Here is a 137,081-nt window from a genome sequence, read left to right as displayed (position 1 = left end):
GTTCAAATGCTAAGGGGTAACTTTTTAGGAGAAGTGTTAATGCATGTACTGTCTTTATAATGTTGCGTAGAAGGAAATAATTAATATGTTCCCAGTATACCTTCTTATGAAATTGGTGACTTGCTTCTGACGCTTCTAGCTTGTTATGCACCAGCCTCATCTGTCCCTGAAGTTTAACCCTCTAAGTTGGTGGCTGCTTTCCTTCATTCTGAGTGCCTTAATACAGCCTGGTTAAAAATAAATTGCGGGCCATGTTATGAAAGCACTCTGCACTTCTACAGCATGACCAGTGTGACTGAATAAGGCAAGAAGAAAGAATGGTGCCCTCTTTTCCTGCTCTTTTATAGTTTAAACTCATATCCCCTAGTCCTCCTCAATCAATTCAACTGGAGCAACCTATTAATGGGCACACTATCCAGTCCTTTAGTTAAGTTATAGATCTCTTTCAGGTTGCCTTCGAATTTATGCTGGTCTAAAATAAATAGACTCAGGTCCTTAAGCCTACACGAGTAGCATGGGTTTGTTAAGCTAGGAAATCATTCTTCTAAATCTCCAGACCTCATCCAAGGCCATTATATCACTCACCATGTAGTGGTGTGACCAGAACAAGGTGCAATACTCCAGATGTAGTCTAACTAGTGACCTGTATCATGACAAAATAGTGCCCTTTAATTTATGCTGAATCCTTCTACTAATACAAGCCAGCATCCTTTTAACTTTAGCTACAGCTTCACATTAATTATGAACCTTCAGTGATCCCTGCACAATCACGCTTAAATCTTTTTCTCTCTCAACTTTGTTCAGTTTTATTCCCTCAGCGTGGCGTATCCTGTGTCAGCTGTACCAATAACATGATACTTATCTCAGTTAGTTGTCATTTGCCATTGTGCTGCCAACTCCCCTTGTGCATCTAAATCCTTAGCATTTTCTCGCACTCCTTTAACGTATTAACCCTTGTCCAGATTTAGGTGTCATATGCAAACTTACTGACCATACACTATCACTACTACTAATAATAATAACAACAATCTGCACTTAATATAGTAAAATTTCCCAAGTAGCTTCACAGGGTTATTATTAAACAAAATTTAACATGAAGCTACAAAAGTAGATAACGGCCCAGATTTTGCTGTATTAATAATGGCGAGGTTATCAGTGCTTGAAGCTATCGCAGGATAAAACTGACAGAAACTTTTGGCATCCGTACATGCACATTTAAACATGAAAAACTGAAGTTGCTGTCAGTGATGCCCTGCTTCTCCACAAGTTGTGCTGTTGCAGTCTTTGATGATGGAATTTGAACAGAAATCACTGCATCATTGTGAACTTCGGGTGACTATCCATTAGTCTTGCACTAAAGATGGATGAAAAAGTTTGGGTTAGTCAGGAGTAAGTGGGCGGGGTTTCCCCTCAGTGCAATAAGTGAGGTGGTGGGCATTAAAATGACCTTTTACCCCCCAGCCGCAATGGCAGGTTTTCATGTCTTACCATTCATTTCCCGCCGCACGCATGGGAAACATATGGGTTCACGGTTGGGCGGCCTCTGATTCACCCGCCCTGCCATGAGCTCTTCGCTTTCTCACTCTGGGCGCCATATTTAAGCGGTACCCATGCACAGCTTTTTTAATGTCTGCAGCCCAGGACTGCTCCATGGAAGACATGGCTCCCAAAGGGAAGAAGCATGTTGCTCCAAAATTCAGTGGCGCCTCATTGGAACACCTGCAGGATGCGGTCGAGGCCTGCCATGATGTCCTCTAGCCTGTGATGGCTAGAGGAGGTCCACCAACCTCACCACTCCTGCTTGGCAGGTGATGACAGGAGTGGTCAGTGCCAATGCAGCAAAAAACATGTCAGCCACCCAGTGCAGAAAGAGGATGAATGATGTCATCCGTGCCACCAGGGTAAGTCAACCACCTCATCACTCTCAACTCACACACTCATCAGCCACACATTCACTGACATCTCACATGCTGCCAGCTCAAAGGACATCACCACCCACTCTCTTACACAAACCTCTACATCTCCATCTGGCGCCATCTCCTCTGGAGCTTGTGCCCTCATCCTATCCATGGCTGCACTCGCCTCCCACAAATGCCAGGCATCCTTATCATCTGCCCTGGCATGCATCCTGCTTAGACTCTCCATCTGTCTTTATGCAGGACAAGCTCGCACACAATTGCAGGAGAGGTCCCAAACCAGGGTTGGAATGCTAGAACTCAAGGTCCTCACTGGCTTAGAGAACAGAGCCATTGATCTGGCTGGAGAGGACATGGACCGTGCCTATGGCAACAATGAGGTCAGTGATGCACACCCACACAAGGATCTTGCACCAGCTCATCCCTCAGACAACCATACTGTGAGTGCATTGTCCTCTTTTAGAGTTACCTGCCATGCACTAATTATCTCTACTTTCTTTCATAGGCACCTCTGCCAAGTGCCTGAGGCCCACAAACAGCCTGGGTCTTAGCTTGAGCCCTGGCGTTGCCTCAGATGAGGAACCTGATGGCAGCACCATTGAACACCCATCACAGTGCTCACCCACACCCTCCAGCAGCACAAAGACACACACCTCAGTGGGACCTAGTTATAGAGCAGGTTCGGTTCACAATCTGGTGAGCACAGCACACAACCTGGTTCACAACAGGCACAGGCAGGGACACTTGGAGCATTGTTGGAGGCCAGGGCTCTCCTGAGTCCAAGTCAAATGAGGAGCCTCCGGACTCAATCCTAAATCAGTGACTGGAACTGCAGCGACAATCATGGGAACATCAGGAAGGGATGTCAGCTACATTCCTCAGATTGCAACAAATGATGGAGAAGTCCATCTACGTTCAGTCTGAGGTGATAGTGCCTGCATGCCAATGCACAGAGGTCAACACTGGTAGGATAGTAGCTGCCATAGAGACCTTGGTCTAGGACATTGGTCCTGCACTGCTGCAGGAGTGGCAGTCCATCATTGTAGCCATTGGTGGCATCCATCAGTGGCTAAGTGAGAGGGGGGGGACGCGGCACCTAGATCTCACTCCAATTGTCCCTTCTCCTGAAGGAATCAGCCAGGGGCCCCGAGATGTCCATAAGGAGGAAGCCCAGCAGCTGGACATCTCAGGGCCATCCACCCATCTGAATCCAGAACTGTCCAGCTGATCCCAATCCCCTCTTCTTGTGACCCCATCACCTCCAGCTCCATAGGATGAGGAGGGTGCACCAAAGCAGGACACCCAAAGTAGGCCGGAGCCCTCCAGGTCTTGGCCCTCCAGAAGATGCCTGTCAAAGTCCTCACAGACAACAGGGCATAGCAGTCAGCAGGCTGCCTTGACTTCTACTGTGGATGACAGGGAAGCACCAAGACTTAGCAGTAGGGTTAGGAAAGTTAAAAAAAATTAGGAGCACAACGGTGGCACAGGTATTCACAACATGTATATAATGTCACAACTGTAAATAGAAGCGCACCCATTTCACATTCCCCCTTGTGTATGCCTCCTCTTTATGGTGAGCTGTGTTACTGTCAATCAGGTGTGAAACCTTGGTACCTCTCCCCACTTATCGTAGTTGTTGCTATCATGGTCCTCTCATCTATGTAGTGTTCTTCCATATCACCACAGTGTGTGGCCCTTTTCCAGATCATTCACAACATCAGTGATGCCTCAGCTTTAATGTTAAGTGTGCTTGTGGAAGGAACCTTGTACACATGCTTTGCAGAGTCACGTCATGTTTATTCTTGGCTGTGTAAGATTGAGGTAGAGGTGTTCTCCTATCTCGTCTGCATTCTTGAAAGGTGAAGGTGTAGTGTACAAGGAGAGATGTGTTTATATAAGGAGAAGTGTCATATATCGTGTAACTCCATGTGCTCTCTGTCACTTGGCAGGCTTTTCATGCCATGAGCCCATACTCAGAGGTCGTGCACACTCCTGTCTGCCAACTGCATTTCTGACTTTCCGAGTGTATATCTGCTAAGCTCACCAATAAGCGAGAGCCCCTTGCCCCCTCAAAGTGCCAAAGCTCTGCCCTTCTCAGCCATATTATTTCCCCAGTGCTCGAAGCTACAACCTTGAGTTTTTCTCAACCTGTAATAGTCTGGATTGTGGCCACAAGGCTGTCGTCACAATGTTGGGATGCAGCGCTGTGTGTCCCATCACCGACACACTCGCTGAGATCTGTGATGCTATTTGCAAATAGTGATATTTGGCGGTCAATAGAGCCTTTGAGCATGCTCTGAAAGCGTACATCATAGTTTTAGACAATGTTGAGGGGAACAATGGAATAGGAGCGAGGATGTATTGAAGCTGAGGTCTGTTCTTTATCAGCAATGACTTGTGACCTTGAGGGCTTCATGGTATATTTTGGAATTCGCGAGGGCCAGAGCTGGATATGAGGCCACAATGTGTGTCGTAAAGAGGAGGCATTTTAATGTCTGGCACTCAAGTGGTTGAACATCATCATCCTCAGTTGGTCCACATGTATAGTAAGGTGAGGATAAAAGCAGGCCAGCATCCCTAACTGCGGCGGCCGAATGTTAATGTGATAGAAAAGAAGGTGACACAGAGGATTGAGTCATCTCTTAATTGATTCACATCTGCAGACTGTATTGGGCTGCCTTGGCCCAAGTGTCACCTGTCAACTTCACCATCGGTTGCTATCAGATTGAAGGCATACAGCTACGGGCTCACTGAGGTTGGTGGTACAGCTCCTGGCTCTTGTAGGCTGCCATTGCGACTGGGTTGCTGGAGATATGCTTGAAGAGGCAGCACATTCTAATATCTGATGCCAGGACTCCCTCCTCCAGTTAGCACTTCATCCCAGCAAGGATGTAGGCTCCCGAGGCTTCATTATCCTTCAAAGGTTCAGGACAATGTGAGCCTGATGTGTGACTATTCACTCTCATATTGAAGTGCATGGTTGAAATGAGAGGAATAGCAATGCTAGTGCTAATGTTGGCCCATGATAGAGGGCACTTGTCCAAGAGTCACTGCAACTTGTCATCCTCCTGATGGAACCTGCTGGCTGTGTGGGCCTCATGTGCTCGCCTGCCTCACCTGGCTTATGCTATGGTCTCTTCCCTTGCAGCCTCGGCTTCCTTGACCTCATCGCCCTCATTAATTTCAATGTGCATCTCCTCCATGTCAGCATCTGGCAAGCCCTCCCCACTTTACAGCTTCAGGCTGTGCAGTGTGCAGCAAGCCACGGTGATCTGTGAGGTCCTCTTGTGAGTGTGCTGGAGTGCTCTGCCAGATCTGTCCAGGCATCAGAATCACATCTTTCAGATGCCTATGGTCTACTCCACCAATGCTCGGGTAGCGGCATGAGCACCGTTATACCTTCTCTCTGCAGGGTTCTGTGGCTGCACAGGAGTCATCAGCCATGTCCTTTGTGGGTAGCTTTTGTCACCTAGGAGCCAGCCCTGGATCCTATTTGGTCCCTCGAAGATATCCAGGATCTGCTATCTGCTCAAGAAGAATGAGTTGTGGACGCTTCCTGGGTATATGGTGCAAACCTACAAGATAAGTTTCTTATGGTCGCAGACCAGCTGTACATTGAGTGAGTGGTAGCCTTTCCTGTTGATGTATTGTATTGCCTCTTACCAGGGAGATTTTATAGCCACATGAATGCAGTTGATGGCTCTCTGCACCTGCGGGAATCTGGAAATCTCAGCAAAGCCCAGTGCTCTGGCATGCTTGATCTCTGTCAAAGTTGACATAATTGTGGGCCTTGGCAAAAAGGGCGTGTGTTACCTTATATATGCACTTGTTCATGGAAGCTTGAGAGAACCCACAGATGTCCCCAGTGGAGCTCTGGAAAAAGCCACTCACATAGAAGTTAAGAGTGGCAGTGACTTTCAGAGCCATTAGCAATGGATGTCCTCCCAGTACCCGTGGCGTCAAATCCTGGAGAATGTGGCAAATGTGAGTTACCAGATCCGTGGATATGCAAAGGCGTCGGCGCCACTGTCTCTCACTTATCTGCAGATAAGACACCTGAGTTCTGTACACTCTAGGTCTGGCAGGCCACCTGTGCACGACGTTTCTGCGAACCTCATCCTCAACCTCACCAGAGGGGGCCCTGGTGCCCCTTGGTCTTGAGGGTTTTGCTCCTCCCTTTGGCGAGTCAGGTGTCTCTGTCGCAATCTTCTTTCTCTTCTCTCCTGTCTGTATGCGATTTTGCAGACACCGATAAATCCAGCCTCCACCTTCCTGATGGTCTCCTCTCTGCAGCATTAATGAAAAACAGACAAGAGTCAATATTAGTCTCCAAAGGTCCTCCTGCTGTCAATGACACGTCAGTGAATGTGAATTCAAGAGCTTTTTTCCAGTGTCGGCAACTATTCGCCCCTGAAATGCTGGCCAGCATGAGGTGCATTTCAAGGTGCTCCTCCCTCCTCCTCCACCCTTTATATGACTGACTGCTATGAGATTGCTTTGGCCAGGTGCTTGAATGTGCTGCTTTCAGCCCAGGCACTGGGATCCTCATTCGCTGCACTCTGGTACAACACCCTTTGGAATAAACATGGGGGAAAATGTTTAGTTGGGAAATGAGATTATTTGAGGGGAGCCTGAGGCTTCTCTTCTGTGAACTGTCCAGTGCCACAATTTTAACATGCTTCTGAAGCTTGCCCAGTCACCCAGTTGCTCTGGAGTTCGTTGTCATTCTGGAGAACTTACACGCTACAAACAAGAGGTAAAAGCAAAGAGATTGATTAGTGCCACTTTGCGGGATTAGTCTCACATGAATACACATCATTGTTTCACTTTCCTGATTTCTTGCATTGTCATTGAAAGGCTCTTAACAGCTCTCAGCTGTGCCTCTCTCCTCATTTGGGAATACACAGTTCAGTTTGGTGCCCTTTTAATCACCTCCCCCCACCCAGTGCATGCACCTGCCCTCCATTGCCCCCTCAGAGTCCTCACCAGCAGCTTTTCCTCTCATTTTAATTTTGTACTGCGCCATCGCTGCAGGATGGAAGATGGTGGTGCTGAGCTCTCACTGCCAGACCAGCTTGGACCCTCCCATCGTCCCGAAGTAGCTTCATGTTCAGATTTCCCTCCCACACAGACCTTTCCATCCTCCCCCTGTATTCCTTGATCTCATCGTGATTGTGATGGATATCTGTTTGTTCGTCCCTGAACATTTTGAGGCGGATGTGCCTGTGCCCAGTGTGGACCTCACCCTTTCCCACCGTGAGGCCGCTTGCACAGTTACACATATACCTCCCCACACATCCTCAGATACCCCCCCCACAATGCCTTTTCCCCGTCTGTAGGCTGCAGATGTCTCCCCTGACGGAGTGTGCCATCTGCAGCCCAATATGATGCCAGGAACCCCCCATACCTAGGTGCGTGATGCTACGACAATGCACTGTGCACAACATGCTGGGTATGACTGACACGCCCTCCGCCTCCCTGGACTGGAGCAAGGACAGTGTTTGTAAGCTGAACAATGTAAACTGAGACGCTTCTTCACTCAACGCTCTGCCCATCCTGGCCCTAAGCGGTGTATGTCATTCTGTAACTTACTCTCTTCCCATCCTGGCACAGAGGATGATAACATCACCCCCAACTCCCCACACCCTCCTCCCAGTTATATGTATGAGTGCAACCATTCCCACTCTTACCCAGTGGAGCTCTTGTCCTGCAGCTCCTTGCCATACCTCAGGTCAGTACCCTCTCCTCCCCAGAGGAGCCCTAACCCAGCAGCCCATTAAAAGCTATTCCTGCCTTATCACTGATCTGGTAGGTAGAGACTTGTCTGTGACATTGCTCAGAGAAAAATCTGGGTCATAAGGGCAGATGACCAAAAGCTTGGTCAAGAGGTAGGTTTTAAGGAGCATCTTAAAGGAAGCAAGAGAGGTAGACAGGCAGAGAGGTTAGGGACGGAATTAAGATTTAGGGCCCAGGCAGTTTAAAGTACAGTCACTAATGGGGGAGGCGGGGATAGAGAAGGGAACAAGGCAGGAATGTACCATCAATGTTCTGATGCAATGGGCTCTGTTGTTGCCGACCCCATGATGCGGATAACCATCTCCTCCTCAGGACCTAGGAGATGCAGGTGTGCCTTGCCCCCACCACATCTGCTCTGCTCTCTGCGATTGTCCTGCAAGACAAAGAGGAAGAATATCAATGATCACGGTGTACTATGTCTGGGCGATGTGCCTGCCATAGCTGAATGGATGGAGATATGCGGCTGCAGCAGGAGGTGGCTCAGAGGCTAGTGTCATTGGGACGTGTGTGAGGTGCAGTGTCTGAATGTGAGGCCTGAGACCTGACTGCGAAAGATCATTGAGTGATGGAGCTGGGGTGCATTGAGCAGCAGGAGAGGTTGGTGGGTAGGAGGTGTCCTTTGAAGATGCACTGATTCACTGATCTTGACCACCTGTATGAAATCATTGAACTTCTTGTGACCCTGCTGCTCTGATCTTGGGGCCAGACCCTGGGAGATGTCCTTCCTGGCCATCTGCTCTTTTTCACTGCTGAGGGCATTTTTTCAAACATGGGGAAACAGGGCCTCTCTTCTGTCAACCTCCATCATTAAGGCCTCCAACGCCTCATCCATGAACCTTGATGCCCTCTCTCTTCTCTGGGACTCCATTTATTCAGCAGTTCCTTGCAACCAGCTGCACCATGAGCAGTTAGCAGCAGCTTCCTTCTATTGAGTTCACCTTCCCTTCAAGAGGGGCAGGTTGCTTTCAAGAGTGGAAAATGCTGAAAATACTCAGCAGGCCTGACAGCATCTGTGAATTACAGGGGAAACAGAGTTATAGAAAGGTAAGCTTTGTTCCTCTCTCCACAGATGTTGCTAGACTTGCTGAGTGTATCTGGCATTTTCCGCTATTATTTCAAATTTCCAGCATCTGCGGTATTTTGCCTTTGCCTTTAGTGGAAACATGTGCTAGCTACGCATGCTGCTGGGCCCTCTGTTGAGCGAGTCATGCTGGGCTGAACAATTAGGCAAATAAGGAGGCAGCACAAAGTTTATGTGCAGCCTCCCTCAATGCGATCCAGTGTAGGTGAATAGTGACTGAAGATGGGAGGATAGGAATATGACTGAATATGACTGAAGGTGGGAGGAGAGGAATTTTTATCTCTATACGTCTCTGCTTTACAAGGTGACCTTTAACAGAAGGAAGGCCACAGCTAATGTAAGGGGACCTAATGTCCTTTAGGGAAGGAAATCTTCCTCCTTACCTGGTCTGGCCTACATGTGACTCCAGGCCCATAGCAATGTGGTTGACTCTTAAATGCCCTGTGAACGAGGGCAATTAGAGGTGGGCAATAAATGCCGGCTTGGCTGGTGATGCTCGCATCCCATGAACGAATAAGAAAAAAGCCTGCTACGGTTTAAACATCATCACCTAAAAGCAATGGACAGCAGAGCTCCAGCATCATAACCATTGAGAGATGAATTGGCCAGGCAGAACCCCTTGAAGGTTTGTGGTCACCTTTCCTTCTTTCCCTTCCAGTTCTAGTTTATGGGCAGGATTTTCCAGTACCGCCTGCCGCAGTACTGGTAACTCCCACCCAAAGTCAATGGATCTTTTGCTGGTTCGTTAAGTTTTCCATCCTGTCTGCGATGAATCTCGCAGGCCATATATGTGCCTGAAAGTGTTAACTTTCAGGGCCTTCACATATAGATGAGATAATGAAGCCCATAAACACATGTGCATCTATCAATAACTTACCTTATGTTTCTCTGTCTTTATGTTTTCACAGGAACAGTAGAGCAACCAGAGGCTGGACTACCCTTGGAACAAAGTCCCAAACACCACCTCCCAGCCCCATTCAATTGTCATAATCAACCCATGTCCCAATGTTCCAATTACCCCCAAACCCAATGTCACAATCACCCTGCCTCCCTATCATCCCCTGTCCCAACATCCCAAGCCCCCGTCCTACTGTGCTGATCACCACCCCCCATTTCACCCCAGTCACCCCTCTTCCTGATCAACCTGTACCTCTGTCTCAGTCATCAATTGCCTGTGAAAGAATTTCTAGTCCAGGATATTGTGGTCTCAGACCATAATCTTCTTCCATAGGCGCTAGGGAGAGGAAAATCAATGATTATATTTCGCACATAGAAAGATTTTTAAATATGTGATTATGCTTGAATATACATGTTAATCACTTTTCAAAACAGACTTTCTTCAAAAACTTTTTATGAATATGAGCCTGGAAATACTTTGCAATTAGAGGTAACACATGGCTGAATAATACTAGATCCAATTTACTCACAAGCCTGTACTTGACAAGTGTTACAACCCTTATTGCAATTTATTGTGTAATTGGATCAAGTACTCATAAAAAATGTACCCTTCCTGCAGCATGTCAAGGTTGTTAGTATCTTTGTCCTGGCATATCCATTGGACTGTGATAAGATTGAAGTGTCAAATAATAAATGAATGGTAGGGTCCTGATGCACATCTTCAGTTGTATGGCAAAAGATTTGGGCCATGATAGTTTTTATGTTCATCATCTTGTCTAATTAAACTGACATTGTTATGAATGAGATTAATACCCTATCATTCCACTTCCTTATAGATGATTCACCACAGCAAAAAATTCCCAATCTTTTGATCAGCACTGACCAACATCAGAGTACTAAAACAGGATGTTACTACTTCTGCTTAACTCTTTATCACTACTTTCATCCTTTTATGCTAGATGCGACAAGATGGTGAGGTAGATAGGCCCTCTCACCCAAGCTAGTACATTCATCCTGAATGACTCTTCTTAAATGATTCCAGGGATTTTGCATCTATTATCCCAGGGGTGACAGTAACTTAAATTTCTTACTGGTATGGTCGTCTCGCAACCCCCTTCCCATCTCCACTATATTTAAATCAAGTGATAAATCTGATTTTCTGTTATTAGTACAATTAAACCTAGTCTATTTTAACCATTTGTACTGAATGCTTCGGTCACTTTCTTATTGGTACGCTGTACCGGACCGTACCGGCTTATCCTAATGTAAGACCCCCCTGTTATGGTTTCCTAATTTACTTTGGAGCAATGTTCAGTTTCACTTTTTCTGTAAACTTAATGATCTTATACACCATGTTGAGGTTATCTCTAATCAGTTTTTTCAAGGCTGAGAAGCCTGTGCTTCTTCTGCCTTTTATGACTCAGTCCTCTGAAGTTTGTCTCTTATCTCAATTGCACTCAGGCTCGAATGCCTTTGAAGACCCTCAGTAATGGTAACTGGGCACAGTATTCACTGGGGCTCATTTTCGTCTTCCGACTACCCTTTTTTGGCATGAGCAGTCTATAGTGGGATGAAAATAGCAACAACAAAAAAAAGTGATGGCCCCTGGGTGCAGACCTCTTGCAGTTTGAGGTGAGCTCCTAGAAATCCTTACTCTAATGCAGGGTGTTACAATGTCCTCTTTGTTTTCTCTAACTCCATCCTCTCTTTCATCTCCAAACTCCCTTTCCTCCCAAATCTATTCCTAGCTTTTCCATAATGCCTCTCTAATCTGGCTTCTGACCTTGCCACAGCACTGAAACAATCCTTGTCACAAATGAGACCCTCTGTGACATTTACTGTGAACTATCCCTCTTCATTCTTGAACTGTCTGCAGCCTTTGACATGGTTGACTGCACCAGGCATCTCCAATGACTCTCCTCCATTGTCCAGCAGAGTGTGACTGCCCTTACCTGCATCCGTTCTTATCTATCCAGTCATGGTCAGAAAATGTCCTGCAATAGCTTCTCTTTCTACCCACACACTGTTATACAGATGTACATGTGGACGTACAAATTAGGGCTATTTTGCCCCTTGGGCCTGCTCCGCCATTTGATAAGATCATGGCTGATCTGATTGTGGCCTCAACTGTACTTTTCTGTCTGTCCCCTATAACCTTGGTGCTGTTGTCACTAAAGAATCTATCTGACTCAGCCTCCACAGCTCTCTGGGCAAGACAATTCCACAGACTAACAGCCCACGGAAAGAAAAAAAATTCTCATCTCAATCTCAAAAAGGAGATCCCCTTATTTTTAAATTGTGTCCCCCTAGTTCTAGTCTCTCTCATAAGGGAAAACATCCTCTCAGGATCCAGGAATCCGACAACACTCCTCTCATTTTATCTTCATGCTGCCTCTCAATAATATCATCCAAAATATCAACAGATAGTATATAATTCCATGTTCTTTCATGTATTCTTTCCTTTCTTCCATGGAGGAAATCACTTAAAAGTTGCAATTCAAGGGTTAGAAGTCACACATGATATATCAGAAATAAGAGAAAATAATGAAGAAAAAAACGCTTACAACATTGACACATGGCACAAAGTAGGTGAGTAAATTGATAGCACTGTATTTGAATTTTGTCTAGAATTTCTTTCTGATTATATACAATAAGGAATCAACGGCCATTAAAATTTGTCGAGGAAGCAAAGTGGTGCTTCAAATAACTTTCCTGTTGTTGTGTGAGCAATAGGATCCTTTGAAGAGGCAACTTAGCTACACGTATCTAGGATGAAAGCTTAGTGTACCTGCCTTCCTGGATGTCCTGGTGCTTCGGCAGCAGCATCTTCCCGGTAAGTGCCTGCATCCTGCATTGAGCTTTCTTTTCTGGCTCCTTCATTGTTATGCCTCTTGTGTAATATGCAACAGACAATGATAATGTTGGTGATCATGGGGGAGTGGCCTCTTTATGAGGTGCCCTTAATCTGTTGAGTTGCCTGAAATGCTGCTTCAAGATATCATTAATATGCTCAGTAATGCTTCTGGTAGCTGCCTGGGTCTTGTATTTGCACTCTGCTTCTGTCCATGGCTGTTAGCCAGGTTTGAAAAAGGTAGTTCTCGTCTCTGAGGAGCCATCGTTTCAGTTTTTTTTAATCTTTGGTGGGCTTAAAATGTAAGTATGATAGCTGCTGCCTGGAAATAAGCCTTAACGTCTATGGTGCTGGTAGTCAAAGCCCAACAGTGCACTGATAGAGTAGAAACCCTTTTTGTTCACTAGGTCATAGCATTGTGTCTCAGGGCCTGAAGGAGCATTTGAATACCATTAATGATCCACTAGAGTTTGAACAATTTGATAGTGTGATGAAATTGTGTAGCCCTATCATATTTATGATGTTGGTTGGTTGGTGGAAAAGGAGGCAGTGTTTTTCCTGTTTGAATAAAGCCTCCTTTCTTGTTTGATAGCAGCTTGGCTGCATTTTTACAAGTGTTTATTTCCTTACTCCAGTTATTCTTGCATTCCTCTTTCAAACTTCAGTGTTCTGACCCTCCACTGAATTGTCCCAAACGTTTATGATGTTTTGAGCAGAGAAGTTCTTCTGAACGTATCGGTCCTAAATGTATTTTATGTATTTTCAATGAATGAAAGTGATGGAATAGATGGGAAGTAAGTGGAACTTTTTCAGGTTGTAAATTGGCCTCAAGCTGACACAGTCTGTGCTTATTCTGTGTTTCTGTTGAGATTAGCTTTATGGCTATAAGTTCAGCCGGTTGCTTTGTTGAATCGCACGGCAAACTCGTGCATCTAAGATAAATAAGGATTTGAAATCCTCCATATTTTATTACATTCCTTGCATTTGAGTGAAGCTGTCATGACTCAGTTTAGCATATGAATGGGTGGCAAGTTGCTATGATGTAAATATTTGCAGCTAGAAGTGGTAGCTAAAGGCACGGCTGTTGTATAAGGAATGCGGTATCTTAGAATGAATGGAGTCCCGATTGCTTTATCAATATTCTGTTTTAAATATATATTGATAATAATCTGCCTTTACACTGTTGGTATGTGACCTTCCCTTCTATCAGGAACCAAAAGAGCAGACCTTCTGAATTTAACTTTAAAGGGTGAGAACGCATTAGGATGACCAACTGTCCCAGGTTTTACAGGCACATTCTACAGATCTGTGAATCTCAGGCATGCGCCGTATGCAACTGCACTCTGCTACTGGTGGCTCACTCCCATAGTTAGCACAGACCCCCCCTTTCCCATTCCCACAGTCTGGACAGACCCCACTCCCCCACTCCCACTGTCTGGACAGACCCGCCTTCCCCTCTCCATCAGTTTGGACAGGACCCCCTCCCCACTCCCACAGTTTGGACAGACCACACGTCCCCCACTCCCACAGTCTGGATAACACCCTGCCCCCCTACTCCCATAGTCTGTACAACCCCCCACCACCTGCTCCCATAGTCTGGACTGTCCCTTCCCTTGCTCCCCTTGTCTGGACAGCTCCCCTCACCCCACACCGCCCCTCCCACAGTTTTTTTCCCTGAGAGTTGGTCACCCTGGAACAGTTTGCAGGGATTCATTTAAATGTATTTAGGTAGAGCTCAAAGCTGTGCTTGTCTGCTCTAACCCAACTCATTTTCTGGAACCAGATGTTCTGCATAATTAAGATAGCTTCCCGACGGCTTCCAGGAAGTCTACTGATGGGGGAGTGGACACTAGCTGCAACAGCATCCAAAGGCCTCCCACTGCACAAGGCGAACAGCTTCTGTGACAGTGAAATAGGACATTTATTTTAAAAATTCAAATCAGACCAGAACTTTGGTAGAATGGCAATCACGGTCAGATTGCCACTCCGCTCCCTTTTTTACTTAAACCGAAACGTAGCTGCATTTTCTCGCCCCACCTTCCATCTCAGGCTGGGTGTGAATAGCCATTGTAGTGGGTTCCTGAGGCCTTCAGTGCAGCAGAGTTGGACGAATGGAATCCACGTCCCCTTTTATACAGCACTCGCTGCCGTAAAGCAGATAAGTTTAAAGGTCCAGCCACTTTCAGAAGCCAGGGAAAAGGTAAGTGTGTAAGTTAAGTGGGTAGGATTTGGGGGGATTGGGTAGTCAGTGGGGGTGGTCAGATAGTCGGGTGGGTGGTTGGGTGGACAATAGAGGGGGATCAGGTGGTGGGGGTTGGAGGGTTAGGAGGTCGGGTGGTGGAGCTAAGAGGGTTGGGAGGTCGGGTGGACAGTAGGGAGGGGTCGGGTGGTCAGTGGTAGGGATAGGATAGATCTCTGAAGGCGGAGGGGCATGTTAGTGGGGTGGTAAAAAAGGCATATGGGACACTTGCCTTTGTCAATCGAGGCATAGATTACAAAAGTAGGGAGGTCATGTTGGAGTTGTATAGAACCTTGGTGAGGGCACAGCTGGAGTACTGTGTGCAGCTCTGGTCACCACATTATAGGAAGGATGTGATTGCACTGGAGGGGGTGCAGAGGAGATTGACCAGGATGTTGCCTGGGATGAAACATTTAAGTTATGAAGAGAGTTTGGATAGACTTGATGGGCCGAAGGCCTCTTCTGCACTGTGTGATTCTGTAATTCTGTGATTCTGTGATAGGAAGGTCAGGGATCTTCAGGGTAGTCGGATGTGTGGGAGGGTAGTTGGGGGTTCCCATGGTGGTGGGGGGTGGTGGTGCTTGGATAGGGTCAATACGATATTTACCCAGGAGTTAAATGTGGTTTTAATTCTTATAAACTATCCTGGGAAACTATTCTGGTAAGACAGTCGGAACTATCCGAAGACTCTGACTTAAATCAGAGTTTTAGATGGCTCACAGTGCAGGGTAATTACCCATGGGAAGTTTAAACTTTCTGGGCAATTCCTGCTCAATCCTTGCTTGGGGACTTCATGGGGGATGATCTTCTGGAGTACCTCCTGGGTACAACCCTCTGGAGATTGGAAGTTATGTGCCAATATGGTTGGCGAGTTGGGAGCATCAGTGAGTGATAAACTCAGCACTTTTCCAGAGATTCAGAGGTATCGGTTTTCGATGAGGAAAATTGTAACACAGAGGTCTAATGTAAGAGGCTAACCTCCTGTGCCTGAACAAAATTGGAAACATTTCTGATGATATATTGCTTCAACGGCATCCCTGACAACAGCCTCAAACAGGCACTATCGGCCCCTTGAATATGCTAATAATGGACCTAGCACCTTCTTTAGGGCACATTCCAGAAATTTGTTTGCCCAGATTGGATCAGATGTTGGTTGGACCTATTTGCTTGCTGAATGATCTGAAAGACAGCCCTGAGAGGTTATGACCATAAAGATATTTTTTTAAGACATACTCAGCTTAATGTGGAGCCAAGAACACTTTTGCCAGGTTCTTAACACTGTGGGCTTCTGCCTCCCCCACCTCACCCCCCAGCCTCTCAATTGTCCCCCTCTTTCCCAGAGTCTATGTGAGGTCCATTGTTGGCCCAGCCTACATTCTTGGGCCAATTGCACCTCTACAATAGTGAACTACCTTGGGATGAACAGTAGGCATTTGCAGTTGCTGGTCTTATTAATTGTGAAGCCCAAGGACTAATATTAATTGGACCTCAAGCCTGCTTGTGCCTGCATAGGGATCAGTTGTGCCGCCTCCTGACGTGAAACTCCCTGGCAATTACCTTCCCTTAAAGTTTAGGGGCCAAAAATGTGTTTGCTCCTGTTTTTGGGCATGGGAAGTCACAGTGTGTGATCAGCCTGCATCAACGCCTGTTGAAGCAGGCAACAATCAAACTTCATGTTGCCTCCCCATTTCCCTGACTGGAGCGTTCAGTTGAGCATCACCCTTGCTACTGGTTGCCTAAATGCTCAGCAGGGGAACCAGCAGCATCCACGTCTAGCACATGTTCCAGATAGCCTGTATCTCTTAAAGGGGAGCCGCATTCATTGCACGGAGTTTGTTGCTGACTGTCTCTGTAAAAATTAGCTGGAAAGAGAATCACCCCAAATGGAGCAATTGAGAATTTAGAGGGCTCCCAGGTTCTCAGATGCAGTGCTGGAGGCATCATTCCAGGAGGTCGACAGGAGGAAAGATGCCATGTTTCTGCCAGGGCCAGGAAGTTCTCAAAGAATGTGCTCAGAATGGAAAGGGAGTAGGTGGCCAAGGAGGTCAGTATCTCTCGCCACCTTAGACCATATGAGTTAGGAGCTGGAGTAGGCCATTCGGCCCCTGACTGCTGCCGCCAGACCTGGTAGCAGTGCTGCAAGAAGGTCATTGACCGCACATGAGTGCATCTCCTACCCACTGCACCACCAACCTCTCATGCTGTTCAGTGCACCATGTCCCCATCATTCACTCATTAGCAGTCCGTAGCAGTCAGATGTCAGGCCTAACATTCAGCTAGCTTATGTCATGCAGCCTCCACATACCTCCAGCTATTCAACCATACTGGGCATATCATCTAAATACATTGCAACAGACACACTGACATTCTTCCCTCTCTCTTGCAGGGCAAGGTGGCTCATAACTGCAGGGAGTACAAGCAGAGCTGGAGGGGGATAGTCATGCCCTGCATCAGCTAAGCCTGTTAGAGGAGACAGTGCCCAGCATCATGGGGCCAGGTGTTACTGAGACCATTGCATCTGGCACCGCTAAGACCATTCAGGATAAAGATATGTCCCTGCCTTATGCCCCTTCTCAACTCCCACCTCATCCTCATCCTGTTATCTGGCATGAAGCAGAAACTTCAGGAAGTGTGCAGGTATTAAGGACCTCCTGCTTTCCACCCCACCACCCTCTTTTCATCACCTCAACCTTCTCCTTCTGATTTTGCACTTTCAAGTACTCAGGATCTGCCACCTGGCTAGTCAGTGCAGCCTCAGGAGGAAGGGCAAGAGCTGCTACAAACCTTAGAGGAAGACGCAGCATCATTTGATCAGACACTCGCAGCCACCAGCTCATATACAGGCACAACATGTACCTTACAGGGTAGTATGGAGGTAGGATCATCTCGTGGTGAGTCACGGGACACATGGGGTGCAGCCAGGCTAGGGGAAAAGGACAGGTCACATGCTTGCTCACCAGTGGGCTAATTTGTAGACGAGTTCTGCTATGGAGAATTCAGATGAGGATTTTGGTGGGGCAGCATACAGGAGAAGGTTGATGAGCAATGCACACACAATGCTGGATTTTGTCTGGGCGGCAGTGACCTTTAAGGGATGGCAGCCAGCTTCCAAGAGCTGCCTGCCAATCGGAGGCATTGCTCCTGACTGAGTTGAAAGGAAGAGAAATGCTCCCTTCGTGGGTAGGACTTTCTATGGAGAGATCTTGTCCCCCTCCCTCTGTGCAGGGACTCCCCTCTCGGCAGCCTGAACTCCATCACCCCATCATGTGTCAGACCCAGAGGCATGCATGAGGTTCTGTCGGTACTATAACTGTTGCAGCCTCTTTGTGGATAGGTCAAAAAACTGCTCTGCCCTCCCTGTGAGGATGCAGTAACATTCCCTTCCAGCTCCAACAAGTCATCAGATCTCCTCCAAAACACACCACAGTACTCTCACAAACATTATCAGAGCAACAGTAAGTCAAAGGCACCTCACCAGCAAGTTGAAAGACTGGCCCTTTAAATAGTAGCGGGGCCTTCCTGCCATGTTCAGCGGTGAGTGATTATGGGAGGTTCATTGGGCCTGTGTGGTCCAAGTTTGCAAAACACGTCTCCAATCAGCCTGTGAGGCTATTTGACATGATGATCTACCCAGTCTCAAAACTTCCAGACCACACATCGCACACCCGCATTGGCGCCCTTACCAGCTTGGGGCACTGCGTGGGCTATGCCAGAAGTTGCCGGAAACGCTGCACATGCCATTTTGAGGGCATCTAGCTTCCATTGCACCAGCTCCCGAGGCTAAGGATTGAGCAAATTTTTGTAGTTTTAGAATCTTGCTAAGGTGTGAATGATGGAAAATACATTGTATGATGTATTGCGCCATTTGTATCTAACTATGATATGCACACCCACATTTGGGAGATTGCATTAGAGGCTCAAAGCAACATTTAGCAGAAAATGCTGCAAGTGGCAGGGGTGAGCCAGAAATGTATGGAGTGGCTGCTGAAAAATTTCCCGAAACATTCCAATCAAGTTATGCCAGAAGGCAACATAATTTGAGAGCAAATACCTGATGTTGGTTATTTTTTGATATATTAATTAAAGTCAGCACTGCCAGTGCAGGATACTGAACTCCTATACAGTATCAACATGTTGCTTGCGAGTTGGATGCAGCTCAGTATTTTCTATTCTATCCAACCATTTCCATAGTTCCAAGATATGGGGATCTCCTACTGCAGAATTGTGACTTTTCCATTACTCACAATGCTAATTCTTTTGCCTTCCACTACCAGATTGGCACCAAGTTGTGAACAGTTACGTTCTGGAGACTCTGTTGGAAAGCAGAAGAACTTTGCTGTCACAGACATATCTTCGGCATCTCTTGGCAGGGCAAGGTCACCAAATCAGAGGTCCTGGAGCAAGCTAATTCCATCAGCATAGACTCATTGATAAGCCAACAACATCTGCGCTGGCTCGGCCACATTCATCAGATGGATGATAGCCATATACCCAAAGACCTACTGTACAGTGATGGCGGATGTCGACACTGACAACTGGGAGACAGTCACTGATGACCATGACCTCTGGAGGCTGACTGTTTGGAAGGTCATTGGAAGAGGCAAGCAGAAACAAAAAGCTTGCCTGGGTGAGAAGAGGGCCCAGAGAAAATGGATGCCAGCGAATTGTGCATCTTCTCAGTCCATGGTCTTCCTCTGCAGCAAAAGTGGCAGAAACTGCCATGTCAGAGTGCGGCTCCTGGGGCACACCAGGGGATGTTTAACACAGAGTTGATTACCACGGTGCAAACTATCGTCTTACAAGATGGAAGACTGCCACCATATACACTGCTTATGATCTTAGAGCACTCAATGTTTCATAGAAAGATATTCCATCAGTTCAAAGAACACTTTGGATTCTTGCAGAGGCTGATGGGAAAAACTTCAATCAGTTCTCAGAATTGAAAAGACTGTGTTCTAAACTGGACCCTTTATAACATAAAATTATAATTTTATATTGTAAAATTAACTATTTGAATAAAATATACATTATTATTTTCACAACTCTAGAATATGCATGATACCATCCCAGAAGCCAGGACCCTGAATGTTAACAACTTGTATTTAATGGAATAAAACATTCCAAGGTGCTTTGTTTTAAAGCAAAGTTTGACACTGGCCACATAGGGCAATATTAAGCCAGATGATCAAATGCTTGATAAAGAGGTAGATTTTAAGGAGTATTTTAAAGAAGGAGAGAGAGATAAAGAGTTCAAGAAGTTTATGGAGGAAATTCCAGATCAGACATTGGCAGCTGAAGGCAGGGCCTCCAAAGGTGGAATGATTAAAATCCGGGATGCTCAAGGAATCAAAGTTAAATAAGTACAATTATCTTGGAGGCCTGTGAGACTGAAGGAGATGTGAGATAGGAAGGGGCAAGACCATAGAGAAATTGGAAAACAAAATTGAGAATTTTAAAGTTGAGGCATTGCCAGGGGTGATGGTGGAACAGGATTTGGTGCAAGTTAGAACACGGGCAGCAGAGTTTTGGATGAAGCTTACAAGGAAGGTAGGCTGTGGGAGGACAGCCCAGGGATATGTTGAAATAGTCAAGTCTGGAGGTAACAAAAGCGTGGATGAGAGTTCCAGCAGCAAATGAGTTGAGGCAAGGACAGAGTTAGGTGATGTTGCAGAGCTGAAATAACTAGTCTTAGTTATGACTTTGGTATGTGGTTGGAAACTTATCTCAGGGGCAAATATGATGCAAAGGTTGTGATTGATCTGGTTCAACCTCAGACAGTTGCCAGGGTGAGGGATTGAGTCAGAGGCTAGGCAATGGAATTTGTCATGAAAACACTGGCTTCAATCTTCCTAATATTTAATCAGGGGAAATTTCTGTTCATCCAGTACAGGATTTCAGAAAAGCAGTCTGATAATTTAGAGACAGTGGAGGGGTCGAGAGAGGTGATGATGGGGTAGGGCTGGGTGCTGTCAGCATACATGTGAAAACTGATGCTGTGCTCATGGATGATGTTGTGGAGGGGCAGCATGTAGATGGGAAATAGGGGCAGAGAGGGGGCTGAGAAAATATTCTTGGGGAACACCAGAAATATTGGTGTGGGAGTGGGAAGAGAAGCGAATTCTCTGGCTGAGTTTACCATGCCACGAGCAAAGCTTTTACGTAATAATGCATCTAAGGTTGTGATGAATTCAATATCATAATGTAAATTCGTGTAGTTATTCAGTTTTCAATTCTCTAAATAATTGTTATGGAGTTTTGACCAATTCATGGGTAAAATTCGTATTGAGATTTTTTTTCTCAAATTAGACAATTTCACTTTCAGATGGAATAAATTTGTCTATTTTACCAAACTAAGATAACTTAGAACATTTTTCAAATCAAAGGTTTTACTCTATTTTGCTTTTAAGCTATTTATTTTTTAGGTTCTTATTTTTGTTAAATACTAATTGTTTACTATATAAAACTATGTACTAACATGATTTTAATACACAAAAATTCCTGAATTGGAGCCAAAACTCTAATGATTGTATCGTATTTCTGTTAGGTGAAATACATTATGTGAAAGTCTCTCCTAAAGCAGGCAAGTCTGCACCAGTTTTAGTAGAATGGGTTTTCATGTGATGTGAATAATACTTAAAATTACAGGACATAGGTTGTGATAGGTGGAATAAAATCACCCTTCTCCCAAGTACCAATTGCAAAAAGGCTTGACTCGATCTCCTGATGTGTGTTAACACCCAGCTGCATTTTTGTGCAAATGACAGTTCCTTGCAATTCAAGGTTTCTCAGGCAGGAACGCTCATAGTAGCAAAATTTAATTTGCGGTTTAATCTAAATTATGAAATCACTTTATAAGAAGAAACACAAAAGCCTGCAGTTAGGGTTGGGTGACTGACTAAACAGATTGATTGCTTGAGGAATTAAGCATTTCTTTAATAAGTTTGTTTTTATTATTTTTCTGAAAGAGCTAGGCAGATCTGGCTATTTTATGAATTTAACATCAGCGAATAATGTACATTTGTCTGATCAAAGGGTTGCTTTGGAGACAATAAAGTTCCAAACTTTTGCTGTACTGCAAAATAATTAATTATGCATTAAGTGTTTTGAGTTGCTTCTAAGAGATGCGATGAGGTGATACATAAATGCAAGTCTTTTCTTACTATGAATTGATAACATTTCTATTTAGCTGTAACAGTTTTCCCAGGGCTGGGCTACATTCATTGGGAGTTGGCGTGTGGAAGTCAAAGTGCTCAGCATGATGTTCTGGATGGAAAATAATGCTGATGCTGACCTCAATCCTGAATTCCTGCTAAGCATTGTTTGGTGAATTTTTGCACCATCAGTGTTACTTTGTAAATTCTAGCCCTTGCAGTTTTACTACTTAATAAGATAAAGCCCTGTGGAATTAGCTGGTAGATTTTAGATCAGTGTATTGCTCCATTTTCTTAGCCAAAAGGTTGTTATAAATGGCAGTGGTTCTGTGTGGAGACCATTATTATTGGAGTTCCACGGGGATTGGTGTTAGGACCATTGCTCTTCATCTTTAACAAGTATCTGAATGAAGGCACGCGCTCATAATTTCATGATTAATGCAAAGATGTGTCATTAGATTGGTATCTAATTGAAAGGACCTTGGTTACCACAGTAAGGTTAGAGAATTGGGCCTTTTCACTCTAGAGAAATATATGCTTTAAGGATATTTCTTTGAGGTCGACTGAAATGACTAGAAGTCTGTGTGGATAACTATTTTAGTTAGATTGATTAGGGAGGACCAGAAGGCATGGGAACAAGATTAAATGACCAGGAGGTGTTTATCTTCATAGAGAGTCGTGACCGATGGAACAAGTTTCCAGCTTGTGTCATGAGTGCTGATCTGCCACAATCATTCAAAAGAGAGTTGGACAAGTTCTACCTGAGGCTGACAGCAGAGTCTATGAAAGGTTCTGAAGTCCATGGAGCCGAACTTGGGCGGATGTAAAACCAGTTACGAAACTGTGATTGCCTATGTTGCCAAGAAACAATTTCACTTCCACCGCAGATGTTGGAAATCTGAAATAAAAACAGAAAATGCTGGAAACAATCATGGCAGTATCCGTGGAGTGAAACAGAGTCAACGTTTCAGGTCGATGACCTTTCATCAGAATTGGGAGAAGCTGGTCAGTGATTGGGATGACCTGTAGTTACCCAGGAGTTAAACTAGCATTTTTCTATCTAACATTATATACAAACGTATGAACTAAGAGCAGGAGTAGGCCACTTGGTCCTTCAAGTCTGCTCTGCCATTCAATAAGATCATGGCTGATCTGATTGTAACCTCCTGCCTACCCCCGATAACCTTTTACCCCCTTGTTAATCAAGAATCTATCCAGCTCTGCCTTAAAAATATTCAAAGACCCTGCTTCCACTGCCTTTTGAGGAAGAGAGTTCCAAAGACTCACGGCCCTCTGAGAGAAACAAATTTCGCCTCATCTCTGTCTTGAATGAGTGACTCCTTATTTTTAAACTGTTACCCTTAGTTCTAGATTCTCCCACAAGAGGAAACATCCTCTCCACAGCCACTCTGTCAAGACCCCTCAGGAATTTAAATGTTTCAATCAAGTTACTTCTTACTCTTCTAAACTCCAGTGGATACAAGCCTAACCTGTCCAACCTTTCCTCAGAAGACAATCCTTCCTGGTATCAGCCTACTAAACCTTCTCTTAACTGCTTCTAACGCATTTACATCTTTCCTTAAATAAGGAGACCAATACTGTACACAATACTCCAGGTATGGTCTCACCAGTGCCCTCTACAACTGAAGCATAACCTCCCTACTTTTGTATTCAATTCCCCTCACAATAAACGATAACATTCTATTAGCTTTCCTAATAACTTGCTGTACCTGCATATTAGCCTTTTGTGATTCATGCACTAGGACACCCAGATCCCTCTGAATCTCAGAGCTCTGCAATCTCTCACCATTTAGATAACATACTTCTTTTTTATTCTTTCTGCCAAAATGGGCAATTTTACATTTGTCCACATTATACTCCATTTTCCAGGTCTTTGCTCGCTCACTTAACTTATCTATGTCACTTTGTAGCCTTCTTATGTACTCTTCACAACTTACTTTCCTACCTATCTTTGTGTCATCAGCAAATATAGCAACCCTACCATCTGTCCCTTCATCCAAGCCATTTATATAAATTGGTAAAAGCAGTGCAGTCGGCAGGATCTCCTGGGTAAGTCCTTCAGGTAGTTCCTATGGAACTGTCCAAAGTCTTTGACACTAACTCAGAGTTGGAGACATTCACGGAAGATCATGGGAATCAGGGGAGCAGTTCAAATGTCCTGGGAAATTCCCACAAAAAAGGTGAGCATGTCAGAACTTCCATGGGGTCCTGATGCGCATCTTGGATTGTATGTTTGGTCTCCAACGATCCAGAGACCAGAAGATCTGGGCCATTAACTGTTTATCTCCACAGATGCTGAGTATTTCCAGCATTTTCTGTTTTTTTCCCCTCTACTGTCTGCTTGTACAGATTTTTTTTATGACAACTAAACCAAATTGCACTTTTATCAAAATCAGGAAGATTAATATGAGTTCTGTTTCAAGCTTTTGGTCAACAAGTACCAAAAAGTATTTAACATGTTCAAAGTATAAAAATGCCTTTAATTGAATTGAATTGGAACAAAGCTTCCTTGATTTGTATTTGGTTAGTCAGACTTGTTGGACCATAGGTTTTGCGAATTTACTATTGTAGTTTATGTTCATTTTTGGTAAGTATTCTTGGGTCACATGCAGCATGAATCAAACACGATATTTGCCTGTCGTTTTCTCTGAGATTGATTTTGTGGAATGGGGCAGAGAAGAAGAGGTTATTATGGAGGATGAGATTTAGTGAGGAGGAACGAGAGAGGTAGAAGAGGTTGAAATCACAAGATGAGGAGTCGCTCAGTGCAGAGGCTAAGCAGAGAGCAGAGGAGATGATTTCATTGAGAATGTTTGCAAGAAGCACACAGATTAAAGTTTGCATGGCATTATGGAATGAACTAACACCTGACAAATCTATTGGTTTTATTTGAGAAAATTATGACCTGATGGACAAAAGAAACTCAACAGCCTAAGTTTTCAGTCCCAAAAGGAGCTGAATATGTGGGAACTAGAAATAGGTGGGGCCACCGTGCACTTTGGCAGCTGTATTTTCTGCTGGTCACGACAGATGATGTTTGATACATCTGCCCATGGACAGGTGGGTGTATCATAACAATGTTCATAAAACAACACTGGACACAATATATGTCTGTTCCTCTTAGGTATACAGCTTGAAGGCACTATTGACTGAGTCAGAAGACCAGGGGTTCAAATCCCATGTCAGAGACTTGAACACATAATCCAGACTGACAGTTCTGTGCAATACCAAAGGAATGATGGATTGCTGGTGGTACCACCTTTTAGAAGAGTTATTAAGCCAAGGCCCAGTCTGCCCTTGCAGGTCAATGTAAAAGATCCCATGGAAATTTATGAGAAAGAGCAGGGGAATCCATTCCCATTCCCTACCTCCCCAGTGTCTTGTTCAATATGGATTCCTCAATCAGATGCTCTGGTTATCTGTTTCACTGTGGTTTGTGGAAGCTTGACGTGCACATATTGACTGCTACATTTCCAACCACACAACAGTGATTACACTTGAAAAATAATTTATTGGTTATAAAAGGGTCATAAAGGCACTACATAAATGCAAATCCTTTCTTATTGATTTGGAATTCAAATAATCATTCTGCTGTTTCTACATGTGCTTGGTAAAGGAATGTCAGGTCTTCAGGGCAAGCAGGAAATCATCTGCCTTAATCTCTGCTGATCGCATACCGGCCGGACAAATGAAAGGATAAAAACTCTTTTTGGTTCATGCAGGGCATAGTTATTTCCTGGGGACTACCAACAGCACATTATAGCTTACTATCTTCAGGAGAGTAGCACAGGGTAAAAAATAGGTTAGAAAGAAAAGCATGCCGCATTAGTACAGCTGCATTAAGTTTCAAGGGAGTAAGGCAAGGCTGGATAGCCTCTATAATGCCAGGTAAAATAGATGAGTTAAGGGTGAGGATTGGCACGTGGAATTGTGATATAGTAGCCATCACAGGGATGTGGTTGAGGAAGGGGCAGGATTGGCAGCTCAACATTCTGGGATATAGAATCTTCAGGCGAGACAGGGGAGGGAGTAAAAGAGGAAGAGGCATTGCATTATTAGGTAAGGAGTCAGTTACTGCAGTAAGGAGAGATGATATCTTGGAGGGGGCATCGAATGAAGCTTTATGGGTAGAGCTTAGGAATAAAAAAGGGGCAGCCACATTGTTAGGTGTTTATTATAGACCCCCAGATAGCAGGAAATTGAGGAGCAAATATGTGCAAAATTTGCAGAGGTGTGTAAGAATACAAACAACAGGGTAACTACTAATATTAGGTGATTTCAACTTTCCCAACATTAATTGGGATAGACATAGTGTTAAGGGCTTGGATGGAGTGGATTTCTCAAAATGTGTACAGAAGAACTTTTTAGATCAATAGAGGGTCCAACAAGGGACGGCACAGTGCTGGACCTAATTATGGGGAATGAAGCCAGACAGGTAGCTGAGGTGGTGGTGGGGGAGCATTTTAATGATAGCACCCACAACATGGTACAACTTAAGCTTGTTAAGGACAAAGAAATAGACAAGCTGCAAAAAAATGTTTTGGATTAGAGGAGAGTGGATTTTAGTAAAATAAGGCAGGATCTGGCAAACGTAGACTGGGAACAGCTACTTGTGAGGAAATCTACAGAGGAACAGTGGGGGGTGTTCAAAAAGGAAATGGGGAGGGTACAGACTGAAAATGTTCCCTCTAGGGTGATAGGAAGTAGTAACAAGCCCAGAGAACCATGGATGACCAGAGATATTCAGGTTACAATGAGAAGGAAAAGAGAGGCTTTTAGCTGGTACAAGGGAAGCAAATCTGCAGAGGCATGAGTGGAGTACAGAAAGTGCAAGGTGGAGCTTAAGAAAACAACTCGGAGAGCAAAGAGGGGATATGAGAAAGCTCTGGCTGGTAAAAGTAGGGAAAATCCCAAGATATTCTATAAGTATATCAATGGGAAGAGGATAACCAGGAGTAGGGCCCATTAGGGACCAAGGGGGCAATCTATGGATGGAGCCAGAGGACATTGGTAGTGTTGAATGAACACTTCACATCCGTCTTCACCCAAGAGATTGAGGATGAAAGTATGGAACTCAGGGAGAGAGACTGCGAGGTTCTTGAGCAAATTGATATAGGGAGTGACAAGATATTGGAGGTGTTGGCAGGCTTAAAAGTGGACAAATCTCCAGGTCCAGATGATTTGTGTCCCAGACTGCTGAGGAAGGCAAGGGAGGAGATCACAGGGGCTCTGATCCAAATTTTAAATTCCTCTCTGGCCACGGGGGAGGCGCCAGAGGGATTGGAGGACAGCTAATGTAGTTGTGCTATTTAAGAAGGGTTGTAGAGATAAGCCAGGGAACTACAGACCAGTGAGTCTCACGTCAGTAGTAGGGAAACTATTGGAGAAAATTCCAAAGGAGAGAATCTAGCTCCACTTGCAGAGGCAAGGTTTGATCAGGGATAGTCAGCATGGCTATGTCAGAGGGAGGCCATGCCTAACAAATTTGATTGAATTTTTTGAGGAGGTGACCAGATGTGTAGATAAGGGTGGTGTAGTTGATGTAGTTTATATGGATTTCAGCAAAGCCTTTGACAAGGTCCCACATGGGAAACTTATAAAGAAGGTAAATGCACGTGTGCTCCAGGGTAATTTGATGAGGTGGATTCAAAACTGGCTTAGTTGTAGGAAACAGAGGGTGATGACAGAAGGCTGCTTTAGTGACTGGAAGCCAGTGCCCAGTGGCGTACCACAGGGATTTGTGTTGGGTCCCCCATTATTCATCATTTATATAAACGACATAGATGACTATGTGGGGGGTAGGATTAGTAAGCTTGCGGATGACACAAAGATTGGCTGGGTAGTTAACAGTGAGGCTGAGTGTCTTGGGCTACAGGAAGATATAGACGGGATAGTCAAATGGGCAGATAAGTGGCAGATGGAATTTAACCCTGAAAAGTGTGAGGTGATACACTTTGGAAAGACTAATTTGACAAGGATGTATTCAATGAACAGCATGACACTAGGAAGTTCTGAGGAACAAAGGGACCTTGGCGTGTGTGTCCATAGATCTCTCAAGGCGGAGCGGAATGTTAGTGGGGTGGTGAAAAAGGCATTTGGAACACTTGCCTTTATCAATCGAGGCAGAGATTACAAAAGTAGGGAGGTCATGTTGCAGTTGTATAGAACCTTGGTGAGTCCACAGCTGGAGTACTGTGTGCAGTTCTGGTTGCCACATTACAGGAAGGATGTGATTGCACTGGAGGGGGTGCAGAGGAGATTCACCAGGATGTTGCCTGGGATGAAACATTTAAGTTATGAAGAGAGGTTGGATAGACTTGGGTTGTTTTTCATTGGAGCAGAGAAGACTGAGGGGCGAACTGATCGAGTGTACAAGACTATGAGGGGCATGGACAGGGTGGATAGGGAGCAGCTGGTCCGCTGAGTTGAAGGGTCAGTCATTAGGGGACACAAGTTCAAAGTGAGGAGCAGGAGGTTTAGTGGGGATGTGAGGAAAAACGTTTTTACCCAGAGGGTGGTGACAGTCTGGAATGCGCTGCCTGGGAGGATGGTGGAGGCGGGTTGCCTCATATCCTTTAAAAAGTACCTGGATGAGCACTTGGCACGTCATAACATTCAAGGCTATGGGCCAAGTGCTGGTAAATGGGATTAGGTAGGTAGGTCAGGTGTTTCTCACATGTTGGTGCAGACTCGATGGGCCGAAGGGCCTCTTCTGCACTATGTGATACTCTATGATTCTGTGATGGCTTTCCATCATCTGGGCACTGCATTAAATAACCTTGGTACCCTTTCTCATGCTACATTACAAATGAGATGCATGATAGTAAATTGAGGAAGCAGACAATGTTGCTCAAATGAAATGTTTAGCCTAAAGCAATACAAAATAATTTGTCCCTTCATGCTATTTCTGAGTCATTGAACTGCTTGATTTTGTAAATGTTTTAAAATTAAAGGGCAAGGTGACTCTGCCTGCAAGCATATTTAAAGTTGCAAAATTACATGAAAATTGTTTCCAAGTGTTCAATTTTTAATACGCTTAAAAATGCTGGCTGATAGTTGCTCTTGGTAAATAGGAAAATATGGCCACTCTCTTATCTGACTCTGACGTCTTTGTGTTGTTGTTTCGCTCTTGAGTCGCCTATTTTTTTTTGCCTCTCTTCACTGTTGCTTCTGCCAAATTAATTCATCATTTTGCTTCTCCCTTTTTGCTGCTATGTTTCCTTCTGGCTAAGAAATGATGGGGAACAGAGCCACTAATCTGTCAAGCTGTATGTGAAATAGGTTTTGTGGGGAATATATGGAGATCAATGACTTTTTTCCTACCCCTCACACAACTCTAAACCACAACCGACTGACTCACTATCACTGCATTGCCCACACATTCACTTTCAAGTGCTCAGTCACTTTCCTACCAGCACCCCCATCACTGCCCCAGCATTTCCCTTTTCAACTACCCACTCAAACACTGCATCCTCCCCTCTTCTTCTTTGCAGGCACTCACCTCTTCCTTAAGTTTTCATCCATCTCTTTAAAAATGGGTGCCAAGTGGTCAGAGGCCTCCCTCACCCTCAACCAATTTCTCTTCTCTTCTCCCCTTTCCCCTATCCTCCCTGTCTATTTCTCTTAAACAGACTTCATTTGCTTTCAAAATTCAACTTGTCATTTTGTTTGTGTTTGTCTCGATTTGATTCCCTCTGTCATATAAGCATGAGAAATTAACATTTCTGGGTTAATTTTAATCTAACTCCGTCTGTGGTGTTTTTACAATCCTAGTCCCTTTATTTGGAGCTATGAGATCAGGTGTATCCCCTGATTAATTTCCCTCAACTTCAGCCAGAGGAAGCCAGGCTCATAAACATGTTTTTGGGTCTAGTGAATCTAACTTGCTGCTTAGCCAAAGGAAGAAAATCACCCAAGAGTTTTACCTTCCTCCTGATAGTCTAAATTTCAATAATATTTTAGCTAAATTGTAATATTCCTGAATATAAGGGGCCGGGTTAACTCCTCAGTAAATATTCCCCATCATTAAGGGAACAGGAGTTGGGTTCACTGAGCGTTTGAAGTTTAGGTGAGACAATTTAAGTTTTAAGAATAAACTCAAATTTATCATAATAAGACAGCACGCTTGGTTATACAAAGAGTATAATTCGCAAAGTTAAATAAACCCCAAAAAGAATAGGTAACTAGTTCTTATTTCTATAAGATAATCCAGCAATGACCTTACATGGTTACAAATGTAAGAATTCTAAGAGTAAGTAAGTAAGCAAGTCAATCAATAAGGCAGTAAGTCTAAGAATATCCATCAAATATTAAATAATACTACTTTAAATCCCGAGTGAGATTCGCTCGGTTCAGAGTAGGTCTGAAGTCAGTCTAATGGGTCTCCCTGATGAATCTGAAGATTCAAGTTTGAGTTGAGATATTTATAATGAGTTTTGAGGTTGTATAATTATGGGGATCGTGGAAGATGTTCATTTGTTCAAATCATAGACCACCCCTAATTAGTATCCTATGTTTGGTGAAAGGACCACCTACTATAATGATGTTGCCCATTCAATTTCTAGGAAATGCTATTTTGAAATTATTCCTGAAACTGGACCTGATGTTACAGTCATTTTGGTCAATGTTGCTTAGCCAATGCTGTGTCCAGCAAGATAATAAAAGTTGGAGCCAAGTGCTTTATTTATATGTTTTATGGTTTTGCTTATCAGAGCTAGTATTGCATCTTACGTGCTAGTGTCCTAGCAAGAACCATAAATTACCATTTATTGGGTGCATGCATTTCTTATCAGTAACTTCAGATTGTTGTGAAGGGAGTTGACCACGCTTGTGTTTGCAAAAATATGTTTTACTGTGAGTTTACCCAAAGTAACTTTTAAACTAATGTTCCTGTATTAATCCCATATTATTTGACCGTTTCCTTCACATGACTTCAAATGAAAGTAAAATGAGGTGAAGTGTAAACAGGCAGCTGACCTGATCCCACTAGCTTTCGCCTGGGTGTTCAGTTACATTCACCCTCTCTGCCTCATGAGTTGAGACAAATAGTTGGAGACAAAGCACAGGTAGAAATATAAAAATGCCCCACGTCGTGCCAGCGTCAGTGACACAATGTTATCTCGACATACAAATGGCCTAATTGGCCTGGAGGTGAGTTCAGCATCCAACTAGTGATGCTGGGAGTGGCCTGGAGGCAGGACATAGGAACCGAGGGCCCTGAGAAAAGTTGAGTGGCACCCATGACTGAGCTTGCAATTTTCTGAGGAGATGGCGCTGCAGGGTTTGCAGAGGACCAGTGCTGGCATGGGCGGCCCCAAGGTGGAAGATAATGGGAAGAATTTTACATCCCCCGGGCGGGCATGCACCTGACCTGATCGGGCATAAAATCATGTGAGATGATGTTGGGCGAGCGCCCCAATGTCATCGCACACTCAAGCGATATTTCACTCGACAGGTGCAGGCAAATGTCAGAAGTGCCAGCCGACAATTAAGCAGGCAATTAAGCTCATTAATGGCACAATTGTCTGTGATTTTTTCATGGCCCGTCCAATCTTACGGTTGGCGGACAGGCGAATCGGCCAGGCGGCCTTTACGTTTTTCATCAAACCTCATCCAAGGGCGGGATGAAATTTCCTTTAGAAAATAAAATAAAAATAAATACCTGTGGACAGCATTTTTATGAGGTATGCTTTCAGGAGCTTGATTGTGATGCTTGGACATTTTTTTGCAGCTTTTTAAACCTTTATTTCATTATTTGCAGGTCTGCAGCTCCCTGAGGCAGCTGTCTGCCTTAGGGAGCTCTCTCGCAGTGCTCACCCGCGCCCGCAGTGATGTCATCACCGGCCCTCTTCCTGCCCCCACCATGGCAGTTCTGAGCTTTTCAGCATGTGTTTCACACTGGCTAGCCATTAATTGGCCAGCCAGCGTGAAATCGCGATCAGGGGCCGATCGTGGTCATAGGTCTATTTCCCGGATGTTTCCGGGCCCGCTGATCAAACGTGCCCGACGACCGAAACATCAGGCCAATGTTTTTGGCATTAGTTAGAAGAAAGCTGGCCAGAGGCACCAAAATGACTTGGATGGAGGGTAGCTACAGAGGTCAGCAGTAGAGGAGTGACCAGGAGGACGTGAGTCCAATGTCATAAAACATTCAATGACCTGATAAGATCTGGAAAGGTGAGTGGCAAGTGACACCCAGATGACAGACCTGTAACTCTGTATATAGCAGCATGCACACAGGTTGAGTAGTCTGTGTGCTCGTAATTCTTGCTAACATTGGCCAGTTGCAACACTGAGAAGTCAGCCACCCTCACATGTGGGCATAATTGAGGAGGGGCATCACTAAGGTATACAACAGCTCAGATCGTTATGCTGAAATAGGTGAGGGAGACCAGGCTACTCATATATCATTCACTACCCATCCTGCAAAAAAAAAGCTCACAATAGTCGCGAGATGTCTCAAATGGGTGGGGATGTGGCAGACCTGCACAACCTGACATTGATGGAGAAGGTGGCACTGGACATAGATAGGGTTCCATTGCAGCTGCTGAAAGCATTGGCGAGACAGGAGGCCGTAGAGAGCAGGGTCATTTAATATCTCACTAGGTGAAGGGCATGGAGGTCACGCCTGCCCAATGCGCACTATCACTATACAACTGCTGTCATCTATGGGGCTGCTTGTGTTGAGACACCTGTTGAGTTAGCCCCAGTTCTCATCACCATCTTTTTGTGTTTTCCACAGGGTCTGCAGCGGAGGGGGTGCTGAATTCCCTGCACAGTCATTGTCAATCTTCTCGGTGTGGGGGAGACTCTGCAGAGCTGGCACCATCACCTTATACTTCTGCACCATTTACCAGTGCAGGCACACGGGGCAAAATCGTCCCAGATTTGCACTAAGTGCAATAGCAGGCGGGAAAAAGGATATTTTACCACTGGCCACAATGGCGGTTTTTCACGCCGTATCATCCCAATCCCACATTATTAATTATGCATTCCCGGGAAACATGCCATTTCGATGGCGAGCGGGCTCTCATTCGCCGGGCACAAAGTGCAGCCACACTCACACATTAGTGCTTCCAGACTACAACTGCTGCAGAGAAGACATTGCCCTGAAAGGCAAGAGGACTGCAGCCCCTGGTTTAATGATGTGTCCCTCGAGCTGCCTTTTGGATGCAGGGAGGCTCATCATGATGTCCTCTACCCCCGCCCTGGCTACAGGATGGGGAGCAACATCACTAATCCAACTTGGGAGGTGGTGGTAGCAGGGGTCAGTGCCAAAGCCCCGCAAAAGAGGACAGCCATCCAGGACCCAAAAAGGATGAATGATCTCCTTCATTACGTGGGGGAAAGTCACTCTTCTCATCACTCTCAATTCACACACTCACAAACCCATCACACATCCACAGGGATCTCACTTGCTGCCAGTTCAAGGGACATCACCATTCACTCTCTCACACTCACTGTCATTGTCTTCATCCCGTACATTGGGCCACTCACCATCCACACATGCCAGGCACACTTATCATCTGGCCGAGCAGGCATCCTGCTTACACTCTCTCCATCCCTATTCATGCAGGGCAAGCCTGAAATCAGGCTCCTCAGGACTTTGAAAACAGAGCCATCCAGCTGGCCGGCGAGGATCTGGACCGGTCCTGTGCTGACAGTGAGGTCGGAGCTGCTCAACCAAGTGAGGATCCAGCAGTGCAACATCCATCAGACAACCATGCTGTGAGTGATGTGTCCTCTTTCACAGGCCACTGGCCATGCACTAGTTATCTCCCCTTGCTTTCCAGTCAGCTCCACCTCCACCTCGATCCCACCCCCAGGGTCAAGGGCAAAGGGGTCCTCTCTGGTCTACTCTTGGGGATAGGGGCCAAAGGGTGGTGGGGGCTCGGAACCCCACTCCCCCCAGGCACCAGATCGCCTGGTGAGTCCGGAAAAAGCTCCGGACCTAGCACGGAGATGCCCGGTGCTGAAGGTTAGGAGGGAGTGGGCAGGCCCTCCTCGCCACCGCTGCCCGATGACCCAGTGGTCAAAGCCATGAATGAACTGCCGCAGTCCCCTGGCGGGCCAGATGGCACTTTGGGAGTGTAAGGTGGGTCGGGGTGGGGCACCAACGCAAGGACTATACTCTCACTGACCCCCGAGGGGACCGGCTCAGGGGACTGCAGCAAGGGGTCGGGAATTTGGGCTTCCCCCAGAGGGCGAAGAGCCAAAACCTTTTCATTAGGGGAGGGGACACATCCGACCTCACAAGCCGCGAGGTCCTCCCCCTCTGAGGGGTGGCTAATCTTCCAGGGTAGGCTGGGGCTGGAGAGACCCCCACTTGCGAGGCTCCCACCGCCTCATCCAGCCCCTCCGGACACTCCACCTCTGGGGATTGGGCAGGTCCACCCTCTTTAATAGGACCACCGGCTCGGGGTCGCGCACCCCACTGTCACTGAACCCTGGAACCCACATGGGGACGACGCTGGGCCCAGCGTTGAGGCACACACGGGCCGTTGAGCACACGCGGATACGTCACCGGGACCGGATGATGTTTTTACCCCCCCTGGGTGTCTGGGGATCAGGGTTGGTGTGAGCAGTTCGGGGAGGGATTGGGGGGGGTCTGCCTTTGCATGGTGGGTCTTCTGTCACTCCTTCTTCCGGCGCGGGTTCTTCCCTCCCCCAGGTGTTTTGCCAGCAGCCAGGAGGAAGTTGTAGTGGGGCGGGCGGTGGGAGGAGCGGCGTTGCCAGCCGTGGCCACCTGAGTGACATTGGCAGCCTTGGGGGCAGGGCAGTTCCTTCGGACGTGCCCCACCTCCTCTCAGGCATGGCACCACATGCCATCCGACCAGAATACGCAGTAGGCAGCACCCTCAAAGGTGACATCAAACCACCCCTCCATGCACTCCTCCTGGGCCAGGCGAACAAAGACCTGGTGCTGGAAGGAGTACATGTGGCGGAGACTGGGCTCCCTGAGGCTGAGCGGGTTCAGTACCACCCCGAACCTGACCTCCCCCAGTTGTTGAAGGTTGGGGGGAGGAACAGCTCACCAGGAATGAAGGGCAGGACTTTGGATAAAACAATCCTCTATACAGTGGCCTCAAGAAGATCCACTGCCAGACAGGTTCCGCCTACGGTGAGCCACTTGGACAGGGCCAGGGTGCACCGCCCGCTTGGACCTCAGGGAGAACACCGCCTTCCCATACATGCACGAGGCTACAACAATGGCCGAGGGGCCAACAATCCCGGCCAAAGCCTTCACACATGTTTCTACTGTCATCTCGGGGTGAATGTAGCTCTTTACCCCCATGGTCCTGGTCAGGAGGCAGAACGGTGACTGGGCCACCGGAGCAGCGGAGGCCACGGAAGCAGTCACTCCCATGTAGGTCTTCTTGGTGGGCCCTGTCACTAGTGATAGCGCTGCCACCACAGCTGCCCCTCTTCCTGTGACCTCCACAGCTCCAGCTTCACTGGCCGAGGAGGGTGCCACTGCCACACAGCAGAACCCCAAAAGCAGGCCGGGGCCCTCTGGGTCTTGGCCCTCCAGAAGGCGCTTGCCAAAGTCATCACAGTCAGCAGGCGTCCTCCACCTCTGCTGTGGATGTCCAGGGAGCACCAAGACGTAGCGGCAGAGTTAGGAATGTTAGGTAAAAATAGTTGCACAGCCCGGGCACAGGTGTTGATCACTTGTACGTACTGTTCACTATTGTCAATAAACTCCCAAGGATGTCTCCCTGCCTATGGCTCCTTGTTCTGATGAGCAGTGTTCTTGTCACTCAGATGTGAAACCTTCCTGCACAAGATAAAGGCAGGTGAATCAGTCCAGGGCCTCTACCCTGTGCTTTGTGCAGCCTTCAGATCAAGTGATGGTCCAGCCTCACTCCCTGGACACATTAGTGATGCCTGCACCTCGAAGGTGCTTGTCATTGCTGCAGAATGTCATGGGCAGGCATCACAGAGTTCCGTCATTCTCTCGGTGTGCTCTCAGCACCTTTGAGGTTGTGTTGGCCCCCAACTTCGTCAGCATCTGTGACCAGTGATGCTGTGCTCCTGAGGGGCTCAGGTGCTGAAGATGTCAGGGATCTGTGACTGACTGAGAACGTAGGAGTCATGGACACTCCCTGGAAACTATGTGCAGACCTGCAGGATGTGTTTGTGGTGTTCGCACACCAGCTGCACATTCAGTGAGTAGAAACCTTATGGTTGACATAATTGACCGCTTATTGTGATGGAGATCTGAGCGCCACATGAGTGCAGTCGATCACACCCTCCACCTGTGGGAAACCCGAGATTTGGGGAAATCCAATCGCTCTTGCATCCTGGCTTTCCTGGTCCCGGGTGAAATGCCCTTGTGAAGATGGCATCCGTGACCTCATGGATGCATTTTTGGGTGGAGGCTTGAGAGATCCCGTAGAGGTCACCTGTGGAGCCCTGAAAGGAGCCACTGGCGTAAAAATTGAGCACCGCAGTCATTTTCATAGTCACGGGCAGTGGATGCCCTCCATGTTCCCATGGTGCCCAATCCTGCAGCAGGTGGCAGATGTGACCGGCCAGTTTCCTAGACATGCGCAATCTTTGGCAACACTGGTTCTCAGTCATCTGCAGGAATGAAAGGCGGTGTTTATAGACCCTGGGTCTAGCTAGGCGCTGAGGAGTGACCGCTCTCTGTTGCTCTTTGGCGGCGTATGCAGGAACCCCAGCTCCCCCTTCTTCCTCGGGGTGCTGTTGCTCCCTTTGCACAGCCAGGCACCTCCATTGCTCTCTTCTCCATCGTCTCTGTGCTCTGTACGCCACAGAGCACGTAGCTATTTCACCAGGCTCCAAGCTCCTGATGTTCTCCTCCTGCAGGATGAATGAGAGAGACACGTGGGTTAGCATAAGTGTTCTAAGAATCTCTCCTGATTATGTCTGAAGGCCCCTTAACACATCCCAGAGAGTGTTGGCCGCCACTTGGATGGCCAGAGTTTAGTGCGCTGCATGGCTGCCCGAAACCCCACCCTCCTCTGCCCCACTCCACCTGACCGATTGGCAGCAGCTTTGCCTATTGGACTCCATGCTGTACTCTCAGCTCAGGCCCAGGCATTCTCCTAACCCACACTGCAAGGCTGCACTGTTAGCTTGAACCATGGGGGAGACTGCTCCAAACCGGACGATGACATTGGAAGGGGCTGTGAGCACGTCAAGCAGTGACTGCTCCATGGCCAGCTTTAGCGAGGAGATTGTACAACATGCGCGGTCGTCCAACTGTTCTGCAGCCAGCTAAAACGTTCATTAGTTTGCAGTCTGTGCCCGAGGGGTGAAAAGCTTTGGAGCACTTGGTGGCACTTACATGCCTCTGCGTTGCTTGAGTGGGCAGATAAACTACAGGCCCGAATCCACACACGTCAATGTAGCTGCGTCTGAACTATCTCAGCTGTGGAGGAATGGTCACTTTATACAAGGTTTCCCTAATGTGTGGCCGCTTCCCTCCCCTCAATCCTACACATGCTTGTCCACTATCATCAACTGCAGCATGGCCCCTGCCCCCTCCCCCTCCCGCAACTTGCCTCAACCACAGGGTAACCAAGCCACCCCACCAACATGCCTCAACCTTGAAGTCGAACAGGCAACCCTCACAAGCACTCTGCAACATTACTGTGCACTCACCTCAGAGTTCCCCTCAAAGTGCAGCCCGCGAAGAACACACTGCATATATTCTGTTGTGCACGCCACCTTGCTCAAATGATCCAGTGTTGGGGGGTGATTCTGGTGTGATAAGCTTATAATGATATGTAGATATATTACAATGAGGTTCCCGACATCCAACGGTGGGACGCAGAGCCCGCCATTGACGGGCAGATTGGACAATTTCAAACTGGTTTCACGACATCGAGAAACCTATTTTTGACATTCTTGCAGCATTGTCCACTCATGCCGCCAAACACACCCAACGCCAGCAGGCACGAAAAATTCTGCCCGCCTATCCTGTTCAGGAGTCTTGCTTGGTGTTCTGTCAGTGAGGTGAGAGTGACTGCCCTTGACATCAAGGCAGCATTTGACCAAGTGTGGTATCAAGGAGGCGTAGCAAAACTGGAGTCAATGGGAATAAGGGGGAAAGCTCTCTGCTGGTTGGAGTCATATCTAGCACAAAGGTTGTGGTTGTTGGAGGTCAATCATCTCAGCTCCAGGACATCACTGCAGGAGTTCCTCAGGGTAGTATCCTAGGCCCAACCATCTTCGGCTGCTTCATCAATGACCTTCCTTCCATCATAAGGTCAGAAGCGGGGATGTTTGCTGATGATTGCACAATGTTCAGTATCAGTTGCAATTCCTAAGAGATTGAAGCAGTCCATGTCCAAATGCAGCAAGACCTGAACAATATCCAGGCTTGGGCTGACAAATAACATTTGCGCCACACAGGTGCCAAGTAATGACCATCTCTAACAAGAGCGAATCTAACCATCGCCCCTTGGTATTCAATGGCATTACCATTGCTGAACCCCCCACCATCAACATCCTGGTTGATCCTTTACCATTGACCAGAAACTAAATTGGACTAGCCATATAAATGCTATGGCTACAAGAGCAGGTAAGAGGTTAGGAATCCTACGGCAAGTATTTCACCTCCTGACTCCCCAAAGCCTGCCCACTATCTACAAGGCACAAGTCATAAGTGTGAGGGAATGCTTTCCACTTGTCTGGATGTGTGCAGTCCCAATAACACTCAAGAAGCTTGATAACATCCAGGAAAAAGCAACCCAATTGATTGGCAACCCATCCACAAACATTCACTCCCTCAACCACCGACGTACTGTGGCAGCAGTGTGTACCATCTACAAGATGCGCTGCAGGAACTCACCAAGGCTCCTTTGATGGCACCTTCCAAACCCACAACCATTACCATCTAGAAGGACAAGGGCAGCAGGCACAAGGGAACACACCCACCTGAAAGATCCCCGTCAAGCCACTCATCATCCTGACTTGGAAATATATCGCTGTTCCTTCATTGTTGCTGAGTCAAAATCCTGGAACTCCTTTCCTAACAGCACTGTGGGTGTACCTACACCACAGACTACAACGGTTCAAGAAGGCAGCTCACCACTTTTATGATAATAGCTGACTGTGGTTGTGGACTCCAGTATTAGATACTATACGTACACTGTACTATATATGGGGTCACCTGACCTGGGGGTTGAAGGTCAGATGGTGCATGTTGGTGCCCGTCTTGATAGAGTTCAGACACTGCAGATATGTGTTCAGGTTAGGGAAATGTGTTATCAATAAAGCTAGCTCAGCTACAATGTTGACAGCCTGTGTGCATCATTAAAAAAGAAACAAGAAACAAGTGAATCGCCATCTTCTGAAAGGCAGCTAGGGAAAGGCAATAAATGCTGGCTTAGCCAGCGACACCACATCCCATGAACAAATAAAAAAAGTGTTCTCATAGGTTCGGTCGCGACTTCCACACTGGAAAGGATGAGCTCCAAGCTCTACACAAATCCGTGTTAAAACTGAACTTCTCCGGGCTCCTAGACATAAAAAGCAGGCTTTCTGGCAGGCTTGCCAATGCACCAAGCATTTTTGTCTGCATGTCCATTGCTTTTTCTCTATGCTCCCCCATCAAAACCCTCATCTGCGTGTTCTGCGGCACAACTTGCCTGTGATCTCTGCCTTCAGTGAACAGGCACACATGCTATCCTTTTGTCCTGGCCTGGCTGCTACGCAGTCATGCCCAGTCATTCACCACATGCAGATCCAGACTCTATTCTGCTCTCTAAATTGAACACCATGCCAGTATCTGAGCTGGCATTTGCAACTGTCAGATCAAGTGATGATTTTCCTTCCTCGAAGGTCTGTTCTCTATTCAGGCTTTCAGCTCAGGCACCAGTGGCTGGCCAAGTAACAGTTCTAGGGTATCTGAAAGCATAAATGCACAAGGGGATGGTTGAGTGAGGGAAGGTGGGGTAAAGCAAGAGATGCATAGTTATACTATCTGCAGCTTGTACATCATGACAAATTGCAGGATGAGGGCGAAGTGAGATTTCAGAAGGTGCATAAGGCAGGAAAATGCCATCATTCTCAATGGTTTCAGCCACACATTTGGTCACTGCCTCAGTGATGGCCACTCCAATTATATCTCGCACCAACCCCTCCATGGGGATCAACACATGTAGGCTTGTCTTCCCCCTGGGCTAGCTGCTGCTACATCTCTCATGGGTCACTTTAACTTGCAAAAGAGAGAGATGTGTGTCAGTGAGTGTAGTGCAACGTGTCTAGTTGATGTAGCTTTCACGGTTGAATAGCTGGTAATGTGCTCAAGCGGTGAGATGTGAGTGTGTTGTTTCCAGCAGTGTGAAGTGTGAGGGTGAGGGGAAATATGTGAATGTGAAGTTTAAGTCATGATTAATAGTAATTGTTGGCAGGTGAGTGAAGGGAGTGTGGTGAATTCAGTGCCAGAGAGTGAAGTTGTGGGCTCTGGTTCTTCTCCTCTTTCCTTATTCCTCACTTCCCCACAACCACCCCAACACTCCCACTTAACCCTCCCCCTCAATCATGCATGATATTTTTCCCCCTTTCAAGATTCACCATTAAATTCACCAATCCCAGAAAGGTCCTAGTAAAATGATAACGTCCATTGTTGACATCTGGTTACAAATCTCATTGATATATATGCAGCATGGGTTATTAATATTAAGAGCAGCAACAATATGATGCAGTGTTAGTTTCTGTGCATCCTATAGGTGATCCAACACAGCTGTTAAACAAACCAAAGAGTACACAGTTTACTTTAACAGCATAAAGCAATATTGTTAATTTGACAGGGAGATATCCTATTAGTTATTTATAACACTGTGCAGATGATAGCACTGATTTTGGTGACTGCCTCAGCCTTCATGAACATGTTCTACACCACATAAACGTGGTGACAGTAAATTCATATTTGGGGGGAAGATTCAGTAGTTGCAACATAGATAAACTGCACAAGATCTTTTCCATTCTGTAGAAGAAGGAGAAGACTTTCTCCTGTCTGGGTGCATGATATTATTCAATGTAATTATTTCATAGAAGCAGTATAATTGGATTCTATTTTATCAGTATTCTCACAGGGTAGAAAGATAAATGACTCCTGAGCAACAAAATGTAATGATTGAATTACATAGGTCTTCACTGTTAGTGAGAAGCATTGGAACCCTTGGATGTCTCTGTACATTACAACTGTTAAGAGGCCAGACAACAAAGATTGAATAGTTCACAACTGTATCTGTGTTTTCTTGATCAGCAAGTCTGAAGACTCTGCTGATTGCTGCTTCTCACTACAATATATTTTTAATATTGACCATGCAACACAACTTCATCATGATACTTAATTCCTCAAAAAGCTCGTTAAAGTGCCAAGGTAGAGTGGGATAATAGATAAGTAGACAAAAGGACAAGATTGAAGTTAATGGAAAAGACTCTTGAGAATCATTTGCAGGATAAAACAGGTTACTGATTTACAATGAGCCCATTACGAACCCCTTTCCTAAAAAGTTCACCACACAAAGTCTGCTCACAATAAACTTCAATTAGCACCAAAATAAACAAAACTCCAACCATGATTCCACCCTCTGTTTGCAAGATAATTATGGATGACATAGGTTATCTAGCCCAGCTCGACTCATCCATCTGGAATGAAATATGAATATATGTATTAGGAGGAGTGAGCCATTCAGCCCTTGAGACTGCTCTGTCATTTGATAATATTGCCTGCATTATACCAGTGGCTACAACTGGAAAGTATTTAATTGGCTGGAAAGTGATTTGAGACATCATGAAAGGTGTTGTATAAATGTAGGTTTTGTCTTTCTTTCCTTACACCTGCATGCAATAGGTAGAGTGACTGTAGCAATGGTGAAAATGGAGGCCCAATGCTGATTTTCTAAGGATAATTATTCACAGAGCAATCAACTGATGTTAGGAAAGTGGCTACAAAGAAATCGACACATTTACAAAACAATTCACACCTGTAGCTAATACAACCTTACCAGTCTGACTTCCCTGGCGCCAAGCCACAATATGCCATAAATGACATCTGCCCCTCTTACGCTCATTACACAATCCCCAGGATTTGTCAGTCAGGCATCTGTAATGATACGGCAGGTGGTATTTGCCAGGCTGACCAAATCCACAAGGGAAAATTGGCTAGGGTATCATAATGGTTTTGTAATTTGTATTTAGTACGAGAAGGTTTGTGTACTAATTTCAGAAGTAACGAGTCCACTAACACCTTTAAAGGTTTTAAAACATAAATTAAAACACTTATTACCAAAAGAAAAGAATTAAACACATACACAAGATTATGTTACACCATTACTTAATATTATAGCAAATCCCAAAATTCCTAATTAACCTGACTCTCAACTATACACCCACTTTAAGGCAACAGTCCAAAATAGATTTTAAACGTAGAGAGGCAATCCAGCAAGGTTACCACAGCCCCCATTTGATTGTGGAATTCCAAAGTTTTTTTAACACAACTTTGGTTACTGGAACAGCAGACTTCTGCAAAGTGGCTAGAGGCTGTTTCCCCGAGTCTGTTTTACACAGTGTATCTTTTAGATCTTACATGGCCACCCCGATACAACCTTCCACCCTTCTTTAAATATATCCCTTCCTCTTTAATCTGTAAATCCCATTGTTTTGATATGTCTTTGGAATTTACTTTTCTCATACTATAAAAATCTTCGATGTTGTCAATATGGCCTTTTCCTCTTGGGAAAAATAAATGTAATAACCTTGCCCTATATAATAAATTTGGAGACCACAGGACGGGTTTCTTGTAAGAAACAGTGAACTTTATTAACAGACTTCAGAGGAGACTACATGCTTGTTCCAAGACAAAGGCTAAATAGCTCTGCCCCTAAGATACCCTATGCTTAGGGCTGATTGGCCCATACAGTCACATGATCGCTATAACAGTAATAAATGGTTTAACTTACAATCATTATATTCCTCCCCTCTTGCTTTTTGTTTTAGCCTCTTATTTACAAAACATCTTAACCCATATTATATACAGTTCATGCCATTATAAATTTAGTCATTGAGGAGATTTTCGGATTCGGGTAGAGCAACACAATTCCACAACTGAAGGTTCTTCCATTGGATTGACTTGAATAGAAACTGCAGCTTTGGAGACATCCTTAGATATTGGCAGTTCAGAATTATTTACTTCAACAGAAACAACAGGTATGTCTATTCTTTGTCGCTCTGGCACCCCAGGTGTCAAAGTTTTAACTTCGATTTCAGGTGGATTAACAGGTTGTTGGAGGGTTTCTTGACATCTGAGATGATCCACGTGTTTGCTAACAATCCTGTTTTTCACTTCTACTTGATAAGATAAAGGTCCTGTTTCAGGACAATTGTACCAGGGACCCATCTCAGTCCAGTTGCAAAATTTCGTTCAAAAACTGTCTCTCCCACAGTAAACTTTCGATCTTTACTGCAAACGTCATGATTCACTTTCTGACTCCCCTGGTTTCTCTCCACCTTCCGCTCTAAATTGGGGAATACTAGGATCAATCTTGTACAAAGTCAGTACTTCATTACCAATTCTGATGGAGTTAAACCAGTGCTTGCATGAGGAGTTGTGTGATAGCTGAACAGAAATCTTGAAATTGATGTTTCTAATGTTCTCTCTGACATTTTCTTCATGCCTGTTTTAAAGATTTGTACTGCTCTTTCTGCCAAGCCATTTGACGAGGAATGGTGATGTGTTTTTCTCATGCGTTTAATACCATTTAGGTTCACAAATCTTTGGAATTGAGTGCTAGTGAAAGCAGTACCATTGTCTAACAGGATAACTTCAGGTAAACCATGAACACTGAAACTCTTGCGCAGTTTTTCAACAGTTGCAGACAAAGTAGGTGATCTCATTTCAAACAAGTCCATCCATTTGGAATGAGTGTTGATAATCACAAAAAACATAGGGTACCTAGAAATGGACCGACATAGTCTACATGTGGTCTAACCCAGGGTCGACCAGGCCACTCCCACGGATGCAGTGGAGCTGAAATGGGCAACTTCTATTGTTGTTGGCACTGGAAACAGTGTTTCGCCATTTTTTCTATCTCACTGTCTATACCTGGCCACCAGATATAACTTCATGTGAGCATCTTCATTTTCAAAATACCAGGATGTGCACTATGAAGTTTTTCCAATAATGGTTCTCTCCCTTGCACAGGGATAACTACTCTTGCTCCCCATAATAAGATATCATCTTGACAACTCAGTTCGGATCTACGTACAAAAGACGGTTTTAATTCTCCAGGAACTTGTGCATTTGACCATCCTTGAAATACTTGTTTGTGGACTCTTGTTTAAAGTTGTTAAATTTGTCCAATTCTTTATCTGTATCGCACAGACTGGTGAGGAGCTCAGGAAATTTAATGCAAGTACAACCTCTTGAGGTAGTGGAACATGTGTAATACTATCGGGCAAAGGAACATGACTGAGGGCATCTGCATTTACTATATGCACACCCAGACGATGCATATAAGTGTACTTGCATGCCAACAAAATTAAAGCCTGTCTTTTTTTCAATTTTCGAGTAAACTTTCTCAGCTGCAGAAAGTATTCTGGATACATATCCTTTTGGTCTTTCAGATCCATCTTCCATCTTGTATGACAATACTGCTCCTACTCCATAGGGAGATGCGTCACATGTGAGTATCAATTCCTTAGATGGGTCATGGTGTACTAGCAGACACGACAAGTGTAAAGCTTCTAGCTCTAGTGAAGGCTTCCTCTTGCTGTGCCTTCCAGGACCATCTGTAGTCCTTCTTCGATAATAAATGTAAAGTGGTTAACACTGTAGATAGATTAGGCAAGAATCGACCGTAATGATTTACCATGCCCAAAAAAGTTCCGTGATGTTGGTAGGAGAGAGCACTTCCTTGATTGCCCTGACTTTCTCCCCAAATGGATGCAACCCTTGGGCATCCACTCAATGACCCAAATATGCAGCTTCCTTTGCTTGGAAGGTGCACTTTTCTTCTTTTAAATGGACGCCAGCCTCTAAAAATCTCTTCAAAACCTCTTCCAGGTTTGCCACGTGTTCTACTCCTGTGGATCCTGTAATTAGGACGTCGTCCAGGTACACAATAATTCAGGGGAGCCCTTGTAGCCAGATTTCCATGGTTCTCTGGAAAATTGCACAGGCAGCAGAGATATTGAAGGGTAGGTGTATATACCGGTACAGGGCCTTGTTTATGGTGACATAACTTCTTGATGTGTTGTCCAACTAAAGCTGCTGATACACATGACTCATGTTCAGCTTAGTGTAGGTTCTGCCTCCGGCAAGTTTAGCATACAGATCTTCAATCTTTGGGATTGGGTATTTGCCTAATTTCTCAGCTTTGTTTACTGTTAATTTATAATCCCCACTGATGACAATGGTTTGGTCGAGCTTTAGCACAGGGACTATGGGTGCTGCCCATTCTGAAAATTGGACTGCTGTATTATTCCTAATTTTTCCAAATGACATAATTCCGTATCAACATTTTCTCTCAGAGCGTAAGGCACAGGCCTTGCCTTTAAAAACCGGGGTGCTGTTTCAGGGTTCACGTATATTTTAGCTTGCAGGCTATTGTGGTCACTTTGACAAATGGACCACAGGAGTCTCAAGTACAAGTCACGATCGTTTATTCGAGCAATTGCAAGGAGAACGCCATCTCAATACAGCTTGAGACAGTACTGTGCTAAACTACAAGTGTTCATCATATTTATACATTATTGGTCACGTACAAGAACAGTTTCCAGATTTCGATCTTGTCAACATAGAGGTTTACATTAAACAGACATCTCTGGTAATAAGTACATGCACCGTATGTCCCTATTTGTTTTCACCTAGGCAGAGACCTTCCCTCCTATCTAAGCTGGGAACATCCGTTCTTCCCCTATCTGTTGAAGAGCACACTTAATCTTAGTTGTTATTGCCATCCTCTGACTACAGTCTGGCTCCAAGGCCTTTCTGTTGTTTGCAGGCCCTAAGGCTGTGCAAGGTCCATCTGGTAACCTTTAACTGCCGATGTGCTTGGTAGCCCTGGTTGTCTGGAGATTTTAAGTAATTCGTTCCTTTTCAATAAATTCTCTCTTACCATAAATTCTTACTTACTTCCTTCCCCCTAACACAGGCCTTTGATTTTCTCCAACTCATCTCAGAGTACTCTGTCATATTTTTCTAGCAACCCTTGACCCAATCTTGACCTGAAAAATTTCTGACCAATTTAATTTGATTTCCTTCAACCAATCACGGCCCAGAATGCTAGGTGCTTCTTCAGTTATAACAATTATTGGCAGCTGAGCCGTCTGTTAATACAAGTACAGAGGTGAATCCTTTCACCTGTATTGCTTCTCCTTTATATGTTTTTAACTGAACAGCGGTTTTCTCCAAACTCAATGGCTGGGTACCTTCTGTGAGGTATTTAAAGATGTGTTCTTCCACCACTGTGGTCGACGCTCCTGTGCCCACCTCCATGAGCAGAGCCTTTCCATTTACTTGAAGTGTAACAGTGATTGGTTCAGTTTTGCTGGCCTTCGGATTATGTAGGGAATAAACGTCAGCCTCAATAACTTCTGGCTCTTCCATGTTGTGCACTTTATTTAACTTGACCTGATGTCTGAATGGCTGCCTTGATCTAGTCCTGCATTGTTTAACAACATGCCCTTTTTTGTGACAGTAGGGGCATTCTGTCTCTTTAAATCTATAGTCTTTGGTTGCATGATTTGCCCCACAATGGTAACACTTTAACTTCTGCATTACTGATGAGCTGCTTCCAGTATTTCTTTTTGTTTTTCTGGCTGTAGGGACCATGTCCCGCTTTGCGGTAGCCTCCTTGATCTTTGCGCCACGCCTGGCGGCAGGTTCTCGCCCTAGCTGCAAAACAGCGCCATGTTGCACACTCTGCAGATCCTGCCAGTCCCTCTCAGCTCTCTCCATTGCTAGCGCTATCTGCATGGCGCACTTCAGGTCTATCGCAACTTTTGCAAACAAACGGCACTGAATGGCATCGTCGTTTATGCCGCAAACCAAGCGATCTCACATGTCGCTTAAAGTATCACCAAAGTCACAGAGCTCCATTAACTGTTATAACTCTGCGATGTACGTTGCGATCGACTCATTAGGGGCCCTTACTCGAGAATTAAACTTAAATCTGCATGATTGCAGAGGGTTTAGGCTGAAATGTCCTTTCACAAGGTCAACTAGCTCAGTGAAGGATCTGGAATTTGGCACATTTGGAGCCGCCAAGCTATGGATTAAGTTATAGGTTTTGCTCCCGCAGACACTCAGGAGAATTGCCTTCTGTTTCTCCTCCGCCGTTATTTCGTTAGATACAAAGTAGAAACTTAATTGCTCAATGTATTGACTCCAATCCTCGATGGATGAATCATACAGGTAATTCTGCCAAAGAGAGGCATTGCTGCTGAGTATACTTCTTTTCTTCCCTTAAAATATTGGAATACTCACAATCGTGAGGCGAGGTGATGTGTCGGCGTTATTTATCCTCGTCACCAATTGTAATAAACTTGGAGAGTGCAGGATGGGTTTCTTGTAAGAAATTGAACTTTGGTAACAGACTTCAGTGGAGACTACATGCTTGTTCCAAGACCAAGGCAAAAAGCTCCGCTCCTAAGATTCCCTGCACTTAGGGCTGATTGGTCTATACAGTCACATGATCCCCATAACAGTAAGAAATGAATTAACTTGCAATCATTACACCTCAATTTATCCTGTTAGTTGTAAAACTTTATCATGTTTCTTTGAAAACCAAATGCCTTTCCGCCTACCATAAAATGAAAGTTTCATTCACACCCTATCTACGGACTTTACCCTCGCTCACTTCTTAGCATTTCAAATACCCTTTTTACACCTACTCTTTTGATAATTTCAACCTTGCAGCCTATCTGACTGTAATTTAATTAAATCAGCCAGAAACACTGAACCATACCCACACACACAAACATAACCCTACTTTACAATATCCCACAGTAATATGAAAAATATGGTAGTTTTGTGACACATCTACCTGTAGCTTAGAAAAAACGTAGATTAAGTTGTTGATTTGAATTTTTCAGAGAAGAATGGTACAAGGCACATAAATTCAGAACTGCCTTAACTCAAGAGCTGGATTGTTTCCCCTTCCCTGAGAAACTGTCATACAAATTTTGTTGTACACTGTGAATTTATAGCCTAAAATGGAAAAATGTAATTCACTAGTATGAAACTCCAACAGCAAAAAAGAGTGACATGCCTGCCTCACCCTCCAACCATCCTCATGCTCCCCCTGTCACTCCACCTCACCAAGCCCCCTAGCGCCACCCCACCCCTTCAAACCTCCAAACCTCCCCCACCCCTCCAACACTCCCAACCTTCCCCACCCTCCAATACTCCCAACCTCCTGCCATCCCTCTAAAAGCCCCCAACCATGCCCCACCCCTCCAACACTCCCCAATCCCCAATCCCCCACCCCTCCAAAACTCGCAACCTTCTCCTAACCCACCAACAGCCCACAACCTCACCCCACCCCTCCAACACCTCTAACCTCATTCCCCACCCCTCCAAAAGCCCCCAACACCCTACCCACCCCTCCAACACCCGCTAAACTCTCCCATCCCAACAACAGCCCCCAACCTTCCCCACCCCTCCAACAGCCAACAAACATCCCCCACCCCTCCAAAAGCCCCCAACCTCCCCCACCCCTTCAACACCATTCAATCACCCCCACCCCTCCAATAGCCCTCAACCTTTCCCCACCCCTCCAACAGTCCCCAACCTCCCCCACCACTCCAATAGCCCTCAACCTTTCCCCGCCCCTCCAACAGCCCCCAATGGCCCCACCCCTTCAACACCACTCAATCACCCCCATCCCTCCAATAGCCCTCAACCTTTCCCCACCCCTCCAACACCCCCCAACCTCCCCCGCCCCTCCAACAGCCAACAAACTACCCTCCTCCTCCAACAGCCCCCAACCACCTTCCCTCCCCTTCCAACAACTCGCAACCTCCCCCACCCTTCCACCATCCCCCAACCTCTCCCACTCTCCAACCACCCCTAACCATGCCTCCACCCCTCCAACGACCACAACCTCCCCCCACACCCCACCTCCTCCAGCAGCATCAAGTTGGTTCTAAAATAGAAATTTGACTAACCATTTTTCAACCAAGAACTCTCTCAGCTGCTGCTGCGGTTGTCCTTTGGACAGCTCCATGGTTTTTGAGCAGGCTTTTCAAAACAAGCCTGAGTCGCGAACCTGTTCGAAGGTCGGAAGCAGCAGCACAGCAACTCAGTGAACTCGATGTGAAAGGCTGACTTTAAAAACACCAAACTCTCAGCTTGAAGATTCCGATGTTTTTTAAAGTCGGCCTTGCTGGTCTGAAGCTCTGCCTCCGGCTGCTCAGGCTGGGAGATGAGAAACTCCGTTTAGAGCAACAATATACAACCTGGGCCCTCCTAGCCCCTGGGCCCCAATGTTTGGCACTGTGTGCACTCCCCTGCTCTCCTGGGCCCTTGGTGAATGTAACAGATTCTGAGACTGTGTTGCGGTTGGTAGGATTTAGCACTTGACAATCTCATTCACTGATCTTGTCCATTTGTGTGAGGCCATTAAACTTCTTGCAGCTTTGTATCCAGTTCCCCAATGCCAAACTGTTTACATTGACTGCCACGGTCACTTGCTCCCACTGCCTTCTGAGCCTTCGTTTGTAGGACCTCCTGGCCACCTGAAGGAAGAGAACCTCTCCCCTCTGACCCACTTCAAGCACCAATGCCTCCAACACGGCATCTGAAAACCCGGGGGCATGCTGTCTTGCCTGCTGTCCCACTTTGAATCCTTCGTGCAGGTGTTCAAATGTTACCCAAATAGTTTCAGCCCCTGCTGCAACCAGAAGGCACTTTGCCCTTAAGAGGCACAGTCTGGCTTTAAGTAGTGCAGGCTAGTTTTAAATCATGCTGTAAATGGGACAAGCCTTGTACAATCTTGGACCCATGCTGAGGCGTGCAGCCAGTCAGCAGCACATTTAGCTCAGGGAAACATGGAAATGAACAGGTAGCACAAAGTTTGCATGCCGCCTGCATCACTTTGATCAGGCATGGGATAATTGTGCATCCTGATTTTATCCAGTTCCAGGAACTATCCAATTTGGCCGCCTGGGAATTGTTGCAGTTTGGTAGGTCTGAAGCAGTCTTCATGATCATACATAGGTTAACTGTAAGTCTTTATTGACTCTTAGAACTATTTACAAATATGCAGTAAAGGGTACATGCTAGGAGCTGTCTCCATGCTTGCTGGTACACAGGGCTCTGTCCAACACTACACTGACCCTGGGTATGGGTCATGTGCCCTCTTATACTCACTGTGTGGGTGGTACTCAGCCCCACATTAACATTACATGTGCCAGACCCTCATACTACAGGGATGACTTGCTGCCTCCTTCCCACTGACATCCTGGTTGTTTCAGTCTTCTCCATGGCCTATCGCTGTGTTGCCAAAGAGTCTGCCTTGATTTAAAAAAATCATTTTCAAACCATTAATTTGGACCTTGGGAATTTTGGTTGCTGAGAAAAAGTAAGGATGTTCTTTACCCTCAATGAGCAATTTTGCTGCTGTGATTGGTGCTCGAGGGGCATTTTCTCTGCTGCCACATTGGAGTGGTGGAGTTCAGTGGATAAGACTGAGCCTTATCAGTCTTAAGTCTGGCTGCTTCAGCTGCTCAGTGGGAGGCCTGTGCCACACTTGGAGGTTGCGGGAGGCTGGGGTAGGACTGTGTGCCAGCATTGGTTATGATGCTCTGTATGGGGTAAGGGTGAGGGAAGCATGCAAATAGGAGTTCTGCTGATCATTGGCAGTGGATGCGGATGTTAATTATTTACCAGCAGGCATTGGATGGGCTCAGATGATCTGATAATGAATCACTATTAGTATTGGCCTTAAGAAAAATAAAGGGGTGTGTTAAGTAGGAATGGTGTTTTTGAAAGCTCACTGATTGATTTACAGTTCAGTATAACCAAGAATGGGGGATTGGTTAGCTCAGTCAGCTAGACAACAAGTGTGTGTATCAGAGTAATGCCAACAGCATAAGGTCAGAAGTGGGGATGTTCCTTGATGATTGCACAATGTTCAGTACCATTTGCAACTCCTCAGATACTGAAGCAGTCTGTGTCCATATGCAGCAAAACCTGGAGAACAACTTGGGCTGATAAGTGGCAAGTAACATTCTTGCCACAGGTAAGGACCATCTCCAACAAGAGAGAATCTAACCATCTCCCCTTCACATCCAATGACATTACCATCACTGAATCCCCCACTATCAACATCCTGGGGCTTATCAACAACCAGAAAGTTCAGAAACTGAACTGGTCTAGCCATATAAATACTGTGACTACCAAGTGCAGGTGAGGGGCTAGGAATTCTGCGGCGAGTAACTCAGCTCCTAACTCCCCAGAGGCTGTCCACCATCTACAAGACACAAGTCAGGCGTGTGATGGAAATCTCTCCAGTTTCCTAGATGGATACAGCTCCAACAACACTCAAGAAACTTGATACCATCCAAGGCAAAGCAGCCCATTTGTTTTGCACTCCTTTCACCAACTTCAACATTCACTCCCTCCATCAGCTCCAGTGCCAGCACTGTGTATCATCTACAAGGTGCACTGCAGCAACTCACCAAGGTTCCTTCAACTGCACATTCTAAACACGTGACCTCTGCCACCTAGGAGGGCAAGGGCAGAAGATGCATGGGATCACCACCAGCTGCAAGTTCAGCTCCATGCCACACACCATCCTGACCTAGAACTATATCACTATTCCTTCACTGTCACTGGTGCAAATTCTGGAACTCCCTCCCTAACAGTATTGTGGGTATACCTACACAGCATAGATTGCAGCGGTTTAAGAAGGAGGCTCACTACCACCTTCTCAAGGGCAATTAGGGATGGGCGATAAATGCTGGCCTAGCCAATGACACCCACATCCCATGAAAGAACAAATAAAAACTTTATATAGTGCCTTCAATGTAGGAAAACTTCTGAAGATGCTTCGCAAATAGGTACAATGGGCCAGAACTTGCTGCCAATTATTAACGTATAAATAACCCAGCAATTTATAATGAGGATGAGATTTTTCATGAATTGTGAACTGCCACAAATTGGTTAATTTGTGCTGCTTTGCCATTAGATTTGCAAAAATGTCAGCTCGTCCTCAAATCCCTGTGAGTGTCATGGTGTTGCTGAATTTATATTATAATTTCCAATTAAATTTTCTGCAAAAAGTTAGGTATGGTACTTAACAGCATTAGCAACATTCTGACAATAATAATTATGTTCCTGCAATGCCATTCGACCTCTCTGTCCGAGAAAAGGAATGGTTGAGACAGTGGAGTTTTATTTTTATCTGTATTAAGTGGTAGCTACAAATTTTTAAAACTTAAACTGTTTTGTGTTTCTTATTTTAAACTTTTTTTGTCTTGTTTTTCTTTCTCTTTTAACCTGATCTTTCTTTCCCTCTCAATGGACCAAATGGCCTTCTTCTGCATTGTTAAGATACTGTGTGATACTGTGATTATTTCTCTTTCTGTATCTAATTTGGCTCTAATTCACCCTACTTCCTTCTCCACCATTCTTCCAATTCCTTCTGAATTCTTAAATATCATTGACTAAGGAGGTGCCCAATTGGTCCTGTTGTCCACCAGAGTCCCAGAAGTCCCATTGCCTTCACTATGCCCGTATCAGTTCTCACATCTAGCAATTTACAGCGCAAAAAAAATTAACTTTGAAAGTCAAGAGGAAAGAGTCTTATTAATAGAGCACCATTGAAATTAGAGGAATTAGTCCATTTGGAGGGCAACTGTGGGCTATTTGTGGTTTCCTTTTCTCAGAAACTGGCGTTAATAAATAGTCTGGGCACTGAAGATATCTTCTTGAAAAGTTTGATAATTAAAGGTATTTTCAAAAATGAGATAAAGAGAAAACTTCGAGTGAGAAGCTGCGACACCCACATCTCTCCCACCCATGTGCAACAGAGCTTTATTCTAAAAAGGTTTCCACCCACAAGCTGGTAACTATTTCTCAACGTTTCTTGTTAAAGTATAATTGGTTGAAACCATGAGGCTACATGCCTTGCCTCATGGCGTGATTTTTATTCATTTGCATTCTTGGAAGGTTTCCTAAAAACCTTTGTTCATAGTTTACTGTAGGATTGGCAATGTAATCACTGACCTTCAGGAATTGTATTCTTTCAAGTGAATGAAAGGCTATTCCATCCTTAGAAGAAGTCTGAGTACAAGCAGCGAGTACTACACAAGTACTGTTGTGTATGTTCTCAGAAGTTGTAAATTATTGGTCAAATTGTCTGTATTTTATCTCATATTGTCAGATACATATTTAACTATCATGATCTCTTTATAATTTCTGGCACAGTCCTAGTAATTTGGTAAATTCATAGCTATTGTTTAAAATATTATTGTCCTTTTTTAAAACCATAATTATTTTGACCAATGAAACTCTCAACTGTTAATTAACTAATCAAATCCTGTATCTGCTTCCACTGAAGAGTTACAAGTCTCCATTAGTTTGAGGAGGAGACAAATTCCTCCTTATCCCTGAACTAATTTCCACATTATTTCCACAGTTTACATTGTTGTTTGGGAAATGACCTGTTCCTGGACAATTTCTAATGTTGATTTAAATTGGCCACATGAAGTTGCATGAAAACAGCACAATAATGTTTCTATCTCTGATTTTTCCTCTTCCTGTAGGCAATACACCTGGAATGTAATCTTCACCACCAATCTGCTGAAGTTCAGGAATTCAGAGCAAAAACTGAGTCCCTTCATGAGGTGACATGAAATTTTTACCACTCCATTGCTCAGAATTTAACATTTCATAGATCACGTATTTTTTTTAACCATTTTCATTTATTGAACAAAATATTTTTTATGCATTGAATAGTGTGGATCAACCCCTCAATTCCTTTTAAAGGTTTAAAATTTTGAAACATCTCTAATTTAAACTTAGCTTCTAGCAATACAATTCAATCTGAAGATGATCATAATTGTCAAGAGGAAACACTGACGACCTAGGGAAGTGTGCTGTTGTCCTTCATTCCTTCAGCTATCAATGCATACAAGCCCTGTGGTTGGTGGGGATTTGCGGTTGGTTTTGTGCCAGATTTCACTGACTGCTGCTGCATTGGGGCACTTAATGAATATTGCTCTGCATAAATGTGGTGTTGAGGTGGAGGAAAATGCCCCCTCTTTGCCCCTTTCCACACCTACAATGGGCTTGTGGCTCCACCAAGGAGCTCCACAAATACCAATCCAACATAAAGGGGACAGAGACCAGTTGAAATGGGGAAATGGCTGTTCACTCAGGGAAAGATTTGGCCCCCTTATTTTTATGTGCAGGTATTGACAACGTCAGAACTGTAACTGAACTTGATTAATAAGGCGCAATTCAAAATCCTGAAGCAGCTTAAAAATCTCTATTAATCACAAAGAATTTGGGCACTCCAGAATATTTTGCATGTAAATGTCATGTTTAATTTGTTTTAGTCAGCCATTTATCTTTCCAGGTGTGGTTATGTCAAAGCATATATCAAACTATTAGCGATGTATGTCGGAGGAACATCAGCTTATATAATTTCTGTCACAGTAATGGAGTATAATTTTCTCATTTATTTGTACACTTTTATAATCATTATAATTACGTCCTTGGCAAACATGAGATGACTCTGCATTATACGGAGCTGAGAGTCTGCAAATGTTGCATTAACCCACGTATTCTGTTACTGCTGGCAGTCTGAAAGGACTTTGGATAATGAAATCGGCAAAAGGACCACCAGGGCATGAAAGTTGGCGGTAGGTTCAAAATTCACAATCGACTTTCCACAACAAAACAAAAGGAGATTTTAAACAACAAAGTTGTTGTATCGTCCTTTTGCCCAATTTTAATCAGAAGTCTATTACCAATTTGTGACCTTGTTTTCCAAAGTTGCACTTAAAAAAAAAAGTAAAACCATGACAGAATCACAGAATTGAAGTCGCTTCCTATTAAATACTGGTGGAGTTTTATTCTTGTGTGTGCAATCATGCATTTGGAATTTTAATTTTTTTCCCACCATCTTTTGCCATAGAATTCAAAGGGGATCAAACCCTAATTAGATTTCCAGGGGTAACTGATGGAATTCTCATATTATTCCAATAACGAAAGCTTTTATTGCATTTCGGTGCCCTGAATAAAACTCTTACATTTGCATTCTGTCAAATTTCGACAAGTGCTTCCACTGCACTTTGTACTGGAATGTGAAGATAAAATGTTAATAAAACAAAGGCTACTGACCATTTTGCTCCACACCATGACAACTACAAGCAAATCTGTTGTTCAGTTAGCTCATTGTAAATCATATTATTGTAAGTCTTATCTGAAAGCCATGACGGACACCATGGTGATATCTTAGCAACGCAGCACTGTAAGTAACAATACTATTCAAAATGACTTCCCACCTTATATGGATCAATAGGGCCACCTAGTGTTTGGTGTAGATTAAGCAATTTGTAATTTTAAACTGGTCTTTAGATATGCAGAAAAAATTAGCTTTCACTATTCTACAATGGCATAAAGGAAAATTTCAATTCTGGCAAATTTTAAGCTTGCAAATATTTTGAGTAAGCTAATGTGGAAAACCATAGGCTGAATCTTACACCTCCCTCTGGCAGGTTTGAAGGCCAGGGGGCACATAAAATCCAGAGGGTGATCTTCCCACCACCTACCCGCGTTCCCTCAACCTGTCTGAAATTTTACAGAGGATGGGACAGTTATTGGGCAGCCCGCCCACTCTTGGGCCTATTGGCTCTTAAGTGGCTGCTTTTTAAATTATTGAAGTTTATTAAGTGCTCTAATCTGGGAAGGGAAAGACAAATAGAGGGCAGTAATCATTCCACATTGTGCCTGCTTTGCAGGCATAAAAACAGTGGAAAATGGACCAATTTCTTGGGGCTATGTCCCTTGACCTAAAAATGCTTGAAATGGCCTAGCTCTTGCAAACCTGTAGCAAATCAAATCGCTGCAGAAAGATCAAAAAGGAATAGAACCAGATGGACCAGTTGGCATCAATTTAGGCACCGGGCACAATTCGGCACACCCAACCCTGCCAGTCCTGCAAGCTCCTCATTACTAACATCACGGGCTTTGTGCCAAAATTGGGAGAGCTGTCCCACAGACTAGTCAAGCAACATAGTCATACTCACGGAATCCTACCTTACAACCAATGTTTCAGACACCACTACCACCAACCCTTGGCCTGTCCACCGGAAGGACAGACACTCCGGAAGTAGTGGTGGCACAGTGGTAAACAGTCGGGAGGGAGTAGATCTGGGAGTCCTCAACATTGATCCTGGACCCCAAGAAGTCTCATGTCATCAGATCTAACATGGGCAAGGAAACCACCTACTGATTACCATCAGCCCTCCATCAGCAGATAAATCAGTGCTCCTCCAAGCTGAGCATCACTTGGAGGAAGCACTTATGGCAACAAGGACACAGAATGTAATCTGGGTGGGGAACGTCAATATCTATCAACAAGAGTGACTCGGTAGCCACTACTGACTGGACTGGCTGAGTCCTAAAGGACGTAGCTGCTAAACTGGGTCTGCGGCAGATGGTGAGGGAACCAACAAGAGGGAAAAACATACATGTCCTCATTCTCTCTGTGCTAAAGTGGAGTGCTATATACCTTTAAGAGAATGTAATTAATTGACCATGTGACTGTATTGACCAATCACTACACAGTGCAAACTTCTTGGGTGACTGGAAGTCTAGAGCTGGAGGTGATTGAAGAAGCACACATGGTGTTGGTGCTCTGCTCTTAGTTCCAATAAACTACCAGGGTTTGTTCAGTTAATCAGTTTCTCTGCCTATATTGTTTCAAGCACCAATTAATCTGTAAATATCAAGGGGACAACTAGCACTCACTGAACGAAGCGATAACCAGATGACTGATAACCAGAAACATAAAATTGGTAACAAGGATAAACCAGGTCAGTTGACGGCAATCAAGAAAGCCGCGATAAGCCAGCTACGTTGCTTTGCCACCACCTTGAAAGCTGTTTGAAAGCCCAGTCTCCTTAGTCATTGAGTATGCCGCGGTTTGGGCAACTTGAACCATTTGACCCCGTTTCCGATGATTGGTCCCTTCATGTCGAATGCCTAGCATTCTTCTATACCGCTAACAACATCGCAGGGGAGGACAAGAAGAGGGCGTTTCTTTTGTCCGGATGCAGGAGCAAAACGTATGGGCTGATCCGCAGCCTCATGTCACCAAATGAAGATTTTAGGCGAGTTAGCAAATATTGTAAAAAATCACCTGAAGGAAAAGCGCTCAGTCACTATGAGTGTTTTACATTCAATTCAAGGAATAAGCTTCCAGGAGGCACAATCATTGGCTATTAAGCTGCTTTAAAGGAATTAACGGAATATTGTGAGTTCAGAACTTCAATTAATGACATGTTGAGAGACCAATTGATATGTGGAATTGGGGACAATGCTATTCAAAAGCGATTGCTATCTGAAACTAATCTAGACTTCAGTAAGGCATTAGAATTGGCAACAGCCATGGAGAGTGCTGTTAGAAACTCGGAGGCAATAAAAGATACACAAAATGGCACCGTCCATCTTGTAGAATGGGTAGGACTGGTAACAAAAGGCAGCAACGTTGGACTCTGCAGAAAAGCAGGGAACGCCCACTATGTACAGACCATTGAAGAACAACAGTACTACAGTGAAACCCACGACATTAATGAGAGAAATGCATCCAGGCAGCCTACAGGTAGTCGACAGATCAGAAATATTGAATGGTTTTTCTGCCACTGCAATGGTCACATAATGCCAAGATAGGCCGAGACAGCATTTTAAAAACAAAGGTAGAAATGGCAAAATCTATATTGTCGAAGAACCAAAGGAAGCAGGATCTGGCATCTATTCATTATACAACCTGAAAGTGGGTGGAACTGAGCCAATACAGGTAGTCATTACGGTCAATGAACTACCCATCAGGATGGAAGTCGACACTGGGGCATCAATGTCTGTCATAGGAGAACATACGTTCAGACACTTGAATAAAGGAGTCCATCCTTTAAGTTTGGAATAATCGGACACTAAATTAAAAACATATATGGGCAAAGAAATGGGAATGAAAGGGATATGTCAAGTCCTGGTGCAGTATGGGGATTAGTCTGCAAATTATAGTAGTAGCTGGGATGGGTCCTAGTTTAATTGGTCACAACTGGCTCAAAAAGATTAAATTGCAATGGCCAAGAGAAACTTAGATGAATTGTTGCAAAAGTACGCTTCCATTTTCCGTGATGAGCGAGGAAGGATTCGTGGGCTACAAGCCAAAATCCATGTAGACCCTAATGCAACCCCCAGATTTATCAGAGCCAGGCCAGTCCCTTATGCTCTACGGGACAAGGTTGAGACTTAGCTAAATGGGCTGGAAAAGTTGGAAAAGTATCTTACAACTGGTGCAATTTTCCGAGCAGGTGGCACCCATAGTACCTATACTGAAGCCAAACTGAAGAGCTCACTTATGCGGTGATTATAAGTTAACTGTAAACAGAGTGGCCAAACTTGATAGACACCTGATACCAAAGATTGACAAATTATGCTCAAAATTGGCAGGGGGCATCACATTTTCAAAACTCGACATGAGCCTCGTCTACCAGGAAGTAGAGTTGGAAGAAGGCTCTAGGGAATTCGTGACCATCAATACACATTGAGGATTGTATCAATATACTCACTACCCTTTGGGGTCTCATCGGCGTGTGCTATTTTCCAGTGCGTCATGGAAAATCTGCTTCAGGGATTTCCCCATGTCATTGTTTATCTGGATGATATCTTAGTCACTGGACGAACTGACGAAGAACACTTAGCTAATTTGAAGGAGATGCTGAAATGCTTCTCACAATCGGGGGTACACTTGAAACAAGGAAAATGTCTTTCCCAAGCCAAAGAGGTAGTTTACTTGGGCCATAAGGTTGACGCACAGGGCCTGCATCCCATGGAAGAAAAGGTCAAGGCTATTCACGAGGCACTTGTACCAAGAAATACTACAGAACTAAAGACTTCTTAGGCATGATAAACTACTAAGGGCAATTTCTTCCAAATCTATCAGCCATATAGGCTCATTATATGCATTGCCTAAGGAAAACCATAAATGATTTGGCAAACTCCACACTAGGATGCGTTTCTGAAGGTAAAGCAACTGTTAAGATCATCGGCCCTACTAATCTACTTTGACCCAAAGAAAGAATTGATTTTAGCTTGCGACACATCCCCTTATGGAGTAGGGACTGTACTTTCACATTGGATGGCGGATGGTTCCGAACGACCTACTGGTTATACATCTTGCAGTGCTGCAGAACAACGATATTCTCAAATTGAGAAGGAAGGCTTATCTGTTGCGGTTGCTGTTTAGAAATTCCATCAATACCTCCATGGTCACCATTTCCACATTATATTCCACCACAAGTCTCTGCTGGGATTATTTGGAGAGGATAAGGTAATACCCTCCATTGCATCCACTCGCATCCACAGGTGGGCTGATATTGGCTGCTTATGAATACACTTTTATTCACCTATCAGGAAGCGAGATCACACATGCTGACGTGCTGAGCCGCCTCCTCCAGCCAGATAACAACGTGAAGGTTCCAGTTCCCCAGGAACTTGTCTCAGTACTAATTTTTTTGGATTCATCCCCTATCCAGGCTAAACAAATGCGTGAGTAAACAAGCTAAGATCTCACATCTGGGAGCAGGTCTTGAGTGGATGGTCAGGCGAGCCACAGTCTGATGACATGAAGCCCTATTTCAATCGCAGATATGAGCTCACCTGCCAGGACTTCATATTGCTCTGGAGAGCAAGGATTATTGTGCCCCGAGAGGGTGAAGGCTATTCCTGGCCGAATTACATAGCGCTCACCCTGGCATTAGTGAGATGAAGATGCTCACGTGCAGCTACTTGTGGTGGCCAAGGATGGACGTGGACATTGAAACCTTAGTCAAGAGTTGTCATCAATGTTAGCAGGTGCAAAAGCTTTAGCTCCATTGCGCCCCTGGGAATGGCCGGGGCGGCCATGGGTGCGCCTCCATGTCAACTAGGCAGGGTCCTTCTTGGGCTCAATGTTCCTTTTGCTAATAGGCATGCACTACAAGTGTTTGGATGTCTATGAGGTCTGGTCACCCACGTCTGCTGCCACCAAAAACTGTTTGCGAGGGAGTTTTGCAGTGCACAGGTTACAGGAGGTGCTCATGTCAGACAATGGGACTGCATTTACCAGTGGAGAGTTCCTCAGGTTTACAACCCTCAACGGAATAACTCACATCAAAATCTTGCCTCACCACCCCGCCTCTAATAGTTTGGCTAAGTGGGCGGTCCAAATTTTTCAAGTCCGGGATGAAAAAGCTGGATGGGGATTCCATCAGCACCAGATTGTCACGGTTCCTGTTTAGATACCAGACAGTGCCACACACGACCACTGATATTGCCCCCGCTGAATTACTAATGAAGAGGCATCTCCGCACCCATCTAACTCTTATCAGGCTGAATTTATGGGGGAGGGTGGAGAGAAGCCAAGAGGTTCAGAAGACCAGATTTGATGGCCATAATTATGAAAGAAATTTCACAGTGGGAGACATAGTTCTCGCGAAGAACTTTGGAGATGGGCCCAATTGGCTAATAGGCGCAGTGAGTGCTGTGACAGGACCTCTCTCCTATATCATATCGATAAATGGCCGAATAATTAGATGACAGGTGGATCATCTCTGGAGAAGAGAGACAGTCCCACAAGAAGGCATGCTGTCATCTTTTGAGTTTGAGTTTGCACCTCACATGGAAGAAATGTCACATGATTTGGAAGTACCAGTGGGGCCTGTTGGACCCAAGAGGGCCGAAGACACAAACTTGTCCATTTCCACTAAAGAGCCTGGTGGACAGTTGACCCATGAGAAAGGGGTCTCGGAAAAACCAGCCGAGGCCATTGAACTATGATGGTCAACATATCCGAGGAAGCTTCCTGAGAAACTTGGCTTGTAAGTGGTAATTCATGTAAATAATTGAGATGTTGTGAAGCTTGTCAATTGTACTTTCAAGTAAAGGGGGAGGGATGTGGTAAAGTGGAGTGCTATGTACCTTTAAGAGAATGTTGACCATGTGACTGTATTGACCTGTCGCTACACAGTGCAGCCTTCTTGAGTAACTGTAAGCCTGGAGCTGGAGGTGATTGAAGAAGCACACATGGTGTTAGTGCTCTGTTCTTAGTTCCAATAAACCACCAGTGTTTGTTCAGTTAATCGGTCTCTCTGCCTACATTGTTTCATGCACCAACTAATGTGTAAATATCGAGGGCGCAGCTAGCGTTCACCGGACAAAGTGAACCTGATAACCAAAAACATAAAACTCACAAACCTGCTTGCTGCAGATGCATCTGTCCATAAGAGTAGTGATAGGAGTGTTGTTGTGAAGATGAGGTCCCACCTTCACATTGAGGACACCCTACATCATGCTGTGTGGCACTACCACCATTCTACATGGGATAGATTTCGAACAGATCTAGCAACTCAAGAATGGGCATCCATGAGGCACTGTGGGCCATCAGCAGCAGCAGAATTGTAATCAAACACAATCTGTAACCTCATGAACTGGCATATCCCCCATTCTAAATTACCATCAAGTCAGGGGATCAACTCTGATTCAATGAAGAGTGCTAGCCTTCACCGGACAAAGTGAACCTGATAACCAAAAACATAAAACTCACCAACCTAACTGCTGCAGATGCATCTGTCCATGAGAGTAGCGGTAGGAATGTCATTGTGGAGACGAGGTCCCACCTTCACATTGAGGAAATCCTCCATCATGTTGTGTGGCACTGCCACCATGCTACATGGGATAGATTTCGAACAGATCAAGCAACTCAAGGGCATGCCAGGAGCAGAACCAGGCATACTTTAAAAATGAGGTGTCAACCTGGTGAAACTATAACACAGCACTATTTACATGCCAAACAGCATAAGCAGCAAGTGATAGACAGAGCTAAGTGATCCCACAATCAAAGGATCAGATCTAAGCTCTTGAGTCCTCCCACATTTAGTCATGAATGGTGGTGGACAATTAAATAACTCACTGGAGGAGGAGGCTCCACAAATATCCCCATCCTCAATGATGGGGGAGTCCAGCACATCAGTGCAAAAGATAAGACTGAAGCATTTGCTACAACCTTCAGCCAGAAGTGCCAAGTGGATGATCCATCTCGGCCTCCTCTGGAGGTCCCCAACATTACAGATGCCAGTCTTCAGCCAATTAGATTCACTCCACATAATAGCAAGAAACGGCTGAAGACACTGGATAGTGCAAAGGCTATGGGCTCTGACAATATTCCGGCAATAGTACTGAAGACTTGTGCTCCAGAACTTGCTGCACCCCTAGCCAAGCTGTTCCAATACAGCTACAACACTGGCATCTACCCAGCTATGTGGAAAATTGCCCAGGTATGTCCTGTCCACAAAAAGCAGGACAAATACAACCTGGCCAATTACCGCCCCATCAGTCTATTCTCGATCATCAGTAAAGTAATGGAAAATGTCATCAACAGTGCTATCAGGCGGCACTTGCTTAGCAATAACCTGCTCACTGAGGGCCGGTTTGAGTTCTGCCAGAGCCACTCAGCTCTTGACCTCATTACAGCCTTGGTTCAAACATGGACAAAAGAGCTGAACTCCAGAGGTGAGGTGAGAGTGACTGCACTTGACATCAAGGCAGCATTTGACTGAGTGTGGCATCAAGGAACCCCAGCAAAACTGGAGTCAATGGGAACCGGGGGGAAAACTCTCTGCTAGTTGGAGTCATACCTAGCACAAAGGAAGATGGTTGTAGTTGTTGGAGGTCAGTCATCTCAGCTCCAGGACACCACTACTCAGGGTAGTGTCCTGGGCCCAACCACCTTCAGCTACTTCATCAATGAGCATCCTTCCAGCGTAAGGTCAGAAGTGAGGATGTTCACTGATGGTTGCACAGTGTTCAGCACCATTTGCGACTCCTCAGATACTGAATCAGTCCATGTCCAAATTCAGCACGACCTGGACAATATCCAGGCTTGGGCTGACAAGTGGCAAGTAACATTCGCACCACACAAGTGTCAGGCAATGACCATCTCCAACAAGAGAGAATCTAACCATCGACCCTTGATGTTCAATGGCATCGCCATCACTGAATCCTCCACTATCCACAACCTGGGGTTTACCATTGACCAGAAACTGAACTGGACCAGCCATAAAAATACTGTGGCTACAAGTGCAGGTCAGAGGCTAGGAATCCTGCGATAAGTAACTCACCTCCTGACTCTCCAAAGCCTGTCCATCATCTACAAGGCACAAGTCAAGAGTGTGATGGAATACTCCCCACTTGCCTGGATGAGTGCAACTTCCACAACACTCAAGAAGTTTGACACCATCCAGGTGTGTGTGTTTGTGTGAGTGAGACACTTAGGGTGTTGACAAGACTGGTTTAATAATAAACTAATAAGTTTGTTGTTTACTGAAAGAAGCCTGGTTAATGTCTATATTTTCTGGGTAACAGTAGGGAAGGTACATAATTGGCCATTTTTGTAAGTGAATTGAACATTTAAAATAATGTTGTGACCTGTGGAGTACTGGGGGTAGATCAGTTGTGCACTCCTCCCATCTCTGTCATAACACAAAGAATAAGATTGAGATGGCCTTTAGGCACTTGCTTCTGGAGTGGGGGCTTTGGTTGGGGGGTGAGCGGGGTTGGGGGGAGGCAGTATGGTGGGTCCAGGGGCCCTCTGTTACTTTCTAGATATGATGGGAACCATTACATCTGCCCTCAAACTGATCAGAAGCCACCCTGAAACCAGGCCCAGTACCAATAAGACAGCAGGCATTGCCTGCTAGCCTGACATCATTAGTAAGGAAATGCTAGAATCTGTAATAAAAGATGTGATAACAGGACACTTGGAAACTAATGTAGGATTCGGTAGAGTCAACATGGATTCCTGAAAGGGAAATCATGTTTAAAAAACCTGTGGGAGATTTTTTGAGAAATAGATAAGGGGAAACCGGTGGATGTGGTATATAGATTTTCAGAAAGGTTTTGATAAGGTCCAACACAAGAGGTTAGTAAACAAAATTAGAGCACACGAGATTGGGGATAATATACTGGCATGGATTGAGAACTGGTTAATGGACAGAAAACAGAGAGTAGGAATGAATGGGTCAGTCTCAGTTTGGCAGGCTGTGATTAGTGGGGTACCATAAAGATCAGTGCTTGGGCCTCAGCCACTCACAATCCATATCAACGATTTGGATATGTGAATTAAATATAATATTTCCAAGTTTGCATTTGACACAAAACTAGGTGGAAGTATGAGCTGTGAGGAGGATGCAAAGACACTTTGGGAATTTGGAGTGGCTAAACAAGTGGACAAAAATTTGGCACACAGAATACAATGTGGAGAAATGTGAGGTTATCCACAGAGTATTTCTTAAATGGTGAGAGGCTGGGGAGTGTTGAACTTCAAAGGGACTTGTTCATGAGTCACTGCAAGATAACATGCAGGTTAAGCAAGCAATTAGGAAGGCAATGGTATATTGGTCTTTTTTGCAAGATGATTTGAGTATAGAAGTAAAGCTGTCTTACTGCACTTATATAGAGCCTTGGTGAGACCACACCTGAAGCATTGTGTGCAGTTTTGGTCTCCTTACCTAAGGAAAAATATACTTGCCATAGAGGCAGTGCAACAAAGATTCATTAAATTAATTCCTGGGTTGGAGGGATTGTCCAAAAATGAAAGATTAAATAGGCTGGGCCTTTATTCTCTGGATTTTGAAGAATGAGAGGTGACCTCATTCAAACATACAAAATTCTTTCAGGGCTCGACAGGGTAGATGCAGGAAGGATGTTTCCCCAGGGGACACTGTCTCAGAATAAGGGGCAAGCCATTTAGGGCTGAGATGAGGAGGAATTTCTTTAGTCAGAGGGTGGTGAATCTTGGGAATTCTTTGTCCCAGAGGGCTGTGGAGGCTCAGTCGTTGAGTATGTTCAAGGCTGAGATTGATAGATTTCTACATATTAAAAATATCGAGGGATAGGGGGATAGTGCGGGAAAATTGTGTTGAAGTAGAAGATCAGCCATGATTTCATTGAATGGCGGAGCAGGCTTGAGGGGCTGAATGGCCTACTCCTGCTCCTATTTCTTTCTTATGTCTGACATTGACGCTCAAGTTACATTATGGGTTAAGTCCCCAAATCAAGAAAATGATAGGCCTTAGGCTTTTATGCCTAGAGGTGTGGTGCCCACTGTGGATCAGTGCAATAGGCTTTGAGAACCAGATGATTAGCCCTGAATGTAGTAATGGTGTTAAATAATTGCATGATTCCTCAGTTTATTTCCCATCTTAAAATGTTGATCATCCTCCCTTATTTTTAATGTACATATTTCTCCTCAGAATTACAAATCAAATTATAATCAACCCAATGCAGACAATCACATTACATTTTATAATGAAGCTTTCTTTATATCTTTGTGCAATTCTAACTGATTGAGTGTTTATGTGAAAGCAGCTTTAGAAATTCCACAACCGTAGCTTGAGTGGATGGGTATAGCTTTGCATCTAACTCGCAGGATGGATGGTCCGCCTTGAAAAGACACTGCAGCATTTTAACAGGCCTGTCGAGAAAATAACACATTTTTTTAAACTTTAGAATTAGTAAACATAACTTAAGAACTAGATATCAAGATCCAGATTTTCCACTGTGCAGAAACAATCCCATTAGTAGTAAATGGGGATGTTTTCCACTGTGTGTATTTTAGACCCCAGGAATGAACCCACTTTGAATATTCCGCCAATTCATTCTGCCACTTAAGTATTAGAAACATTGAAAACAGTTAATATTGAAGCAAGGCACCTTTACAATAACAGAATGAAAGTCTATATGGAAAAATTGCTATTATCTCCATCACCCCTCCTCCAAAAAAGAAATCATGCAAACAAGTGGCTGGAGTCCACTGCAGAACACGACTCCTTCTGCCAAATTCACCAGGAGACAGCAATAGCAAAGGAGAATGGGCTAGGAACCCCAGGGGCCTTGTTCTGCTGCCAGATATGCAACAGGTCACCTGGCCACCTGCAGCTAGAGACGCAGACCCTGCCCCTGGTGGAACAGGCTTGAGGAGCTGAATGACCTTCTCCCACGTCTATGTTTCCAAATATAAGGTTGAGGATCTTTGTATGCTTGGTAAATGCAATTCAGTGAAGCCCACCCCAACCAAAGCCCAGGATGTTGGAATGGCACCATCCCACTCCAACCACATGGAGAGGGCACAGAAAGGGCACAACAGAGCTTAGTTTTATTTTCAATCTTCAATTCTCACAGAGTTATAGGATGTTTTAGTGCCAGTAATCAACTGCATGTGGGATTGATTACCTTTGGCAGTCAAAAATTTTGGGCCCTTCATCAGACTTTGAATTACAGATTTTTATTGAACTTAAATTCCACCATCTGCCATGATGGGATTCGACCCTGGGTCCTGCAGAGCATTACCCTGGGTCTCTGGAATACTAGTGAGAATACCACTATGCCACCGCCTCTCCCTAATAATAGCTATAATGTAAACAAATCTATACAATCTGTCCTCATGATATAACCCTTTTAGCCCCAGTGTTATTCTCGTGAATCTGTGCTGCACACCCTTCAAGTCCAAAATATCTTTTCTGAAGTGTGGTGCCTAGACCTAAATGCATTACTCCAGATGTGATCTAATCAGAGCTCTGTACAACTGCAATATAATTTACACCTCTGTATTTTAGCCCTCTTAAAGACCAACATTCCATTATTATTTTCTGTGCCTGTCTGCTATCTTTTAATGATTTCTGTACTTGGACTCTAACAGCCCGATTTTCATGCATCCACGTTGGGTCAAAGTGGGCAAGACTTAAAAATGGTGGGCTGGACTCAATTCCAGGAGTCCTACTCACATTCCCATCATGTGGAATTTTTGGAAACTTCAGCCTTGACAAATAGTAAACTACTATTGTTTGCACTTTGGGTGGAACTGGGGTGGGAGAGGGAAGGTGGAGCTGGAGGGTAGGACAAAACTCAATTCCGCCATGTTTTCTGTTCAGCCACTTTTCCAGTTGGAGGGCCATGGGTGAACCTTCTGCCACCAACTCCCCATCATCAACATCAAAGTTAGTGATTGGCTCCACGTCTCGACTACCCCGGGAATATTTTTGCCATTTACATCCTTTAAAATATATTAAGAGAACGAGGGTGGCTGAGTAATCCAGGCCCTTTAATCAAATTAATTGGTGTTATAATTGGAAATTAGGAAATGGCAATCTTACTAAGTAGCTACAAGCCTGCATGTAGCAATCCTGCCCTTGCCTACTCCATTGTGAGGTGGGGCATTTTAGACACCCCACATTTAAATGGAGTTGGGCCTGTTTTGGTGGGGGATGTAGTTTGTGGCATTTTAGAGGGTTCATGAACTATGGGGGAAGCTTAGTCTGGAGTTGGGAACCTTTTGACAGGTAAGTTCAAAAGGTGTTGACAACTTCATGTGTCATAATTAGATGTTATAAGCATGTTTTTAATACAGTGATTAAAATTATAGGGCTTTGTTTAGAAAAGAAAATTCACTATTAAATTGACCAGCATTTTGAAAATTTCAGATGCATTAGAGTTCTTTATCCAATGGCCACCTGTTCCATTACTTCAAAGACTTTGTTGGTACAATTTTGCAATAGAACCTCATTATAAAAGCTTGACTGAGCTCTGAACCATGCTAATGGATTCAGTGCAGCAAGTGTTGTTGATCCAGCTGTCAAGGGGACTGTCAGCTTTGCTTTGATTGCCGGTTTTATGAACAGTTAATAGGATTGTTTTGAAGAGGTTTTTGAATGCCTGTCTATTTTGACAGTTTCATGAGCAGCCTAAAATGCTCCCAATTTTTTTCTAGGGCCTATGCATTCTGTCCATTGTGGATACTGGCTGAGTGGGCATAGGGGGAATATGAGGGATGGGTGAGAGTGAGAGGGGTGAGGGGTGAGGGATAGAGTGCCTAACATTCATGTACAGAACTGTGCCAATGTTTTTTTCTTTCTTTCATGGGATGTGGGCACCACTTGCCCATCCCTAATTGCCCTTGAACTGAATGGCTTGCGAAGCCGCTTCAGAGAGCAGTTAAGAATCAACTACATTGCTGAAGATCTGGAATCACCTGTAGGCCAGACCAGGTAAGGATGGAAGATTTCCTTCCCTAAAGGACATTGGCGAAATCGATGGGTTTTTACAACAATTGATGATGGTGATCATGAAGCTATGGACTAGCTTACAATTCCAGTGAACGGAGATGAGCCTTCTAACCTGCCCACCTTGGAAACCGACTACTTCTGTTCTCACCTCAGATCTGCTTCAGCAGGTGACAGCCCCGACTACAACCCATCCCCACCACGAAGATAACGTGAGTCGGCACTGCCAGACAGGTGATGGAATCGCGATGTTGGAAAATGGCCTGATTCATGTTTCCCACCTCAAGGATGAAAATCTGGGCCTAGATCTCTCTGTGCATCCAGTCCCTATCTTCTCATCAATTAGAAAATACTCTGATCTATCTTCCTTATGTCCAAAGCGGATGCCTTCAGACTTTTCCCACATTGAACTCCATCTACCGTCATTTTGCCCGCTCACTTAAACTATCAATGTCCCTTTACAACTCTCTATGTTATTTATTGTGCCACCTAACTTAGTGTCATCAGCAAACTTGCATACAGAGCTTTCTACTCCTTCATTTAAGTAATTTAAATAAAGAGTAAAGTATAGGCAGATCCCACTACAGATCCCTGGACCACACCATTAGTCACATTCTGCTAATTTGAATACATACCCGTTATACCTTCTCCTCGTCTCCTACTCCTAAGCAAATCACTTTCCATGTTATTAGTTTGTGAGTCATTCCCTCTCACTTTTGTTAACAGTCTCTGATGTGGAACATTGTTAAATGCCTTTTGGACATCTATGTAACTAACATCCATAGACACTCCCTTATCTACCATGTTAGTTACTTCGCAAAAAATTCAACTTTTAGACATGATTTATCCATTGCAATTCCAAGCCACTCTGTCTGATCAGCCCATATTTGTCCAAATGCTTAGTCATTCTTTCCTAATTAACAGGTAAGCCTATAACTTCCTAATTTATCTTTATTATCCTTCTTAATTTGTGAAGTAAGACTGGCGATTTTCCAGCACATGGAGTTAGTGCATGGAGTGTGCTAGGGAAGATCATGGCTAATACATCAATAATTTCCTCATCAGACGTGGAAACCACCAAGTCCTGAGGTTTGCCTACCTTTAATCTAATTATTTCATCCATCACCATTTTTTTAGCTTGTCCAGCTAGTTCCTCCCCTTGATTTATTCTTAGTTTGTTCAGCATCTCTAGTATTTTTTTCTGATCCTCTTCTGAGAAGATTGATATAACATAACTGCTTAGTAAGTCTGCCATTTCCTAATTTCTAATTACAATTTCACCTGCAATTGCAATTAAAGAGCCCAGATTATTCAGTCAACCTCTTTCCCTTAATATCTTTTAAAGGATGCAGTGGCAGAAAATTTCCAGGAGTAGTCAGGGAACGGAACCAATCGCAGCATTTTGATGTTGGGGGTGGGGGGGTTGCTGGCAGAAAGTTCAGCCTTCCAACTGGAACAGAAAACATGGTGGAATTGGGTTTGTCCTATTCTCCAGTCCCCCCTCCCCCACCATCCCCAGTTCCACCCAGAGTGCTGACAATAACAGCTGCTATTCGTCCAGGCTGAAGTTTTCAAAAATTACTGTTTTTTATATATGTTTGCAACTTCATTTTGTGTTAGTCACAACTAATTGGCAACTGCAAACAGATAGTCAATCCTGTAGATTCACACTGACACAATCTATCCAAAAATGTCACCCAATATTATCCCTACATCTTTGGTTACCAAAATTCTGTATTGCTTTCAAACCATTTTTTCTCTCAAATTTCAAAACTAGACGAAATGGCATACATTTCCTCATCTGTGACCTGAAGTAGGCAAACGTGTAAACAAAGGTGGAATGTTCACCATTTGTTGGAGAAGTCATCCCCCATGATATTACAATGAGTTGATACTTTTCCTGACATTTTGAAGGAAACTGATTATCTCTTTCATTAATATAACAACCATTGATTGCACCAGTTGCAATAGGGAAAAGAACAAAGCCCCAACACCACTGAGGCTCACTGTAAAACTGGTGGAAAAAATGTATCCCACAGATAAAGACATACCATGTTAGGAGCTAGATTGGGGCAATGAAATTTTATTAGAAACAACTGAAGTCCTTATCATTTGCACCTATGATTGGCACCAGCTGGATACTTCTGAAGTGGAGTGCACAGCATCAAAGTCAACAATGAGCTAACAGAGCTGTTGTCTCCACTGAAGAGCTTAGAAAATGCCAGCACAGATAAAGTTTAAGTATTTTGAAGTGTACAATTTGCAGAAGTGCTGCTTCAGGTGAGACTGGATTGGTCACCGCTGTGAGTAATAATATATCCATCACTTGGTGAAAGGCTTCGTGCACCATAATGAAGGGCACTGCTAGGATTTGAAAGAATCAGATAGAAGATGGAGTAGTTTAAGAAATAATGATGCTGGGCTAGAATTTTGAAGGCTCGTAGATCGTAGATTGAAAGAAAGTCGTATGGGTGTATGTGGTGAAAGTTAGAGATGTAGGAACATGAAACAGGAGTTAGCCACTCAGCCCCTTAAGCCTGTTTTATCATTCAATTCAACCCCAACCTGCTGCAGAGAGGCTAACTTTTTGACCTGGCAGCGTCTGCGCACAGTGGGGGCCTCTGCCAGTGGCAAAATGCCAATGAGGCTGCAAAATTGCCCCTATTTGAGGATTTAACCAGCCTAATTAGCTACCTGCCCCCATGAAACTGATAGTTGATCCCATTCCCAGTCCTCCCTTAGGAAATTTCTCCTGCAATGGGAATGCATCCTGACATGGCTCCCCCTATTTCCTGGTAACCACACCTCCCCTCCCCCACCAACTGACCAACCCACCTCCAAACCCAGCCCCACAGGACTGAGAAAATTCCAGCCCTTGTTTTTAATTCTCCAACCAGAGGTAATAATTTCTCTATATCTCCCTTATTGACTCCCTTAATCTTTTTGATTAGCTCAACTGTCTAAACTCAAGGAAACACAAGCCATGTTTTTGCAAAGTGTCCTTACAGTTTAACCCTTTAAACCCTGGTACCATTCTGGTGATTCTGCACTGCACCCTCTCTAGATCAATATATCTTTCCTATGTTTGGTACCCAAAACTGAATGTAGTACTCCAGGTGGGGTCTTAACAAAGCTCCATAAAGCTGATGCATAGCTTCCTCCCCTTTGGAATCCAGCACCCCTGGGGGATAAAGGCCAGGATGAAGAGAGAACAGTATATTAAAAATTTAGGAGGAGCAAGAGAAGCAAATTATCTTAAAATACTGAAATGTTACATAAAATGTGAGAATTTCACCAACTTCACAAATGTTGCAATGTTTAAGTATGAATGGGATATGGTACACACTTGTAATTATCCTTGCAAGAGTACATAATTTTTTTCTCCTTCAGGATCTTTTCCAACTCTGCAACACTGCCGATACCGCAGGATTCTCTGCAAATCAAAATATTGACTGAGTTCAGTATAATTGCCATAATTAATCGTAATTGCTAAGCTTGAAGTGACAGTTGGCATCATTATCTTGAAAACTATTACTTATCAAGGCTTCCTAAAGTGAAATAGAAGCTAATTACTGCAAATACTCAGCAGGTCTGGCGACATCAGTGCAGAGAGAAACAGAGTTAACGTTTTAACTCAAATATGACTCTTCTTCAGAGTACTCTTTTTCAGGAGAAGAGTCACATTCACCTCAAAACATTAACTCTGTGGAGAGAAACAGAGCTGCTGAGTATTCCCAGCACTTCCTGTTTTTATTTCAGATTTCCCGCATCCACAGTATTTTGTTTTATCTTCCTGAAAATAAGTGTTTGTTAAAGGTTTCACTTCACAATATAGATAGGGATGAGAGAGCTTATCTTATCACACTGATCAAGAAAGATCAAATTGCTTGCCATTACACCATTAGCTGATTCTTAAACAAGTCCAGGGATTTTCTTTTGCATTCATTATCCTATCCAGAAGTCTATTCCATGTGTTAATTATTGTATTGTGAAGAATAACTTCTTGAGATCCTAAATTGCCCTGTTACCAGTCTTCCCATGTGTTCCCCATTCTTACTGTGTGGTTTAATTTAAAATCATATTTTAGATTTGCCTTCTCCATATCATTCACTATCTTATATATCTGTATGAAATTTCCTCTTAGTCACCTCCTTTCAAAGTTGTTTACAGCAGGGTTTTCTAAGGATATTGTTTCAAAATGTGTAGCACAATGAAAAGTTCCACATTAACACAAACATCAGGTTATGTACAAGCGACACATGATAATTCTGTCTCATCTCTAGAAACAAAGAGTAGCCAAACATTTTTTCCAGAAAAGAACCTTCCTTTTTTGTGCTTTTAAGCAGTGGGACAAGCACACATTCAAATCAGTGCTAAAGTTAACAATTTTCAGTGGCTTATCTGAGATAGTGTGACGGATGAAACAAGCCTCACTCAGTACAATGCAAATGTGAGTCAGGCGGACAGATAGGTAGGGAGACCAATAGTGGCCCTAACCCTTCTGACTCAGGGGCAGGAATACTACTGCTGTTTCAGTGGTCACTCCAACTGGATGTGAGAACCTTGCTGGATGCCAACCCAATATTTTGAGACCAGGGTCAGAATTTTACCCCTTCACCTCCCAGGGACAAGTTGGCAAGTAGGTGGGGGCAGCGGTAGGGAAAAGGAGGCATCAAATTGGGTACCATGGCAATATTGCTATAAGGATTGCCTGCCTACTGCCGCTAGGATTTTACTTGTGGCAGGGGAGACATCAGGTGGCTGCTTGCTCTCAGCCAATTGAGGCCCTTAAGTGACCAATTAATGGTCACTTAAGGGCCTCCTTTTACCACCCCCCCACCCCACCTGGGATTTTACCTGCAAAGGTGAGAGCCAAGGCATCTGGCGACCTTGTTGCTGGCTTGGGATTGCCCCCTGTTCAGCCCTATGCCCAATGGAGACCCGCCAAGGTAACCCTCCATCGTCATTCCCCCTTCCCCCCACTGCCCTGATGCACCTAGCCTCCCCCACACCCCTTTAAGTCCTGGTCCATGGAATCTCTTCGTTGGGAACTGGCTGTAGTCCCAGCAGTGGTCACCACTTTCAGTGGTGCTGCTTAGACTAGAGAGCTGCCGGCCATTTGATTGACAGCACTAGAAGGCGGGACTTCACCCTGAACCACTTAATGGTCTGACAGCTGTTACATCACTGTGGGGATTCCTGGCCACATGGATGCAGGCTTGCCCCCAACTTTTAAGCTGCGGCCACCAACTCCTTGTAAAATTTGGCAAATATTCTCGTTGCCACTCGCTGGACTGTCTACATTAGGGCTTGAACTCTTCACCTTCTGACTCAGAGATGAAAATGCCACTACCACTTCAAAAGGGTCACTCCATCCTTAACAATGTTAAATTTATGCTATTCGTTATCAAACTATAGTGAATATAGTCATGGAAAATTAATTGTAATGCTTTGTGCCTCACATTTTCTTTCCCCTCTTTCCCTTTCTGAGGCTCAGTGCAATTTTTATCCCCTTTGGCTGAGAAGATAAGTTCTCAGGCCTTTGTCAATCCAGATGTGTTATGTCTCTGCCAGAAATGTGACGGCAAACAATTGTTGTTTCCCTTTCAAAGTTCCTTCTTCCTTTTAAGTAAATGCCCATCCTACCCACTGGGCCTCCCTACAATTGCGCAGGTAAGGCCAGCATCTCTCCACTTGGGGAATCCACATGCTGCTACTCAATGGCATGCCAGGTTGGAAGTCTAACTAGCTTTACCATTCCACTGTGCTGCAAAGGAGATGGCAAAAATACGATTATGTAGTAAAACCCACAGTTTGTATGCACTAAAATGAAAAATCTCACTTATCAGGCCCATCAACATTGTCCATGATCCAGAGTTGAACTGAGGTAACCCGCTTGTTGTCTAATTTTCCAAGTTCTATTTCACCAAAAATGCTAGTGACAGAAAAGAAAGACATAATCAGTACCAATAATGTCCAAAGAATAATGTAATCAATAGGAACATTGATATGATACTTAGCTGGACGATGGTTTAACTTAAAGCCAATTTGCTTTGGCAACAAAGACTTTTACATGCATTTTGTATCCTGAAGCTATGGATAGTGATGGTGGAGTCTCCAATTTCTTTCCATCACATGGCTGACCAGGAATCTCTCCTGCTCTTACCGGCTGCCATTGGCATACATTGGAAGGATTTATAAGTTGATACTCAATCTATTTTTATCCCCATTAGGAACTCAATTCCCTTGGCTATCTAGTCCTAAAGTGAGACTTGAACACAGAGTTTCTAGCTCAGAGGCAGGGATGCTACCCAGTCTGCCAGAAGACCTCTAGCTTTTACTTATGGAAGCATATTTTTATTTTGTGTTACAGAAAGTTACCTTGTTATAAATATAATGTTATCAAAATAATTATACATTCCCCATCTCTAGGCTCTGCATATACACCCCAAGCTATTAAAGTTTTGTGAGTTAAGAGGAGTTTATTAGCATGGGGTGCATAAAACCCTCTTCTGAGTGATGACAATGAGACACTCTACCTCTTATCTCTAGTTTTAATATTATATCTAACATGCCCTGGCTCTCACCTTTGCAGGTAAAATCCCAGGTGGAGGGGAGGGGTGTGGGGGAAGAATCCCAAGTGCTCATATTATTCATATACTGTATTGCAAAATATTATTTTAGAAAGATTTATTATAATATTAATTAACGGTGTAACTGTAATCTTGGGTATGTGTTTTAATCCTTTTCTTTTGCTAATAAATGTTTTAATTTAATTTTTAAAATCTCTAAAGGTGTTAGTGGACTCATTACTTCTGAATTCAATGCACAAACCTTCTTGTATTAAACACAAATTGCAAAACCATTGTGATAGCATGGCTAAGTTTCTCTTGTGGATTTGATCATCCTGGCAAATACCAGCTGCTGTATCATAACACGCAGGGCGGCCCTTACCCCTCCCCACATGAACTGCTTGAACCGCAGGGCAGCACTTGCTCCCACAATGCTCCTCAACCTTCAAGTCCAACAGGCAGCCCTCGCGAGTGCCACGGAACGTTACTGTGCACTCACCTCAAAGTTCCACTCAAAGTGCAGCCCTCCAAGTAAACACCTTGGCCAGAATCTTCGGGTCGGCGAGCGGGGGTGGACCTCGCTTGCTGACACATAAAATGACGTGCGGTGATGTCGGGGGTGCGTTCTGATGTCACCGCGCGTCATTCTGATTTTCAGTACGGCGGGCATGCACCGGAGTCAGCTGCGTGCCTGCCGAACTATCAAAGGCCTATTAAGGCCATTTAAATATCAATTGAAATACCTAATGGAGCTGCCAGTCCAACCTTAAGGTTGGCGGGCAGACGAAGAGCCCAGGCGGCCTTCGCATTTCTCATGAAACCTCATCCACAGGCAGGATGAGGTTTCATGAAGTGTTTATAAATTGAATAAAACATCTTATTAAAGCATGTCGTAGCTCATGTGACACTGTCACATGAGAGGACATCTCAAAAATGTTTTTTTCTTTATTAAAATTTTTGAAAATCAAACTAATTTCCCTGAGACAACTCTGTGCCTCAGGGAGGTTTCTGTGCTCTTTCGCTCACATGCGCAAAAGAGCGCAAGCACCAACTCAGCCTACTCACCCCGCCCACACAGGGAGCGCTCAGCGCTTCCAGGTCTGCGTCACGCTGGGCAGGCCTTAATTGGCCCAGCCATGTAAAATGGCGACGCGCAGCTGATTGCGGGAGGCAACCGGCTGCGCGCCTGCCCGCGTCCGCTCCCACCCAAACCCCAAAGGGGAGAAAATTCTCCCCCGATATATGCTGTTCTGAAACACATTGGCATGCAATCACGCCGACGTGGGTGGACGATCCAGCAGGGTGGAGGGGATGAGTCCAGCGGGCTAGCCTTGTAATGATATGCAGATGTATTACAATGAGGTTCCCGACATCCGATGGCGGGAAATGTGGCCAACCATCAAGAGGCTGAGCGGACGATAGCAAACTAGTTTCAGTAGTTCGTGAAGCTGACTTTTGGTCTTCTTGCCATATTGTCCACTCAAGCCACCATGCACTCCTGATGCCAGCAGGCATGGACGATTCTGCCATTAGTCAAAAAGGAAACAGGACAACTCCTTTCAGCCAATTGGCAGAACAAGACTCACCAAACCAGCTGTTCAACGGCCAAAGACAGCTGTACTGGAATCATCCAACTTAACGGCCTCAACATTTCATCAGTTAGTCTTCAGAGACCAGCCAAAGGCTTATTCGTACATCTTTTTAAGTTTTATTTCTGGTCTCACTTCTCAATTCTAATCTGTGTATATGTGTGTTGCATTTTTATTATCTTTTTCTCGTGTTTTAGTAACTAATAAATTCACTCTTTCTTTAACTCAAGAAAGCCTGGTTAAATTGGCTCCTTTTAGAACATAAATATATTTGGACTGGGAAAATTTATCCTTGAGGGAATGGATCCTTTTAAAATTAACTTTATTATGATCAACCGAGGGGGTTGAATAAAGAAGGGGAACCAATTCATCCGTCTTCATCCGGGAGCATAACAATTTGGGGTACCTCGTCCGGGATCATAACTGATAGGGGGAACTTTGCCCAGGGACCAGTTGTAACAATGAGAAATAGGAGGGGGACGAATATAGATGTTTGGAGGACACAAGAGGTAATGCAACGGGGGCAGGAAGAGAAGCCAATGCAAGTGATTATCCTGTTAAGCTGCAGGCTACCATTAGTTTTGTATCGTCTGAAAATTTACCCATTGTGCTTGTAATTCTTTGCTCCAGATCATTTATGAGGATATTAAATAAAGTATCTTTCAAATGCACCCCTATGGTTGTCATTTGTAACATTCTTTCAAGGTGATGACAATCTCTATGCCATCACTTCTGGGTTCTACTGAATACATAATTGGTTGACCAGTGTAAAATATTTTCACCAATTTCCATTTTCTTTATTTTCACAACTAGCCTTTCTGGAGGAACTGCATCAAAGATCTTTCCCAAGCCCAACTGATTCATTGTTTCAGCTATGACCCTTCATCACAATCCTTTTCTGTTGATCGGCTGATTGATCTGTAATGTTTTCCAGCACTGCCTGTTATGAATAAATGGCAGTAACTTCTGTGTCAGGTCATCTACTGCCCAACATAACTTTGGTGGGAGACTTGCAGAAACTTCAGAGAAATGTCCATCTCCATCATTTCTCCAAGGTTTCCATCAAACTTGCACTGAAGTTCACAGAAATTCTACCTTGTTACAGTTAAAAGACAAATTCTATCATTTTGAGTGTCATGAGTGTTGTACCTGTTGGTCCTGAAAGCTTTGACACGAGCAGATCCATTCAGCATCACCGTTACTTCTCCACGGGCCTTCATTGCATACTGTGAAATGCACACACTATTACTTATTTATCATATATCTTCAATAATAGAATAAATGTTTTCTAAACTGGAACAAAATGAGTATAATTTATGTGGTGTTGAGGGGTGGGGTGGGTGGAGGTGTGGATCTCAATGACTTCGCTCTGAAGCTGCATTTTGGCTCTATTGAATCCAGTATGAACATAGTCATGTCAGCAGTTTCATCACAAATTTGTAGAAAAAAGGCATAACAGAATTTAGCGGCAGATTGGTTTAGCACACTGATCTCTGTGAAACTCACTTTAACAGATGGCAAAACAGAGACAATAAAAATTGCCATTCAGTTGTATGCAATGAATGAATCGAACCAAATAATGTACAGGTTGACTTTGCAATGTCACCAGAACTAAGCAGAGCAATTTAAAAACAAAATTATCTCCATGAGAAAGAAAGGCTCTGAAAAGGATGCATCATCCATGGCTGAATAAGATAGTTGCTGATCCCTGTGGTACTCCATTTGTTACAGCTTGCCAACCTGAAAAAAACCATTTATCTCTACTCTCTGTTTCCTGTTAGCTAACCAATCCTTTATCAATGCTAATATGTTACCCTCTACATCATGTAATCTTATCTTGTGTAGTAACCTCTGATGTGGCACCTTATCAAACATCTTCTGGAAATCCAAGTACACCACATCTACAGGTTCCCCTTTATTCACCTTGCTCATACTACCTCAAATAACTCCAATAAATTAGTTAAACATGATTTCCTTTTCACAAATCCACATTGACTCTGCCTGATCACATTATAATTTTCTAAGTATCCTGCTATAACCTCCTTGATAATGGATTCCAGGAATTTCCCTATGATAGATGTTAGGCTAACTGGCCTGCAGTTTTCTGATTTCTGCCTCCCTCCTTTCTTGAAAAAGGTGTTAGCTTTCCACTTGGACCCTTCTAGAATCTAAGGAAGGTAACATCAAATTGAAAGAAACACTGTATAACTCTGCAAAGATTAGTGGTAGTTCAGAAGATTGGTCAAATTTTAAGAATCAGCAAAGTACGACTAAAAAAAAGAGGGAGAAAGAGGTGTACAAAGAAAGCTAGCCAATGCTATAAAAGCAGACAGTAAGAGTTTCTGTAAGTATTTAGCTAGGAAAAGAGTAACTAAAGCTAGTGTTAGTCCTGTAGAGAGAGAGAGTCTGGGGAATTAATAATGGAAAACAAGGAAATGACAGGTGTTGAACAGATATTTTGTGCCTGTCTTCACTGTAGAATACCTGTATTCTACATGAAGACAGACACAAAATATCTGTTGGAAAACTTTCCAAAGATATTTGAAAATCAAGACGTGAACAAGAGGGAGGAACTTAAAACAATCACCATTACTAGGAAAAATGTGCTGGGAAAGCTACTGGACATAAAGACTGAAAGCTCCCTAGGACCAGATGGCCTGCATCCTAGGGTCTTAAAAGAAGTGGATATAGAGATAATAGATGCATTGGTTATAATCTTCCAAAATACCTTGGGTTCTGAAAGGGTCCCAGTAGAAAATAGATAACACATTTATTCGAGAAAGGAGGGAGACAGAAAGCAGGAAACTGCAGGCCAGTTAGCCTAACATCTATCATAGGGAAATTGCTAGAATCCATTATCAAGGAGGTTATAGCAGGATACTTAGAAAATTATAATGTGATCAGGCAGAGTCAACGTGGATTTGTGAAAGAGAAATCATGTTTAACTAATTTATTGGAGTTATTTGAGGAAGTATGAGCAAGGTGAATAAAGGGGAACCTGTAGATGTGGTGTACTTGGATTTCCAGAAGATATTTGATAAGGTGCTGCATCGGAGGTTACTACACAGGATAAGATTTCATGGTGTTGGGGGTGACATTATTAGCATTGGTAAAGGTTTGGTTAGCTAACAGGAAACAGAGAGTACAGATAAATGGGTTTTTTCAGGTTAGTAAGCTGTAACAAGTGGAGTACCATAGGGATCAGTACTGGAGCCTCAACTATTTACAATCTACATCAATAGTTTGGATGATGGGACCTAAAGTATAGTAGCAAAATTTGCCAATTACACCCAAATAGGTAGGAAAGTAAGTTGCCAAGAGGAGGTAGAGAGTCTGCAAAAGAATACAGGCAGGTTAATTGAGTAGGCAAAAATTTGTCAGATGTAGCGTAATGCGGGAAAATATAAACTTGTCCGCTTTGGCAGGAAGAATAGAAAAGCAGTACACTACTTAAATGGAAAGCGATTGCAGAACTCAGTGGTACAGAGGGATCTGAGTGTCCTGGTACATGAATCATAAAAAGTTAGAATGCAGGTACAGCAATTGATTAGGAAGGCAAATGGAATGTTGGCATTTCTTAGGGGAATGGAATATAAAAGTAGGGAAGTTTTACTGTAGCTGTACAGAGCTTTGGTGAGGCCACTTTTTAAAAATTATTCATTGTGGGTGTCACTGGCCAGCATGTATTGCCCTTGTTTGGAGGGAATTTGAGAGTCAACCACATTGCTTTGTGCCTGGAGTCACATGTAGGCCAGACCAGGTAAGGACACCAGATTTCCTTCCCTAAAGGACATTAGTGAACCTGATGGGTTTTTACAGCAATGAACAATGGTTTCATGGTCAGATTTTTATTGGATTCAAATTCCACCATCTGCTCTAGCAGGGTTTGAACCCAAGTGCCCAGAGCATTATCCTGGGTTTCTGGATTACTAGTCCAGTGGCAATACCACCATGCTATTGCCTAAGCTGCTAGGCTTTGTTACCAAATATGAGCTGTGATTAAGTGGCGAATGGAGTTGGCTGTTAAATTGCTATTAGGATACTATGTACAGTTTTGGTCTGCTTATTTGAAAAAAAGATAGAATTGCATTTGAAGCAGTTCAGAGAAGGTTCACTTGACTCATTCCTGGGATGAGGGGTTTATCTTATGAAGTAAGGGTGAACAGATTGGGCCTATACCCAATGGAGTTTAGAAGAGTGAGAGGTGATCTTATTGAAACATACAAGATCGTGAGGGGACTTGATAGGGTTCGTAGATGGAGGATGATTCTACTTAGGGATAGAGTAGAACCAGGAGACATAGTTTAAGAATAAGAGGTTTTAAGATGGAGATTAGGAGAATTTTTTTTCTCTCAAAGGGTCATTGGTATGTGGAATTTCCTTACCCAGAAGCAATGGAGACTGGGCCATTGAATTTATTCAAGGCAGATCTACAGATTCTTGATACCCAAGGAACTCCAGATTTATGGGGGGAGCAGATGGCAAAATGAAGTTGAGACCACAACCAGATCAGCCATGATCTTATCGAATGGTGGAACAGGCTCAATGGGCTGAATGGCCTACTCCTCCTCCTAAGTCCTGTGTTCCTATGAATCATGGTTTGATGTTTTACAAATAACTTATTCTCTCCATTTCCCCTCCTCAGAGCTTTCTTAGTCACAAAACGTTCCTCAGCTGAGAGGAAGGTGACTGGTTCCCAGTCTTCTGCTGATGCCACTCTATAATCAGCCATCAGCTGGGTGTATGAATATCACCCCATGGTGATGGTCCTTTTCGTTTTCCGTTCTTTGCTGTAGGGGTTTGTGGGAGTGGGAGTGTGGGGAAGCTGGTACTAGACTTTGTCTAGACACAAGACCTCACAGATGCTGGTGAAAGACTCTGGGCTGTGGGGATTTGAGGACGCAAATTGCAAATGGCGCTGAGGCACCTATTGCTGGAGCTTGAACTAAAAGCTGTTGTTCCAATGTTAATGACCTGGACCAACATGTTGCCCTATCAGAATTTTTTCAGAAAAGGAATCACTTACACTTTCAGATGCTGCTCTCCAAAATGAACGCACTGAATTGTTTACACAATCATTCCATTCAGGACATCCTTCAAAATTAGGTTCTGTAACAAATTAAATTTACAAATCAAGTTATTGTGCCATGTTTATGTCCCAGTTTCTAATTGAGAGGTAAAGGAGTTGCTTGTTTAATATTCAGAAAAAAAATTTCATAAATTAAATACTAAGCAATTTTTCTCATAAACAGTGAACTGTAAATGCACCATCAGCCTCAACTGAGCTATTTTATATGGATCTCTTAGGCCAAAATTCTGTCTGGGTGCAGATGCGCTTTTCGGTGTGCAAATGGACATACTTAGATTTTTTTGGAGAAAATCTGATTTTCCTCCGCATTCCCAAACCATTTTCCATTTTCCTCTGGCCTTTTTGCAGGTCGGGAATGCTTAGTATGCAACACCACTGAGGCTGGGTTCCCCATTTCAAATGGGGGACTAAAATCAGATTTTTAATAATATATTTTTTCACAGGACGTTGGCGTCGCTGGTTAGGCCAGCATTTATTGCCCATCCCTAATTGACCTCAAGAAGGTGATGGTGAGCTGCCTTCTTGAGCCGCTGCAGTCTGTGTAGTGTAGGTACACCCACAGTGCTGTTAGGAAGCGAGTTCCAGGATTTTGACCCAGCAACAATGAAGGAACAGAGATATATTTCCAAGTCAGGATGGTGTGTGGCTTGGAGGGGAAGTTCCAGGTGGTGGTGTTCCCATCTATCTGCTGCCCTTGTCCTTCTAAGCAGTGGAGGTCGAGGGGTTTGGAAGGTGCTGTCAAAGAAGCCTTGATGAGTTCCTGCAGTGCATCTTGTAGATGGTACATTGCAGTGCATCTTGTTGAAGGTACACTGCTGCTACTGTGCTTCAGTGGTGGAGGGAGTGAATGGTTATTGTGGTGGACGGGGTGCCAATCAAGCGAGCTGCTTTGTCCTGGAGTATTTGCCAGAAAGGAGAATGAGGTTTTTCAGTATCACGTACATCCTGCTGACCTGGTTGAAATATAACTTTTTGAGAATGACTGCTTAATTCTTAGGTGATTCTTTGGCTGAAGTTAGCAAGACAGGAACTTCATCTGGCATATTTAAAAAGCACTATTAAAATTTTAGTAACCATAAATTTTTTGAAGGAACAAATTAATCAGTTTGCGCTTACACTTTACAAAATGATTTATTGTCAATGTTGCAAAATTTTCTCTTCTCCATTTAAGAACCTTAATTGCAACAATACAGTTTGATATGCGATTTTTCTAAAATAAGTTTTTTCCTGCCGTTCCTGACAACAGGCAATAACCCTCATCGACATTGCTGAAATGATTGAACAAAGTGCTCCAAACATAAGTAAAGATGAATTCACAGATCCTTTGCTTCCAGTGGGGAAGGAACAGGAGCTGGAACCCCACACATTCCTTGAATATGTCTGCCAAGAACTTGGATGTAATCTCCAGATTGACACCAAATTATCTGATCTAGTTTGGAATAGTGGTGGAGACATGATCATGGGTGTCCTCAGGGCCATTTACATAAAGCAGCCTGGCTCTCCGGGGTGGAGTATTGCTGCAGTCAGTCTTTGAGGCCTGTGTTTGGGCTGTTTAAACTTAAGGGATGATTTCACAGTCCTGCAGTCCCACCAGGCAGTGGTGCTCTAAAATCATTACTCTCTCTTTCCCTGGACGCTTGCCCTTGTATGATCCTAATCGCCACTCCTTTAAATCCGAGGGGTCCGCAGACATGAACTGATACAGTGGACGATTAGTTTAGCCATTCACCTCCAAATTGGGCTGAACCACATGAAGCACTTTCAAGTCCTGTTCTTGTGTACTAAAATTGCTCACTATTCCAGGATCATAGAATGATTACAGCACAGGAGGAGGCCATTTGGTCCATTGTGCCTGTGCTGGCTCTCTGTAAGAACAATTCACCTTGTGCCACTCTCCCACCTTCTCCCCATAGCCCTGGACATTCTCCCTTGTCAGATAATCATCCAATTCCCTCTTGAATGCCTTGATTCACTGCCTCCACCACACTCTCAAGCAGTGAATTCTAGATCCTAACTTCTCATTACATGAAAAAAGTTCTTCCTCATGTCGCCATTACTTCTGGAGTGCAAACCGTTTTCCCCTCTTCCCTGCCTCATGTCCAACAAGTGCAAGGAGCTTATAGATTCCTGTTGCTAAGATTGAAGTCATCGGTGACCTCTTCCGAAAACATAGTGTCGGTTTCCACATGTACGCTGATAACACCAGTTCCACCTGACCAACATCTCTCTCGATCCCTCCACTGCCTCTAAATTGTTTGACTGCTTGCTCTGAATGAACAGAAATTTTCTCCAATTAAATATTTGGAAGAACAAAGCCATTGTCTTAGATTACTACCACAAATTCTATTCTCTAACTATTGACTCTACCCCTGCCCTGGTCTTTTCTTACTATCCCAAACTCTGTTCCCAAACTGCCAACTCCATCCCTGTACCTGGCAACCATCTGAGTCTGAACCAGACTGTTTGCACCCTTGTCACCATTTTTGACCCCAAAGTGAGCTTTCAAACACACAGTAGTGACATCACGAAGATCGCTTATTTCTACCTCTCTAACATCGCCCAACTCTGCCCTTGCCTCAGTTCATATGCTGCTGAAACCCTCACCCATGTCTTTGTTACCTTTAGACATGACGATTCCAACATATTGCTGGCTGGTCTCCCGCATTCTACCTACACTCCCCTCCGTAAGATGAACTCACCCAAAACTCTGCTGTGCCTGTCTTAACTCGCACAAAGTCCTATTGACCAATCACACCTGTGTTTGCTGCAGTTTTAAAATTCTCAACCCCACCCCGGTCAATCTCCTTAAACCAGACAAATGGACTATCCTTCAGTACACCGACATCACAGTGGCGTTTATGCCTCGAGAGCCCTTTGATTAGTTATAAGATGGAAGGCCTGAATTGTTGTGGAACCGTATCCAGCCCAGAAGAATGATGACAAGGATCTCACACCCCACCATCTCTAATCTCATTCAGCCCCACAAACCTCTAGGATATCTGTGGTTCTCCAATTCTGACCTCTTGAACATCCTGATTTTAATTGTTTCACCATTGGTGTCCATGTTTTCAGCTGCCAAGGCACCAAAGCACTCCTCATACCTCCTTGCATCTGTACCTCCTTTAAGACGTCTCTTGAACTCCATATCCTTGCCAAGATTTTAGTCATTTGCCCTAATGCCTCCATATGTGGCTCGGAGGGTCAAATTTTGTTTAATAATGCTCATGTGAAGTGCCATGGGACATTTTACTATCTTAAATGTGCAATATAAATACAAATCATTGCTGTTAGTCATGTGGGGTACATTGCATTTTCCACCTATTAAAATGATCAGTTATATCATAGGCTGAGATCCTGCAGTGCACTGCCGGGGAGTGCCACATCTTTCTGGAAGGGCAGGAGTGTGGACTTGAGCCATTGGCTCCTAGTAGGCAAAGGATTGTGACAAATATAGGAGCCTGTGTGCACAACAGGGAATTGAATGACCCAATGGAAGCTGATGTGCACCAAAGTTCTGCATTAAGGAGATCTTTGAGAAGCTCACACAAGAGTGGTTTAAAAGCAGCAGTATAATTCTTATGGTTGGACCCTAACTTGAATCCAGAGCTATCTCATCGGACAGTAAAAAAAAAAATCCAAGTTTTTTAAAAGGTTGAGTACCTAGTTCGCGAGACATTCCAAATGTAATGGATGGGGCCTAGGTAGGTCCTGCAGGTGCTTATAAGAGGACCTCTTTCCTGGCCATGAGAATTCATTTCTGATCCAGGCAGCATAAACCAAGGATTGCTTGTCTGGAACAGGTCCGATCGCTGATCATTTCCAGAATGAAAGCTCAAGCATTAGCATTTATTAACAAACTAAATTCTCGAAAGCTCCACTGCTAAGGAGTCCATGAACTCATGAATCTTGAATAGCAAGTGAAAACTATTGATGGTAGTTCAATGCTTTCTACCATGAAAGGTGGGATTGCTCACCTGGGCTGGAGAGTTTTCCACACCAATTCAGGCCGTTCAACATATAACCAATCAGAGTGTTCTCGAGAGGCATAACATTGTGTGTGACATCGGTGTACTGAAGGATGAGTCCTTTGGTCTGGCTCCAGAAGATTGACTAGGGAAAATGAACAATCTCAGTAACGGTATGTTGTTGGAATTCAAGGAAAACAACATGTAAATTAAAATCTATTTTGGAATGCATTATTGGATCATTTTACCAAGATGCATCAAGTTGATATGTTAGTGGCTACTCGGACACTCTCGGCTTGCCCTATTACTCAAGGATCTACAAACAGCCAACTAGAGACGTTCCTGGGAAAATGATTTCGAAATTTATAATGGGAGTTGTGAAAATCATTTTTAAGCAATCCACAGGATGTATGATAGAGTGTATGGGCTGGATTTTGACTTTGTGTGATAACATAAAATGGATGATACAGAATCAGCAGCCTGTTTGACATCCCTCCCTGTTTGACATCTTCTTCAATGGAAATAAAAAATATGGATTGCTGATTCGCTATCACCCATTTTACATTGGGCCAAGTCAAATTCGGATCCATTAAATAATAAGCACAGAACAGTCCATTCAGTCCAAAAGGTCAGCACTGATATTCATGAGGCAAGCATGTTACAAATATGAGATTTATAAGATTGTTATGTTTCAGGACTGTGGCTTTAATTTAGGGTAAAAGAAGGGGATCATATGATCCGTTCTGAAGTCTGCCTAAACACAGGCCTGAATGACCCAGCTGTTAAAGATTAAATTGAGGCCTGGGTTGCTTGCTGGAAAGAATGTGTAAGGTGTTCATATGTGGAGACAATGGCAGCAGCATTTGTGTATACAGTAGTTAGATTGCAAGAGCGGAATTTTTTGTACCCACTGGCGTCAGGCATGTTTAGTGGCGTGAGCGGACAATATGGCGAGAAGGCCAACAAACGATGTTGTAAAACCATTTGCGATCATCTGCTCAGCCCGACAATGGGCCGCGTTTCCTGCCATTGGACGTCAGGAACCTCATTGTAGTACATTAGCATTTCATTATAAGACCATCCCGCCGGACTCAGCGCCCCCCCCGCCTCCCCCCCCCCCCCCCCCCCAACACCCCGCTGGATCGTCCGCCCTCTGTGTGATTGCACCATTCTTTGCAGCTGAGGCAGTTCAAGGGCAGCCACATTGATGTGATTGGAGTCAGGCCTCTAGTTTATCTGCCCACTCAAGCAAAACAGGGGCATCAAAGTGTCACCAAGTGCTCCAGAGCTTTTCACCTCTCGGGCACAGACTGCAAACTAATGAGCGTTTAAGTGGACTACAGAACAATTGGGCAACTACGCACATTGTACAGTCTCCTCGCTAAAGCTGGCCATGGAGCAGTCACTGGTGGAGGTGCTCACAGCTCCTTGCAATGTCATCATCCTGGTTTGGACCAGTCTCCCCCATGGTTCAAGCTAACAGTGCAGCCTTGCAGTGCGGGTTAGGAGAATGTCTGCGCCTGAGCTGAGAGCACAGCATGCAGTCCAGTCCAGGTCTCGGGTTTCCCACAGGTGCAGGGTACCATCGACTGCACTCACATGGCGCTCAGATCTCCATCGCAACACATGGTCAACTATGTCAACCGCAAGGGGTTCCATTCGCTGAATGTTCAGCTGGTGTGCGAACACCATAAACGCATCCTGAAGGTCTGCATAGGGTTTCCAGGGAGGGTGCATGACTTCTACATTCTCAGTTGATCACAGATCCCTGACATCTTCCAGGGTCCACAGAGGATGCAGGGTTGGCTCCTCGGGGACAAGGGCTACCCACAGAGGCCGTGGCTGATGACACCCGTGCAGCGGCCTCAGACTGTAGCAAAATGAAGGTATAACGAGGCTCATGCAGCAACTTGCGACTTGGTGAAGCAGACCATCGGGATCTGAAAATAAGGTTCTGGTGCCAGGACCGGTCTGGTGGAGCCCTGCAATACAGTCTGCAGAGGGTGTCACGCATTGTTGTTGCCCTTTATAACCTGGCGCTGCAATGGGGTGAGGATGTAGGGACAGGACCCCGCTTTGCAGTTATACATTGGTCTTGTATCCACAGAGAAATGCTGATTAACTAGTTCCGAGGCCCTACGTTTCTTTATCTTGGAATTAAATGGACAGTTTAAAGCATAACCATTTCTTCTCAACATCTTCTCAACATCCTTCTGGTACTGGAGACTAGGGGGCCGAATCGTCCCAGATTTGCACTAAGTGTAGTAGCAGGCAGGTAAAACGACGTTTTACCCACCAGCCGCTATGATGGGTTTTCATGCCATATCATCCCAAACCAGCCACATTATTTATGCACTCCCAGGAAACATGCCATTTCCAAGGTGAGCGGGCTCTCATTCGCCCGTCCGCCATCACCTCAGTTTCATCAAGCCAGGCGCCATATTTAAAGTCCAGCCGTGCACACACCTCTGTGCTTCCAACTCACCACTGCTGCAAGGAAGACATGGCCCTGAAAGGCAAAAAGACTGCAGCCCCCCCCAGTTCAGTGACACATTACTGGAATGCCTTTTGGATGCCATGGACTCCTGCCGGGATATCCTCTACCCCCGCTCTGGCCGCACGATGGGCAACAACCTCACTAATCTGGCTTGTGAGGCGGTGGCAGCGGTGGTCAGTGCCAATGCCCTGCAAAAGAGGTCAGCAACCCAAGAGCCGCAAGAGGATGAATGATCTTTTCCGTTCCGCCAGGGTAAGTCACTCTTTTCATCACTCTCACTCATACACTCACAAACCCATCACAAATCCACAGGGATCTCACTCACTGCCAGCTCAAGGGACATCACCATCCACTCTCTCACACTCACTGCCTCATCCCGTCCATGGGACCACTCACCACATACACATGCCAGGCATACCCATCATCTGGCCTGGCAGGCATCCTGCTTACACTTTCTCCATCCCTATCCATGCAGGACAAGCTGGCACACAACAGGGAGAGGTTGCAGACTAGTGGCAGAATGCCCAAAATCAAGGTCCTCATAGACTTTGAAAACAGAGCTATCCAGCTGGCCGGTGAGGATCTTGACCAGTTCTGTGCTGACGGTGAGGTCGGCGCTGCTCTACCAAGTGAGGACCCAGCAGTGCAACATCCTGTGAGTGCTGTGTCCTGTTTTACAGGCCACTGCCATGGACTAATTATCTCTCCTTGCTTCCCGAGGCACAACTGGGAAACAGCCGATGGAGGCCATAACCCAGGGCCTCCAATCAAGCCCCGAAGAAACCTCGGAAGAGGAATTTGGAGGCACCCTTCCTGGAGTCCCAACACAGCGCTCACCCACACCCTCCATCAGCGCAGAGATGCACTCCTCGGTGGGACCTAGCTTTAGAATAGCCCTGGGATCACAATCTGGTGAGCACACCACACTGTCTGATCATCAGCAGGTAGTGACAGGGAGCTCCCTGGCGTCTGGCACTCAGGGGACTGCTGGAGGCCTGAGGTTTGCTGAGTCCGAGAGAGATGATGAGTCTTTGGACTCGGTCATGTCACAGTTGCTGCAGCTGCAAAGGCAAGTTCGGAAACATCAGGAAGTGATGTCTGCTGCACTCCTCAGATTGCAAGGCACGATGGCGGAGTCCATCCACCTTCAGTCTGAGGTGACAGCGCTGGCATGCCAATGCACCAAGGTCAACACTGGCAGGATGGCCAGAGACCTTGGTCCAGGGCATCGCTCCTGCACTCCCTCACAGGCTGAACTCCATCTCTGACGCCATAGTTGGTCTCCAACAATTTGCACACGAAAGGGGTGCCGGGCAGCTCAATCTCACTCCAGGTACCCCTTCTCCTCAAGGTGTCAGCCTGGGGCCCTCGGGCGGAGGATCGGCAGGTGCACACTCCGGGGACACCCATCCAGGTGATTCCGAGAGTGTTCGGCCCATCCAAATCCCCTCTTCCTGTGACCTCCGCAGTTCCAGCTTCACAGACCGAGGAGGGTGCCACTGCCACACAGCAGGACCCCAAAAGCAGACTGGAGCCCTCCAAAGGATGCCGGTCAAGGTCATCACACACAGGGCATCACAGTCAGCAGGCTGCCTCTACCTCCGATGTTGATGTCCAGGGAGCACCAAGACGTAGCGGCAGGGTTAGGAAAGTTAGAAGTTATTCGTTGCATAGCCTCGCCATGGGTGTACATACTGTCTATCATTTTCAATAAACTCCCAAGAATATCTCCCTGCCTATGGCGGCTTCTTCTTCTGATGAGCAGTGTTCTTGTCACTCAGATGTGAAAACTTTCTGCACAAGATAAAAGGCAGGTGTCTCAGTCCAGGGCCCCTTCCCTATGCAGCCTTCAGACCAAAGTGATGGTCCAGCCTCACACTCCCTGGAAACATTACTGATGCCTGTACCTCAGCGGAGCTGGCCGTTGCTGCCTGGAAGCAGTGGGCAGGCGCCAGAGTTCCATCATTCCCTCTGTGTGCTCTCAGCACCTTTAAGGTGGGGCTGGCCCCCCCCCCATCTCTTCAGCATCTGTGACCAGTGACGCTGTGCTCCTGAAGGGGTCAGGTGCGGAAAGTGGATAAAGGATCAGAGGCTTCATGGCTGCATCTCTATGATAGGACCCTGATCACAGAGCGCAAGTGAGCTGCCCTCAGCCAGAGAGGAGTCACACATTCTCAGAGGCAATGTGAAGATCTATCGAGTGTCCTCACTGCATGACATCATCATCCTCCACAAATCTAGCAGCTATGAGGGCTTGCCTTGTCTAGTAAGTGCGAGGGCCTCATCCCCGTCATCGCCGCCTCAGAGGACCTCCTCAGCCTCATCCACATCGGCGTCCTCCTCATCGGAGGAGACCTTCAGTTCCTCCATCTCCTCTTCAGCCAGCCCGTTTCCCCGTTGGAGTGCCAGATTGTAAAGGGCACAGCAGACGATGACGATGTGTGACGCCCTCTGTGGACTATACTACAGGGCTCCACCAGACCAGTTCAGGCACCAGAATCTCATCTTCAGCATCCCGATGGTTTGCTCCATCAAGTTGCCAGTTGTAGCATGAGTCTCGTTATACCTTCACTCTGCTGCAGTCTGAGGCCACCACACGGGTGTCATCAGCCATGGCCTCTGTGGGTAGCCCTTGTCCCCAAGGAGCCAAACCTGCTGCCTCTGTGGACCCTAAAAGACATCAGGGACCTGTGACTGACTGAGGATGTAGGAGAAGTGCACACTCCATGGAAGCCGTGTGCACACCTGCAGGATGTGTTTAGGTGGTCGCACATTCAGTGAATGGAACTTCTTGCGGTTGACATAGTTGATTGTGTGTTGCGATGGAGATCTGAGTGCCATGTGAGTGCAGTCGATCACACCCTGTACCTATGGGAAACCTGAGATCTGGGCAAACCCAATCGCTCTCGCGTCCTGGTTGTCCTGGTCCCGGGTGAAATGCACAAAGTTGTGTGCCCTCACAAAATTGCATCCGTGACCTCATGGATGCATTTGTGGATGGAGCCTTGTGATATCCCACAGAGGTCACCCGTGGAGCCCTGAAAGGAGCCACTGGCATAGAAATTGAGCAGTGCGGTCACTTTCACAGCCACTGGCAATGGATTCCCTCCATGTCCTTGTGGCGCCAAGTCCTGCAGCAGGTGGCTGATGTGACCAACTAGTTCCATAGACATCACAGAATCACACAGTGCAGAAGAGGCCCTTCGGCCCATCGAGCCTGCATCATCATGTGAGAAACACCTGACCTACCTACCTAATCCCATTTACCAGCACTTGGCCCATAGCCTTGAATGTTATGACGTGCCAAGTGCTCATCCAGGCACTTTTTAAAGGATGTGAGGCAACCCGCCTCCACCACCCTCCCAGGCAGCGCATTCCAGACTGTCACCACCCTCTGAGTAAAAAAGTTTTTCCTCACATCCCCACTAAACCTCCTGCCCCTCACCTTGAACTTATGTCCCCTTGTGACTGACCCTTCAACTAAGGGGAACAGCTGCTCCCTATCCACCCTGTCCATGCCTCTCATAATCTTGTATACCTCGATCAAGTCGCCCCTCAGTCTTCTCTGCTCCAACGAAAACAACCCAAGTCTATCCAACCTCTCTTCATAACTTAAAAGTTTCATCCCAGGCAACGTCCTAGTGAATCTCCTCGACACCTCCTCCAGTGCAATCACATCCTTCCTATAATGTGGCGACCAGAACTGCACACAGTACTTCAGCTGTGGCCTCACTAAGGTTCTATACAACTGCAACATGATCTCCCTACATGCGCAGTCTTTGGCGACTCTGGTTCTCAGTTATCTGCAGGAATGAAAGGCGGCATCTATAGACCCTGGGCGTCACTAGACACCGGCCTGTGGTGGCTCACTATGGCTCTTGGGTGGCATGTGCTGGAGCACCAGCCACACCTTCTTCCTGAGGTAGCTGCTCCTGCCTCTGCACAGCCAGGAGCTTCAGTCACTCTCTCCTCCGTCGTCTTCGCTCTCTATAAGCCATTAGGCACACAGCTAGTTCACCAGGCTCCATGATCCTGATGTATCCTCCTGCAGGATGAACGTCAGAGACACATGGGTAAGCATGGGTGTACTAAGGACTTGTCCTGGTTAAGTGTGAAGGCCTCTTCCCGGAGATTGCTGGCCACCACTTGGCTGGCCAGAGATTAGTGCGCTTCATGGCTGCCTGAAATCCCTCCACTTCCACCCCACTCCACCTGACCAATTGGCAGCAGTTTTGCCCACTGGACTGCATGCTGTGATCTCAGCTCAGGCGCAGGCATTCTCCTAACCCACACTGCAAGGCTGCACTGTTAGCTTGAACCATGGGGGAGACTGGTCCAAACTGGGGTGCTGATGTTGCAAGGGGTTGTGAGCACCTCCACCAGTGACTGCTGCATGGCCAGATTTAGCGAGGAAATTGTACAATGTGTGCAGTCGTTCAGCTGTTTTGCAGTCCACCAAAATGCTCATGACTTTGCAGTCTATGCTGAGGGGTTGGGGGGGTGGGGTAGGATGGTATGGGTGGTGGTTATGGGGGGGGGGCATGGGGTGAAGGTGGGGGTGGCAGGTGTGAAAAGCTTTGGAGCACTTGGTGACACTTTGGTGCCTCTGCGTTGCTTGAGTGGGCAGATAAGCTAGAAGCTTGACTCCAATCATATAAATGTAGCTGCGCCTGAACTGTCTGAGATGCAGAGGAATGGTCACTTTATACAGGTTACTCTAATGTGTGGCCACTTCCCTCACCCACTCACGTTGTATATTCAATGGCTGGGCTGCGCTTGCCCCCCCACACAGGTTGCCTCAACAGCTGGGCTGCCCTTAACCCTGAGCTCCCACAACACCCCTCAAGCTTGAAGCCCATCAGACGACCCTGGCAAGCACTGCACAACGTTACTGTGCACTCACCTCCGATTTCCCCTCCAAGTGCCGACAGCCAAATGCATGCCTTTTATGTGCTGTTGTGAAACACATCGGCATGCTTTCCCACTGATGTGGACGGACGATCCAGCAGGGGGGATGATTCCGGCGGGCTGGCTTGATAATTATATGCTGATATATTACAATGAGGTTCCCGACATCCGATGAGGGAAACGCGGCCCGCCATTGGTGGGCTGAGTGGACAATCGCGAACTGGTTTCACGCGGTTGTGAAACCGATTGCGCCATATTGTCCGTTCACACCACTGATCATGCCTGATGCCTGCGGGCATGGAAAATTCCGCCCATTAGCTCAGGCTGCATACATTGAAGCTGAGGCAGAAGCAGTCCCCGAATGCTACTACGTTGAAAATAAAGTGCTATTGAGGAAATGGAGACCCCCTCGCAGACCTGCATTTGAGGAGTGGACAGTGATCCACCAGGTAGTGGTGCCGCTGAGGTACATATTGTGGCTAGCTCACGAAATTCCGCATGTAGGTATATGCAAAACCCAAGCCCGCATCAGCCAGCATTTTTACTGGCCACAACTCCACATGGATGTAGTAAGGTTTTGTAGAACCTGCCACACCCACTAGATTGTGGGAAAATCCCAACCTGCAATAAAACTGACACCAATCATTCCCATGCTGGCTTCTGGGGAACCCTTCAGCAATGTATTAGTGGACTGCGTGGGGCCTCTGCCCTAAACAAAAGTGGGGCTACCAGTATACCCTTAGAATCATGGACACAGCTACCTGCTTCCCAGATGCCATTCTCCTGGGAACCATATCTGCCAAAACAGTGGTGAGGAAATTAACCCAATTCTTTCCCAATCATGGTCTGCCCACCGAGATCCATTCGGATCAAGGCTCGAATTTCATGTCCAAAGTATTCCAGGAAATCATGGGTAACCTGGGTATGACCCAGCTGAACCCTTCAGCGTATCACCCACAGTTGAAGAGAACACTAGATTTTATGTTTTTGGTTTCAGGTTCACTTTGCTCGGCAAACGCTAGCTGCGCCCTTGATATTTACACATTAGTTGGTGCTTGAAACAATATAGGTGGAGAGACAGATTAACTGAACAAACACTGGTGGTTTTTTGGAACTAAGTAAGAACAGAGCACTAACACAGTGTGTGCTTCTTCAATCACCTCCAGCTCTAGACTTACAGTTGCTCAAGAAGGCCGTGCTGTGTAGCAATTGGTCAATACAGTCACATGGTCAACTAACTACATTCTCTTAAAGGTATATAGCACTCCACTTTACCACATCCCTCCCCCTTTACTTGAAAGTACAATTGACAAGCTTCACAACATCCCAATTATTTACATGAATTACTATTTACAAGCCAAGTCTCTCAGGAAGCTTCCTCAGACATGTCGAGCGTCATAGCTCAATGGCCTCAGCTGGTTTTCCCGAGACCCCCTTCTCAGGAGTCAACTGTCTACCAGGTTCTTCAGTGGAAGTGAGAAAGTTTGTGTCTTCAACGCTCTTGGGTCCAGCAGGCCACATCGGTCCTTCCAAATTGTGTGACATTTCTTCCAAGTGAGGTGCAGACGCAAACTCAAAAGATGACAGCACGCCTTCTCGTGGGACTGTCTCTCTTCTCCGGAGATGATCCAGGTGTCATCTAATTACTCAGCCATTTACCGACATATTATCGGAGAAAGGCCCTGTCATGGCACTCACTTCGCCTCATAGCCAATTGGACCCATCTCCAAAGTTGTTCACGAGAACTGTGTCTCCCACTGTGAAATTTCTTTCATGGTTATGGCCATCATGTCTGGTCTTCTGAACCTCTTGGCTTCTCTCCACTCTCCCCCGTAAATTCGGCCTGATAAGAGTTAGATGGCTGCGGAGACACCTTTTCATTAGTAATTCAGCACGCCAGGCAATGGCGTTGTGGTATTGTCGCTGGACTAGTAATCCAGAGACCCAGGGTAGTACTTTGGGTACCTGTGTTTGAACCCTATCACAGCAGATGGTGGGATTTGAATTCAATAAAAATCTGGAATTAAAAGGCTAATGATGAAAATCTAATTGCACTTGAAAGTACAATTGACAAGCATCACAACATCCCAATTATTTACATGAATGAATATTTACAAGTCAAGTCTCTCAGGAAGCTTCCTCGGATATTAACACCCTTTAGAGAAGGAAATATGTCGTCCTTACCTGGTCTGGCCTACATGTGACTCCAGACCCACAGCAATATGGTTGACGCTTAAATGCCCTCTGAAATGGCCAGCAAGCTACTCAGTTGTATTAAACCACAACAAAGCCAATAAAAAAGATGGCATCGACCTGAAACAGCAAACCCAGCCCTGTCGATCATGCAAAGTCCTCCTTAATAACATCAGGGGGCTTGTGCCAAAATTGGGAGAGCTGCCTCACAGGCTAGTCTAGTCAAGCAATAGCCTGACATATGGAATCATACCTTACATATAAAGTCCCAGACACCATCACCATCCCTGGGTCTGTCCTGTCAGTGGGAGGTGGAGGCACAGTGGTATACAGTCGGCAGGGAGTTGTCAATAATTGACTCCCCCTGAAATCTCATGACATCAGGTTAAACATGGGTAAGGAAACCTCCTGCTCATCACCATATACTGCCCCCTCCTCAGCTGATGAATCAGTGCCCCTCCATCTTCAACACCACTTGAAGGAAGCACTGAGGGTGGCAAGGGCGCAGAATGTACTCTGGGTGGGGGACTTCAATGTCTATCACCAAGAGTGGCTCGGTAGCACCACCACAGATTGAGCTGGCTGGGTGTAAAAGACATAGCTGCTAAGCTGGGTCTGCAGCAGGTGAGGGAATCAGCCAGAGGGAAAAACATACTTGATCTCATCCTCACCAACTTGCCTGCCATAGATGAATCTGTCCATGACAGTATCAGTAGAAGTGACCACTGCACAGTCATTGTGGAGATGAAATCCCGTCTTCACATTGAGGATACCCTCCATCGTGTTGTGTGGCACTACCATCGTGCTAAACGGGATAGATTTTGAACAAATCTAGCAACTCAAGATTGGGCATCCATGAGGCACTGTGGGCCATCAGCAGCAGCAGAATTGCATTCAACCATAATTTGTAATTCATGGCCCAGCATATTCACCACTCTACCATTACCATCAAACCAGGGGCCCAACCCTGGTTCAATGAAGAGTGCAAGAAGGCATGCCAGGAGCAGCAGCAGGCATACCTAAAAATGAGGTGTCAACCTGGTGAAGCTATAACACAGGGCTACTTGCATGCCAAACATTGTAAGCAGCAAGTGATAGGGCTAAGCAATCCCACAACTAATGGATCAGATCTAAGCTCTGCAGTCCTGCCACATCCAGTCGTGAATGGTGATGAATAATTAAACAACTCACTGGAGGAAGAGGCACCACAAATATCCCCATCCTCAATGTTGGAGGAGCCCAGCACATCAGTGCAAAAGGTAAGGCTGAACCATTTGCAACAATCTTCAGCCAGAAGTGCCGAGTGGATGATCCATCTCGGCCTCCTCCGGAAGTCCCCAGCATCACAGATGCCGGTCTTCAGCCAATTCAATTCACTCCAATTGATGTTGAGGAATGCTGAAGGCACTGGATACTGCAAAGCTATGGGCCCTGATAATATTCAGGCAATAGTACTGAAGACTTGTTCTCCAAAACTTGCTGCACCCATTGCCAAGCTGTTCTAGTACAGCTACAACATTGGCATCTACCTGGCATGTGGAAAATTGCCCAGGTGTGTCCTGTACACAAAAACCTACCTGGGCAATTATTGCTCCATCAGTCTACTCTCGATCATCAGTAAAGTAATGGAAGGGGTCATCAACAGTGCTGTCAAGCGGCACTTGCTGAGCAATAGCCTGCTCACTGATGCTTAGTTTGGGTTCTGCCAGGATCACTCAGCTCCTGACTTCATAACAGACTTTGTTCAAATATGCACAGAAGAGCTGAACTCTCAAGGTGAGGTGAGAGTGACTGCCCTTGACATCAAGGCAGCATTTGACCAAATGTGGCATCAAGGAGCCCTCGCAAAACTGGAGTCGATGGGAATCAGGGGGAAAACTCTCCACTGGTTGGAGTCATACCTAGCATAAAGAAAGATAGTTGTGGTTGTTGGAAGTCAGTCATCTCAACTCCAGGACTTCACTGCAGGAGTTCCTCAGGGCAGTGTCCTTGGCCCAACCATCTTCAGCTGCTTCATCAGTGACCTTCCTTCCATCATAAGGTCAGAAGTGGGATGTTCGCTGATGATTGCACAATATTCAGCACCATTTGCGACTCCTCAGATACTGAAGCAGTCCATGTCAAAATGCAGCAAGACCCGGACAATATCGCGGCTTTGGCTGACAAGTGGCAAGTAACATTGGTGCCACAAAAATGCCAGGCAACGACCATCTCCAACAAGATGTAATCTAATCATTGCCCCTTGACATTCAATTGCATACCACCACTGAATCCCCCACTATCAACATCTTAGGGCTCACCATTGATCAGAAGCTGAACTGGATGGCCATATAAATGCTGTGGCTACAAGAGCAGGTCAGAGGCTAGGAATCCTATGACAAGTAACTCACCTCCTGACTCCCCAAAGCCTGTCCACCATCTACAAGGCACAAGCAGGAATGTGGTGGAATACTCTCCACTTGCCTGTATGAGTTCAGCATCCACGACAAAGCATCCCGCTTGATTGGCACCCCATCCGCAAACATTCACTACCCCCACCACCGACTAGCAGTGGCAGCAGTGTGTGCCATATACAAGATGCACTGCATGAACTCACCAAGGCTCTTTATGCAGCACCTTCCAAACCCACGACCATTACTAGCAAGAAGGGCAAGGGCAGCAGACACATGGGAACACCACCACCTGGAAGTTCCCCACCAAGCCACTCATCATCTGACTTGGAAATATATTGCCATTTCTTCAATGTCGCTGGGTCAAAATCCTGGAACTCCCTCCCTAGCAGCACTGTGTGTGTATCTATGCCACAAGGGCTGCAGTGGTTGTAGGCGGTGGCTCACCACCACCTTCTCAAGGACATTTAGGGATGGGCAATAAATGTTGGGCTAGCCAGTGACACCCAAATCCCCTAATTAATTCAAAAAATAGGACAAGTACTGTACAGGGCTGCAAAGGTACAAACAGTAGCACAGTTCCCCATTCCCACAACAAAACAGGAAATCGTGAGGTTATTGGGGATATGTGGGTTGTACTGCAAGTTCATCTCAAACCTCAGCACAGGAGCCGGCCCGCTGTCAGGCTACTACAGTAAAAAGCAAAGATGGCATGGACTGAGAAATGCCAGACAGCTTTCGAAAAACTGAAAGCCATTTTAATAGGCGAGCCTGCGCTTGCAGCTCTGGACTTTAACCGAGCATTTAAAGTAGCCATCAATATTAGTGACATCAGGGTAGGGGCTGTCCTCCTCCAGGAAGACGAATCAGGGGTAGAGAGAGCAATCGGGTACTTTTCCAAAAAGCTAAACAAGCATCAGGAACGGTGCTCTTCATGGAGGAGGAAACGCTTGGTTTGTTAACGGCTCTCAAACGCTTTTGAGATATATGTCTGAATGGATATGGAGAGACCACAGCCCATACTGACCAAAACCCTTTAATCTTTGTGGAAAAGTTTAAGGTGCAGAATGCCAGGTTATTTCGTTGGAGTTTGTTTCTTCAACTGTACCAGCTAAAAATCATCCACATTGCCGGGATATCAAATGTGATTTCATCCAGAACTGAAGAGACCCGGTTTGAACTGAAGAGATAATATTGAACAAGGCTAGGAGAATGAGTGTGTGTGAGAGAGAGCACAAGTGAGTGAGTGAGTGGTTGTTTTTTTTTTCCCCCTTTGTAATGAAATAAGAATGAATCCCATTTCATTTGTGATGCGGAGGAAGTGTCGTGAAAAGCTAATTACAGCCACAAATTACTTACGGGCATTTTGAACTTTTTAAGGAAGACGTGTGTGTTTTTTAAAAGAAATACAAGCAACGACATGGAGCAAAAGATGGCTGATACTGTAAAGTAACCACTTTCTGGATTATACTGACAGACCTGTCCTTAGGTACTTAAAAGGGAGATAGGAAAGATGCAAAAGACTGAACTTTAATCTCCTGTGGTTGCTGAGACAGAAGGCTGATTACCACATCTCAGCAGGCATCTAAAATCCATCTCCTGTTGATTCATATCTCAGAATATGTAAAATGGTTTGAGATCAAAGAAAATTGACTCTGGGTGCAAGATATTTTTTTTCCCCTTACAGGAATACACAGGGAAAAATGGGTTAAAAAGCTAGTTGCAGAGCAGTGCCAGTATACTTATGTGCTGTGAGAGTGACAGCACAAGAAGACCAATTAGTTGCAGGCAAAGTCTCTCTCCCTCTCCCTGTTGCTGGAGGCAAGGCTCAGCAAAGCCACAATCAAAAAGGAAATAGGACAGCTTCTTCAGCCAACCTGCAGAGCCAAGTTTCTCCAAGACCATTGCTAACCTGCCAATGTCAGCTCTACCGGAAACACCCAACTTAACGGCCGTAGCATTTTGCGATCTGTGCCTCATGGGCAATCCAAAGACTGATTTGTATATCTTTTTAAACTTTTATTTGGACTCTTAACTTTTCATTTCTGATCTGTGTGTATGTGTGTTCATTTTTATTATTTTTCTTGGGTTTTTAGTAACTAATAAATTTATTCTTCTTTGACTCAAGAAAGCCTGGTTAAATTGGCTCCTGCGAAGAAAAACATTTGGACTGGGAAAATGTATCCATGAGAGAATGGACCTCTTTTAAATTAACCTTGTTGCAACCAACCGACGGTATTGAATAAAGTAGGGGAGCCAACTCATTCCTCATCACCTGGGAGTGTAACAAAATTGGGGTGCTGTTCAGGAAGCTAACAAATTGGGGGAATCACTTGGGAACCGATTGTAACAGCTATCATGATACGCTCTTGGAGTGTCTTATTTCTCACCTGGTCAATTGGAATGTCATGACCTGCCAAATCCAAAAATGGCTTATAATCCTCTTTTGTGACTTTGCATGGGTCCTTCTTACTAAATACATGCAGAAATGCTTCCCATAGTTTTGAACAGTCTTTGTTCCTGTCAAATAAAAAGATACACTAAATGAACCATTAGAATGGAGTAATCCATTTTTATTGTTGCTAAGAAATATTGTCGCTGAAAATCCCTGCCTATCCTCGTAAACACGCAGCTAAAGAAAGAACTTGCTTTTATGTAGTGACTTTCATAATGTCCCAAAGCAATTTTGCAGCAAATAAGGTATTTTTTGAAAGTTATAATGCAGAGAAATGTGGTATCCATTTCAGGCAGCAAGGTCCCAGTAACAGCACCTTCAACACCTAGCCGGAGGCACTGGAATTCCGGGCCTTTTCCAGATTACCATTTCCTGAGCGGACGGTGTGTGGTCCGAATCCTCAGATTTCCCTGCTGAAGCCTTTGTAAAAGTTCCAATTTGTAGAGGTGAGATATTGGAAGACAGCAAGGAGTACATGGAATAATCAAGTCCGGAACTAACAAAGGTGAAGATTAGCTTTTTTAATGGCAACGGAAGTGAGGAAGAGGTGGAGGTGAATGATGTCGCAGAGCTGGAAGCAAACAACATGAGGTGATGAGATTTGAAGCTCAGGTTAGAATTGGACAGGAGGCTGCAGATGGAATCAGGTGTCAAGACATGAGGTTATAGAGGCAAGCTATAGAGTGGCATTGGTCTTGCCAAAGTTGAGATGCTTATCCAGACTTGATGGGTCAAATTTACATGAAAGAGATGGGCATCTAGAGTTGGGAAAGTTCCTGACTCCGCAAAGCCATCTCTGTTAAGGAAGGCTCTGCTTGCCATATTTCCATTCCAGGGGGACAAGGGCGGGTGGAGTTAGGTCCACTGCTTCTGGATGCAAACCTGAGGCAGCGTGGAGGTCGGCAAATGGTGATGTGAAAAGATCAGAATGTCTGCCTCAGTTTATTGGGGAATTGGCCCAGTTGTAATGATGAATGTCAGGCCCTCTCTCTCCCAACCATTGCACATGGCCATTGACAAGTCTTTGAAATAATCCTGAAACCGACAGTGGAAAGGAAGGCTGTGCAGGGTTATGGGGAGAAGATGGGGGAATGGCACTAGGTGAATTGCTCATTTGGAGATCCAGTGCAGACATGATGGGCCAAATGGCATCCTTCTGGACAGAAACAATACTGTTATTCTGTGGTAAGCAAAGGCTTTGAAATATCCTTTCAGAAAACATCTCAGCTTACATCCTCTTAAAAGTGTCAATCAACCACAGACAGACATTCATAGTACGAACGCAGGCAGTGAAAAAACTCAAAATAAACACAAGTTATTACAAGGCAATACATGTGTCAATCAAACAAAGCTTTCCCTCCCTCTGTAGCTGAATAAATATTGCTTGCTGAAATCCAAGTAAATTAACCATTCTTGGAGCTCAGCCAGGCATTTATAATAAGGCCGTTTGGCAACTATATCAACAAAATCATGCTGAATAGGTGGCCTCCTGGCAGGAGTACTATTAACAAGATGTGATTGTCACTGCAAAGCTGCAAAATCCTGGCACTGCTGCAGTGGAAATACCACCTCTTCTGGTGCTGCATTGGGTAAGAGACCTTAAAGCAGCCAAATAGGGCAGAAGATCAAGAAAACCCCATGTTTTATAGGCCTTGGCAGAAATTGAAGCCTATAGGGGCAAGTTTCTGAGGATTGAATTGAAGGCAGAGGGTGTCTTTCTAACTATTAACAGAAATTGAGGTTTTAATGCCACCGGCTGGGGTTTACTATCACCTTCCTATAGACAGTCTCGGGGACCAGTGGAAAGAACCATTAATGGGAGGGAAATTGGCTGAGAACCTGGGCCTCGCATCCCTGCTGTATGAAAGTGTTTCTGTACAAATGTATATACAGAGTTCTTACAGCATGGAGGGAGGCTATTTAGCCCATCGAGTCCATGCTGGTTCTCTGTAGAACAATCCAGTCAGTCTCATTCTCCTGCTATAACCCCTGGAAGTTTATTTCCCTTAAATATCAATCCCATTTCCTTTTGAAATCATTGACTGTCTCTCTTTCCACCACCCTCATAGGCAGTGGGTTCCAGACCATTAGCACTCACTTTGTAAAAATGTCTTCCTCACGTCCACCTGCATCCCTTGCCCAAAACCTTAATTCTGTGTCCACTAATCTTGTACCATTAGCTAATGGGAACAGCTTTTCTTTGTCTACCTTATCTAAACCTGTCATAATCTTGTACACCTCTATCAAATCCCCCACACCCAAGTGAACCCCACACCTCCCCCCTCCCCCCACCAACCCCCTACAACCAATCTCCTTTGCTCCACGGGGAAAAACTTTAGCTTCTCCAACCTAAACCTTGTAGTTAAAATCCTTCATCCCTGGAATCATTCTAGTAAAGTGTGGTGACCAGAACTGCACACAATATTCCAGTTGTGACCGAACCAGGGCTTTATAACGGTTCAGCAGGATCTCCCTGTTTTTGTACTCAGTACCTCTATTTATTAAGCCCAATATCCCACGTGCTTTGCTAACTACTCCCTCAATGTCCTCCCACCTTCAAAAATCTATGCATACGCACCACCAGGTCCCTCTGTCTCTGCCCACTTTTTAGGTCTGTGCCGTCGAGTCCATATTGCCCCTCCCTACCCTTTCTGCCTAAATGCATTACCTCTGTATTAAATTCTACCTGCCACTTGTCTACCCATACTGCTAGCCCATGTCCTGTTGCAGTCGATTAGTATCATCCTCGCTGCCACATCTCCAAGCTTGTTATAATTGGCAAATTTAGAAATTTTACTTTGGCTGGGAATTTCCGGCCCTGCAGCGATAGGACTCACTGTGGGGGATGTGGTGGGCCAGCCAAGAGTCCACTGACTTTCAGCGGGACTGGAAGATCCTGGCAGCAGGCTGGGCTGGAAAATCCCATATGTATCATCCTCCAATCATGTGCCACAACTCACTGTTTAATGACCTTAAACCAGTTTTCTTTTATCCAAGCTGACATTGACCCGCCTAATCCATGAGCTTCAATTTTGTGAACAAACCTTTTATTTTTTTAAAATTGTATTTTATTTTATTTCATTATGGCAGTAGGCAAATACATAGCAAGAACCATGGGATACAGCAAAAGAAAAAGGAAAATTTTTTAAAAATCACCTCACTTAAAAAGGAAATTGGGCAAATTATATTTTGGATTGCCAAAATTTTGATTAAACATGTTTCAGAGTCTTACATGCCAACAAGTAGAAATCACATTGAGAGATTGCCAAAGTTAACTTGCTTGTATTTTTCTACTGGTCATGAGCCATTTCTCCAGCAATTGAAGATTAAAAAGTGTTTTGTATTTGCGAAATAAAGTTTTGTGGAAGTGCTGTTTACACATACTTTGCAAACAAGTTAATCCGCCTCATATTTTTGCTGGTTAAGGCTTTTAATTGTTGCAACAAATGAAATCATCCTCAAGTATTCCCTTCCAAGCAATTGAAAATTATGATGTGCTGTAATGCTATGCCAGTGAAGATTATAAATTGACCTACCCTGCATTGGGATTTATGGTTCCAAGGTAGTTGAAGCATCTGCCAATCATTATTTCTTTCAATTTTGCTGTTGATCCCTTTCCCTTCCAAACAGTTTTCGAATCATCCTTTGCCAATATTCTCTCCGTATGGGTTAACAGCATGAGTCCAAGGAGTAGCAAACCTATTAACATCAACAAGATACATGTATTACTGCAAAAAGACATTCTATTTATTCCTGCGGGTAAGCAGTAAGAATGGGCTAACACATTCAGGCAACAAACAATTCAGGCTACACATGAAAGGAGTTAACACTTTGAAATGGGCTGCCTTAGATACTCAAAATCCAACTGTAGTCAAATCTCCATAACATTTTCAGTGTAAGACAAAGAATGTAACCTTTGGTATTTTAAACTATGGAGGGGTAATTGAGCTCTGTAGCATCCATTTTTTAGGCTCCACTCAGTTTCCTAACACTCCAAAATGAAGTTTGAGATGTGCATGTACACCTCTGATGAGAAGTGCATCAGACACAAACTTGATAAATGGGCCTGCAAGCACACCTAATGGCCGACCACAGTATGCGAGTAGATTATGACACCGGTATGCAATGATGATTTGATGCCAGTGCTGTCATTTTCGAATGCCATGCTCCAGCCTATGACCTGCCTTAACCTTTCAGTGTTGAACATGATAGTTAAGGACCACATCCCCACCAACCCACCAGCTCTACGATCATGAACTACTTACAAATGCGCTACTGATTATTCCTTTTGGCTGTTAATGCAATTCTGCGTTCTGGAGCTTTCTTATACTTGTCTAAAATTAGTCCACAGGGAGTGGCGTGGGTTGCTGTTGAAGTACATTTTTGGTAATTTAAAGGCTTTACGGAACAAGTTGCTTTCAGACATGGATGGCCTGGCAGATCTTCCATTTTGAACTGAGCTTGACTGGGAGAAAGAAGAGAGACCATACAGAGCATGACAAGCTGCAGAAGAAGGAGGAGGAGGATGGGTGGTAGTGGTGGTGGGGGAGGGGCTGTAGTCTATCTGCCAAAGGTCTTTACAGAGCACTGCTCCTATCTCAACCTCAGCAATGACTAATGCTCGAGATATCTTCACTTCACTAAAAGACAGCGTGATTGAAATCTGCCAACTGCTGCAGCCACAACAGCAACTTTAGATAAGGACCGCATTACCTGTGGCAGCCAGGATTACAGTGACTCTTAGAGTTTTATAAATCTGGCTCCTTTCAGGCTGGAAACGTAAGCAAAATCTCACAGTGTTGCATAAAGGGAAGACACTGATGCCTTCTGTACAGCGAAAGAGATGTGGCTTCATCTCATTCTCTCTTGCCAGTGACATGCAGGTGGAGTGATGAAGATTTGCAGTAGTTACAGATTTCCCAAGGTACAGGATGCCAGTGCCTGCACATGTATTGCTTCATGCATACCTCATGTGAATTCAGACATTAATAAAAAGGGATTCCACTCCCTCAATATGTAGCTGGTGTGTGACCACATGCACCTCATCATGCAGATGAATGTCTGTTATTCTGGCAGGAGTCATAATTTCTTCATTCTGTGGTAATCATCTGTGCCAGTTGAACTACTGTGACAAGTTATAAGTTGGCTACTGTGTGACAAGTGCTAACATGGTTCATAACTCCCATCTGGAACGCGTGCATGTATGCACAACAGGCCTTGCCATGTCACCACGGGGAACATTTTAGAGCACACCATCAGTATCCTCAAGCAATGTTTCCATGTCTGGGCTGCTCTAGAAGAGCCCCGCAGTACTCTGCAGAGTGGGTATCAAATTAGTGATAGTGCGCTGCATGGCAATTATATGGGAACAGGCTTTGCTCTATCAGACGAGAAGCTGAGGAGCAACAGCAAGAGGAGCTGCAACCAGAGATTGAGGAACAGGATCGAGGAGAATGCGAGAGGAGGACCCCAAGCCAGGCAGTCAGCAGCACCGAGAGGAGAGCAGAGGAGCTATAAGAACAGTGCGAGAAGCGGCAAGAGTTTGAGAGCAGAGGTGATTGAGAGAGTTTGGTAAGGAGGGAGGAGGCGCTTCTTTCCTTTTCTACCTTTACTCAGAAAGAGCGGCGGCCTTGGTAAGTGGGACCTGGTGAGCAAATTAGAAAAATGTAATATTTTTAAACAAGTTGCTATACTTGGATTTAACTGAGAAGTGCCAGGAATGAGGGAAATTTAGGGCCAATATAACAAAGTAATATAAATAATCCAAAGTAGAATAAAGTTAACTTAAGGGAAGTAGAGTTAAGACATGGCAGGGCAGCTCAGTCGAGTGGAATGCCTGTCCTGTAATATGTGCGAAGTCATGGACGCTCCCGGTGTCCTAGACGACCACATGTGCAGGAAGTGCTGCCAGCTGCAGGAACTTGAGCTCCGGGTTTCAGAGCTCGAGCGGCGGATGGAGTCACCGCGGTGCATCCGTGAGGCTGAGAGTTACGTGGATAGCACGTTCAGAGAGGTGGTCACACCGCAACTTAAGGGCCTGGAGACAGCGAGGTAATGGGTGACCACCAGGCAGTCATAAGAACATAAGAAATAGGAACAGGAGTAGGCCATTCAGCCTATCGAGCCTGCTCCGTCATTCACTAAGATCATGGCTGCTCTTCTTGTGTTTCGATTTCCACATTCCCATCTAACCCCGATAATCTTTGGTTCCCTTGCCTAACAAGAATCTATCTACCTCTGCCTTAAAAATATTCAGCCTGCCTCCACCACCTTCTGAGGCAGAGAGTTCCAAAGTCACACAACTTTCTGAGTGAAAAAATTTCTCCTCATCTCTGTCTTAAAAGGGTGACCCCTAATTTTAAAATGGTGTCCCATAGTTCTGGACTCACCTAGTAAGAGGAAACATCTTTTCACCATCCACCTTGTCAAGGCCGTTCGGGATCTTGTAAACTTCAATCAAATCACCCCTCACTCTTCTAAACTCGTGGAAACAAGCCCAGTCTGTCCAATCTTTACTTATAAGACAACCCACTCACTCCAGGTATCAATCTAGTAAACCTCCTTTGAACCGTCTCTGGTGCATTTACATCCTTCCTTAAATAAAGGGACCAAAACTGCACACACTATTCGAGGTGCGGTCTCACCAATGCCCTGCATAACATCCTTACTTTTATGTTTAATCTCTCTCGTGATAAAGGATAGCATTCCATTAGTTTTCTTAATTACTTGCTGTACCTGCATACTAACTTTTTGTGACTCATATACTGGAATACCTAGATCCCTCTGCACCTCAGAATTATGCAGCCATTCTCCATTTAAGTAATACTCTGCACTTTTGTTCTTCCTGCCAAAGTGAACAACTTCACATTTTCCCACATTAAACTCCATTTGCCAGATCTTTTCCCACTCACTCAACCTATCTATATCCATCTGCAGTCTCCTCAGCCCCCTTCACAACATACTTTCCTGCCTATCTTTGTGTAATCTGCAAAATTAGCTCCCATGTCTTCATTCCCCTCATCTAAGTCATTGATATAAATTGTAAAAAGTTGAGGTCCCAGTACAGACCCCTGTGGGACTCCATTCATCACATCCTGCCAACCCGAAAAAGGCCCATATATGCATACTCTGCTTTCTGCCAGTCAGTCAATCTTCTATCCATGCTAATATGATATCCCCTACACCATGCGCTTTTATTTTCTGTAATAATCTTTGATGTGGCGCCTTATCAAATTATTTCTGGAAATCCAAGTACAGTACATCTACAGGCTCCTCTTTATCCACTGTGCATGTTACTCCTTCAAAAAACTCCAATAAATTGGTTAAACATGATTTTCCTTTCACAAAACCATGCTGACACTTCCTTATTACCTTGAGCTCTTCTAAGTGCCCAGCTATAACCTCCTTAATGACCGATTCTAATAACTTCCCCACGACAGACGTCAAGGTAACTGACCTATAGTTTCCTGTTTTCTGCTTCCCTCCCTTCTTGAATAGAGGGGTTACATTTGCTACTTTCCAGTCTGATGGAACCTTTCCAGAATCTAGCGAATTTTGGAAAATTAACACCAGTTCATTAGGACTACCTCATTAGCCATCTCTTTTAAGACCCTAGAATGTAGTCCATTGGGACCCGGAGATTTGCCAGCCTGCAGCTCCATTAGTTTGCTCAGTACCGTTTCCCTAGTGATTTCAATTTCACCAAGTTCCCTTCTCCTGTTCACCTCCTGATTTGCAGCTATTACTGGAATGTTTTTTGTATCCTCTATAGTGAACACAGAAGCAAAATATGTTCATCTCTTCCACCATTTCCTTATTACCTACAATTAACTCCCCACTGACACTCTCTGGAGGACCAACACTCACTCTACTTACCCTTTTCCTTTATAAATAACTGTAGAAACTCTTGCTATCCATTTTTTACATTTCTAGCTAGCTTCCTCTCATACTCTAATTTGTTTCTCCTGATTAACCTTTTAGTCATTCTTTGCTGTTCTTTATATTCTGTCCAGTCACTCATCTTTGCTGAGTTGTATGCATTTTCCTTAAGTTTGATGCTTTCCTTAACTTCTTTAGTAAACCACGGGTGTTGGGTCCTCCCCTTAGAACTTTTCTTTATAGTGGGAATGTGCTTATTCTGAATACTCAAATATTCCCTTAAATGTCTGACACTACTTCTCTATTGATCTATCCTCTAGTCTAGTTCCCCAGTTCATTTCAGCTAGCTCAGCTTTCATCCTCACATAGTTGCCCTTATTTAAGTTTAAGATCCAGACCTACCCTTCTCCCTTTCAAACTGGATATAAAATTCATATTGTGGTCGCTGCTACCTAGGGGTGCTTTTACTCTGAGGTCATTAATTAACCCTGTCACATTACACAATACCAAATCTAATATAATGCTCTCTGGTTGGTTCCAGAACATGCTGCTCTAAGAAACTAACTCAAAAGCATTCTAAGAACTTCTCATCCAGGCTACAGCTGCCAATCTGATTTTTCCAGTTTGTGTAGATTAAAATCACCCATGATTATTGCTGTCCCGTTATCACAAGTACACAATATTTTCTCTTGAATACTTTGTCCTACACTGTGGCCACTGTTAGGGGGCCTGTAGACCACTCCCACTAATGACTTTTTCCCCTACTATTCCTTATCTCCACCCAAACCAATTCTAAATCCTGATCTCCTGAATGAAGGCCATCTCTAACTATTGCACCAATGCCCTCTTTGATTAACAGTGCTACCCCTCCACCTTTACCTAATTTCTTATTCCTCTTGAATGTCATGTACCCCTTAATATTAAAGACCCAAGCTTTCTCATCCTGCAGCCACGTCTCCGTAATTGCTATCAGATCATATTTAATTACTTCAATGTGGGCCATCAATTCATTTACTTTGTTATGAATGCTATGTGCAGTCAGATAGAGAGCCTTCAATTTTGTCTTTTTATTACCTTTACAACATTTAGTCTTGACTGTTGGTGTATTCTTAGGCTTTTTCTCCCTGTGCCTTCTTGCCATTCTCTGACCCCCATTTCTCATTTTACTACTTTGCTCTCCTGTCTTGACTCTACACCTTGAATTGTTACCTCTACCCAAACTTGATCCCTCAACCCCCTTGCTTAGTTTAAAGCCTTCACTACTTCCCTAGTTATGCGATTTACAAGGACACTCACAAGAGAAGTAGGCAGGCAGTGCTGGGGTGCCCTGCAACAAATTGGTTTTCCGTTTTGGAAGCTGGTGTGGGTGCTGGTTCTTCAGAGGAGTGCAGTCAGAACCAAGCTTGTGGCACCATGAGCGGCTCGGCTGTACAGGAGGGGAGGAAGAATAAAGAAAGAGCAATAGTGATAGGGGCTTCATTGATTAGGGGAGCAGACAGGTATTTCTGTGGCCATAGATGTGACTGCAGGATAATGTGTTGCATCCCTGATGCCAGGGTCAAGAATGTCAGAGTGGCTGCAGGACATTCTTCTGGCGGGGGAGGGTGGGGTGGCGGGCAGGGTGAACAGCCAGAGGTCGTGGTCCACATTGGTACCAATGACTTAGGTAAGAAGGGGAATGTGGTCCTTCAATTTGAATTTAGGGAGTGAGGTAGAAAATTAGCAAGCAGGACCTCAACTGTAGTAATCCCTAGTGCCACATGCTAGTGAGTACAGAAATAGGAGGGTAAGGCAGATGAATGCATGGCTGGAAAGATGGTGTGGGGGGGCAGCTTTAGATTCCTGGGACACTGGGACTGGCTCTGGGGGAGATGGCACCTGTACAAGTCGGATGGGTTGCACCTGAACAGAGCTAGGACTGAGTTCCTTGTGGGGCGTTTTGCTAGTGTTATTGGGTGGACTTTAAACTAACTCAGGAGGGGTGTGGGAATCAAGAAAAAATATTAGAGAGGAATACCAGGGTGCACAAAATACTGAGAGGGGCAGATAGCACTAGTATAGAGAATAGTAAGTTAACAGGTGAAGTCGGGGTGAGGGAGAAAGTAACGAAATCTAAAGCAGGGTTACTATGTATGTATGTGAATGCACAGAGTATGGTAAATAAGATTGGGGAGTTACAGGCGCAGATTGCCATGTGGAAATGTGATGTTGTGGTGATAACAGAGACCTGGCTCAAGGAAGGACAGGACTGCGCATTAAATATTCCTGGGTGCAAGGTGTTCAGGAAAGATAGGTAAGGAAGAAAAGGAGGAGGGGTGGTGGAATTGGTTAAGGAGAGCATTGCAGTGCTGGAAAAAAAGGATATCCCAGAGGCTTCAAGGACAGAATTAATTTGGCTCGAGCTAAGGAACAAAAAGGGTGCAATTGCAGTGCTTGGTGTAGTCTTTAGACCGTCAACTTGTGAGAAGGATGTAGAAGGACAAATCTGCAGGGAAATTGCAGAGAGATGCAGGCAATAGAGAGTAGTTATAATGGGGGACTTTAATTACCTGAATGTAGACTGGGACAGTGGTAGTGTAAAGGGCAGGGAGGGGCAGTAGTTCCTAGATTATGTTCAGGAGAATTTTCTACAGCAGTTTGTGTCCAATTCAACAAGAAAAGACACACTGTCGGATCTGTCTCTTGGAAATGAGGCTTCTCGAGGCATATAAATAGCAATTCCATGGGTGTTAAAACATGCAAGCATGCTTTTATGCTTCCGGTTCTTTCCTGCAGCCTCCTATAGTGCATCACCTTCTCCTTCTAGAAAGAGGGAATTGTGTCAGTGAGTGTCCTGCAATATGTTTGAGTGATGTGGCTGTCAAAGTTGAATAGTTGCCACTGTGTACAAGTTCAGAGTTTTGAGTGTGAGGCCTCTGACAATGCTAAGTGTATGTGGGTGAGGTAAAGCATATAAAAGGTAGGATTGAGTCCTGATTGATAAGAGATTTTTGGTGGGTGAGTGATGGAGGTGTAGTGAATTGAACACTGGCTCACTTGTGGAGGTGGTAGAATGTGTCATTTGAAGATGAGCCCATTCACCTTGATATCTCTGAGATCATTAAACTTCTTCCTGTACTGCATCCATGTTCTTGGTGCAATACTCCTAGCATTGATCTCTGGCACTTTTTCTTCCTAATTCCTCTTGAGAATGTGTCTGGAAGGCCTCCTGCCTCCTTATGGATACATGACACCTCTCATCTGTTCCATCTCTTCAATTGAACACCTCTAGCGCACGATTAGAAAACATTCCGTACACTCTTATGTGGTCAACCATCCTTCTCACTTTCACAGGAGGGATTCAACAACAACAACAACCAACTAGTATTTATTTTTTATCTTTACCATCGCAAGATGCTTTATAAGCAATAAGAAACAACATTTGATTCCACATCACATAAGGTGAAATTGAACCAAAAGCTTGATCAAGGACATAGGTTTTGAAGGGCATTGCAAAGGAGGAAAGAGAGAAGGAGAGATTTAAGGAGGGAGTTCCAGGGCTTAGGGTGCTGACAGTTGAAGGCATGGCCACCAATTGTAGAACAATTCAAAATAGCCAAGAGGCCAAGATTGGCAGAGTGCAGAAATCGCAGGCTTTGGAATGGGGCTGGGGTGACGGGGGACTGTAAGGCTGAATGAGATCATTCCTAGCGTCTATTCTAGCCACAATGCATCTTCTCTACAAGGAGTGCAGGTTAACTTTAAATAGCACTGGCGCAATATCGGGCACTCTGCTTATGTGTACAATTGATGAACAGCAGAAGGGATACTGGCTACATAGAGCAATCATTAAATAGCAAGCAACACCAATTTAACATTGCACCAACATCACAAAGAATGAGCTCCAATTAATCACAATTCATGCGCCTGTTTTCAGGGATTTTGTGTTTATTGCTGGCACATATAAAATTGATGACTTGTTGATATTGAAATGGTCTTTAAAACAAATGGTATATGAACAAATGTGTAAGATACTCTTCCAACAGTTGCAATAAGGTGCTTTGACTAAATGGTTGATTTAATTTTATATAATGGGTGTTGTCATGAAGCTATTAATGTATATAACGTTATTGAAAATTATTTTTTTTTAAATACAGGGTTAGTCTGTGGGTGTGTCTTAATTGGATTAAAGCCAGCTAGTCTGGGTGATTTGATGTATACTAGTTTTGAGATGTAAGAGAAGTAGAGTGTATTTGTATTTTGTTCAATAGAGCATTCAAGAAGGGAAGTGAAATCTGGCACCTAGCTAGCAGAGACCAAGCAATGTTTATATTACTAATAAAATTGGTACTATGAAAGGGGTTTTAGTGTTAGAAGGGGTGGAGTTCAAAGGGACTGGTGATACAATAAGAATTTACATTCAATGAGATGTGCTGGGTATAACCAATAGCAGTTTTGTGTGTGCAGGACAGAGACAATGTAAGATCAAAGCCTGTAAGCCTACCACCATGTCTGCAAAGGAACCAAAGTGAACAGAACCTCATTTTGAATTTGTAAGGTGAAAATGCTTTGCCTGGTGTCTGCTTAAAGTCTATGGGTTGTTGTTGCATTATGGAGATTAGTTTGGGAATTTGTTAAAAGTTATGATAGTAGTAATTTGTAGTATTTGTACATATATTTAACTTGTATAAATTAATAAATGCTCATGTAGTTTGATATTAAACCTCTCGAGAACTGGTGCTCTGATTCCTGAATTTATAACTGCATCTCAAACATACTGCTTAAAAAAATAGGTTATGACAGCTGTTTAAAGTTTCCTTCTGGGATTTTTAAAAAACTCAGCTTTACCAACTGCTGGGTCATAACAATGTCTATAACAATGCTTTAAACTGGGGATCTAAGTGATCACCAAATATTTTACTGAAGCATTATGACTATATTTTAATGTATGCTTATGTACAATAATTTATACAAATTCTGATATTTGTAACAGTATTTGATGACACAGAAGAATGAGCAAAAGCTAGAGTTATGATCAAACCACATTAGAGCAATTTAATAAATAGAAAAAATAATTTCCCTGAGTTTCTCTCCTTAATATTTTGGTTCTGAGCCTCACGCTGTACAATTTTACAGGTAGTAGAAACCAAATTATAAATAGATAAGAGAGCACAAAATGGATTGTACTTAATTCATATGACAAAATGACATTCCACTTTCTGTAGCTTTTACTTTGACATAAATCAGAACCAATACAAATTACACATGAATTAACAGGCAAATGATTACCTCAACCTAAGCATATGACATTTCAAAGCAAAAATAAAGTCATTACACTCATGCTAATGCCATTTATACATATGCAATACTTTGGACTACTTTTATTAACCAGTGTCAATCATGTATGTATCTCCCTATGAATGTAGGATAGTGTCCCCATTATAGTAATAATAAGACTTGCATTTATATAGCATCCTTCATGACGCCCAGACATTTCAAAGCATTTTACAGTCAATCTCTCCTCTTTTCCATTTCTTCAACCAAACACCTCCAGCGCATGATTAAAAACCTTTTGTACACTGTCTTCCATGGTCAACCATTCTTCTCATTTTTGCAGGAGAGATTCAATAACAACTAGTATTTATTTTATACCTTTAACATAATAAAACATCCCAAGATGCTTTATAAGCAATAGAAAACAACATTTGATGCTACATCACATAAGATGATATTAAATTGTAGTCACTGCCCTAATGTAGGAAACACGGCAGCTACTTTGGACACAGTAAGCTCCCACAAACAGCAATATGATAATGACTGATAATTTATTTTGTGATGCCAATTGAAGGATAAATATTAGCCGGCACACTGGGAATAACTCCCCTGCTCTTCTTCAAAATAGGCATGGGATATTTTATGGCTACCTGAGAGGGCAGAAGGGACCCAGTTTAATGTCTCAGTACTGCACTAGAGTGTCAGCCTTCACTTTTGTTCTCAAGTCCTGGAGCAGGACTTGAACCCCGGACCTTCTAACTCAGGAGAGATTGTTACCAACTGAGCCACAGCTGACACTATTCTATCCTATTGAAGAGAAGATGCATTGTGGCTGGAATAGATGCTAGGAATTATGCCATTCAGCCTTACAGCATCCCCCCACCTCCATCCCAAAGGCTGAGATTTCTGCACTCCGCAAATCTTGGCCTCTTGACTATTTTGAATTGTTCCACCATTGGCCGCTGTGCCTTCAGCTGCCAGCAACCTAAGCCCTGGTACTCCCTCCTTAAAACTCTCCTCCTCTCTTTCCTCCTTTGCAACGCTCCTTAAAACCTTTGTCCTTGATCAAGCTTTTAGTTGTGGGATTCTATTTTGAGATTTTAGCAGGTGAAGAATATTGTACATGGAACTACCTACACTCACCTTAATGCATTGATTTTTCTTTCAATATTAATAGTAGAGTCAAAGTGCCCACACAAATGCAATTAACACATTTTCCATGGCTTGAAAAATGTACACTTTTTTTGAATTAACAATATGGAGAGAGAGAGAGAGAGAGAATAAGTGTTTCTCACTTTGCTCTGCTGTTTCTAACTCCTGAATCTCAAATTAAATGCTCCCTAAAATAGATGTTGAACATTTACACCGACGCTGGGCAACAATCATTCATACCAAGTTCTGGCAATCAAATTCAAAAGTTCTGCCATAAATTTGTAACAAAAAAATCCCAAACTAATGGTGTTAGAAATGTGATTTTGACTGAATAAAGCTAAGCACTAAAACTTGAATCACAGAATCACAGTGCAGATGAGGCCCTTTGGCCCATCAAGTCTGTACTGACACATGAGAAACACCTGACCTATCTACTAAATCCCATTTACCAGTACTTGGCCCATAGCCTTGAATGTTATGACATACCAAGTGCTCATCTAGGTACTTTTTAAAGGATGTGAGGCAACTCGCCTCCACCACCCTCCCACACAGTGCATTCCAGGCTGTCACCACTCTCTGCGTAAAATCGTTTTTCCTCACATCCCCCCTAAACCTGCTGCCCTTCACTTTGAACTTGTGCCCCCTTGTGACTGACCCTTCAACTAAAGGGAACAGCTGCTCCCTATCCACCCTGTCCATGCCCCTCATAATCTTGTACACCTCAATCAGGTCGTCCCTCAGTCTTCTCTGCTCCAACAAAAACAACCCAAGTTTATCCAACCTCTCTTCATAACTTAAATGTTTCATCCTAGGCAACATCCTGGTGAATCTCCTCTGCACCCCCTCCAGTGCAATCACATCCTTCCTATAATGTGGCGATCAGAACTGCACACAGTACTCCAGCTGTAGCCTCATGAAGGATCTATACAACTCCAACGTGACCTCCCTACTTTTGTAATCTATGCCTCGATTGATAAAGACAAGTGTCGCATATGCCTTTTTCACCTCCCCATTAACATGCCCCTCTGCCTTCAGAGATCTATGGACATGCACGCCAAGGTCCCTTTGTTCCTCAGAACTTCCTAGTGTCATGCCATTCATTGAATACTTCCTTGTCAAATTACTCCTACCAAAGTGTATCACCTCACACTTTTCAGGGTTAAATTCCATCTGCCACTTATCTGCCCATTTGGCCATCCCGTCTATATCTTCCTGTAGCCCAAGACACTCAACCTCACGGTTAACCACCCAGCCAATCTTTGTGTCATGCGCAAACTTACTAATCCTACCCCCTACATAGTCATCTATGTCGTTTATATAAATGACAAATAATAGGGGACTGAGCACAGATCCCTGCGGTACACCACTGGACACTGACTTCCAGTCACTAAAGCATCCTTCTGTCATCACCCTCTGCCTCCCACAACTAAGCCAATTTTGAATCCACCTTATCAAATTACCCTGTATCCCATGTGCATTTGCCTTCTTTATAAGTCTCCCATGTGGGACCTTGTCAAAGGCTTTGTTGAAATCCATATAAACTACATCAACTGCATTACCCTCATCTACACACCTGGTCACCTCCTCAAAAAATTCAATCAAATTTGTTAGGCATGACCTCCCTCTGACAAAGCCATGCTGACTATCCTTGATCAAACCTTGCCTCTCCAAGTGGAGATAGATTCTCTCCTTCAGAACTTTCTCCAATAGTTTCCCTACCACTGACATGAGACTCACTAGCCTGTAGTTCCCTGACTTATCTCTACAACCCTTCTTAAATAGCGGAACCACATTAGCTGTTCTCCAGTCCTCTGACACCTCCCCCGTGGCCAGAGAGGAATTAAAAATTTGGTCAGAGCCCCTGCGATATCTTCCTTTGCCTCCCTCAGCAGCCTGGGACACAAATCATCCAGATCTGGAGATTTATCCACTTTTAAGCCTGCCAACACCTCCAATACCTTGTCACTCCCTATATCAATTTGCTTAAGAACCTCGCAGTCTCTCTCCCCAAGTTCGATACCTTCATCCTCATTCTCTTGGGTGAAGACGGATGTGAAGTATTCATTCAACACTCTGGCGAGGTCCTCTGGCTCCACCCATAGATTGCCCCCTTGGTCCCTTATGGGCCCTACTCTTTCCCTGGTTATCCTCTTCCCATTGATATACTTATAGAATATCTTGGGATTTTCCCTACTTTTACCAGCCAGAGCTTTCTCATATCCCCTCTTTGCTCTCTGAGTTGTTTTCTTAAGCTCCACCCTGCACTTTCTGTACTCCACTCATGCCTCTGCTGATTTGCTTCCCTTGTACCAGCTAAAAGCCTCTCTTTTCCTTCTCATCGTAACCTGAATATCTCTGGCCATCCATGGTTCTCTGAGCTTGTTACTACTTCCTATCACCCTAGAGGGAACATGTTGAGCCTGTACCCTCCCCATTTCCTTTTTGAACACCCCCCACTGTTCCTCTGTAGATTTCCTCACAAGTAGCTGTTCCCAGTCTACGTTGGCCAGATCCTGCCTTATTTTACTAAAATCCAGTCTCCCCAATTCAAAACATTTTTTTGCAACTTGCTGATTTCTTTGTCCATAACAAACTTAAACTGTCAAATGCTTGAATGTTTGTGCTGTTTTTATATACAACACCTCCATGGTAGCATTTCGCAACAGGGCTTAGTCATAAGTTGGAACTATGGGTCGAAACCATTGAATAAGATATAATTGACATAGTTTGCTCTTCTGAGTGAGTAACAGTTACAAACCAAATGAGTAGGATTTGGAGAAAAACCAATTTATTACAGGCATTACCACAGGCGTTATCTACTGAGTTGCTTTTACCTGTAAGATGCAGACTATTCAGAAAATACATTTTCAAGCTGTAGTTTCTTCCTCGATACTGGATCAGTGCTGAAAGCTGCACCCCTCTTTGACATTTCCGTGGTTTAAAAGCTTTGCAAACTCCTCCCCTGATTGTACGTAAGCACAATCAAGAACCAATCATAATTAAAGGGATGGGCAAATTAAACAGAATATCTTTGAATTGCTTGACAATTATGACCTAGAGCACCCAAGCAAAAACACAAAGATTAGAATCAAAAAAGGTTAATCAACACTTTAAGATAACAAACTCTTAAAAGAATTAGTTAATGTATCACAAATTTATAATAACTTTAGGTTGTTCAACCGGTCACACCAAGTTTCTACTAGTTTTCTTCCGAGCAGATTTTATTTTTGTTAAATTTTAATTCTATTTACTCTTCCTTTTCTAAACCTGCAAGACAACTGTAGCTGTCAATATCCCTTAATACTATTTGTCAAGAACCACATTGGGTGAATGCTGCAGAACAAGATCTTCATAAAAGTCAGCCAGTAAGGAAGTCTCAATCATGCCTTTTATAGCAACAGGCCAAGCTCTCAGAATCACAGAAACACAGAATGTTATGGCGCAGAAGGAGACCATTCAGCCCATCGTGTCTGCACTGGTTCTCCAAATGAGCATTATTGTGTCATTCTCCTGCTTTTCCCTGTAATCCTTGCACACTGTTTCTATTTAAATGATCATCTAAAGCCCTCTTGAATGCCTTGATTGAACCTGCCTGCACCACATTCCAGGCAGTGCATTCCAGGCCTGAACCCACTCATATGAAAAAGTTTTTTCTCACGTCACATTTGCTTCTATTGCAAATCATTTTAAATCTGTGCCCTCTTGTTCTTGGTCCTTTTATGAGTGGGAACAGTTTCTCCCTATCTACTCTGTCCAGCCCTTCATGTTTTTGAACATCTCTATTAAATCTCCTCTTAGCCTTCTCCTCTTCATGGAGAACAGTCCCAACTTCTACAATCTATCTTCATAACTGAAGTTTCTCATTCCTGGAACCATTCTTGCAAACCTCTTCTGCACTCTCTCCAATGCGTTCACATCCTTCTTATGCATGTACACGTACGGTTTATTTTCATAATGTATCATACATTTTTAGGGATTGGTTTTAAGCTGGCAAAATCCCCATTAAAGGGGTGTTAAAGGCCTCAAGGTTAGGAAAGTAAACTTACTGCACCATTAATGCCCCCCTGGGCCCACAAAAATATTCTGGGCTGGTGCAACCCTGGGAATTCTCCCTTTTACAATCATAACCCACTCTAACCCTTTCCCCCCACCTTCCCTCCCCTCCCACCAGTCTCCTCAGACTTTACTCACTGTCAACCTGGCTACCTGAGGTCAGTTTTAATGCAATGTGCTGTCTTGGGACTTCTGCTTAACCCACAACATTTGTTGGTTTCATTTAATAAAGGCTGGGGCCTCAAAATGGCTTGGCCTCTCACCCCTGCAATGGTTGGAATGCTGAGTTAATCAGTAAAGTTGACGCCTTACTCTCTACTAAGTTATATACAGTTCAGTACCTCTGCCTTGGACTTGCAGCTTTAATGTAGCACGGACTGTCCTGACTGTTTACAGACTGACCATGTCCTTGTTTGTATCTTTCATATTCCAGTGGACTCAGTCTAGCAGCAAAACCAGCTTTGAATTTCTCTTTGCTGTTTTTATACAGAATGGGCAGCATGGGATCATTGAATAAAACAGCACAGAAGTCCATTCAACCCATTGTGCCAGTGCAGGCTCTTTGAAAAAAACTATCTAATTTATCTTGCTTACCTTCCTCATAGCCTTACCAGAATTTCAAAACTTGGGTAATTCTGGTAATTGGAAGGTTTAATTAGTAGTAGAAGGTTTATTAATAGTAGTAAAACTTATTAGATTGACTGATGAGTATTTCCTATTTATCTTAATTTCAATTGGGTAAGTAGAACATTTATTGAAATAATAAGTACGTAAGCACAGGCAGAGTCTAGTGACATTAATTAAAATTGAATCAGTAAATAATTAATTAATTAAACATCATAAAGATGGCAGGCAGGTGATGTGTGGCAGCTGCAGAATGTGGGATCTCATGGACACCTGTATGATCCAAGACAAACACGTCTGCAATAAATATCTGCATCTGGAGGAACATCAGCTCAGAGTCATTGAGCTGGAGGCTGAGCTGCAGATGCTGCAACACATCAAGGAGGGAGAAAGTTACCTGGACACTTTGTTTCAGGAGGTGGTCACACCCCTTAGGATGGGGACTTCTGATTTGGTCAGTGCTCATGGGGAGGAGGGTGTGACTGCGAGCAAGGCAGCTAAAGAGATTGATAAGGTAGATGTGGAGGAGTCTCAACCTTTGCAATTGTTCAATAGGTTCGAGGTTCTTGCACCCTGTGCTGGTGAAATGGGGACTGCAGGGTGGATAAGCAAACTGGCCATGGCACCACAGTGCAGGGAGTCAATCAAGTTGGAGGAGTTAATAGGAATGTAGTGATAGTCAGAGAGAGTATAGTGAGGGGTTTCAACACAGTTCGATTCAGCTGAACTTGAGTCCAGAAAGCTGTGTTGCCTGCCTGGTGTCAAGGTTTGGGACATCTGCTCTGGTCTGGAAAGGAATTTGCAGTGAGAGGGGAAGGATCCAGTTGTTGTGATCTGTGTAGGTACCAATGACATAGGTAGGACTAGGAAAGAAGTTCTGCTTAGAGAGTATGAGTAACTAGGAGGTAAATCAAAAAGCAGAACATCAAAGGTAATAATCTCTGGATTATTACCTGAGCCAAGCTGAATATTTCCCTCTCCACAATCATGATCCACCCCAACATCCCTCTCTCCTTGGCCTCCCCAGGCTTTATTTACTGTCAACCTGACAGCTTGCAGGCTGTCCAAGGTCATTTTGAATCCAATCTGCTGCATCAGGACTTCTGTTTGATCCACAGAACTTGGCAGTATCATTTAATAAAGACCGGGGCCTCAAAATGGTTTGGCCTCTTCATCCCTGCAATGGTTGGACTGCTGGCTCGTGCTGCAGAGTTGGTTGCTCAATCAATAAAATTGGTTCCTTTCTCTTTGCGAAGTTATATACAGTTTAGTAACCTCTGCTTTGGACCTGAAGGCTCAATTGGTGTAGGGTGAATAAGATTAGAGGGTTAAATGTGTGGATTAAAGGTTGGTGTGGGAGAAATGGATTTTGATTCATGGGGCACTGGCACCTGTAATGGGGAAAGCAGGAGTGTTGGGACAATGTTCACCTGAACCTTGCTGGGACCAGTGTTCTGCTGAGTTGTATAGCTAGGGTGATAAAGATGGCTTTAAACTAAATAGTAGGGGTGAGAGATTACGTGAGGGAAGATATGATGAATTAAGGAGAGAAGAGAGAGCAAGAGGGCAAGGTAGCGCTAAGGGAAATGATAATCAGAGTATGGCAGGGAGGGACAGAGCATGAAAAATTAAGGGCATGCCAGCAAATAAGGCTAGAGATTGTAAAAATAATAAGAGAAAATTGAAGGCACTTTATCTGAGTGCACGTAGCATTCACAACAAAGTCGATGAATTGACAGTGCAAATAAAAGTAAACAGATATGATCTAATTGCCATTACAGAAACATGGCTGCAGAATGACCAAAGCTGGGAACTGAATATTCAAGGGTATTCAATATTTAGGAAGAGTAGGCAAAATGGAAAAGGAGATGGGGTAGCACTGTTAATAAAGGGTGGGGTCAGTACGTTAGTGAAAGAGGATCTTAGATTAGAAGATCCAAGATGTAGAATCAGTTTGTATGGAGCTAAGAAACAGCATGGGACAGCAAACACTGATAGCGGTTGAGGTGTTGCTAAAGGCCACCAAACAGTAGTGGTAATGTATGGCACGGTATAAATCAGGAAATTAGTGGGGCATGTAACAAGACTAATATAGTATTCATTGTGGACTTCAACATACATATAGACTGGGTAAACATAATCAGCACTAATGCTGTGGAGGACAAATTTCTGGAATGTATACAAGATGTTTGAGGAACCAAGTAGAAAATGGGCTATTTTAGATCTAGTATTGCATGATGAGAAAGGGCTAATTAGTAATCTTGTTGCAAAGGAGCCTTTAGGGAATAATGACCATAATATGATAGAATTTCACATTAAGTTTGAAAGTGAAGTTCAATTTGAAACTAGGGTCTTTAAATAATAAGAGAGAATTAAAGGCACTTTATCTGGGTGCATGCAACAGTCGCAAATAGGTCAATGAATTGACAGCATAAATAGAAGTAAACAGATATGATCTAATTGCCATTACAGAGACATGGCTGCAGAATTACCAAGGCTGTGAACTGAATATTCAAGGGTATTCAATATTTAGGAATGATAGGCAAAATGGAAAAGGAGGTGGGGTGGCGCTGTTAATAAAGGATGGGATCAGTACATTAGTGAGAGAGCATCTTAGATTGGAAGATCAAGATTTAAAATCTGTTTGTATGGGGCTAGGATACAGCACGGGGCAGCAAACACTGATAGGGGTTGCTATAGGCCACCAAACAATAGTGGTAATGTAGGGCACAGTATAAATCAGGAAATTAGTGGCACATGTAACAAGGGTAATATAGTATTCATTGTGGACTTCAATCTACATATAGACTGGGTAAACATAATTAGCACGAATGCTGTGGAGGACAAATTTCTGGAATGTATACAAGATGTTTGAGGAACCAACAAGAGAATGGGCTATTTTAGATCTAATATTGTGTGATGAGAATGGGCTAATTAGTAATTTCATTGAAAATGAGCCTTTAGGGAAAAATGACCATAATATGATATAATTTTACATTAAGTTTGAAAGTGATGAAGTTCAATTCGAAACTAGTCTTTAATCTAAACAAAGGAAAACATGAAAGTATGACAGGCAAGTTGGCTGTGATAGATTGGGAAACTACATCAAAAGGTATGATGGTAGATGGGTAATGACTAGCATTTAAAGAATTAACATGGTTTATAACATGGTTTATAAAACATTAAAATGGCTTATAACAAATTTACATTCCTTTGAGATACAAAACCCCAACAGGAAAAGTGATCCAACCATGGCTAATAAGAGAAATTAAAGATTATATGAGATCAAAGTAAGAAGCTTGTAAAGTTGCCAAAAAGTATTAAGACTGAGGATTGGTAGCATTTTAGAATTCAGCAAAGGAGAGCCAAGAAACTGATAAAGAAAGAGAAGGTAGAATATTAAAGTAATTAACTAGCGAGAAACATAAAAACGGACTGTAAAAGCTTCTATAGGTATATAAAAAGGAAAAGATTAGGAAAGACAAATGTGGGTCCATTACAGACAGGGACTGGAGAATTAATAATGGGGAATAAGGGCATGACAGAGAAACTAAACAAATTCTCTGTGTCTGTCTTCATGGAGGAAGGTACAAAAAAACCTCCCTGAAATATTAGAGAACAAAGGGGAATGAGGAACTGAAAGAAATTAGTGTGGTAAAATAATACTTTAGAAATTAATGGGACTGAAAGTTGATAAATCCCCTGGACCGGATGATTTACATCCCAAAGTGTTGAAAGAAGTGAAGAAGTGGCAGTAGAGATGGTGAAAGCATTGGTGGCCATCTTCCAAAATTCTACACATTCTGGAATGATATCTGCAGATTGGAAGGTAGCAATAGTTAAGAAAGGTGGAAGTGAGAAAATGGGGAACTATAGATCTGTTAGTCTGGTATCGTAGTAAGGAAAATGCTAGATTCTATTATAAAGGAAGTGATAACTGGACACTTCGAAAATAATGGTAGGGTTGGGCAGGTGTAATATGGATTTATGAAAGGGAAATCATGTTTGACAAACCTATTAGAGGTTTTTGAGGATATAACTAGCAGAATAGATAAGGGAGAACCAGTGAATGTGGTATATTTGGATTTTCAGAAGGCTTTCGATCAGGTTCCACATAAAATGTTAGTAAGCAAAATTAGAACACATGTGATTGGGCGTAATATACTGACATGGATTGAAGATTGATTAATGGACTGAAGACAGAGAGTAGGAATAAATGGGCCATTCTCACGTCAGCAGGCTGTGACTAGTGGGGTACTACAAGGATCAGTTCTTGGGCCCCAGTAATTCACAATATATACCAATGATTTGGATTTGGCGACCAACTTTAATATTTTCAAGTTTGCTGCTGACACAAGGCTTTGTAGGAATGTGATTGTGAAGAAGATGCAAAGAGGCTCAAGGGGGTTTAAACAGGCTATGTGAGGGGGCAAGAGCATGGCAGATATTATATAGTATGTCAAAAGTGAAATCATCCACTTTGCTAGGAAAAACAGAAATGAAGAGTATTTCTTAAATGGTGAGAGATTGGGCGGTGTTGATGTCCAAAGGAACCTGTTCACAAGTCACTGAAAGCTAACATGCAGGTGCAACAAGCAATTAGAAAGACAAATAGTATATTGGCCTTTATTGCAAGAGGATATGAGCACAAGAGTAAAGAAGTGTTGCAGCAGTTGTATAGAACCTTAGTTTGGCCACACCTGGAGTATTGTATGCAGTTTCTGGTCTCTTTACCTAAGGAAGGATATATTTGCCATAGAAAGAGTGCAATGATTCCTGAGATGGCAGGATTGTCCTATGATGAGAGATTGAGGAGACTGGACTTGTATTCTGTAGAAGAATGAGAGGTGACCTCATTGTGACATACAAAATTCTTACAGGGCTCGACAGGGGAAATGTAGAAAGGATGTTTTCCTTGGCTGGGGGGGACACAGTTTCAGAATAAGGAGCAGGCCATTTAAGACTGAGATAAGGAGGAATTTCTTCACTCAAAAGGTAGTGAATTTTTGGAATTCTCTACCCCAGAGGACTGTGGAGGTTCAGTCATTAGGTGGAATCATCCCAGAATTGCAGTAAGTGCGGTAGCAGGCGTGAAAAAAAGACATTTTACCTGCCAGCTGCAATGCAGATTTTCACACTGTATTGTCTCCACTTGTCTTTATGCTGGACAAGTTCATGTACAATCAATGGGAGAGGTCCAAGGCTGGGGGTGGAGTGCTGGTCATCAAGGTCCTCTCTCCATTTGATAGTTGTGCATTGGTGCTGGCCAGAGAGGACTTGGATCATTATTGTGGCAATGGTGAGGTCGGCGGCCAACACCCATGTCAGGGTCCTGCACCTGGTCATCCCTTTCTCAACATTACTCTCAGTCCACTGTCCTGTGTTCAACACAGCTGTCAAGCACTAATAATCTCCACTTTCCTAAGCACAACTGACACGTCCTTGACGCTGACCCCAGTGCCGAGAGCACCTTGGATGAGGACTCTTGAGGGCAGCATTGTCGAAGACCCATCATGGCGCTCACCCACACCCTCCACCAGCGCAGTGACACACACCTCGGTGGAACCTAGATGTAGAGCAACCTTGGGAGCACAATCTGGTGAGCACAGCACTCAATCTGTTCCACAGAAGGTGGAGACAGGGAGTTCCGAGGTTACTGGTGCTTGGAGGACAGCTGGAGGCCAGGAATCTGCTGAGTCCGAGTAAGATGATGAGGTTCTAGACTTGGTCCTCAATCAGTTGGTGGAGCTGCAAAGACAAACAAGGGAATATCAGGAAGGGGTGTCTACTGGACTCATCAGACTGCAAGGGATGATGGAGGAGTCTGTCTACCCTCAGGCTGAGGTAATAGCGCTGGCATGCCTATGCAACAAGGTCAACACTGACAGCATGGTGGCCACCATGGAGACTTTGGTCCAGGACATCGGCCTTGCACTGCTGTGTGGGCTGAACTCCATCGCTGATGCCATAGTTGGCCTCCAACAGTGTCAACAACGGAGGGTGCAGGGCAGCTCGACCTCACTCCAGCTTCCCCTTCTCCTCAAGGGGTCAGCCAGGGGCCATTGGGAACCCATAGGGAGGAGGATCAGTAGCTCGACACCCCACGGCCATCCGCCCAGGTGACTCTGTGAGTGTCCAGCAGATCCAAATGCCCTCTTCCTGTGACCCCATCATCTCCAGTTCCGCATGCTGATGAGGGTGCACCTGGCCCACAGCAGGATATGCAAAGCAGGCCGGGTCCCTCCAGGTCTTGGTTCTCCAGAGGATGCCCGCCAACAGGTTGTGGCAGTGAGCAGGCTGCCTCCACCTCCGCTGTGGCTGGGGAGGGCACCAAGAAGTAGCGACTGGGTTAGGAAAGTTAAGAAGATGTGGTTGCACAGCCTGATCATGGGTGTTAATCACTTGTACACAATGTTGATTATTGTAAATAAACTCCGAAGAATATCCCCTTGCCGATGGCTCCTTGTTCTGATGAGCAGTGTTCATGTCATTCGGATGTGAAACCTTGGTTCCTGCACAAGATAAAGGCAGGTGTCTCAGTCTAGGGCCTCTTCCCTGTGCAGTGTGTGTAACCTTCAGAGCAAAGTGATGGTCCAGCTTCACATTCACTGGACACATCAGATGTCTGCACCTCGATGGTGCGTGTCATTTCTGCCAGAATGTAGTGGGCAGGCGTCACAGAGTTCTGTAATTCTCTCTGTGTGCTCTCAGCACTTTTAAGGTGGGACTTGCCCCCATCTCTTCCACATCTGTGACCAGGTGTGCTCCTGAAGAGGATGGGTGCTGAAGGCTGACAAAGGATCAGGTGCATTTAATGTTTCATGGCTGCGTCTCCATTATAGTGAGCTACCCTCAGCCAGACAGGAGTCAGACATTCATAGAGGCAATGTGGAGATCTATGGAGTGTCCTCACTGCATTTCATCATCAACCTCCTGAAATCTAGCGACTATTAGGACCTCTGCCGCATCTCCATGACATAAGCCTCAGCACTAAGGGTATGCGCACCATCAGCCACACAGGAGTCAAATGTTCACAGATGCAAGGTGAGGATGTCAGGACTGCCCTCACTGCATCTCTCATCATCCTCCATGAATTTTGTAGCTATTAGGGCATCCTTAACTGGCCAGTGCAATGGCCTAAATGCCGGCATCCTCACCTTCGAGGACTTCATCACCGTCATCCCCTTTGATGTCATCCTCATCAGAGAAGACGTGCAGCTCTTCCATTCCCTCCTTAGCCTGGTCCTCTTCCTGTTGCAGCACCAGGTTATGGAGCATGCAGCAAGCTATGATGATGCGCAACACCCTCGGTGGACTGTGTTGCAGTGTTCCACCAGACCTGTTGAAGCACCAGAAACTCATTTTCAATATGCCTATCATTTGCTCCATCAAAGTCCAAGTTGCAGCATGAGCCTTGTTATACCGTCGCTCTGCTGCAGTCTGAGGCCACCGCATGGGCGTCATCAGCCACGGCCTCTATGAGTAGCCCTTGTCCCTGAAGAGCCATCCCTGCAGACTCTTTGCACCCTGGAAGGTGTCAAGGATCTGAGACCTACTGAGGATATAGGAGTCATGGACACTCCCTGGGAACTATGCGCAGACCTCCAAGGATGCGTTTGTGGTTGTCGCAGACCAGCTGAAAATTCAATGAGTGGAAGCCTTGCAGTTGACATAGTTGATTGCATGTTGCCATGGATATCTAAACACCACAAGAGTGCAGTCAATGGCACCCTGCATCCTGTGGAAAACCAGAGATTGCTGCAAATCCCAGCGTTTTTGTTTCTGGCTTGGTCGAAATGCACCTGTGCCTTCTTGAAGATGGCATCCGTGAGTTCCTGGATACACTTGTGGGTGGAGACATGCGAGATCCCACACAGGTCACCTGTGGAGCTCTGGAAAGAGCCACTGGCTTAAATATTGAGTGCCGCAGTCACTTTCATGGCCACTGGCAGTGGATCCCTCCATGTCCCCGTAGCACCAAATCCTGCAGCAGGTGGCATATGTGACCGACCGGTTCCGTAGACATGCGCAGTCTTCAGCAACACTGGTTCTCAGTCATCTGCAGGAATGACAAGCGCCGTCAACCCTGGATCTAGCGAGGCGCCAATGAGCGATGGCTCGCTGTGGGTCTTCAGCTTTGTGCGCAGCAGGCCCTGCCACATCTTCATCTTGAGGGAGGTGCTCCTCCCATTGGTGAGCCAGGCACCTCCGTCACACTCTTATCCTTCTTCTCTGGTCTCTGTGAGCCATGAGTCATACCGCTATATCACCAGGCTCCATGATATTGATGTTTTCCTCCTGCAGGATCAAAGAGAGAGAGAGAGACACGTGGATTAGCATGTGTCCTAAGGAACTCTCTTGGTTAAGTCTGAAGGCCCCTTCACGCATGCTGGAGAGTGCTGACCACCACTTGGATGGCCAGTATGTAGTGTGCCTCATGGCTGTCCGAAACCCACCCACCTCTGCCCCACTCCACTTGACTGATTGGCGGCAGCTTCACCCATTGGACTGCATGCTGTGCTCTCAGCTCAGGTGCAGGCATTCTCCGAACCCACACTGCAAGGCTGCGCTGTTAGCTTGAACTGGGAGGGATACTGGTCCAAACTAAATAAAGATATTGCAAGGGGCTGTCAGCACTTCCACCAGTGACTGTGCCGTGGCCACTTTTCACAATGTGATTCTACAATTTGCCCAAATGTCCAATTGTTCTGCTGCCCCCTAGAATGCATATTAATTTGCAGCCTATGTCCTAGGGGTGAAAGGTCCTGGAGCGTTTGGTGGCACTTTCACGCTTTTGCATTGCTTGAGTGAACAGGAAAGCGCAGAGGCCCAACTCCACGCATGTCAGTGGAGCAGCTGCTGAACGGTCTCAGCTGCGGCAGAATGCTCAGTTTTGACAGGCTTTTCCAAGTGCGTGGTTGCTTCCCTCATCCTCCATCCCTCTTCCCCACCATCACCCCCAGCATGTGCTTGTGTACCTCCATCAGCCTGTGCCGCCTCCACCCCCAGCCTCATCCACACTGGAACTCTTGCCCCGGCATTGTACTGAAAGCCAGCTGGGAAAAAGCGACTTGCCTGTACCGCCCCCACCCCCCAACCACCCCGTCGGATGCATGGCACCTTTTCCTTGATGTCCTAAGAGCGATCCTCGTGAGCGCTGCGCAAGGTTGTGAGCACTCGCCTTCGATATCCCCTTGAAGATCAGCTCGCCGGGTGCACGCCTTTTAAAGGCAGTCATGCCGTTCTGAAGTCACACTGACGTGGGAGATAAACTTCATGTGGGGGGGATGATTCCGATGTGCAGGGACAATGATGAGATGCAAATACATTAAAATTAAGTTCCCGCATCCCGCCATTGGCGGGCAGATCAAACAATTTCAAACTGGTTTCATGACTGCATAAAATTAATTTTTGGCCTTCTCACCTTAACGTCCACTCACACTTACCATGATGCCTGCCGCTAACGGGAGCGGAAAATTCTGGCCATTGAGTTTGTTCAAGACAGATATTGATAGATTTCTAATTATTAAATATATCAAGTGATCTAGGGCTAGTGTGGGAAAATGGCATTGAGGTAGGAGATTAGCCATGATCTAGTTGAATGGCAGAGCAGGCTTGAGGAACTGAATGGCCTACTCCTGCTCCTATTTCCTGTGTCCTTTTTCAGTTATATGTCCAATTCCCGTTTGGAAGTTATTATTGAATCTGGTCCCATCACCTTTTCAGGCAGTTCTTCCAAATCATAACATTCCATGACATGGAAAGAATTCTCAACACCCCTCTACCCTGATGTTTTTTCCATAATTACCTTCGGTTATCAACCCTCCTGCACTGGAAACAGTTTACTTATTTACTCTCACGTTCTAGTACATTATGAACTTTCAGACAATACTTTTCAAATTTTGGACACAAACAACCTGTTAAAATGTCCACTGAAAATCATGTGAACTTTGTGAAAATCATCTGAGCCAGACAGTTCTAAGTCTCAAGCAAATATGTTATTGAGTCCACAGCCAGCCAGGAAATTCACTCATCCATTTGTTTAAGGATGGACCGTCAAAAACAGAAACTTAGCATTCCAGCTGGTTCATCTTTCTGTTTCACCATAGACCAAAAGAAACATCAAAACTCGTGTGTTAGACGAATATGAAAGGGATTCCTTCAACCCTCCATTGTATTATAATGGCCCTCCATCCAAGCTAGACAAGGCGAATTTCAAAGTGTCAAACGACAACACAGTATGTGTTGAAAGTGTACGTGCTGAATGTGTTGAAATACATTGAAAGTGGAAGAAGAACTCTTCCCAACCTGTTTAAACTTCAAGTTTACCTGAGAACCAACCTCCTGGAAATTCAAAAGCAAGGAGCCTTGCAGCTTACTGAGAATCTCCTGCTTACAAGATCTTTAAGCAAAAGCTTCAACTTATCTAACAAACTACAGGCATGCCACAAAAAAGAGACTGAGACAATTATACTTTGCAATCGTATTGTTTTTCTCTTCATCTGCATCTCATCTTTGTTTGAGTGAAAGTGTGTGTGTGAGATGTCATGTTTTAAACCTCCAGGGCAAGGGTGGGATAATAAATAACCTTCTTTATTTTTAAAAACTCACAAAAAAGCTTGCTGCTGGAATTATTTAAATTTGGACAATCACTCTGAAGGTAAGAAAATACGCAGACCTCACATGCAAAACACATTGATCACAAACACTAAGAAAACACACAAATTTTGCCAGTGACATTACTCTGTCAAAGCCCCTCATAATTTTAAGGCTTCTCTGAACCTTTGCTATGTTAAGGGCTCAGGCTTTCTGGGCATAAGTCTATCTGTTCTTTTTAAGTATTGTGCATCTCGTATTGAGGGCACTCAGAAAGCATTCCTGCTTTTTCCAAGCATGCTGTTCCCTGTACTCAAGGTACTCTGAAAATTTCCTAACACAGACCTCAGTTTTAAACTGCTCTCAGTCTCACCCTTGATCCTGAGCTCTCATTATCCCACTCCCGTTAGCAGGCTGTGCCCTAGTGTAGTTTGAACATTACTTTAAACCCTCAAACCTCTTGCTATTATTACCCTACACCTGGGTACACTTTTTAACCTTGGTTCTCAGCTTTTGTGTGTCCCGCTTGTGTTGCCCTTTTTATGTCTCCCTTTTTGGATTCACATTCCTGGGGGAGAATTTTCTCCCTGTCAGTCGGGCAGTTCGGGAGCGGGCACAGGTGGGCACATGGCCGATCGCTGCCCATGATCGGCTACACGCCGCCATTTTGCGTGGGTGGGCCAATTAAGGCCCGCCCAGCATGATGCGCACCCGGAAGCGCTGAGCGCTACCCATGCGGGTGAGGGGAAGGAGAGTGGAGGCCTACATTCTTTCGTGCATGCCTGCGCTCTTCACCTGCCTGCCAACCTTAAGGTTGGACGGGCAGCCCAGACAAGTACTTCAATTAGTTTAGTAATGGCCTTAATAGGCCTTTGGCAGTTCGACGGTCTTCAGTGGAGTCGGCCACACACCCAGCGAATTGAGGATCAGAATGACACGCAGTGATGTCAGGACGCACTCCCGAGGTCACAGCACGTTATTATACACGTCAGTGAGCGGCGCCCACCCCCGCACACTGACCAGAAAATTCAGGCCCTGACCTTGCTTTTCATTCTTAAATGAAAAGCACACTGGGCAGTCTTCCCAGGGACTGCGCTCTCACACTTCTTGGCAGTTTTATCATTTTTTCTTCGCTGCTCAGTTTTTAGGCATTTTGAAAATATAACAACAAGTTGAATTTTTATATCATCTTTTACATAGTAAAATGTTCCGAGGCACTGCACATGAGTAGGTGTGAAACAGAGCCACACAAGGAAATATGGCAAAGGACAAAAATATCCTTTTATATTCATTCATGGGGTGTAGGCTCCGCTGGCTAGGCCAGCACTTTTTGTCCATCCCTAATTGTCCTTAAGAATAGCCCTTGGTCAAAGAGGTAGGTTTTAAGAAATTTCTTAAAAGAGAAAACAGATGTAGAAAGGTGGAAAGGTTTAGGGTGTGAATTCTAAAGCTTAAGGCCGAGGCAGCAGGAGGCATGACTAATATTGATGGAGCAATTATTCTTGGGAATGTTCAAGAGCCAGAAGTAGATGAGTTCAGACGTCATACAAGCATACAAACTAGGAGCAGGAAGAGGCCACTCTGCCCTTTGAGCCTGCTCCGCCAGTCAATAAGGTCATGGTTGATCTGGCTGTAACCTCCTGCCTACCCAGGTAACCCTTCACCTCCTTGTTTATCGAGATTCTATCCACCTCTGCCTTGAAAACATCCAAAAGCTCTGCTTCCACTGCCTTTTTGAGGAAGGGAATTTCAAAAGCTCTGTACACTCAGAGAAAAAAATTCTTCTCATCTCTGTCTTAAATGGCAACCCCTTATTTTTAAACGGTGACTCCTAGTTCTAGATTCTCCCACAAGGGGAAACATCCTCTCCGCATCGACCCTGTCAAGACCCCTCAGGATCTTATATGTTTCAATCAAGTCGCTTCTTACTCTTCTAAACTCCAGCGGATACAAGCCTAGTCTGTCCAACCTTTCCTCATAAGACAACCCACCCATTCCAGGTATTAGTCTGGTAAACCTTCTCTAAACTGCTTCTAATGCATTTACATCCTAAAAGATTGGAGGAGATTACCTAGGTAGGGATGGGCGAGGGTGTGAAGGAATTTGAAAACAAAGATGAGAATTTTAAAATAGGGGCATTGGTTAATCAGGAACCATTGTAGGTCAGTGAGCACAGGGGTGACAGATGAACAGGACTTGACACGAATTAGGAAACAGACAGAGAAGTTTCAGATGATCTAAAGTTTATGGGGGTAGAATGTGGGAGGCCGGCCCAGGAATGTGATGGAATAGTCTAGAGGTAACAAAGGCATGGATGAGGCATTCAGCAGCAGATGTGCTGATGCAGGGGTGGAGTCAGCAACATTATAGAGGTGGAAATAAGTGGGCTTAAGTGATTTAATGGAAATATGTTGGAAACTCATCTTGAGGTCAAAAATAACAACAAGGTTACAAACAGCTTCAGCTTCAGACAGTTGCCAGTGAGAGGAATGGAGTTCGTGGCTATGGAATGGAGTCTGTGTGGGGGGCCAAAGACAATAGTTTCAGTCTTTCCAATATTTAGTTAGAGAAAATTTTTGTTCATCCAGCGCTGGGTGTCAGTCAAGCAGTATGAATATTTAGAGAGAGTGGTGGGTTGCTAAAGGTGATGGTGAGCTAGGTGTTGTCAGGATACATGTGAAAACTGGTTCTGTGTTTTCACATAATGTCAACGTGACACAGTAATGTAGATGAAAATGGGGGGGCCAAGTATAGATCCTTATGTGACACCAGTGCTAACGGTGTGGGAGTGGAGAGAGAAGTCATTGCCAGTGATTCTCTGGCTACGACAGGCTAGATAAAAGTGAAACCAGTTGAGCTCAGTCTCATTCAGCTGGATGACAGAGTTGTTGGAGGAGGATGGTGTGGTCAACTGTGTCAAAGGCTGCAGACAGGCTGAGAAGGATGAGGAAGAAAAGGTTACCTTTGTCACAGTCACATAGGATGTCACTTGTGAATTTGATAAGAGCCATGTTAATACTGTGATGGGGCAGAAACCTCATTGGATGGATTTAAACATACTTTTCCAGGACTGATGGACATGGATTTGGGAGGTAATATCACACTCATGGATTTTGGAGAGGAAAAGGAGGCTGGAGATAAGGCGGTAATTTGCCAGGACTGAGGTGTTAACATTTGTTTTTGAGGAGAGATTACAGCAGATTTGAAAGAGAGGGCAACACCTGGGAACAGAGAATTTTAACAATATCAGTTACCATGGGAGCCAGGAAAGGCAGTCAGATGAGAATTGGTACCAAGCCAAAGGACAGGTGACTAAATACTTGGACAAAGCAGTTGGTTTTAAGGAGTATTCTAAATGCGGAGACCATGGCCAGAATTTTCCCGTTGGCGTGCGGGGGTGAGCCCCGCACGCCGATGCGTAAAATGACGCATGGTGACGTTGGGCGAGCGACCCGTCGCCGCGTGCCATCACGATATTTAGGTGGGCGGGCACGCAATGTTCTTGGATGGGATGTGCACCTGCCATTAATTAATCATGTACTTAAAGCCCTTGAGGCACCAATTGACTGCAATTTTTCAGGACCCGTGCGATCTTCAGGATGTCGCACGGGCGCAAGGGGCAGGCGGGTAGGAGACATTTGTATAAACCTCATCCACAGGTGGTATAAGAAGGGTGAGTGGGGTCGCGAATATTATCTGTCTGGTATTTAAGTATGGAAGTTACTGATACTTGCCTGTGTGAGCAGGAATACTTCAAAACTCATACCAGCAGCTTGGACAGGAGGAAAAGCTTACAGGTCAGGACTCTACAGTAAAGATCATTTTTGGGGTCTGCAGCTTTCAGGAAGCCTTCCCTTACCCTGGGAATGGGAGTTGTGCTCTCCATTGGAGGCACCTCCTCTGAGGAGGAAGAAAGGACCAGAATGTTGAGTAGGCCAGGAGTCCACATTCAGCCTCTATGGGAATCACCTTTGGGAGGCACAAGCGTGCAGGGCCAACAGGAAGCCCAAGGCGGAAGGGGCCGCAGAAGTCGCCACTATCCTGCTGCCAGGGTTTACAGGCAGTGAAGCAGCTACCTCAATATGTCTAAGGTGCAGTGGTGAAGGAGGCTCCGTCTCTCAAGGGAGACAGTCACCTCCATCTGTCAGATGATTGGCCCTGAGATCTCTGCTAACTGTGTGGGTGGACACCCCATGCCAGCGGCACTAAAGGTCACAGCTGCCCTCAACTTCTATGCCTCTGGCTCTTTCCAGGGCTCAGTGGGTGATCTTTCTGGTGTATCCCAATCAGCTGTCCACACTTGTGTCAAGCAGGTTACAGACGCTCTGCTCAGGTGTGTATTGACTTTCATCCACTTGGGACTAGGCAGGCCAGACACAGTGAGCCAGAAGCTTCGCGGCCATTGCTGGCTTCCCCCGTATCCAGGGTGCAATAGACTGTTCACATGTGGCCATCAAAGTGCCAGCGGGTGAGCCCAGTGCCTTCATCAACAGGAAGGGCTTCCACTCCATGAACGTGCAGATAGTGTGTGATCACAGGATGCTGATTCTACAACTTTGTGCAAGGTACCCAGGCAGCTCCCACGACACCTACATCCTCAGACATTCCCAGGTGCCAAGGCTCTTCAGTGCTCCAGCCCGGCTGAATGGATGGCTGCTGGGTGACAAGGGCTATCCCCTCAGAAGGTGGCTCATAACGTCTCTCCGCCATCCAAGAACAGAAGCTGAGCAGCAGTACAATAGGAGCCATGCCTCCACGTGGGCTGTGGAGGAGAGAGCCATTGGTCTTCTCAAGATGCACTTCCAATGTCTGGACCGCTCAGGGGGCACACTGCAATGCCCCCCAGATTGTGTGTTGCTAATAGTAGTTGCATGCTGCGCTCTCCACAATCTGGCACGGGAAAGGGGGGCGACGCAGTGGAAGAGGAAGACGTAGACGCAGTTGCTCCGGCTACACACAATGAGTCCAGCAGTGAGTACGAAGATGAGCACACACAGGAGAATGCTGAGAGGGTAGACACAGACCTGGACATACTCCAGGGAGGCAGGGGCACCCGGGAGGCTTTAATCCAATGAACCTTCAGCTAGCACAGCACAGAGCACAGATGGACCTTCAACAGGGCTGCAGGCTCCATACTCAATATGTGAGTGCTAAATCTGCCTGGATAGTAACATTAACTAAAGTCCTTGCCAATAAAGCTCAATGTCAAGCAACTCACTTATAACATATTGGGTTCCCGTCCACTTGCAGAAGTAAGGAATCACCCTGAGGCATGGCAGCATGTCAAAATTTATTGAGGGAACAAATGTAACTTCATAAACCAAAACAAAACGGTGTTGGGCATCACACCAAGTCTTCAATAAACTATTATGGGCCAGCAAAAAAGCACTACTGAGAAACCCGAGGTGTGCCTTAGGTGCCTTAAATTTATGCTTACCGGTGCTACATCTTTGTGGTGTCCCCTCGCTGGGACTGGCGTCTGAGACAGCCTGCTCACTGTGCTGTCCTGTTGGCCTCGATGACCTTGGCGGCCGTCCTCTGGCCTGTGGAGCCTTTGATGGACCCACCTGGGAGGGAGCGGCTAGTTTCACAGCTGGCTTCTGCCCTGTCGCCGCAGCCTCATCGGATGCCACGGCCACTGGCAGAGGGGCGGAGGAGCTGCTGTCCTCCTCTGGAGCACCCTGAGAGGAGCCAGCAGAGATGACAGGCAGCTGCTGCACCGACGTGAGGTCACTTCAGACCTCCCTGCTCACCGTGGATGGATGGGCACCGAGCTGGGACACTTGGTGCCCAGACCAACTCCCACACTGGCACTGACCAGCTGAGGTCAATGTCTTTGTGAGGGCTTGCTGGTCCGAGCGCATTCCCCGGAAGACCTGATTGTTCTCCTGGATGAGCCTCTCCACAAGAGTCACCACTCTCTCCTTGGAGGAAGCATGGCGCTCAGCTAGGCAGGCACCAGCGCAGATACTAGCACCTCAGTGGGAGTTAGATCATCGGCTAGTGTTCTGGGGCATGGCGGTGAGGGCACTTCACACTCGCTTGAGGTGTGGGCAGAGACAGAGATTGCCCAGGGCGCCGGCAAACGGAGGACTGCTGGGGACCAGACACATGCTCGGTCGGTGGCTGATGATGTGCCTCTGGAGTCGTCCGTGAGGCAGCAAATGCTGGAAGTGCAGCAGGGTGTGTGGGAGGATCTGGCAGAGATACATGAGGCTATGTGTGGCATGGTGCCCGTGCTGGAGGAGTCCACGTGGAGCATCACCGATGCATTGAGCCTCATACCTGATTCCTTCCTCCATCCTAACTTTTGCTACCACACTTTACCCTTCCCCTCTCCAGACTCCTTTCTGCCACCAGGACTCCTTTCTCTCTCTGCACTTCATCCCCCTCCAAACTCCTTCCCTTACACATTCCTCCTCCCTTACACCTATTTCCCCAGTTTCTGTCTTCTCCCCATTACCCAGCCTCACCCCTCACGGCACATATTTTTCCCCCTCCCAACCCCCCCAAATACCTTCGTTCCCTCTCCCACAACCTCACCCACCCCGACACCTTCGTTCTCCCCCTCCCAATCCCACCCCACCCCTGGCACATCTTCTTCTCCCAGTCGATCCTAGGTCTTCCTCCTCCACCCCCAGTGTATCTTCCTCTCCCAAACAAAGCTGGACCTTCCTCTCCACCCGCTCGACCATCATCCGTCATGAGCAGACCCTCAACGGAGATTTTACAACTTCTATGAGCCACTTCGCAGTGAAGCCACATCCATGAGAATCCACCCAGCATGCCATGGACATTCCTCTAGAGCCCTGTTGCTGTCGGGCTCCAGCATCTTCTGCTCCTTGGATGTCCGCGAGGCCCTGATGGTAAGTCCCGACCTCTGCATGTCACACTTGTCAAGGCGTGTTCTGCAACAAGCGTGTTTTCCCATGGCGTGGGCAGGTGATTCAGTGTGGGGGGATGATTCCGGTGGGTTAGGTTTATAATGATGGGCAGATGAATTACAAAGAGGTTCGTGACGCCCGACAGTGGGAAACGTGGCCCACCATTGATGGGCGAAGTGGACGATTGCAAACTGGCTTTACGAAGTCATGATCAATTTTTGGCCATCTCGCCATATTGTCCGCTCATGCCGTCAAACACACCCAACTCCAGGCACAGAAGATTCCACCTATAGTTTCATGTTGTTTTTCAAAAGTAGAACGGTATACTTGGGGTGGGGGTGGGGGGTGTAGTGTAAAGGGTTAAAGTGGGATATGCTAATATATGACATAGCTGATAATGAACCAGTGACACTAGTCAGTCATGTGCTAGGATCGAGAGAGAGGTTGGAATCATGCCTGGGAGCCAAGTGCCTACTCTGTAACCTGTTTAGACGTTGTGCTAATAAACAAGTGTAAAGCAGATACAGTCTGTCTAAGAACCAAATCCCACGCCTAGAGTCAAGATAGAAGAACACACCTCACAACAGATACTTTTGTAATAATTCATTGTGTGAACCCCTTCTGGAACTGTCACTGGTAGGGTGACCAGCTCTCATGGAGAAGTTTGAGGAACACTCTGCCATGGGAGTCTGTTAGGGCAGTGGGAGCGTGTTGCTG

General features: G+C 44.8%; 1 protein-coding gene across 1 annotated transcript; it reads right to left on the bottom strand.

Annotated features, from left to right (window-relative positions):
• Positions 1 to 65,368: 65,368 nt before the first annotated feature.
• LOC144682589 (ADP-ribosyl cyclase/cyclic ADP-ribose hydrolase 1-like) lies at positions 65,369 to 117,884 on the bottom strand. Its single transcript, XM_078545060.1, has 9 exons — positions 117,042 to 117,884; positions 103,461 to 103,623; positions 99,860 to 99,989; positions 85,491 to 85,626; positions 81,454 to 81,536; positions 77,577 to 77,653; positions 74,109 to 74,201; positions 71,613 to 71,699; positions 65,369 to 65,682 (listed from the first exon to the last, which is right to left on the bottom strand). Exons 1-9 carry the CDS (start codon positions 117,070 to 117,072, stop codon positions 65,547 to 65,549), a joined length of 936 nt encoding a protein of 311 aa, XP_078401186.1. The 5' UTR covers positions 117,073 to 117,884; the 3' UTR covers positions 65,369 to 65,546.
• Between the last annotated feature and the right edge of the window lie 19,197 nt (positions 117,885 to 137,081).

The sequence above is a fragment of the Cetorhinus maximus genome, chromosome 1 (genome assembly GCF_964194155.1).
Source record: "Cetorhinus maximus chromosome 1, sCetMax3.hap1.1, whole genome shotgun sequence".
In the NCBI taxonomy this organism is placed as follows: Eukaryota; Metazoa; Chordata; class Chondrichthyes; order Lamniformes; family Cetorhinidae; genus Cetorhinus; species Cetorhinus maximus.
This window is presented reverse-complemented; position numbering and strand designations above follow the sequence as displayed.

Excerpts from the sequence above, each read along its gene's own strand:
- LOC144682589 (XM_078545060.1), bottom strand. The coding sequence starts at position 117,072 with ATGTATTTTCTGAATAGTCTGCATCTTACAG. Across the intron at positions 81,537-85,490 it reads TGGAAAACTCTCCAGCCCAG|AACCTAATTTTGAAGGATGT; the intron begins GTGAGCAATCCC and ends AATTTGTTACAG. Across the intron at positions 71,700-74,108 it reads AATGTTGATGGGCCTGATAA|AGAATCCTGCGGTATCGGCA; the intron begins GTGAGATTTTTC and ends TTTGATTTGCAG.